The sequence below is a fragment of the Colius striatus genome, chromosome 1 (assembly GCF_028858725.1).
Source record: "Colius striatus isolate bColStr4 chromosome 1, bColStr4.1.hap1, whole genome shotgun sequence".
Classification (NCBI taxonomy): domain Eukaryota; kingdom Metazoa; phylum Chordata; class Aves; order Coliiformes; family Coliidae; genus Colius; species Colius striatus.
The window spans coordinates 161,652,301-161,796,479 of NC_084759.1; the positions used below are offsets into that span (position 1 = coordinate 161,652,301).

Genomic DNA, 144,179 nt, shown 5'->3' on the forward strand with positions numbered 1-144,179 from the left:
GGGTTTTTTGTTTTGTTTTGATTTTTTTTAATAAGAATAATCTTCCTGACGGTGTGATAGCAAGCATGACAGCACCTAGTAAAATGCTTTTAAGTAGTATACAAATGTCATTCATGTCTTCCTAAATTCTCCATGCTATCTGATTTTACTGTAAGTGTTTTTTGGCTTTATGATAGAATCTCTTGAAATCATTATATGTATATTTTACTTCTATATATTCTATTCTATATGCACATCGTAAATGTGACTCATTGGAACATAATGACATGAGGGAAAAGCTTGCTTGGCATGATGACAAGGCTTTGTGGGGACTTAATTACAGCTTTCCAATACCTAAGGGAAGATTATCAAGAAGATGAAGCAAGATTCTCTACAGAGGTATGTGACAGGAGAACAAAGAAAAATGAGATGCCAACTTTACATAAGGAAAAAAAAATCACTACGACATTAAGGATTGGAATAGGTTGCCCAGAGAGGTTGTGTAATCAATCACCTTCTTAGGTGGTTTGTCTAACTGGATGAAGACCCAAGCACCTCGGTCCGATCACAGAGTTGGTCCTGCTTTAAGCAGGAGGTTGGGCTAGAGATCCACTGAGGTCCCATCTGGCCTGAATTATTGCAATTCTGTGATACGATCACACATAACTCTGCCGGTATTTATCTTTAATTCTGTTTGCAGATCCCTCTATCTGTCAGAAAGACGTTTCTGTTATCATTCCACAGGATTAGTTATGATCCACAGATTTTTAGAAAACAATGAAAATTTAGAAATTTTGATGATGTTCTAAAATTAACCATGGGTGACCTCCAATTCTTGCCATTATGAGTAAATTACCTAAGATAACACAATTTCATTAAACGTGTGAATGTCATTTCCAGCCTTCCTCATTGTTCATTTTGTATAGCAGATAGGGTGTTCTGGGTATTATAAAATCGACAATGTATGTGCAGTAGGTCTCTGTTAAACAATCATTAAAAAACTTAAAATCTGTGTAGACTGCAAATAGCAGGCTGCTGTAGAGCCACAAAGTGACAGTCACAGAGTACCTTGTCAGGGGTGCTAGAGTAATGTTTTACTTAGGGTCTCATGAAACTGCTACAAAACATGTTTTGTTTTTGCAAGGCAAAATAATTTTTACATCATCAAAAACCTCTGATTCAGCTAAAAGGAAATTCTGTAATCTGCTTACTGGTAGATGCCTTGGAAGAGCGGAGGAAGAGAGAGAATTTGCATCCAGATACTCCATATACAGGTTTTTTTCTCAAAATATACTCTGTCCATTGTCAGAAGCAGAATACTATGAAAGTCCTCAGGAGTTAATAAAGAAACAATATTTGAATTTTAAAGACTGGAGAAAAAAAAAAGTCATTTAGGGAAAAGATTTCACATATTAGATGAAATTTTATTACCTCTTTAATGAAGGTACCATGCTAATATCTAGTAATAGAACAAGGGCTAATGGGATGAAGCTGGAACACAAAAAGTTCCACTTAAACATAAGAAAAAACTATTTCACTGTGAAGGTGACGGAGCAGTGGCACAGGCTGCCCAGAGGGGTTGTGGAGTCTCCTTCCTTGGAGGTCTTCAAGACCCACCTGGACGTGTTCCTATGTGACCTGATCTAGATTGACCTGCTTCTGCAGGGAGTCTAAAGGTCCCTTCCAATCCCTACCATCTCAAAATTCTAAATTCTAATACATAAAAAAAAGTTAAATGTCTTCTATTTACCTGTGGCAGTTGCTAGCTGATTGAATATTTTTGGAGATAGGATATACATTTTCCAATCATATTAAAACAATGCCAATCTTATGTAACTTCAGTCACCTAAAAGATAAATACATAAACAATTTATCTTAAACATAGTGACATGAAACACAGTAACATAAACATAGTCACATAGTCCTCTATAAAGAATTGGGAGTGATAAGGAGAAGTTTGTGCAATTCACATCCCATTTTTGGTATTCACAGAGTGGATCTCTGCATGAAGGTACATTTAAAGACAAACTAGAAATTAAAAGACATATTTAACATGGTTGTTAGAGGATTAAATAAGTTAAAGATTGAAAACTAGAGTTGTATAATGTACTATTAATTGAGGAATCAAAAATTCAGGCCTCAAAATTTTAAGCAAACAAATTTTGACTCCTCAAGTTCTCTACTTCAATTCTTTACTGGGGATTCTTGTGCAGCAGGATTTTGTAGTCATTACTCATGTGACGTTCTCTTCTGTATTTGTATTCGTTTTTTTCAATTACAGTATACTTTTTAGTAGACAGGCAACACTTTTTATACTAGAAAGCTGCTCAAAGTAGCAAATTGACACTTAAAGGTAAATTGTCAATTATTTTCCTTTTTCTGACATGGAATAAATGTACACACTATTTTCACCACAAATTTAATTAATCAAAATGAAATTTCATATATGAACTGTCAGAGGAAATGTCCAACACATTTGTGCGAGAATAGTTACCTAATGTAATGTGAAAAAGCCTCTACTTGCTATTATTTTGTTTAGCCATCATGGATGTTTAATTACATTCTTTTGATGTCAGTAAAATTATTTAACTTCCCCTGCAGACATTGAAAGGCATCTGCTATAGTGAAAAAAGTATTTTCCCATGCCACAATTTGGGTTTAAAGCATAACTACCAACACATAAGCATAACTTACCCAACACATAGCTATATCATTTAAAAGTTCAAAATACTTTTTATGCTCAAATAAAAATTCAGCTATTACATTTTACTTTTAAAATATAGTCAGTAATACATATAGCAAAATGTATGTTTCCATAACAAAGAATCCCATAGCTGGACATGAATTTGGAAGATGTTCTAATACAGCAATTTCAAATCATTTTACTTCTTCCCACAAAAATGTTGCTACTTACCTAAACAGTAGAAATTTGAGCATAGCTGCATAATTTATATCCATGTGTGAAATGTAGCATCTGGGTCAGTATATTTGATGGTATATAAAACTAAGAATTTTGTCTAGGTCATTGATGTTTCCAATGTTCAATTTGGAATTAAATTCGTTCTATGCCAGAATTTTTTAAATCATCTACAAAAAGGGATATTAACTTGTAGATTCAGGAGCAGAACACATTTTCTTGTAGTTAATTACCATAAACCGTTTTCTGAACATTTCCTGTTCTCTGCCTGCTATAACATTTTGTACTTACATGCTTTGTATGCTAGCAAAGTATGTTATAGAAAGGTGCATTACTAACTGAAGGTGAGTACTCCATTGTTAAAATATATTTCCTTCAGAATTCTGATATAATGCAAAATGTTTTTTGGTCATTATACCACTTTTTCATCGCTGTTAAAATAAAGTATACACACCCAGTCCTTTGGAGAGCATCTGTCAGCTGTAAAATATTAGTATAATATGATAACTCCAATATTCTACTACCTCTTTATCTATTCTGTTTGCATGAAACACAGAAAATTATACATGCTTATTACTCACTATCATAATTATAACTTCAATCTTCTGTTTTTTAAATGTCTTAGCCTTGGAAAATGTAATCACTCCAATGTATTGTCAATATTTTTGTAAGATCACCTATCTGTAACAAATACTTGTGCCATACCATTGCTATACATTTCTAGTTATACCTAGGATACAGCACTGAGACTGTAGTATTAAAATATGTCTAAATAAGAGCTGCAAGAAAATTTCAACACAGTAGTGACACAATATCATTCCAAAGATTCCTAAAAGTATATCTATTTTACTTGTGTTGTATCCAATTGCAGCTAAAACCATTATGGTATCCCTTTCCACTATGATACTTTTAAAAAATATTTTCTGGGTATCATAGAATGGTAGGGTTGGAAGGGACCTTTTAGAGATCATCTGGTCCAACTCCCCTGAAGAAGCAGGTCAACCTAGATCAGATCATGGAATCAGGAACATGTCCAGGTGGGTCTTGAAGACCTCCAAGGAAGGAGACTCCCTGGGCAGCCTGTGCCAGTGCTCACTCACCCTCACAGTAAAATAGTTTTTTGTTATATTTAAATAGAACTTTTTGTGTTCCAACTTCATCCCATTACCCCTTGTCCTGTTGCTAGCTACAATAGAAAAAAGGGATGTCCCAATCTCCTGACATCCACCATTTAGATATTTATAAATGTTAATAAGATGTCTCCTCAGTCTCCTCTTTTCTAGACTAAACAGCTCCAGTTCCCACAACCTTTCCTCGTATGAAAGATATTTCAGTCCCCTGATCACCTTGGTGGCCCTGCACTGGGGCTCTCTCCAGAAGTTCTCTGACCCTTTTGAGCTGGGGAGTTCAGCACTGGACACAGGACTCCAGATGATACAATTAAATAATGTCTGGTCCTGTCTGGCCATGTTTTGCACAAAGGGTTCACAGGGCAGGCTCTAGTTGGAGGCCTGTATCCAGTGGAGTCCCTCAGAGGTTGGTGCTGGGACCTGTACTGTTCAATACATTACAGGTATTGAATGATCTGTTAATGATCGTGATGAGGGAACAGAGGGCACTGTCAACAAGTTTGCTGACAATACAAAACTGGAGGGAGTGGCTGACACACCAGAAGGCTGTGTTGCCATTCAACAAAACCTGGACATGCTGGATAGTTGGGCAGAGAGAAATCTAATGAAATTCAACAAGGGCAAGTGTAGAGCCTTGCATCTGAGGAAGAATAACCCCATGTACCAGTTCAGGTTGGGGGATAAACTGTTAGAGAGAAGTATAAGTCAAAGGCACCTGGGAGTCTTGGTGGACAGTGGGATGACCATAAGCCAGCAATGTGCCCTTATGTCCAAGAAGGCCAATGACATCCTGGGGTGTATTAGAAGGGGGATGGTGTGTAGGATGAGAGAGATTCTCTTCTCCCTCTACTCTGCTCTCCTGATACCGCATATGGAATATTGTGTCCAGTTCTGGGCCCCTCAGTTCAAGAAGGGCAGGGAGATACTGGAGAGAGTTCAATGCAGGGCCATAAAGATGATGGAGTGGAGCATCTCCCTAATGATGAAAGGTTGAGGGAGCTGGGGCTCTTTAGCTTGGAGAAGAGGAGACTGAGAGATGATCTCATTAATGTTTACAAATACATAAAGCATGGGTGTCAGGAGGATGGAGCCAGGCTGTTCTCAATGATGTCTAATGATAGGACAAGGGACAACAGGTAGAAGCTGGAACACAAGAGGTTCCAAAGAAACATAAGGAAAAATTTCTTCACTGTGAGGATGAGAGAGCACTGGAAGGGGCTGCCCAGATGGGTTGTTGAGTCTCCTCTGGAGACATTCAAAACCCACTTGAATGACTTCCTGTGTGACCTATTCTAGATAGCCCTGCTCTGGCAGGGATATTGGACTAGATGATCTTCTAATTTCCCTTTCAACTCTTAAGATTCTGGGATTCTGTGTGATTCTGTGCCTGGGTAACAGTATGTGGAGGGACCTTAATGAAAACAACAACCAGCCTTTGCAGTGAGACCAGAGGTCAGAGGTGTATGTGCTTATGATGCAGCACCCAAAGCAGATGTGAGTGTGCAAGCAGGTGTGTGGCACTAGCAGTGATCAAAATGGAATTGCCAGAAAATAGGTGGTCAGCAGGAGCCAGCTGCAGAAGAGATCACGAGTCCCTGCTGTCAGAGCAGCTATAAGATCTTGGTGTCTCTTATGGCAAGATCAGCTGAAGAGTGTGCATGCTTGTGTGTGTCTATCTATAACAGCAACAGGAATGGGGCCTCACACTTGATGGTTCATTTCTCCAGGGGCCAGCAGCCAGGAGGCATGGGATCCTGGGGCTGCTACTTGGCTGATTAAATGTCTGAATCCAGCTCCTAGGTGGATCTACCTGTTACATATATTCTTACTAGCAGATCTCCATCCTGCTCAGCCAGAGAGAGGAGATGGATGACGCCACTGGTCCTATTTGTATGAGTGCTAAGTGTGTCTATCTGTGCTATGTGTATGACTGGCTGTGTGTACATGTGTATTTGGAGTGGTGTACCTGTGTGTTTATGTGGGGGCCTACTGGGAATACATGCCCAACCTTGTTAACTGGTGGGACCTTGGGATATAGAGCTGTGGTAGCCTTACTTCTGCTCTCCTACTGGGTTTGGCACCTCCCTAGAAGAAATTAAAAATTTTAAAGTAACACTTGCTTAGTAATATTGCATTGTAGACCAAATTCATGGATAAATTTATTTAAGTTTTATACATATTATTCCCCAAATAATATCCTTGGATATTACGGTGTAGATAAAAGCCAATACCAGGTACAAGCTTTATACTAACATTCTGCTAAGTATTTAATATTGGTGTTTTTAGCCTTTCTGCTTTTCCAGTGATAAAAAAAGAGAAAATTTCAGCCTCCACAGATTCTTACTGTCATTTAGCCAACACCATCAGGACTCTGTCTGCATTGCCTTGATGTGCCAATGGTTAAATGAAACAGAGATATACTAAAGGGAATTTTCTTTAATTTATTTCTTTGAATGAATCGGGGTTCCAGTGGAGGCTAGTGAGATGTATAGAATCATAGAATCATAGAACGGTAGGAATTGGAAGGGACCTTTAGAGATCATCAAGTCCAATCCCCCTGAAGAAGCAGGTCATCCTAGATCAGGTCACATAGGAACACGTCCAGGCAGGTCTTAAAGACCTCCAAGGAAGGAGACTCTACAACCCCTCTGGGCAGCCTGTTCCACTGCTCCGTCATCCTCACAGTGAAATAGTTTTTTCTTATGTTTAAGTGGAACTTTTTGTGTTCCAGCTTCATCCCATTACCCCTTGTCCTGTTGCTAGCTACAATAGAAAAAAGGGATGTCCCAATCTCCTGACACCCACCCTTTAGATATTTGTAAATGTTAATAAGATCTCCCCTCAATCTCCTCTTCTCCAGACTAAGTAGCCCCAGTTCCCACAGCCTTTCCTCATAGGAAAGATGTTCCAGATCATCTTGGTGGCCCTGTGTTGGACTCTCTCCAGCACTTCCCTGTCCCTCTTGGGCTGAGGAGCCCAGAACTGGACACAGGATTCCAGATGAGGCCTCACCAGGACAGAATACAGGGGGAGAAGAACCTTCCTTGACCTGCTGGCCACACTCCTCTTGATGCATCCCAGGATGCCACGAGGACACATTGCTGGCTCATATTTGGCTTATTATCAACCAGGACTCCCAGGCCTCTGCCTGCAGAGCTGCTCTTCAGCAGTTAGACCTACAGTCTATACTGGTGTGTGATGTTGTTCCTTCCCAGATGCAGGACTCTACACTTGTCATTGTTGAACCTCATGATGTTCTTCTCTGTTCAACTCTCAAGCTGGTCGAGATCTTGCTGAATAGCAGCACAGCCTTCAAATGTCGATATTGTCTAAACTTTTAGTTGATGATGGAAATAAAATACCTAAACAGCTAGTGTAAGGACATCAATATTATCTAAATCTATGTTCAGAATCAGTGTACAACACCTGAAGAACATACTATAAACTGTATATAAACCTATTAGAATTATGTCTTTGACTTTAAAAAAAAAAAAATATAACCCTCCCTAAAAATATCACAATAACAAGACTGATACTGTCATTTATTCTTCATTAAGAAAGTAATGGTAGAAATCCTGTAATTGTAAAAGCTTTCTAGATCAAACAAATTCATTAACATACTCTCATTTTTCATTTTCCTCTCCCACGCTCTCAGTGCCAGCTTATAGTGATTTAATGTGGATCACAGAAGGTTTTGTATGAACATGACATAAATAGAAGTGTGATAAATGTCATTTTTTTTATTTACAAAAGAATATCCTAGTTTTATCTCCATGCTGCCTTCTCACAAGAAAAATGAAGGTACTATGGATTTGGGAACACTCAGAAGATGAGCAAAAGGTAATGTTTAGGAAATTAAAATATCTACTGACTGAAATTTTGCAGAAAGCAAAAGAGATTGCTATTCATTTCAGTGAAATGGTTAAATTCTGCACATCATCTATAGCAAATTTGCCTTCAGTTTAGCTAAGAAAATATAGAGTAAGGCCACTTATCAAGATCACATTTTTATTATACTGAATCACTGCTGCCCAAAAAGACAATAGCTCCATTCCTGCAGTAGAGTAGCCTAGGAATTACTTGTAATTGACTAATTCCATTGACTAATTCCATCCACATTGCTTCAAATATTGCAGACAGGTGATATAGTCAAAGTTCCAAAAATTTAATGTTAACTTTTGCAAATTGAAGTGGTTTATCTTCTGACGTGACTCTCATCAAACTAATCTTCTAATCTTTTTATATATTTTTTTATCTGTTCTATGAAGCTTCAGATGTTCAAAGCAGAGATGAGTCTATAACTCATCTAAACCCAAGCCTTTAATTTTTGTTTTGCTTACAGCCCATTTAAACAAAAGTTTCATAAACAAAGATATCTGCGTAAAAGTTTTTTTGTGGTTCTGCTCCTTTAGTTAGAGTTTGCAAAACTTCCAGTTACCTTCTCCGAGACTGAAAAAAGCTAACAAAAACCAAGGGATTTCACTGGAAAACAGACAGACATACCTAAAGAAAGACTTTTTTCAAATAGAATCTTTCAGATCTCTCTATATGAGTAAATAAAAAAATAATGTTAAAGGTAATAGCACCCCTTAATTAAAACCTCATGAAGACCACAAAAATATTATACATCAAATAAATTATTATTTACATAACATTTATTGATGTTAAAATTTACTTGATTCATCATTATTTAACCTCTTAAATACCTCTGTTTAAGAAACGTTATGGATGTTTCCTGGTGGTTTGAAATCTGAAACCATGTCACCTAACAATGTCTTACACTTACCAATCTGCAAAATTTACTGTACGAATAGGAAGAGCTTCTGAGAGGCCAAAGCCTATTTTCTGTCACCTCTAGATGATCATTATCTAATCTTTCCTTAGAAAGTATTAAGAATGCAAATTTTATGCTCTTCCAACATTTCACTCCCCTCAGTGATAGGTTTTTTTCCACAAGCTCAAACCAGACCATTTCTTGCTTTTTACACTCATTTTCTCTTCCATCTGCTATAGATACAGAGAACGGATTGTGCTCTATTTCTGCAGACACTTTGTGTTTGGTACTCAGCAACTTGTGAAAGCCTTACTCTTGGCAAAAGTGTACACTGAGCATTAGTTACTGCATTTTTTCTGGAGTACAAAGGTTTAAGTTATTGCTATACTACTATAATATGGTAACTTCCAGGACCTATGGTGAAATAGGAACACACTTCAGTTTACTAGTGGCTTCACAAAAATACAATGGTCTCTGTCTCAATGAAGTTTGTGATACAACAAATGGCTACAAGTGTAAGAGTATAAGGTCATAAAATCCTGGTAAATATAATAGTATCTCTGCTGTTGCCAAGTTTTGAAGCCATCATGGCAAGTAAAAATTTGTAGAAAAAACATTAAAGAGAACAATTAAATGACTTGGCAGATTTTTCAGGGAATTATACTTGGGATAAACCGCAAACATTCTTATTCAAAACCTAATAAAAATCCCCATGTCTTTAATGTTTTTGTAAATCGTTTGGTTGCAGGATTCAAATGTACATTAAGCCATTGATATTAAACTAGGAGAGCTGTAGACTTGAGTGAGGGCAGAGAGATCTGCATAGACCAGAGAGCTCGAAAACCACCAATCATATGACATTTAACAAGTACAGGACTCTGCACCTGGGATGGGCTAATCTGCGTTATACGTACAAATTGTGACAGGAAAAGCTGGAGAGCAGCCCTGCAGAATTTGTTTTTACAGCAAGTTGAATATGAGTAAACAGCATGCTCTGGCAACAAAAAAGGCCAACTGTGTTCTGTGGTGCATCAAGCACAACATAGCTAGTCAGTCAAATGAGGTGATTGTCCCACTCTACACTGTAGCACTATTGTGGCCCCACCTTAAGTAGTGTGCAGTTTTGAGTGCTTTAATATAAGGACTTCAGACTATGAGAGTGTGTGCAGAGATGAGCAATGATGATAAAACGTGATAAAAGGTCTTGAGGCAAGATTTATGAGGAATGTTTTATTTAGCTTAGAGAAGAGAAGGCTGAGGGATGTACTCATTGCAGTCTACACCTTTCTCAGTGAAGGGGAGGGGAAACTGCTTATCTCTCTCTGGTAACCAGTGATAAGACATCAGCAAAGAATCACAGAGTCATAGTGGTCTAGTAGCTGATAGGGCTAGGACAAAGCCTGGACTTGATGATCTTAAAGGTCTCTTCCAGATGAAATGATTCTATGATTCTATGATTCTATGATGCTAAGAACTAGACCATTTTCCTAAGTGCAAAATCCACCCATCTGTTAAACACTTCCAGGGATGGTGACTCCACCACCTCCCCGGGCAGGCTGTTCCAGTGTCTAATAACCCTATCAGTGAAAAAGTTCTTCCTAATGTTCAATCTAAACTTCCTCTAGCTCTACTTCAGGCCATTTCCTCTTGTCTTATTACTTGGGAGAAGAGATTGAGCTACACCTCACTACAACCTCTTTTCAGGTAGTTGAAGGGTGATAAGGTCTTCCCTCAGTCTCCTTTTCTCAAGGCTAAACATCCCTAGTTCCCTCAGTCCTCATAAGACTTGTTCTCTAGACCCTTTAGCAGCTTTGTTACCCCTTTCTAGAAAAACTGCAGCACCTCAATGTCTTTCTTGTAGTAAAGGGACCAAAATTGAACACAGTATTCAAGATGTGGCCTCATCAATGCTGAGAATGAGACTGCATCAGGGTAAATTCAGATTGGGCATTAGGAAAAGGTTTTTCACTGAGAGGGTAATCGGTCACTGGAACAGGCTCCCTAGAGAAGTGGCTGTCAGAGTTCAAGGAGCATCTGGACAAAGGTCTTAGTTATAGGATTTAATTTTAGGTAGTTCTGAGAGTATCAGGGAGTTGAACTCAATGATCCTATGGATTCCTTCTAAATCAAACTATTCTATTATTCTGAAAGAAAAATGTAGTATTGGCTGTCTGAAAGTGGTAAATGATATATTCAATTAAAGAAGGCTGAAGAATGGGATAAAATCGATGATAGGTTTGAAAGTAAAATGACATATCTTGCTTCGTGAAGGACAGTAGTGTGGGTTTCATACTACAATGCAATGTATGACATGGACAGGAGCGTAATCTATAGCAGCACCCAATAGAAGTAAGGATTTATTGTATAAACACTCAGAGTTACATTAGTCAATGTCAGAAAAAAATGTTTTATGACAAATCTGATGTGGAGTTATACAATTTTGACTGTGTGGCTTTGTAGGAAAGGTCACATAGGAAAAACTTCAATCATTTGCTAGTATAGGAGAATTAAATGTTCCTTTGTTCATTTGAAGACTTATCAACAAAAAATAAAAGCATGGAGGACTCATCCTTCAGACTTTTACAGTGGAGTTCCTAAAGATTAGCTGCAAGATCCTGACCACATTTTTTTTTATTTGGCAGAGAAACTCAATTTACCAGCAAACATACCTAATAAAACCTTTTTTCTCCTTTTTCTGTGTACCTTTTTTCTCCATGTTACAGCATCCAGTACCCCAGAGAAAAATTGTAGACAAATATATGGAAAAAAGAAGATGAAGAGTTAAAAAGTCATTCTGTCTCATCCATTTATTCTCCATCTATTTGTGACTCACACATGAGTAATAACTTTTGCTAAACAGAAGAATAAGTGGCAATATTTTCCCATGTAGCAGTTACCTGAGCTAGAAGAATCACTTCTTAATCCCACCAGACGCATATCTTCCAAACTGGAAGGATATGCTTGTCCGGCTCTTTGATTCAAAGCAATTAGCATCAGACTTCCTGAATGAGAACATGTCCTGTGGAAACAAAGGGTGGGTCCACAATGTTACCTAAGATGTTTGACCTTTTTATGTTATGAAAGTTTGTCTTGCAGAAAATTTCTGAGAGGATTTCTATGCTTTTTCTTCTAAAATTCTTTAAAAGACACTTTTAGAGAGGCTCTTGAAATGACAATCCAGTGCTTTCCAGCAAAAGCTGAGCATAACATATTCTGGTAAAATGACATATTTACACTTCACATTTTCCCTTTATCAATAAAAATATTATTTTCTCCAGATACCATTTTAGAATTTGGATTTCATAATGCATCTCATCAATATTTTTCAGAAACATAGACTAAAATATTTGCATGAATTACATGTGCAAAATATGTTAGACCTATTTACATTGAAAATTATGAGTTTCTACTGCTGAGTCACAAATTACTATTTTTTTCACCCTTTTAGAAAGTTACTAGATAGAAATATCAGAAAAATATGCATGCTTTAAAAAAAACCTGCTGGACAGACCAAGCAGCATAGTTTATTTGTTTACTGTTAGAAGGGAGTTTTCTCTGTAAATTTCTTCTTAATGTGTGTAATGCTTTATCTGCAGCTTCTGTGATGCAAGTCAATTTGTGTTTAGTATTCTCAAGCAACACAGAGGGAAAACTAGGTGTTCTAGACCAGTGACTATAAAACCAGTACAGTCATCAAGGAGAAGCCTTCAGAAAACTTCAAGCTAAAGGATGTACTCCAAATCTTTCCCCTTTTTCAGATTTAGTATTAAGAAAAGACAAAGAATCATAGCACAATTCACGATGGAGGGTATCACATCTGCCTCTCCAATCAGGTGGGAGAAAAAGAGTTACATTTTTAAATCAGAAGGAATTGAGCCAGACTCCCACAGAAGAGGCAGCTTTCAAAGTTTGTACTTGCATAATATAGCACTGCTATTCAAAAGCTATTTTATCACTCAGCAAATGCAAATACAGCATTAATTTCCTTGAGCTATCTAAGAGCTATGTGACCTTGTGATAAAGGCAGAGAGCTTGGGTAACAAGCTCTATGTTGCAGCAGTGCTGATTGGGTTTTGTGATACAGTTAGTTGCACAGGCTCCTGGCTTTGCATCCTTTGGAACACGAGCAGGGTGAGCTTGTATCTCTGTGGTAAATATGCTGTACAGAAAAAAAGTAAAAGGTTAGTTCCTTCAGGAGCCCTGAAAACCACTGTGATCTGTAGAGAGTTCCATGAGGTAGGTTTTTGTGCTTCATGATTTTTTTAGCACCTGAGGGTGTTTTCTAAGGTATCAGGCTTAGGCACTTGAATCAAGATTTACAATCTTGAGTTCTTTTCTACCAGTGAGTCTATAAGCAACCACGTTCACTATAACGAAACATTCACTGAATAAAATAGTGGGTGGCTGCTTTTAGAGATATCAGCCATCCTACACACTGAAGGAAGATGGAAAGCATGGGAAAAAGCTGCTTAAATAGTGAATTAAAGACTGTAATAGTATTTATTCATAAAGGAGGAAGGGAGGATAAACTATATTTGAACTAGCTATCTTTATCCCATATATATCCCAGTATAATAAAGAACAAGTGGGATTTTAGAAGATGTGGGAATAGGAGAATTTGCAGCTGTGATGCTATACTGTGCAAAGGAAGACATGTGAATAAAACACAAAAAAAGTAGAACACAGAAGGAACAGGCAATAGACAAGCTTAAAGCAAAAAATACTAACAGAGAGGAAAGTGCCAATAGTTCACAGAATCACAGAATGGTAGTGAGATTATCTAGTTCGATCCCCTACTAAGGCATGTAAATCTAGATTGAGTTGCACAGGAACATGTCCAGTGGCTTTTGAAAACCTCCAGAGAAGGAGACCCCATAACCTCTCTGGGCAGCCTGTGACAGTACTCTACCACTCTTAACAGTAAAAAAATTTTTCCTCATGCTCAAGTGGAACTTCCCATGTTCTATCTTGTGCCTATTATCCCTTGCTCTGTCACTGGGAATTGCAGAAAGAAGACTCTCCCCATCCTCTTGACATCCTTTAGGTATCTATATAGGTATATATAAATATCTATATAGTTATCGACCTTTAAGTATCATAAACACTGGTAAGGTCATCTCTTGGTCTTTTCTCCAGGTTAAACAGCCCCAGGTCTTACAGCCTTTTCTCATAAGAGAGAAGATCCAGGCTCTTAAGGTAGACCTCCACTGGACTCTCTCCAGAAGCTATGTATCACTCTTGAACTGGGCAACCCAGAACTGAACACAGTACTCCAGATAAGGTCTGATCCGGGCAGAGTAGAGGGGGAGCAGAACATCTCTCGACCTTCTGGTCACACTCTTCTTAATGCATCCCAGGATGACATTGGCCCTCTAGTCCATGAGGGCACATTGCTGGCTCATGTTTAGTTTATTATCAACCAGGACTCCCAGGTCTCCCTCTGCAAAGCTGCTCTCCAGTGGGTCACTCCCAGCCTCTGAACTCTGAGCAGGACTCTGAACTTGTCCTTGTTGAACCTCATGATATTCCTCTCTGCCCAACTCTCAAGCCCATCAAGATCTCGTTTAATGACAGTACAGTCTTCCAGTGTATCATCCAGTCCTCCCAGTTTGGTGTCATCACTGAACTTGCTGAGGATACACTCTATCCCCTCATCCAGGTCATTGATGGAGATGTTGAACAACATTGGCCCCAGAACCAATCCCTGTGGAACTCCACTGGCCACAGGGCTTCAAACTAGATTCAGCACCATTGATCATCACCCTCTGGGCTCTGTCATTCAGCTAGTTCTCAATCTACCTCATTATCCACTCATCTAAGCTTGAAATCATTAAAGAAGAAAATTATATCTTCCCACTGTTCTCTATTTCAGCTGCTAGCTAATTAATGAAGCCACGTGTAATGTATATATACTTATACTATATTTTGGACTTCATGTTTTATTTTTTCAAAGGCTATCTGAAGAAAATAATAGTGGGTACAGCATTCCATTAAAAACTTTTCCAGAGCAAGACAGTCATTAGGATGTCAAAGAGAAAGTCTACCATTTTAAGTCCATGTAAATAACACAAACCTAACATCATCTAAAAATGCTAATAAAAATTAACATCATAAAGATATTCAATGGTCAACTCCATAAGTAATTTCTCTTTTTTTTTTTTCCTGAATCAAATTTATATGTCCAAATAATTATGAAGATTCCCTCTGCTAACACATGATGTACTTTCACAGATATCAAACTGAAAACTCAGTAATCAGCAATGTTCCTCAGTATATTTTATGCTATCTATAAAAAGAAGAGATACAGAATAGACACTAATAATCTCTGGTATTTCATTCTGAGCAGCCACTCATTCACCCATCACAAAGATTTTACAAGATTTAATTATTAAAGAGTTGATTTCTATAGCTTATCCTCAGTTTGTAGAATGCAGTAAAGATATTTAAGGAAGGCTCAAATCTGGAGATTGCTTCTTCACTCATACATTCTCCTAAATAAAGAGTGGTAATGACAGTTAAACTTTTGGGCAATTTAGGCAATCAATAATTTAGATATCTTCTTGTTCAACAATCATTTATCTTGCCTGGAATACATCAAGACTATCCAATCCATGTATAAGTACAATCAATAATACTTTAAATATGAGAATGACACATTTGCAGAGAACTTTTCACAAAATGCCATAAGAGATATGAATCTGTTGCTGGAAGATAAATATTTGAAGAGAATTAAACTATGGAAACCTCTGATCTTCTTTATTTCACTTCTGATCTTAGTCCAGAAGCTTGTTATAAATTTGTTAATTTCTCCTGGAATATCTTTGAAACATCATGCAATCATATATTTAATATAATTTTGAAGATATTTCTTCAAAGGACTTAATGTATTTAATGATGATAATTTAATAATTTAATGATCCTAATAAACACTTTCATATATGCTTCCAAAGGTTTTTGTATTCTTTCAGACGTGTAGCTGTAATTTTTGGATACTGGATATATTGCTGGCTGTAGTGAAAGAATTATTTTGGAAATAGCTACAGTACTGGGGTTTTTTGTGTTGGTATACTACACTCCAGTGTAGGATAAACATTTCTGTTGGCTTGGAATTTCTGATTAAAAACCTTGCTCCACACAGTTGCAGTGTAACATGGGATATAAAGAAACAGAGTCAAACATAAAGGAACTATAATTCCTACTAGAAAATTTTGTATTATTACAAGTTCATAAATTAAGTAAAAATGAAGAGAAAACATTTACAAAAATGTGCTAGCTTATCTGCATAGTGACAAATTTAGTAGTAAAAATATTTTCAAATAATCATAATTTGGCCTTCCTAAATACTTGAGGATTTTCCAACTTTTTCTAGGACATTTCTAAGAGTTCCCTTAAAAGTGGAGTGGTGTTATGTCACATCAAAATAAAATGCTGCAGTATACATTATTAAATAGTGACATGAAAGTTTTTTAACATAATTGGACTGATATAAGTGGATTATTAGATGTATAGAGGTTTTCTATTTAAAAAATACTGCTCAATGAACTCAGAAAAGGTTATCTGAAGTATTAGTAGGTGGAATATAGTGCAATGTTGTTGGGTTTAGATGGTTTCTTCAAGGCAGAAATGTCAACTAGATAATTAATAAAGAAAAGTAATCTCTTTTCCAGAAATCCATGCTGTTATTTCAGTGAAAAACAGAGGGTCTTATTTTTTTCTAGTTACATGTTCCAAAACTTAGAAAATATTTGTGAAACGTTTCTTTAAACTAGTCTTGTTAGCTGACATGTATCATAAGGCACAGACATTATATACATGGCTCTCTACAGTTACAGGATGGTTTGCAAACACACATTATTCATGTTTTATAACATTGCAGTGATATAGGATTTGATATCTGGAAATATAAACAGAATGGCTTAAATAGAACCAATCAGCAAATGAGTTTTACAGCTCGAATGGAAATCAGGAGATCATAGGGGCTCAAGCTACTGCAAACTACAACCTCTCTCTAAATCAAAGAGAGATAGTTATCAAGCAAAAGGTGATTCCACAGGTTAAAACAGATTTAGGGAATTTCATCCTCATGTCACTTGTTCTGACAAGTTTCTTACTCTTTCATATCTATCAGCTGCTAAAATAAATGTTGAATTTCCTGGAGGCTAGTAAATCTAGAAGGAATGGGTACAAACTGTATCTGATTTTTTTTTTTAAATATATGTTTTCAAATAAGATGGATGACATACTGAATGAACAATCTTAGTCAATTCTGTTTGCAATGAGGAAAATGAAAAATTTCATCACCCCTGGAGCTTTCTGGGATATTCCTTCAGTAATATGTCAGAGAAATTAGAATTGTTGAGTAAAATTCCCAGATGAGTTGTTTTGGATTTTTTTTTTTTCTCTCTCGAAAAGGCATAGCAATAGCACTCTTAATAGCAGCCACCTAGACTGGGACCTATGTGTAAAGGACTACCACAAACACACAGAGACAAATGAGCTTTAATATTGTTTTCTCAAATGGATATTCATCAGACTGTTGTGTTTAGGTCCTGCCACACATTTAAAGTCCCTTCCATAGTGTTGGATTTGAACACTCCTTGTTTCCATCTGCCACCATGGGATATTATAAAATGTATTCTTCATCATTACTCTTCACAGAGCAAATACCACCCAGTCTAGCAGCACTGCAGTCATTAGACTAGCACCGACTACTCAAAGGAGAAGGAAAAAAAAAAGAAAGAAAAGAAAACCCAAGAGGGATAGTTCACTTCTTCAGGGCAAATGATAGCCACAGCAAACAGCTTTACAGACTATAAGGATACTAAATTTCTACACCTTCTATACTAGGGTAAGCATACAAATCTAGATAAAACACCTACATGCATTCCCTTGTCTCAGTTTCCTCAGCAGTTTGAAGCATTTCTTTGATCTAAGATTACGTCCCCTAGGGGTGTTTTCATCTCTGCCTCTGTATGATTCCTGATCTGATCCGATCTCACTTGTGTATCCAATTTTCACTTTGGGTACTTTCCCCTTCTTTCTCTTAAACATACCTTGGTCAGTGAAAGACTACTTCAAACTGTCTTAATCAACTTTCAAAACTGATAGTCATTCCTTAGCTATCTTTCTCTATAGCTTGATCTTAAAAACTGGCAACCATTTCAAAAAGTCAAGAGGATTATGCAGGCAGGGGCCTTCTGAAGACAGTGGTCCACTGTCTAACAGTGAAGAGGAAAAGAGAACACAAATAGATCATAGTCAAAGCAACTTCATTTTGCGTTAAACTTGGGAGCCTTCTGTATAAAGTGATTACTTAATCAGTCATGGGCAAACATTCACATTCTGATATAATCATCTTAAATTTGGGTGATTTGGAAGAGTTCAGTTTCTTGATGAAAAGCTCAAAACTTCTACAAAAAGCAAAATAGGAGTTTTTTTAAACAAAGTTTTAAAACCTCTTTTAAAAAAACAATCTTTCCATAAAGTGCCTTAATAATGGAATGATTAGTTACATACACTTTGTTTAACAGAGTTGTAAATGTATTTTTTTAAGATATAGACAAGTATAATCATATTAAAGAACCGAATAATCTTTGTTTTTAAGCAGGATAATGTAAACTTTTCAGAAAGCTTGTGCACAATTCTAAGGAAATGGGAAAACTGAGTAATAAAGAGTCAAAGTAATGCCACTTACAGAGAAGTGGGGCTAGGAAACCTGATAAAATGTAAGATTTATTATTTAATAATTATGCTCAATATTTTGAAGAGTATTAAAAATAAGAATAGTAAGCTTATTCCTGATATGTTCAGTTGATAATACCACTCATGGAAGAATTAAATGATGAAAACAGTAAAAAAAAGAACATTTAGAGTACTATGCCAAGAGGCAATGAGAGTGGTAACAGTGCATAAGGATTAGAATGAGTTGTTCAGTTAGGTAAATTGAGATACTGGAAATAAATTATAGAAAAAGTGGCTAAGTTTACTATAAGTTTTGTGTATCTAGTTCTAAAGTAAAGAAAAAATACCTTAACTAAAGATGTTTGTGAATCCAAGAACAGTAGTATTTCCAACAACTGCAGAGAAAAATAAGTGAAAAAAACTCTTAGAAGGAAATATAAATCTCTAGCTTTGACTATCTTACTTTAACATTGAGTATGTAGACATTAAACAAGAAAAGAAATCAGCAAGTAGAAGACAGATCACATGAAAAAAAAAAAAGCAGAATTCAAGTTCAAAGAAGGGGAGGAAATCTGAATTAAAAATACTGAAAAGTTACATTTCTGGTTGATCTGATTTTTATTTTTTTTAAATCCAAAAAGAACTGCATTGTTTTTAGGACACATTTTTTTCTTCCCTCCACCCCTCGAAATCCTTAAGGCACAGAGCTTCTTTTAGTGGTTTTTTCCTTATATGAGAAAAACATTATTTAGCACAGATACATGTTCTCCACCTGTAGATTTCTGGTCATATTTCTGTTTTCTCTTGCTATGCTTATAGCTGCCATTTCAGTGACACAACTTTCCTTATCAGGTCAAAACAAGTACAATATACCTTTTCATTGGTGACCTAGAACCAGTTAACATTTAAACTGGTATAATTGTCACAATAATAAAGAAAATGTTTGATGAAATTCTTGATATTGAGGTAGAAGTATCTTCGAAGTTTCCTTTGGCATATCACACTATACATATAAAAGACTTTTTGTCTGTTTAAGTTATGCATGAATTTTAACCATTTAATTTGTCTACAACAAACCCAAAAATATTGCCTAGATAGATGTGATAGCTTCTTTATTAAATTTGAAAAAGGTATTCACTACTTCTTAAGGTTTTTTGTTTGCATTCAGTTTACAAACATGTAAAGTCACATTTTTTACCAGCTGATGGCTGAAGTTGTTAGCAGCAGGTGCTCCCATGCTAGGGCTGAGGATGGAATATCTATTGGAATAAATGGGATAAGAACTATTACTGGCATAGCAAAGAATAATTTAGAGGAAGTTTGAAAAATGCTTTCCAAAGCACTTTGCAAAATGCATTGCCAGAGATGGATCTAATGGTATCTAAGCTAAACAGGAACACAGGAAAGGCATTGCTGGATGGGAATATAATGATGATTCTTCTAGTATGCATGGCAATGCATATTTTAATGTCCTTTGATGAAAATTGAAAAAAAAAAACCCAGTTAAATAAATTTTGAAGTTAAAATACTTATAAGGTTAAAATATATAGAAGATGTGGGATGAGAATTCCCCGTGCTATAAAATGGATTATCTTGTTATCCATAATCATAATCAACTGTTTATTACTTTGCCAGTCTGCACTCTTAATTTGGTTGAAACAATTTGAGATTTTGCATTTATACCCTGGAGAGTTAATTTTCTCTCCAAGATGCCCCGAAAGTTTTGGCAGTTGCTAGTACTTTTCCTGTCCTTCCAGGAAATGAATGAGTTGATAAGGATTGATAAGAGGAACTATTTGCTGTTCCCTTAAGATTGAATGGATTGAAAGCTAGTTCTCCTAGATGGAACAGGAAGATGAACCATCCTATGGTATCAGTGCTTTTCCCACAGTCATCTCATTAGACCTTAGTGGCTCAGTCTTTTTGGAAAAGCTTTCAACTCTCTGACTTCACATCCAGGTCAGAACTAGCAAGTGTCCTTTAAAGTGACAAAATATCCCCAAATGAAACAGCCATTTCTCTCCAAGTCTTTCCTCAAGTATCTCCAGTTTAGCTATTTCTTCTCTTTTGACAGGAAAACTGAATTGTGTGAAAGTTGTAGTGACTCATCTTAATCATGGGAGAGAGATTTGGCAGTTGAGATTCACAAATGAGGCTCTTAAACCAGACACCTTATCTTTTGAGCCATTACCATTTCCTGCACAGTTATCTAGAGGTCAGGTGATTTTCCCATTGCTGTATCAGAAAAAGTGTTACTTTCACAGCAGTGCCAACACTAAGTGTTAGACTATTTGCATTTGAATCGCTTGAAAACGGGATATCATAAAAGAAGCTTATATCCTTTTAAACAACTAACAGTAAAAGGCTTACATTTGAAAACAGAATTATTCACTAAATGCAAACAAAAAATCAAAAAGTAAAAAACTCAAAGACACACATTTTGGCAAGTGAAGTTTTACTGTACATTATTAGAAACCCTTTTGAACAATAATACTTCTAAAATAGTCTATATGAGTTTTTAATAAGAATTTTTTTTCTTCTTAATGACAGAAGCTAGGCTTGCATAGCCCGTGCAAACCAGGCCTTTCCTTTCAGATGACAGAAAACTATTCTCAGAGGCTTTTAACAAGCCCTCTTGCCAATTTGAAAAAAATGTTAAAATCCCTATTTCTTTCAATTCCTTATCTATAAACAGCAATTCAGATGCCAACCAAATAGTTTATCAAACACCATATTGTTAAAAAAGTAACAGATATTTCCTTATACAGTATACAGTTACACAGATTATTAATGCACAGCGTCATTATAAAATACACTTCCAAATCTGTTCAGTAGAGATTTGACAAAACCTGTGGCATATGAGATTCATTATACAACTGCCTATCTTGAACCATCAAGCTAGTAAACTTTTTTGTCACTTTACAAACTATTTCCATTAAAGAAAAGAAACCCATAAGATCTCAACCCATGCAATGTTTGTAGAATTTCCTCAGGAACTTTTTTTTATATTTGAAAGGCCATTATTACACCAAAATATAATCTAAAGGAAGATCACAGAAATATGCTCTTCCAACTTAGACCTTTGTTGTAGTCTTTAACACTATTAAAGTTCTATTTGCAATAGGGATAACTACAGTATTATTGTATTATGTTGAAAAGTATGTGATCGTTGTGATATTTTAAAATCACTTTTAGAAAATTATGTTTTCTAAACTATGTTATCTAATTAAATTCTTAAAACCCCTAAGCTATAAGCCTCCTGTGCAAGTGATTCTACATTAAAGGTCATAATTCTAGAGATAAAAATTATACAGCAGACTAGACTTGAAAGATTATCTCCTAGACACTAAGTAATGAAAACATTGAAATGAATGATATGAGCAACTTCAGTGAAGGTCTTAATGCTAGCTAAAAGAACAATTATGAGTAAATAACAACCATCCTTTTAAAATGAAGATTCACTTAACATCCTGAATCTGTATTATATGTCTGTTTAAAAGGGAAAAAAGTCTGAAGGAAATTGCTTAGCAATAACAGAAGGATGTAGCTTGAAAAATCACAAATCCAAAGGAGTTAATTAGGTAGACAGATGAATTATATAAACTGAGTTTCGAAGTGCCCAAAACAAAAACAAAAAATAAAGGATATTTACACGGCTCTGTTTTCAAAGTGAATAGCTGATTAGTAGTTCTGCTACAATAAAATGATGCAAGATTACAGCAAAATTTTAAATTCATAAATAGAAATAGAGATGCTTCTGTTTACTAGAACAACAGGTTGAACAACAGCAGGTTGAAAAAGAAATCTTGCTCTTACATCTACTTTTACATTGATTTTATGTGGTTTACATGGGAAAAAGAAGAGCTATTCTTTTTTGTTTTACAAAAAAGTTGCAATCTTAAGTTAGTTTAATTGATATAGGCTCATAAAAATGTACTAATTTTTCCCTCATTTTATCAAACTTATTTTTCACACTATACATCCTCTTCAAATTCACATAAATGTAGTAGCTATCATATTGCTTGTGAACAAATGCATTTGAAAATGTTACAGAAATTAGAAAATTAAAGACATGAGCAGACAAACAAGTTATTTCAAGGTACACCAATGTTTGAACATTTGCCACATTGGTTTCTCTTCAGAAATGTTCTTACCCTGAGGCACATGTTAGTAAGTGCTTGGGGGGTTTGTTCCTCTCTCTGGCGGTTACACTCTCCCATGTTTCCACTGAGTGGGAATATGCAGACTGTTTCTGTGGAAAGGTTGTGTTGTAAATTAGTACATAGCTTCACTTAAAAAAAATAAAAGGCCACCCATAATCTTAGAAATAAAGTTTCAAATACATTTCACAGCATAGATTGGAAGAACTCTAATGTAGAAAAGCACAATTGCAGATGAATTAATGTCTGTCCTCTAAAAGAATGATAGTTTGACCATTGTGACATATGAAAATGACCAGGACACAAAGAAAACTGCAGTGATCAGGAAGAAATATTTTAGATCATTACACATATACTGTAGAAATATTTACCTTAGCTACAAAACCTAATAAAATTATTCCATTTTAATAGATCATTGAAGTGCTGGAGAGTGTCCAGCACAGGGCCACCAAGATGATCAGGGGAATGGAACATCTTTCATACAAGGAAAGGCTACGGGAATTGGGGCTGTTTAGTCTGGAGGAGATTGAGGGGAGATGCTATTAAAGTTTATAAATATCTAAAGGATGGGTGTCAGGAGGTTGGGGCGTCACTTTTTTCTATAGTAGCTAGCACACAAAAAGTTCCACTTAAGAAAAAACTATTTCACTTTGAGGGTGATGGAGTAGTGAAACAGGCTGACCAGAGCGGTCAGCCACCTGGACGTGTTCCTCTGCAACCTGATCTAGGTGAACGTGCTTCTGCAGGGGGGTTGGACTAGATGATCTCTAAAGGTTCCTTCCAATCCCTACCATTCTATGATTCTATGATTCTATGATTGAGTCTTACAGACTGCAAATCTAGTTACTTCATTACAAGTAACATACCTAACATTTATCCAGAGTATAACCAATAAAGGCATTTGGTTTTGGCAATAACAATTCTGAGAACTGGAAGAATTTTAAGTAGTTCACTATGCTGTCTTTTAAAAACATGAACTTTATTCTTACTTAGAAAATATATCACATCAAGTTTCAATAACAAGCATAGCATGCACCACTTTCTTCCATGTGAGAGAAGTCTTAACAACTTATTGCTTAATCTCCTTTTTAATGTTAACAAACTAAGCGTCCTGGTATAGAGCATTTTTTTCTGATATTATATTTGTGCTTTGCTGGTATATCCTTCTCTAATTTTTAGAGCATTTAAAAATTATTTTTTAAAATGCATTGTGAGACCACATATGGTATTCCATTATGAGACATAACTATGTTGTAAGCATAATTTTCCCTTCAACTCTTTACTATTTTATTTATATGATCTTTTACATTTAGATATAGGGATGTTTTTCTCCTAACATTCGTACTGACAACTAATTCCAGAATGTTCATCTAACTTTTATTGCATATATCAAAAGTGAATTTGGAGGAGACCTGAAAAAAGAATTAGTTGGATATTCAGAAGTTTCCATGAAGCAATCTATGTGTGTGTGACTGGGCAACAAAAAGTAGAAGTGCTTCTTAAAACATTAAGCAATTGTGCAATGGAGGCTGGCAGCATAAACTGATCAGAGTGAAAAACCAGAGGCAACAGGTACAAACTAGAATATAAGTGGTTTCATAGAAACATGAGGAAAAATTTCTTCCCTGTGAAGGTGATGGAGCACTGAAATGGGCTGCCCAGATGGGTTGGTCAGTCTCCTTCTCTGGAGACATTCAAAACCCACCTGGTTGAGTTCCTGTGTAACCTACTTTAGGTGGCCCTGCTCTGGCAGGGGGATTGGACTAGATGGTCTTTCAGGGTCTCTTCCAGCCCTTGTGATTCTGTGATTAAATGAGACATGACTGACAAAGTGAGGGTAAGCCATGCAGAGCTTTGGCTAGGATTTGAGACTTCTTCTACATCATATTGATAACCATCTAGCAATATGATGAGGAGAAGAAAGGTATAAAATATACAGAGAGAAAATAAAAATATTATCAAAGTCAGTAGGAAAATATTCTTTACATGTGATTAGAGAGAAATAAAAGTTCCACAAAAACTAACCTGTGAGAAAATGGATGAATAGACAGACGGAGGAACAACACAAGTAGTATCAATGGGCTGTGCAAAAGTGAATTGTTGGCTTTTGCTTGGTTTCCCATTCCACAGATGAAAAATGTCAGAACCTCAACTTTCTTTAAGCAATGCTTTCGTAGTTTCATAGTAAAAGGTCAGCCGGGTAGATGTGGTGCAGGCACTATGACTTTCTGATAAGGAAGGAACGATTAGACGACAGTTGTAGAACATTAATAACAAGTTCAAGCTACTTGTATCATCATATATGTGATCTTCTCTCTGAGGTTATTAAGTCTTTCATCTACAAGGTTATTATGCTTTCCAACACAATATCCAGTTAAAGGTGAAAAAGAAAAGTAGAATTAGACATTCTGCAAAGTAATTAATACTTTCTCACTTGCCCTCACACAGAACAGAGAACATGTTATTGCCCAGAAGGTAGATTTGTGTGTTTAACTCATTATTCTTATGAGAAAGACTGACAGTAGACTCTTCATTGCATAGATTGCTATGTACTCAAAGACTTACATTTTTTATGAAGTTGAAATAGGTAAGACAAATATGCAAATTATACTCTTCAAATACCAAAGCTATTTACACTTTTTTTTTTTCCTGTGAAAATACTTTTAATCTGCTGCATTATAATCACACTAAACACAGCAAGTTGAGACATACTGTGGACTTTATGTAGCTAAGTCTCTAGGCTTAATTTAACTTATTACCACCATAGTAGAATTTTGTACTTGGTGTGCAACAAATTAATTACCTTTTTTATAAAGTGTTAGTTTTTAGTACAAGTAGATTATTTCTAAAAGATCATGTTGACAATCTTCTAAAAGTCATTACTTAACACTGTTTTACATTTACCTGTGTAGCGATATCTGTAAGCTATTTAGTTTTTAAGCCTACATTTAATTATGCTCCTTTCATTACTTCAGGCCAGTCTAGAGCCTTTGTAGGCATGAGATGATCTCGGAAATTACTTGACAATATACTTAGGTTTCCGTTGTAACTATAAAGAAATATCTTTTTCTACAGGGATGAAAGTCTAATAGTCACTAATGCATTTCAAAACCAACTAGGCCATTTGTTCTCTCTGTCTAAAATCATTCGAATACAGGGCTAAGCATTCAGTGAGAGGAAGCAATTAAAATGAATGGAAAATCTTATTTTATAAAAACAATAAGGAGATGCTTTCCAGATTCTTACTGCAATTCCTTTCATTTCATTCAAAGACAAAGTCTTTAATAAATTATTTAACTAGTAACCTTAGCATTTTCTTTTTGGACTTTTTTTTTAAGGTCTTTAAATACTTGCATGTAACTGTCCTAATACAAAAGGAAAGAGAAACAAAATCAATGAAAAGATGCATCTGATTTGTTTTTTTGTTTTTGTTTTTTTTTGTAGGGGAAGGATTCTAAGCTGTGGCATGTAAATAAAAGGATAGGGAGTTGGAGCTGAATCAGTTTTTTAAACAAAAGGATATATTTCCTGTTTCCTTTTTAAAATCAAATTATCAATAGACAGAAAATGAAATTCACTGAACATCTGCTGTTCTTCTCTTAGATCAAATTGTTTAAATACAGAAAGTGTTTCTGTATGAGGCAAAGAAGGGTGAGCAGGCACTAATCCACAGTAATGTATTTTCTAGAAAAATATATTTCAAGATGAGCAACACTTCTTGACTCTTTGTCCTCTGTTTATCATCTTCGATAGAAGAGTAGATTATTTGCTGGACTCAGCCTTATGACCTTGTAACATGTTTGTGTTGATTTTATCTTTAAAGCGTAGGCCAGGACTTTGCACTTCAGAAATTCCTTACTTGAGGACAATGCTGGTGCTCTGAACTTAGCAGTTATTCTAACTAGAAACACATTCAATATATTTTAAATAAAAATGTAAGAATTAGACTTTATTTCTACTCATTCACAAGTATGAAAAAATCTTAATATTATAGTCCTGATTTTGCTTTCTTTTTACATCTTATAAAGGAGATATATACATTGCTAACCTTTAAATACTTAACTCTGATATCTAATTTCAGAGGCTCATTTCCCTGAGCTATCTGTCCAGGAAACCAAAAGAATTTGTGTGGAAATCTTATCTTAAAGATCCCCAATTTAATCCAGTAAAAAAAGGACCAGCTATTGCAGCTCCTGCTTTGGGGAGATTATTGTAGCCCAGACATACTGTGAAAGATACAGACAATGGCACCCCAGGTCATCATCATTGTTTTGCAGTGCCTTGTGTAATGTGAAAAAGCAGATGTACATATCAGAGTTTCAAGGTCATTCTATCATCATGTATCTCTTAGTGTTAATCATAAAATCATAGAATGGTAGGGATTGGAAGGGACCTTTAGAGATAGATCATCTAGTCCAATCCCCCTGCAGAAGCAGGTCCACCTAGATCAGGTCTCACAGGAACGTGTCCAGGTGGGTCTTGAAGATCTCCAGAGGAGACTCCATATAACCTCCCTCAGCAGCTTGTGCCAGGGCTCCCTCACCCTCACAGTGAAAAAGTTTTTTCTTATGTTTAAATGGAACTTTTTGTGTTTCAGCTTCATCCCATTACCCCTTGTCTTGTTGCTAGCTACAATTGAACAAAGGGATGTCCCAACCTCCTGACATTCATAACTTAGATATTTGTAAATATTAATGAGATCCCTATATTAGTGAGATCCTCATATTATAATATTTGGAGTGTCCTGATTTAGTCTGTTCCTAGTAGAATGAGAACTCTCTGCTTTCCATAGTTATAATATTCTTTGGCAGAGTAGTAGACAACTTAGCAGTTTACTGTATTAATATTTATATTTGAGAGTCTTAATCAAAGTATACCTTTGTGAACGCTGTTCAGACTTGCTTCCAGAAAATATTTATAATTTAAATCCTTTCTTTAGAGCATAAACATTTCTCTTGCTACAATGTTCATAAGCTCTGTAAAGGCCCCTTTCACCTTTGACGTTTCTTGTTTTAATATATTTCCCATTGTTATGAAGAAAATTAAATATGGCTTACTATACACTAGCTGCCAGCTACACAGTAAGAAATGCCCTCACGTCCCACACAGACATACTTTTTCAAAATGATATAAGGGAGAACCTTGCAGGCTGTAGACCTGAGGCTCACAGTGTTTCTGACTTATTTTTCCAGCTGAAAGCCAGCTCTGTCTTTACTCAGTGCCACGCATGTGGCCCCGATCTTGCTTTACGACATCTTTGTCCAATTCACAAAACTATATTCCTGAATGACAGATTCTTTCTCTTCAAATAAGCAAGAGTTAGTTAAAAATCAAAGCAGGGTTGCAGCAGGTCAGGATAGAGACTGTATTGTATTAAACAAGGGAGATGAAGCTTTAGCCGTGCCTATTCATATCCTATTTCCACAAAATTTACATTGCAAATCTTCTTCAGTTATGAAAGCCAAAGAACTTGAAAAATACGGTTTTTTTTTCAAGTAAAAATGTCTTTTAGCTTATGTGCTCCTTACTCCAGATACTAGATACAGAGGCTAATAAATGCTGTTGGGCTTTAATATTTTCTTCTTGGGTGAGTATTAAATATATAATAACACCAATAGTCTAGTAACAAAAGTATATGCTAAATAAATACAAGGTTAATTTCCAAGCATATAAAAATAGTTACAATATTTTGTCCCTCATTAGTTATTTAATCTTCTTCACTTTAGCTAATTGTAGCTGTCCAGAGGCTTGTACAAGATTATTGACTTCTTTATCAGAGGTTCTGCAGGAACTTGTTTAAAAAGGATATTGGTATTACATACTTGAGAGATTTTCCTAATTTAATAATTCTGAATATGACAGTCAGCTTTGGTTAGGCAGGCAAAACTCAGAGTTTTGTTTTGTAATATTTTCCTCCAGTTATTATTGATAGCAAATAGTAACTGCTTCCTTTTTCATTATTTATTATTTATTTTCCTATGCATTTCAACACTAATTGATTCTATTACCTTTTACCTCTTTTCATGTTGCTGTCAAACAAGGACTTGATCTTTCTGGAAGGAACTGGTGTTCTCAACTTCTCCCTTCTAGTACTTTTTGGTGTTGTGTAAATAAAATAATGTCAAAATAAAGACCAAAACTATTTTTTTCCTTGTATACATTATATTTAGAATAAGGCAATCAGATATAAAAAAAAAAACGTCAAGGAACCAAATATCATCTAACTCAGTCCACTGTGCCAAGGCTGAACCAAGCATTCTTTAAAACTTTCATGATTTTGGGACATCTTTCATAATTTTGGGACATGTTCCCAAAACACTTGTTTTGGGAATTGCCAATGATCTTGCTAGTAAATAGTCCCATTGTTTACATACTTCTAGTATTTAACAAATCTTCCTGCTTCCTGACTTGCTACTCCTTAAATCTTGTGCAATACCAGCTCGTCACTGGGATCAAATGAGGACTATGATTTGTTTGTAGTGAAAGTGCAGATGAAGCAGGGTACAGCACTGCTTTTTTGGAAAATCAAAGACATAAACCTTGAACAGCTGCATATGCAACATCACTTGCATTGGAGCAGCCCACAGCACCACAGCTATCCCTTTTACCATCAGCTTTCTACTGTCTTCTCCCCATCTACTCTGCAGTAAGAGCATTGGATATGACATGAGAACAGATAGAGGACACCAGGGACGGACCTTCCTCACTACCTGAAGACCAGGATGTCTGGAAACCCAGATGAGGCCTTTCATTTACTCCATTCTCCTCAAGAATGAGTTCAGGTTAAGTAGGACAGTGCAGATAAATGGGACTCTTGCAAAACAAGCTTTGGTGAGTGCATTGCAATAAATGCTCTTGTACTGGGCAAAAAGCTAATAGAAGCTGAAAAAGCTGATGGCACGTAAGCTTTGCTTCAGGGACACTAAATGAGATATTGGACAGGTCTGGCAGTCACAAGAAGAAAAGCAGTAACATCCTGGCAGAGGGAGAAAGCTTCAGGTTCACCTCACTCCCCTCCACTTTCCTGATAACTCTCTTCTCACTAGCTCTAAAAAGGAAATCCAGGCTCAGGCCAAGAGTGGCACAGGGACTGCTTGGCTTTTCCTTCTGGTAACTAAATATACTATATCCCCAGCCACTGCTGGTCAATTGCAGGCCACACCATCTACATGAGGGACTCCGTCAAAGTATGTTTGGGCAGCTGTGGATAAGTCACCCTGTCAATGGCCACCCAGATCCAGTGATAGTTTCTGATGGCACTGGATATAGCTGCATTGTGTGTTCTCTGAAACAGTAGTCTTGACAGAATTGTTGGTTACTGTGATGATGCTACATTCCCTTGATTGTAACCCCAGTTCTGCCTCAGAATTGTCCACATGCATATCTGTCTCTCCATCTACTCACAAAAACAAGCGGCCAAGTGGAACAGGTAACCTTCTTTTTTTCCCTCAACAGGAAAGGTTCACCCATAGTCCTGTTCATGCTCTAGAAATTTTCCTCCTTTAGAGAAGTCTGTTAAAGGATTCAGGGCAGCTTTAACTTGTGCCACCAGATGGCTGCCACTCCAATGGGCGACAAGTGCACTTCCAGCTATGTCAAAGTTTCACAGAGAAGTTGACTGGGTCACTGTATCCCTGAGTACTCCTGGGACTATTTACTCCTGGGACTAATACTGGCATAGGCTCATTTTCCAGGAAGTACCCCATCCACAGAAAGTGTATTCAAGTTATATATTAAGAGCAAGTCTTAGATTTGCTGCACACAGATACACAAATAAAAATCTTTTTTTGACGATGTGTAGTAGAAGTTCTGAGCATAGTTATGCTCATTTTTTCTCTCCATTAATCAATATCCACATATTTTCAACAATCTACATCTCAACACACACAACCTCGAGAAGTGGATCCATGTGAATCTTATGAAGTTCAAGGCCAAGTGAAAGGTCCTGCAACATCAATATCAGTATAGATGGTGGGATGAAAGGAGTGAGAGCCACCCTGCAGAGAAATACTTCAGGGTAGTGAAAAGCTGAATATGAGCAAGAGTGTGCTTGTAGCCCAAAAAGCCAACCATATCCTGTTATGCATGAAAAGAAATGTGGCCAGCAGGTTGAGGGAGGTGGTTCTGCCTCTCTACTCCACTTTTGTGAGACCCTACTTGGAGTCCTGTATTCAGCTCTGGAGTCCTCAACACAGGAAAGACATGGGCCTGTTGAAGCAGCAATGGTCCTTCTAGCCATTTTTCTCTATTACTGCTTTGCAACATTTAGACTTTGTTGATTATGTCACATACACTTGAATGCTTTCCAATCTAGCTTACGCTATTGGTATTTTTAACCTTACTTCATAAGAAATTTGAGTAGGAGGCATACTAAGTTTTCCATTCCCAGCTTTCATTGATGGAAAATCTTGGTTGTAGCATCCAAAAAGCAGATGCAAAAACAGGATTGGGAATGGGTGGGGATAAAGGAGACAGAAGCACTCAGGACCTTTATGTGAATGGAATATTCATGCTAAGAATATTTGTTATCATTAACTGTGATGCTAAACATGTGGTTTGGCTTTTTTTCGTATTTGCAAACTTTAATTATACTCTTTCCCAAAGCTTCCTTGTTGCTCATAGTTTATCTTCCACTATCTGCTAATTTGATAATTTTTTAAGCTTTTTTGCTTACATCAAGCACTCTCTTTTTGTTAGGTATCACAGTAACCAAAACCAGTGATGACAGGACAGACAGTTATACCCTTACATTCTCAGACTCCGTATGACATCCACTCAGGCAGTGGGCCTGACACTGCTAGTCACCTATTCTTAAAATAATTTTTAAAGAAAATATATTAATCCAACTGAAGCCACTGATCTCTGTTCAAAAGTCCTGTTCTTTTACTGCACAGTAGCTCCAACTACCTCAGAGAAGACAGTTTTATTTCTTCTTGAATGCACAAGTTTGTTCAAATCTTAACCTCTAAACATGTTTATTCAAACATCCTTTCCTTTGAAATTTTCTGACTCCAGCCTTGCTCAATCTACTCTAAACATAGACACATTTTTTTCCTACCCTTTCAACTTTGCTATGTGCATTCTGAATTCTCTGTTGAATAAAATTCAAGCTGCTGTTTCTCAGTACCAAAAGTTTTACTCCTCGCTACAGGTGTCCTGAAAGTTATTTAGCCGTACCTTTAGACAGCTCCCGCTTTTCCACAAAGGCAACAATTTATTATAGATATCTTTCTACAGTTCCACTTAAAAAAAAAAAAAAAGAAAGATTTCTTTTAAATCCATTTAACTCATTACAACAAATTTCTTTAAAGTACCTATCAGCATTTTCCTTAAGACTCTTCAAGATATCTTCAATAAAGCTGACAACTCAGAATTGGTTGAAGGACAGTCATATCGTTAACTTTTCATGTACATACATAGAAATAATATAAAAATATATAATCCTACATCTATTAATTTATCTATATTCTCTGTCTTTTGTGTCTTACATCCATCTCATTTTTTTGAGCTCTCTGAAAATCCCATTTACTAGAATATCAGCAAAATACAAAAGTCCTAGGTTATATTCACTTGGGAATTCCAACACATTTGAGAATACTAGATTACTACAAAAAAGGTGTAATTACTGAGTGGGAAAAGAAACATGGACAGACTATATGAAGAAACAGATTTTTAGAGTCTCTGATATTGAATATCATATTACTATCATATTTGCTGAAATAAAAGGTCAATTTTCTCTAGTGTAAATAACTACAATAAATTTTGGTTAAGAAAATGTACAGACAAGATATGTGTTGATATGACTGAAATACACCATGTTCAACAAAATAAATGTGAGAGATGTGGCAGAAATAAACAGCACAATTTAGGTTTCACACAAAGAATCAAGTCACACTACAGGAAAGTAAAAGCTACTTTCTCTATTACTGTGGTGGTAATACATGTGGAATAAAATGTGTCAGAAAAATAAAATCATAGACAAACTGGAGAGTGTTCAGTGATATGCAATTTTTTACAGTGCTTAAAGGCAGAAGAATCACAAGAAGAAATTAATGAAGTGTTTTTCTTCTTCTTTATTAAGATACAGTCAGAGAAAAAGACTGTTCACCATTATTATTTATGTCCAAATGCCTGGAAACAAAACCTCAACTACTATAAATCTGTGCAGTTTGAGAACAGAGTAGCTATGTTGATTTATATTAGTAGAATATAGGGCACTAAGAGGAGAAAAAAAATTAGGTTGATATGAGGATGTTGTAAGAGAATTTTAGCAGAATATAATAAAAAAAAAAATAAAAATCCATTACATTTTAGAGCAGACTCCCAAAAGACCTGGAACAATGGAGGTCCAGTATGACTAAGAATCTGAAAAGTGTTATAAAATGCAATTCTTAATGGCTCAGATGAAGACTGTCTTCAATGTGAATGTGGCTTTTTCTTTTCCTTTTTCAAATATCTGGGACCAAAAAAAAAAAAAGATTGAATTAGAAGATTTTAAGTCTGTGATGTGTTTTTCTTACTTTTATACACATTTTTAGGTGGCAATAAACACCACAGATTTATGATCTCTGGAATTATTTTCTGATTATTTGAAACAATCTGAACATCTGCAACACGTACTAAAAGGAGGGCACTCTCCCCTTGTGACTGTCATGTCATTTGGTCATTTATATTGTGCTCCATATGTATTATATTCTTTTTGATATGCTGCCATTCCAGCTGGCAGACTCACAAGCCTGGAAAATATTCTTTCTTTCATTCACTCACTTTCTTCCCTCTCTGCCCTTGTAAAATATAAGTTCCCTACAAAATGGAACAGATGTAACAGGAGAGACTGGGAGTATATCTCTGCCATATTAGCACAGATGTCCAATTCACATTTGAGTTCAAAATCTCCCAGTGTGAACACCATTTATGAATTGAATCAAACCTTTGGATCAAGGCTTGTGTCAGCCAACGGGCTCAGCAGTAAGGAGGGCTTTACTGCAGAGTGTTCTATACACACTTGGCCATAGGAAGAAGTGGAAATGAAGTCTGAGTGCCCTCACATCCTGGAAGAGAATTTGGACTACTCTGCAAGAAGATGGCGCAGGTTCCATTGCGTGCAGGGCTAAATTCAAGAGGTGGGGTTTGGTAACTCACAATGAGCTAGACTTTGCAAGGCAGAACTGCAGAGACACACATTGCCAAATGATCTCAGGTGAGTACAGGAATGTCTGAGTGACACTCAGACCTGCCAAGTCTGTGGTAATTCTATAAGACTTTGTATTGAGTTTGTGTGAAGCTACTTCTAGTAACAGGGAAGAGGCTGCAATAACAGCCTCTGTAAGAAGTTGCTTGAAGATTTCCCCAGCTCTAAGTCTATCCTACCTCTGGGGCTGAGCCAATTGCACATCTTTGATCACTTTTTAAAGAGGAAAAGTTGGAAGAAGAGAGGTTGGTAGTGGTGGAAAGAGTGAGATGAGAGAAGCGACCATACAGCCTCCAAGGTCAGTGAGGGAAGAGAGGAGGAGGTGTGCTGGAGAAGGTACTCCACTGCATCCTGTGCAGAGATGGCAGCTGTCCCTCTGCAATCCATGGACAGTAAGGGTGGAGCTGAGATCTGTCAGCAGGTCATGCAGGACCCCATGACAAAGGGGGTGGCTGTGTCTGGCGGAATTGGCACTATTAGAGCAGAAAGTGCCCAGAATTGTGCTGCTGTGTGGGAGACCCATGCTGGAGAAGTTCTGCAGCCCTTGGGAAGGACTCACATCAGAGAAGTTTGTTAAAGACTATATCCTATAGGAGGGACCCCCACATTGGAGCAGAAGAAGAATGCAAGTAGTTCTCCTCGTCTGTGGAGGAAGGAGCAGTAGAGGCCATCTGTGAGGGACTGATCGCAACTCCTATTCCCTACCTGCCTGTATTGTTGAGGAGGGAGGAGGTAGAGATGTAGTGAGCAGCGAGTTGAGCCTAGGAAGAAGGAAGACGTGGGTGAAGGAAGTCTTGTGGTGTTAGTTGTATTTTTCTCATCATCCTGCTCTGGTTTTGCTTTCTATCTGTTCTATTTCTAGCTGGTAGTTGATTAATCTAATAATTTCTTCCCTAAGTCTGTCCTTATCAGAATATGCTAGGCCCTTGGTTATCTTTTCTCTTCCCATCTTGCTGGGACCTTGACCTTCTCACCATGGGAGGTGAAGAGTTGGACTGAGCAAGCTGATGGGTGCTTTGTTGCCAACTGGGCTTAAATCACAGCAGACTGATACCCAGGAACCTCATTCAGGAGACAAGAGAAAATGTAATCGCACATAGCTGGTTACATACCTACCGGAGGAGTACTTTGGCAAGTACTCCCATTTTTGTGAATCTCTAGGTAAGCTAAAAAGAGAGAACTGGAAGCAGGACCTATGGACAGGAATTAAGGCACTGGGACAGGATGAGACCTACAACTATAATTGCAGGAGAGTGCCACAGAGAGATAAGAAGGTTTGAGAGCATGGAAATAAAAGAGAGACAACTCTCAAAGCAGTGGGGACAAGGAGAGATGTGATGACTAGGAAGGTTATCTGAAGAGACAAAGAGGAGTTGATGAGGAAGTATTCAAAACATGGGTATATGGGGTGCTTAGGAATATGGTTTAGGAGTGGACATGCCAGCACTAGGTTTACAGATGGACTTGATGATCTGAATGGTCTTTTCCAACCTAAACGATTCTGTGATGTTGTATAAGTGTACAGTCCAGAGAGAAAGACTACAAGTAGAAGATCATTATAAGGAAGAGATATTTAGATGAGAAAAAAGAAAACGAATGGGCAGAAATATATGTATTCACAAGAGACATATTTTCTGAAAGCCTGCAGTGGAGCTGGCGCATCCTGAGTCTCACTCAATCTTGGTAATGTTTAGAAATAGTAAGTTTAGGTTTAATTTTACAGGTTTCCCACAGTTAGAATTTCTAAAAGTCACTAACAAAACAGATGTGTAAATTCTCTGTTTGTTATGAATAAATGACTGTATCGTGAAGTTCTTATTAAAAATCTATTTAATATGTTTATACAGAAACCACAAAAACAGAATGTTGCACAATCTGCTTTGCTATACTCTTGGCCAGAGTTAAACAAAACCTCATAATGAAGTGGTTCAGTTCCAAAGACACAGCACTGGTGGCTATACAATAAATGCTAGTACGAATCTTTAAAGTTTCCTTCAGTTTTGCTATAAAATGCATGACTCTGTGAGCAGCATGGTAATAGAGGAAGAACTAAACATTTTTCTAAACTCTCAGTTGGCCAAAGGAGAGATCCACAGAGTCATAAGCACTTTTACAGTCTTCTGTCCCTGAAGTCATTTCCAGAGAGGAAAAGCCAGGGATGATTATATTATTCTTCACACTACTAATAGATGTAACTTCCTCCTCCTCCTCTATATCTGGTGGTTATATATAATATTTTTGTCATTTTTGTCTTAGGAGGAAGGAACTGAAGTAATTCCCTACAATGACAACATCAGGAATCTTAGCCTATCTCCCTAAAAGAAAGCTAAGGACAGAAGCTTTTAAAATTCACGTCAGACATCTCCACAGATCTGAACAGAAAGACCTATTTTATTCCTATTTAAATCTATTTATAAAGGTGGATTTTTAGTCTTAAAATTGTGACTTTGTTCATTAAAAAAATTGGCATTATGGCATTATGCTTCTAATTTTTTGGTGTTGTATCTGTTCCATTTACAAATAATAAATGTTCTTGTGATTGTGCCAACCTTGCATACTCATTCTGAAATGTCACACTGTGGGATTTTTCTTGTGCATGTCAAGGAACTGTTACAAACACAATCTGAATTTTGTAGAATTATATCCACTGAAATATATTCAACAAGCTTAAGATTAGGCATAGAGAAACCAATGATAACATTTATATCTAAACCACAGTATTTTCAGTGGAGCATGTAGGATCAAATAACCCCAGAATTTCACAGTGGAACATGTCTTTTTTTTTGTCATGATGCACAAGATAAATATTAAATGTGTGTGTGTATATCCCCTTAGGACCCAATTAGATCTGAACAGTCTGTCCAAGTGTCCAGGAAAAACACAGAAAAATTGCCTGATATTCAATATAGCAATGTATGGAAGTGATACATGATCTAGCTGCAAATAAGAATCAGAATACACCTAGCCACAGACACAAGCTTCAGTGCAAACCACTGTAATTTGTATGTCAGAAACTTAATCACCCTGTCTGCCATGCCAGATCACTGCTGGTATTCTTTATAGTTATTTTGGCCGTCCCCACAAAGCACTGTAGCCTGAAGTGCAATCCAATCCATAGCACTCGTGTCAAAGTGCTTACAATCATAGGAAGACAACATGTGAAGGTCAAAAGAAATGACAATATGTTAAATATGTTATATTATTTCATCCTCAAATTTCTATCACCGAATTTACCTAAATTTGCACAGCGAGAGTTATAAAAATAAGCTAAAAATTTTCTTTGATGTGAAAATAAACATGCATGAATAAGTGTGCTGTTTTTAAAGACTATTTTTAATTATGAACCTTTCCAACCCCGGTCTCCAGGACTCTGTATTTCTGGGAGTTGCTCCTACTCCTCAGGTCTGCCCCAAGTTCTATGCATTAGCACTGCACCCACCTTCCTCCCAAGCTGTTTCCTGAAAATCACAATGCCACTTTGCAAATTCTTCTTGCCTGCCACACAGATCACTCTTGCCATGTCCCTGCCTGAGAATGTCTACACTTATCCTCACCTCCAGCAGAGATTTGTCCAATGAAACCTCTGAAACCAAGTGTATGGCTCCCAGCAGCAGAAAACAGGGGCTTCTCAGGAGACCACTGAGGACAACAGCCACCTCCACCACCTGATAACAAATGGAGTTGCTGTGGAACAGCCTGCTCCCTCCTGCAGGATGCTTGACCAAGCCAGGGAATTGCAGGATGTGGCAACAATTCTTTCTTCTCAGAGGCATTAGATAAAGAAATTCCTTGTGAGATGGTTGGCATTAAACAGCATGAGATAAATGTGATCATTGTCTAGTACCTTGTGTAAAAAAAAAAAAGGTAAGTTTTTACCTGATTTTTTTTTGTTATACTCTAGAATTCCTTTGTGTGCTTTGTAAAACACTCTTTATCTTTCTCTCAGTTTTGTCCCACTTCTAAAATGAAACTAAATCTACATGCCAAGAGATTTGAAATTTTTAAGTGCATCTCACTGTTAGCTTCCTTCATTTAACACCTTCAGATTCCTTGCATTGCAGCCATTAAAGAAGTAGCAGGAAGGTAGTTTAGTTGAAAATGAAAAAGCTTTCATTTCTGGCATCACACCACAAAATAAAGTTGCAGAACATTACAGTCTATTTGAGATAAGCAATCAAGCTAATCAAACTAAAATATTTCAAATGTTTCTCATAGACATCTTGACAGCAAACTGGTCTCTTATGTGAATTTCAAATCTTAAAAACAAGAGGCTAAACCAAGCTCGTTTATCATACAGAAAAATAAAAGGAAGGAAGATACCAGTAGAGCCAAATATCTGTACTCTCTTTTCACTCTACAGGAATATCCATTCGGAAAACGTTTGGAAGTGGAAGCAGCCAAGATGAAAGAATGATCATTGAGATAACACATGCTACAAACCATCAGTTAATGAGCTTGTACATAGGCTTATTATTTAATGGCTCTATACTTCAACCAGAGACACTGTACAGTCAACAGTGCTTTGAATGCAACCAGTTTACGTCCTTTTCTTCAGTCATTAGAGTGTTCTTTCTTTGAAGCCCCATGCATTAAGAAAGACAATGGAATCATTCACTAAGAGCAGGGGCAACTTGCACTATTATTACTAAAGTGTTGACCCTTGTCAGGGCATAGTGGGAAGAAGGAAATTTTGGTAAACTTTTCTTGCAAACACTGCTCTGTTGTTGGCAAGTAACTGCAGCTGCAGTAGACTCTGATTCAGTGTGGTCCAGCCACTGAAACTGGGAACATAAAAAAATACTCAAGGTTTGTTTTGGTTTTGTTTTGTTTTGTTTTGTTTTTTTTCTAAAAAGAGAAGGGAAAGATTCAATAGGCAATTAGTAAAACTCAGAGAATTGGCATACACAATTATGAAGGTAGTACATGAGAGAGTAGTAAAGAGATTTTATATTTACTCACTGAGCTTCTCACCTTAGCTAACAGTATCTGTAGACTATACAGTCCTGGTTTGTCCCAATTTTCTGAAGTTGTGGTATAGTCTCTGTGGTAAATAGAGAGTTAGTCTACTGTGACAACAAAAAGACATGAGTTCCAGAGTTGGCAGTTAGATAGATCACATCCTGGGCAAAAATATGAAGATTTCATAATAATCTGTATTTCACAACTTCTGGTAGCATTCTCATAGCTTGCTTTTTCATTGAATGCAAATGTTTTAATTTTTTCTTTCCTAAAAATCTAATATGCAGTGTAAATTACTGTAGTGCAAACCCTTTCACCCAGATTTATTTTAAAATGTCTCCTGTCAACAGCAGATACGGGGAAAATAACTGTGGTGTGCCACTGAATATATCAGTTCTAGCAAGGTTGTAAGAGAATGTGTAATTTGGGGAAAATTCTAGTTTTATTAAGTGGGTAGGAAAAATCATAACAGAAGGCAAGGTATTTTCAAAGATACTTGCTTACTTCTCTTTTTGCAAAGAAACCTCTTTCCATCCTTAAAAATACAATTTTCTACCACAGTCACTACAAGTAATTTTGCATTCATCTTAGCTGTTTTTTGTTATTTCAGGTTCTCTTCCTTTGTAGAGACTGCCATTAAGACTAGATGATGCCTTACAAGATGGAAGTAAGCAATCTCTAGGGTTTTATTGATGCCCATTGTCACAAAGACCTAGTTAACAGTGGAGTCAAAGCCTATATATGTCAGGTATATCTTGAGAAACTTCTGCTTTTGCTGTTTCCTCCTCTGCACTTAGTTCCCATTCTTTTCTAACTCCATGGTGAGAAAATTTTTTTTTTTTTTTTTTTAATAAAAATGTAACTATGCTTTTGTCAATGTAGCTTTTTGAACTTTCTTTTTTTCCAGAATGAGAGTTGTGATCAATGGGGCAGGGTCTAGTTGGAGGCCTGTATCTAGTGCAGTCCCTCAGGGGTTAGTGTTGGGACATTTACTGTTCAATATATTCATTAATCACCTTGATGAGGGAACAGAGTGTATTGTCAGCAAATTTGATGATACTAAACAGGGGGCGTGGCTGACACACCAGAAGGCTGTGCTGCCATTCAGTGAGACCTGCACAGGCTGGAGAGTTAGTCGGGGAGATATCTAATGAAATTCAATAAGAGCAAGTGTAGATTCTTACATCTGGGAAAATATAACCCGACATAACAGTGGTATAGGAGAAAGGGATCTGGAGGTCTTGGTGGACAGTAGGATGAACGTGAGCCAGCAATGTGACTTCATGGCCAAGAAGGCCAATGGCATCCTGGGATGTATTAGAAAGGGAGTGGTGAGTAGGTCAAGAGGAGTTTCCTCCCCATCTCCTCTCAGTTCCAGAAGGACAGGGAGCTGCTGGAGAGAGTTCAGCATAGGGCCACAAAGATGATGGAATGCAGCATCTCCCTTATGATAAAAGACTGAGGGAGCTGGGGCTCTTTAGCTTGGAGGAGACTGAGGGATGACCTTATTAATGTTTACAAATACATAAAGCGTGGGTGTCAGGAGGATGGAGCCAGGCTGTTCTCAATGATGTCTAATGATAGGACAAGGGACAACAGGTAGAAGCTGGAACACAAGAGGTTCCAAAGAAACATAAGGAAAAATTTCTTCACTGTGAGTGTGACAAAGCACTGGAACGGGCTGCCCAGATGAGTTGTTGAGTCTCCTTCTCTGGAGAAATTCAAAACCCACTTGGACAAGTTCCTGTGTGGCCTACTCTAGGTGGCTGGGGAGTTGGACTAGATGATCTTTCGAGGTCTCTTCCAACTTTTATGATTCTGTGATTCTGTGATATAATCAATCCATTTGAAAACTGCGGACTCTAGTTTGTTTATTTTATCTTGCTAACTATAGTAAAATAAAAATAGTTGTATTGAATCCAGTGAGACAAAAAGTCTATGACTGTGTTTTAAAGAACCTCATGAGGACTCCTCCAGGTTAGGTGAAATCCTAGGGTCCAAACAGCCTGTTTTATTCTGCCCTTCTGACATTTATTAGTGTATGACTGTGCCAAGATATAAGCAGGATACTTCTGCAACAGAGTCTAACCAGATATACTAAAGCATTTTAAAAATAATTGCCTTTATGTCTCACTCACACTCTTAAACTGACAGCTACTGATGTAGTAGTTTGCACTACACAGAATCATTTAGCCTGACTTCAATCTGGAGCTTAGAGGGAAGCTCAATTCCAAAATGAAGAATTCTAGGGAAGCTTTTAGTGGAAATAATGGTACTTAAGAAACTGGATCAATTTTTTGTGTGTATTTACTGTCTGGAGACATGTTCTTTTTCAGTTCAATTCAGTTGTCTTCATCATGATTTACTGACAAAGAATAACTCTGTAAAAGTGATCATAATATGCCTTGGAAGCATAATATGCTTTGGAAGCAGTAATTAAAAAAAGGTTAAAAAGTAATTATAATTGTGGCCAACTCCAAAAAGAAGAATTATCTAAGAATAACAAAGCTTTTTTTAAAAATAACTTTAAAAAGGTAGCTAAAAGATGACAAAAAGCTAACTAAAAGAGTTAAATCTCTGTGAGCAGCAGGAGCAAAATTTAGACACTATACTGAAGGTAAAAAAGGATATGCATACTTCCTGTCATGAAAGATTTGAGAAAAGCAAAGGGAAGCCAGCACGGCTAAACAACAGTGCAAGAAAGATCAGTAAGTGCAAGAAGGCAAGCTTGAAAACATTGAAGTGGTGTCCAAATATGGAAACTGGAGAGGGTGAAACTTTGGAAGGTTAAATATAAAAACATAGTAAGGCAACTCACAAGACCACGTGAAGAAGGTTCGTAAAACACAACAATTGCTGTTTTTTTCAAAGATATCAAACACAGGAAGCCTGTCAGGGAGTCAAAGGAGACAATAGATATTTAGAGGATAAGAGGAACACTCAGGGAAGATAGGGCGTTAAAAAAGAAACAAAATTAATCCTCTATTTTTGTGTTCACTGTGGATTCACATTAAAAGGCTTTCAGGCCAGAAAACTTTACTGAGAGCTCTTTACAGAAGTTGACCCAAATTTAAGTGTTTGTAAAAGATGCTATGGAAGAAATAGATAAAATTAATGATAATCAGATGTCCTATCCTCAAGGATAAATTAGCTTAGCTAGTAAGTGTGTTTAACTTTTTAATTAGGAAGTGGTCAAATGTGATGCCAGTTTTTAAAATGGGTTTCAGGACAGATCCAGTAAGCAAGGGACTAATAAGATTTTAATCTGCACTGGACAAATTAGTGGCCATTATAGCAAAGAACAGAATCAGCAGACACATGAGCAAAAATACTGCAGAACAGCTGGAGACATTATTACAAAGGGATGCCTCCTGGCATTCTTGAAGGAGGCAACAAACTTGTTCATAGGGAATGTACAGCTTGTGCTGATTTTGGCAGGGATAAATTTCTTCATAGTAGTTAGTATGGGGCTATGTTTTGGATTTGTGCTGGAAACAGTGTTGGTAATATAGAGATGTTTTAGTTACTGCTGAGCAGTGCTTACAGAGCAAGGCATTTTCTACTCCTCATAACCATCTCATTAGCAAGTGAGCTGGAAGTGCACAAGAAGCTGAGAGGAGACACAGCTGGGACAGCTGACCTCACCTGGCTAAAGGGATATTCCAGACCATATGAAGCCATGCCCAGCAATAAAACTAGGGAGAAAGTTGGCCAAGGGACCACTGCTCAGGGACTGTCACTGTCACTTGCACCGTTAGTGGTGAACAAGAAGGTGAGGTTGAACTAGAGATCTTCTGATGTCCTGAATGATTTTGTAATTCTATGATCTATGAAGTTTAAGCACTGCTGGAGACAGGCTTCTAGGCTAGCTGGGCTTTGGTCCAATCCAGTATAACAATTCTCATCTTATACACATGTATGCATTAGAACACACTGTTAGAAAGCCCTGGTCAAACTCAAGCTCAGTAGCAACTTGCCGTCTCTGCAATTTGAATGATGCTTTAATTTGATGTTGCAGCTTCAAGAAACAAAATTGGCTGTTTTACCTTCATGCTTTCAAAAAGAAAAATATTGAAGTCCTCAGGAATAATATAGATTCGAATATGTTATTTAAGTTATTATGAGTTATGAAACTCAGTCATAAATGGAATGTTTATCAGTTTTTGGTAAATAATGAAGACAGTAGTTTAATTGGCACTTTAAAAGCCAGTCACAGGACTGATCAGTTGCTGCCAAAAATGCGACATGTTCAAGAAGAACAAGGAAGAAAAAATTCTACTAGGCATTCTACTATAAATTAAGACTACTCTATGTTGTATAGATGTACAAAATGTTAGCTATATAAAACACATTTTCTGATATACAGGAAGAACTGAGAAGCTGACTGGAAGAAAATCCACAAATGAAAGTAAAAACCAAAAAAGGTATGTATGTTGTCAGAACATGAGACTACTATAGCTACCTTCATTTGGACAAAGGTTTTTTTCCCCAGACTCTCCAGTAAGAAACTGGAAAACACTGAGGTTCACTTTTTTATCTTGGAGGTAGAGGGAATTATTAGAGGGTTACTGCTTTAGAGAGTAACAGATAAGGGAAGTGGTTGAAAATATGAAAATGAACAATTATTTGCATGTAACTGATCAGAAAATACTGCAGTACCACTCAAAAAAGAGCAAGGAATGGAAGGAATGAAAGCAATAAAATACTGACAATAAAACAGATGTTTTGAAATCTCACTCAGGCATGTGTAGTTTCGACCTCCTGGGAAGGTACAGGAAGAGGAAAGTAGAGTAAGAAAGCAAGTACTTACTGAAAGAAACCTTATCAAACACACAATTAGTCTGAAATATAAAGAAGAGACGATAAATGTTTTTTGCTTCATTAGGCTCAACTGAAGCAGAAACAAATCATACAAGAGGTGGAACATGATAAAAGACACATCAGAAAGATCAGTGTAATTGAACAGCAGACGTGCATGGGGTAAATCAAGAGCTATTGTTAAGACATTGAGAAGTAGCAGGTAAAGAAAGCTGGAAGAGAACATAAAAGAGTTCATAGGAGTGCCAAAAGACAAAGCAGTGTGACATTAAAGGAAGGTCAACAAGTGACTGCTCATTTGAATCCCAAAACTCCCAATCCTACAGAAAACTGCAGAATGAGAGCTGGGATGGGTAAATGCCCAGGAGCTGTTTAAAAACTGCAGGACTGGGCCATATTAAGGATATGACATTTTTCTGTCATTTCAGGATTTCCGAAATTTTGTGAAGAAAGAAAATCTACTAAGACTTGAAGCTATAAGACACAGTAAACTACTCTGGCTTAGGTTCTCTTGAATAGTTACCTGCTCAAAAGCTGGTGAGTGCCTAGAAGCATATGTTTGTCACAGAAATTATTATACTGACTGATGAGCCTTTTAAGCCTTTCCCAGCTGAAGGCTGAAGCCCGCGGGAATAATGACAGCACAGCTCGGGTATTCTGTGGTAGGGGCAATGATGATGACTTTCAATCACATCTTAAAGAACATACGTACTATCACTACACAGCAGAAGACAGACATTTCTGTGCACATATATGGCTTCTACTTGAAGGCTACACAATAGAATTATACAGCAGTATCACATCCAGAGTCACTCCAATACAAGAATGATGCAATCTAAAACCAATGGTTTTTCTATTGTTTGTACCTGGAGTACTATTAATCATGAAATATTTTTTTGCAGCCTCATAGCCATATCCATGAAGATAATTCAGCAATATGTGGCTCACTCCATGGGCACACATGAGTGCTTTGTTCTCATTTGTTCTATGGAAGTTGAATATTTTCTGAAATCTTAAGTATCTCCTTCATACATACGAAACGAGCTATTAAAATGTTTGAAAGTACAAAACGTTAACGTATTTTGTAAAATCATTACTCTGCCTTATAGGTCTCACTCAAACAGAAAATATACAGTATTGTAAACAGCAGTACTATGTACACTTGTTTAGTAAGAGAAAGACTTCTGGTTTTGTCCACAACAGGCAACCACAGTGTCCTTACTCTTTGACCTTTCCAAATTCTCTCATGAAGTTAAAAAATACAGGAATCACTGTCTTGTCAAAAACTTAGGTCAGTATTTCTGCCCCAGGTTTCTAGCTATTTCTTTTTGTCTATGCTAATTATGAGTAATTACCTTGCTTAAATGCTTTTTGTAAAAGCATGACACCTTTACAAAATCTATTAAATCTAAGTTTATGTAAAAAGCAATTTTCTATAAAACAACTATTATTAAGCTATTCTACTCACAACTTAGAAGTAAAGCTATATAGTTCTTTTTCTATAATGTCATTTCTCTGCATTTCTATTAACAGCAATAATTTTAAAATGTAAAGAGTTATCTTAGCTCTCAGCTAAAACTCTATTGAGAACAAAAAATGTGCAACAAGTGAGACTCCAGTAGTTTCACACGCCTTCTTAATGTGGCCCTCATGGCTGCATATCCAGTTCTAGGAAACACTGGTACTGCTCTTACTAATGAATGCATGTCACAAACATCAAAGAGTGTTTACACAGAATCTTAAGGGTTGGAAGGGACCTTGAAAGATCACCTAGTTTTCCTTCAAAAGGAAGGGAAGAAGCCTTATATGTAGGAAGCTTATATTGAGGTCCATGCTTGCACTGAGTGGTCAAGTGATAGAGTGCATTACCATTAAAGTCATCAGCTTCTTCATAAACTAGAAAAATTACATTACTTTGGATAAATCCACATACTTGTAGTATAAACAGAGAAAGCAATAATGCATCGGAACACATCTCTCTTGCTTCCAGTGAGTTAGGTCTTCACAGCTAACATTCATGTTCTTTTGTTCATTTTAGGAAAAAATCAGGATGTTAAGCCCATGTTAAGTATGTTTTATGGAAAACATGCAAAAGTAATACCTCTTTTTCCTATGTGACTGACTATTCTGAGGGTACAGTGTGATTTTTCCATTGAAATAAATTTCAAAAGGCTTGTGATTCTCTGGCTATTCAATCACTGCGATGTTGTTATTGAAAAGGTCTGTTTAGAGGAAAGATAATTTTGCTGGACTATGTTCATGTCACTGGTTGAAATTTTATATCATATGTGATACAGGACATTACAGTATGTGATTTTTTTCTCATCTATGTGTGGACTGTAATGATGAAAATTCTATGAAGCATTATAGATAGGAAATATACATTAAATGTGTAACATGTAACATAATATGTGGTATTTAACATGAATTTATATAATAATATGAATTACATAAAGAAGATCCAAAAGGAGAAAAATTTACAAACATGGCAAACATTGCCTAATTAAATACAAAGCATAGTATAAGAAATAAGTGGGAAGACTGAAAACATCTGGAATTCATTCACTGGATACAACATAAAACAGATAAAAAAACCCCCTTAAAGGTAAGTTTGTTCCTTCCCCATACAGGTTTCTATGTTGCTTTTTTTTTTTTTTTTTTTTAATGTAATATGTGCTATGCAATCAGAATTTTATAAAATAATTCCATCATAGCAGAAATAATGTAAGCATAAAATTCTATAGAATTTTTCTATAGAAAATGGCATTATTCACATAACTATTCAGGAATGAGACACCAGAGCTATTCAGGAATCAAGAAACAGATCTTAATTATCCAGTCAATAAAAAAATTTTCTTAGAACTTATTGTCTTTTATCTTCTGTGACATGGACTTCTTCACTTTCATCACTTTGACCTTGAGTGAAAAGTAAGATTCAAAAGTTACATAAAGTCTATGCCTCTGAGCTTTTTATGCCCATTGGCAAGTTCAAGCACTGATCAAAGTTAGAACTCCAGTTGTGCAATGAAGGATGAGTGACTAAAAATGCATCTGTTTTGTGGAGTGATTTTGCTTCCCAGAAACTGATGGCAAGAAGCATGCATTCCCACCAAACAACTATATAAATGTAAGATGCTAGGTGTTTCCATAGACAGCATCTACCACAAACTATTTAGCTTTTCCTACTTCTAGCTCTGGGCTAGTTTCATGGAAAGTCTTGAAAGCCCATAAATCTGTCTTCAGGCAGCTAAGGCTCCATTTTCATTAACAGGTAATTAAGCAAACAAAATCACCTTGGCAGACTGAAGATGCTGATGCCCCTACATTCACACTATGTACGTTTCAAAGCCTGTCCTTCAGACTATATCCGGTCTGATGCCTTGAACAGATTATCTTTATCATGTACACGATTCATAGCTGATCCAAGGTCTGGTCAGTGATTTGAACTCACACTAGGCGTTAAAGCATATCTCTAAGTTCTGAGAGAAAAAGCTTCTGGTTTCATTTCAGAGATAGAAACTAGTACACAAGCACAAAAGGCCACTGTAGAAACTAAATCAACATGTGTTAAGTGGGGATGGCTGAGAGTTAGTTTCCAAATGACACCATTGCACCGAATCAACACTTTCAAGCACATGAAACCTACAATCAAAACAGAAGTGTCAATGGTCTTTTCATTTAGAAAAATAAAATACACTTTTCATATTTTTCATACTTCAACATTTCAATATACTGTTTATACCTTTATATTTTTCATACTTTTTTCCATACTTTCATCTGAAGGTATAATTTGTATTGGAAAAAAAAAAAATAGCTCAAAACTTTAGTTGTGCTAGTGAAAGTAAATTCTACCTTCATCTTCAGAGCAGCAAAATTTATCTTCACCTGAGAAATGGACATACTCCATTAACACCAACCTTTTGAAGAGGGATGGCAGAACCCTGATGAAAAAGCTTGTGTGGATGCAATGCAGTAGTCTGCAGAGAAGGAGGACAGTTGACTTATAGCCCAGGTTCCCCTTCCCATTACTGGAGCTTCCCGCTATTTGCAAGGCCTACCCTTCAGAAAAGAGAGGACAAGGCAGAAGTGAGTGGTAAGACAAGTACAGGATCATCCCTGCAAGTTGCAGGGCTATGGCTGCCTGTTACTGGAACAAGAGAAGTCACTTGGTCCCATCAAAGGAGGAAAATGTCTGAAGAATCACTCCACTGCAGCACGCTGTTACATTTTTGCTTCTGTTAGTTCCAGGCACCTAGCCCTAAAACAATTGGAAGAGTGTAGCCTGGTCTCCTTAACTTACTGTGTGATACAATTCTGTGCTTCTTGGATGCAGAAGTCACTCTGCAGATTGCTGCCATTGCTGTGGAAACAAGGCACAGGCAGACTTAATTTGTAGTACAGCTGATCCTGGCTGAGAAGGGTTGACTTGGAAACTGGGAAGACATTTAAATGCTGTACAAGATAATGAAGTGAAAGCCTCAAATCTCCAAGTCAAGAAACTCAAGCTGTGTTAATGGACAATAAAAATTGTTGGACACATATCTATGCCACTGTCAAGGAGGACAGGAGGGTGCTAAAGGCCAGCTGTGTGAAAAATTATTATACCTGGAAGACTTGACATAAAGAAAGCTAAAGGAAAAAAGGTAGCATGGCTGTAGAGCAGTTTTGTTTCTCAGGCTTACTACAGTGATTAGATAAACTTATTATTCGTTTGTGATTTTTTTATTCCAGGTAAACTGACTAAAAGTTTTTTTTTCAGTCACAGCCTTATTTAGTAATAAGGCAAACATCAAAACGTTTTCCTCAGTATATGACTTCCTCTGTTTCCCAGTGCAAAGTTAGCTTAGCACTTACAGGTCTAACCTTGACTAAAGCGAAATTGGAGAAGGACTCACAAAAAAAAGCTAAAAAGTGAGAATGTTGTTAGTTCTAACAAAGTGCTTAGCATTGGTCTAAACTATTTTTAAAGTACTTGTTTAAACTTTAAAGCAGTAGGGGATTAAGAACAAACACTGGCACTTCTCGTCTCCCTTGTGTGTAAGTAATTTTAAAGGTCAAGCACAGCTTTTTTAGTTCCTGAAAAAGCCCTCTGCATTTTTGAAAGTTAAAAAACAGGCCAAAAAATCAGCAAATGTAAATTAGCAGAGCTCCATCATAGTCAATACAGGAGGCCAATTTACACTGGCTGGGGTTCTGGCTGCTGTTCTGTAAAATTCCAGGAGAAAAAGATTACAGTGTTTTTAAAGAAATATATCATGAAAGAGAAGATGCAGATTTCTCTGTTTGAGTCTCTGCCAGAGGGAATGAACTCTTAAGTACCATAAATCAAGACAATGAAAACAGGCAGTTGAAGTCCAGTTCTTGTAATGACAGGTATACTGTTTCTTTTGGTTTGCAATAGGAAGCCAGGTTGTGTGTGCAGGATCTGTCTACCGAGGTACAAAGAGAACCATAGCTTGAGGATGCCATTCCACTAATTCCAGTAAACTCCTGACTTAACAGTCATCAGAAAAGAATCACACATGCCTCTGACACACTAGTTCTCTAAAAAGAATTTAGAAGCCCTGTTGGTGTCCCTTGGACAGAAGCAGCAGCTCATCAGCATGGAGTTCCCAAGAACTAAATCAGGAGTTTCCTAAACTTGACTTGAGAAATGACACTAATTACACTGTTTTCATCGTAATATGTACAAAGTGTTTCTTCTGGGATATCAGAGGACATTTATCAGTTTGGTTTGGTTCTGTTTTTTTTTTTTTTTTAAAAAAAGTTATGATTTACCTCTGCAGTGTCTTTTTGCTGGTTCTTGGCACGATGATTAAAAAACTGTTGAGTAGTGTTCCAGAGCTATCCTTCTAGATCTGCAGCTCGTGCTGATCTCAAAGCTGTTTAAGACCTGATCCAAAGGTCAATCAATTCAATGATATACTTGATCATTAGAGTAAACAAAATCAATATTATTAGCCTGATCCTGCTTCCATGAAAGTCAAGGAAGTAAATATTCAATTGGAACAGCTTCAAATACTTAGACCTCTTTTTAGTCCTCAGCTGAATACCTTTTTAAGTAATTCCAGCAGGTACTCTTTAATTTAAAATTCTTCATGAATAAAGCATTTTGAAAGACGATATGAACAAAATGAGTAGTTCCTTATTACAAAATTTTCAATTAAAGTCAGGCTTCACAAGAACACATTTCCAGACCTAGGAGAAGGATTTCTGAATCTGCCTTTTCTTCTTTGCTCTTGTGCTGTAATCACTGCTGAGTTTAAGCAGCATATTCATGTGAGAACACTTTACTTTCTAAATGTGCACAACTGGTATGTTTGGGCAATTATTTTTCTCAGTGAATTTTTGAAAACACATGATCCTTCTCAGAAGTCCTGGTAGTATAGGCTGAAGTCAAAGAAAGACTTTTTTTTTCACTTTTTCTTTCCCATTTCAGTGCATGTAAATAATAGCTAGGTTGTATTAAGTTTTTAACTTAGTTTATATAAGAATTGACTTGCAATCACAATTCAAGGATCTAACACAATAAATATTTATGTGATTACTCTTAAGAGAAGCTAAATAGTAACAGAACAGTTACATAAGGATTACTCCAAATGAATAAAAGTTGAAAAGTATAAGGACAAATACCCATTCCTCATTCTTGGCTATCTGAGGGGTTTCTAATTCCAAATTTAACAGCAAGAAGAGTCAAGCACTAATTTGGTCTATACCCTAGTCTATCCTAGTAGATAAGCACTCTGAGATAAGCATGAGGCTGACTACTGGAATTTAGGTCACCTGAATATAAACCCTCAATAGAATTCTTTAAAATGTCAGTCTTTTTTTTTAAAAAGTCAAGTAATTTCTAGACCAAGATCAAAACATTGGATTCAAAACTAAAGACGCAAATAACAAAATAAAAGCAAGACTTAAAATGCACTGTTCTAATGATCTTTTGCAAAAGAGCACTCTTTCCTTGCTCAGGAGGGATTTCAAACTGCATTTGACACAAAAAGCAATTAATTTCTCTTGGTGTATTTATTGTATTCTGCTCTTTGACATTCAGTGTGGTAAAAAAGCTGCTGCTTTCAAGATCCATAAAATGATGAAGCTTAGCTTTGCTTCCTCAGGATTCCTAGTCTAAAGAAACTATTCTCCTTTTCTCCTTTATCTTTACTCTGTTCAAAAATACTAATAAATCTGTGTGATAATTAACATACTTTTAACTTTTTTTTCTTTGTAGTGAGGGACACATACTTAGAGACTGGATTAAATATTATAAATATACACACAGAGAGAGAAACTATGTCCTGGGTGAAGCATCTTTATTATCTAATAAAGAAACACTAATAAATAGAAAGTGTCATTATATAAAGGAACCTGGAGAATTACAAAGCTTGAGTTATCTTTTTAAACCTTATGCAGATATTACAGCTGCTCTGGCATGAATTTGCCAGCCTATGAAATATTAAAACTAATGTTATTCTGCTTTTCAAAAAATATTTTTAGGATGCAAGGACTAAGAATCTGAGAAAATGTCAAATTAATTTTTAGGTGTGCATTGATTAGTCAAGACATTTTATCTCTTTATGTATTTGTCTTGCACATTAAATGAAAGAAGAAAGATTTGATGGACATGTAATTAGACATTCAATGTAATTGATTCCTTAAAGACACATAAGCATGGTTTCAACAGACACAGTATATGTACCATTTATTAAATTTTGGAACATTCATACAACACAGTCTAATGGTCACATTTTCTGCAGAGAATTTCCTATCTTTATATAAAACGGAGAGGCGTAGAGAGTTTTCTGATTTGTAAATTAACCAACATGTCCAGGGAAAACCCCTAAACTTAATTCTTCAGTGTAGAAGTAGACCTGACCTTAAGCTGTCAGTCTCATTTGAATGGCTAGCAGCTAAGGCTGGCTTCTATTCCACAACAGAAAACGAGCTGCCACTACCACCACCACCATTCCAGAAAGCCAAGTCCATCGTGTTTCCTTTTTTTACCCATCATTAAAATGCTTGCGCTTTGCTGAGTCTGGAAAGCAGAGACAATATCTTCTCCTTCACTTTACACTTCCATGATCACAGCTCTGAAAACTTTGGGGCATTTGCAGTTCTGCAGGCACCTCTACAGAGCAGAACAGATACGTGCTCAGGATGTTCATCTTCAGATAGTATTTTAGCAGATTGCAAAAGTTTTCTCCAGGAATACAGGTCCCAGAAAAGAAATTGATTTTCTTTTCAGTTTCTAATTTAGACAAATTCAAAAAGAGTTTCATGAGACAAAGGATCACACTTCTTTCTAGGCTAAATTGATGATTTGTAGCAGCCTGAGAGGAGGTATTAGAACACAACACAAATACAAGGAAAATGTAACATGAAAATGGAACATATTAGGCAATCAGCCTGTTTCCAGCTCCTTCTATAATTATTATTATAAACCTGTCTCACTCATTCTGTAGATGTTCTGTATGTCTGGAGACAGAGTGGAGCCTCCTTCCAGTTTGCAAGTTGCCCTTGTATATAATTCATTTTCTGCCAACTAAGAAACCTAAAGACCTAAAGCAGTTACTGGATGCTTATGTGGGCCCAGAATTCCAGAAGTGAATGCTGTCATTTGTCTCTTCCTAATTACGACTAATTCTTCTTTTGTGCATTCAATGGAGACTGGATTAACACAGTTATTCTGTTTAAAAATCAAACCTCGGCATCGTCACTTGCAGTGCTCTAGTAGCTAAATTTATAGTATCTTATCTTGCTTAGGAATCTTTGCTGTGTTCCAGGACCATTTGTTAATGTCAGCACAGCCATTGAAATGGCCCAAGTTCATTATACTGTTATTGTACATACAGCATAACAAAAAACTAAACAGAAGGTCAAATTCTTATCATGTGACTATGTATATAAATCAAGAATATTTCCACTGAGTAAAATGAAATTGTTGGAATAGCTGGCCAAAGCCCTGATTTATTATTGTGGCACTCAAAGAAATAGCAATTAGAAATAAATACACAGACACACATACAGTGACTAGAATATATAATATTATATCTCTATGCATTTAGATTTTTCTTAAAAAGCAAATGGGAAAAAGATCAAGAATACAAAGGGAATTTCCATTGGTCCACTATACAAGCAAATCTAATATGGAGCCTAAACTGCTTGAAATAAGAACTTCAGTTGGATAAAGGACTTTCTCAGTAGGATAAATATATTTTGCTTTAACCCATTTAGTTTTGCAGCCTTTTTTCACTACTTCACTTACCCCAGGAAAATTGGAAATTGTGAAAGTAGATTTCTTAAAAATGAGTGTAGTCCTTTTTAATCTCATATTTGACTAAGAGTTAGTGTGGGTTTTGGAAAATGAACACAACTGAGACCATTACAAAATCCGTCCAATAACATTTCCCCACCAGGTCAAAGATATAATCAATTTCCAAGACCATTCTTAGTTCTTCTGTTTCTAGTATGCTTCCACCACCTCAAGGTATTGAAACAGGCAGACTTGCATGAGAATATCTGGACACGCGTGAAGTATCCAAAGCCTGACACATGTCATATCTCACCTAGACAAAAGGAAAGCACAAAGAGAAGGAGTTTAGGCTGCAGAGGATCTAGCTTAAATCACAGCACCAGCAAAGGATCAGTCTCTCATTATAAATGTATACACAGTCATACATGTTTTGAAAGATCCCTTATCAGCATTATTGTCTTGTAAAAATAGTTTAAGTTAAGTTAAACTATGAAGTTTAGTTAAGATATTCCCAAATCCTTCCAACAAAAGATATTCCTTTTCTGGCTTACCTTTACTACATAATGAGGCTTTTTCCTGATTCTTGGCATGGTAATATGATTTATGAAGAATTTACATCTACTAATCTTTACAGTAATGAAGAGATATGTACCTACCTTGTACAGGCTAGAGAACTCTCTTTCTCCTTATCTCCTCTGTATCACCTACTACATTCTACACAGAAATCATGTCAGGCAGTTCTATTGCTGAAAGAATAAACAGAAGATTATAAAGGACACCTGTAACAATGCTTGGAAAGGAAATGTTTGTCATCTTTGCAGAGAGGCATCCCATACCTTTCTATAGGGGTATACCTGGATATTCATTTTCTGGGAAAACTACAGATTAAAGAATTTCATGCACTAACATTCACTGGACTCAATCACTATCCCCCTTCTGACAGGACAGCAAGACACAACCCTGATCTCCAGCTCTTGTCACCTGCTATTGTCTCCTACAAGCTCATTGTATCATCTCCTTCATACACTGAGTAAACTCCCTGTAGGTATTATCTCTTCCCCTTATACTGTCAAAAGGCCAATACAGAATATCATGTCCCATATGGTTTGCTTGTTTTCAGGTTATGCTACATATTGGTCTATCTATAGCCACACATCCTTATGTCTATATTACTACCTTATTGCTCTCACTTTATACCTCTTTATTTCCTTTTTCTCCCAGGAAGGTACCTCTTAGCCTTTGGCCTACCAGATCAAGAAAATTAACATCTTTTTATCCCTTTAAACAAAACTCTCAGTTTTCAAAAATAAGCTGTCATTACTCATGCTCAAAATGAATAGCCAGGATTAATAGAACCTGTGCAACACTCCTGTATTGCTGCAGGGTGTATGGTGGACCAACTACCCTATCTACATTTTCCACAGCTACAAATGTCTTTGATATACTAAAAAAAAACCAGATGATCTTGCTTTAGTTCATGTACAGAGTTTCTTTTCACTTTAAAAATATTATTCCAAAGACTAAAAAAACCACTGTTTCCCACAGGTGAATTCTGCCTTTTAGAAATGTATTTAATATTTCATTTTACAAAGAAAATAAATGTGTTGAGAAAGTAAATGTGTTAGAGAGGATGAAGCAGGCAACTCATAGCTGTCTATTTGTCGCTAGCTGCAGCATTCAGCTATAGAGCTCCAGAATCACATGCTGCCAAGGGAACGGCAACCAATTTCAGGGCCAGGAGGCAAGAAGTTGGCAAGGATACACTCACCTTTCTCCTATGCAGACATATAGAGAAGGGAGGATGGCTAGGGCTCAGTCTAAGATAAGAGGAGGAAAGGCCCTTCTAACAAAAAGAGTCTAAGCTCCTGGGGCAAGGCTGTTGATAGAGGCAGAAGAATTTGTTGATGGCAATTTTTAACAGCTGGCTCCTGTCAGACTTAACAACCACATCATTTCCAGTACTGGCCTGAAGTCTGCTATCTGCATCACTACATAAGCTTGGCTCCTGTCTGACAGAACAAACACACCTTTCAGCCTCTTTTTAACAGGCTAAGCTATGATAAAAGATAGAGAATGAAACTGATCTAAGTCATGGTATGATTTTCTTATAAAAAGGCACAAAAAAGGGTAAATTATTAGTCTGGAGAAAAGATAAGCCAACATGTGTTAGATATGTAACAAAAAATGAAGGACCAAAAATATACTGAGTGGTCCTTTGTGGATCCTACAATAATTGAAGAACACAAGGTAGCTAAGTGATATTGAAAAGAAGTTTAAAATAAAAAAGTACTTCTATTTTACAAGATGCATAGTTAGCTTGTGAAATTGATGGTAATACAATAATTGAGCAATAACTTCATAAAAATTAAAAGACTACAATTAAATGGATAACAAAAATATCTGCATTAATTTCTTTCTCTCTCTCACTTGCTTTCCTAATGCTTTCTTAATTAACCATTCACTAGATCTAGGACTAAGAGGGAAAATATGGCAAATTATCCTTCTGAAACAGCTGAGAATGATGACTGTTAGTATCGCAAGCTACCGAGAAACAGAAAGAAAATTAGAGTCAGTAAGCACAATCCTCTGAAGCTGGAAACTCTAGGAAAGAGTTGTCACAGGAATCTGTCCTAAAAACAATGACTTGAAATAATATTACTTGAAAATGAAAGCAGACTGAACTACATCTCCTTTTCATATCTACTCTTCAAAATTAGTGAATGACTTCACAGATTGACTAAATGAAAATTTCTGTTGTTTAAAAACTCTTAAGAAAAAAGAACATGAAAATACCTCATCCTTTTACTATATAGGTGTCACTTTTTTCATGTTCAGTATAAGACTAATTTAGTGGTTAACCTCACATGAAACCAGTCTGAAGAATGACTCAGGCTTATGTATGTGTCACAGCTTTCCATTTTGGATTATTTCCAAAGCTGGGAGGTGAGGGGAAATCTCACCTTCACATTTCTTGATTATTTATCCTGTCAGAGCTCAGGCCTTGCATGTGGATTAGTACCACCATCGTAATGAAACTGAAAATCAAAGCAAAATTGTTTAATTTTGCATATTGTTACACAAATAATATCTAAAACAAATGCATGGGCTCCTGTAAAAGGTCTAGACTCACTTCCTGGTGTCCTCACTCTCTCTTCTTAAGCAATTTAGAAGTTTTAGCTGAGTGTTTCGCTGCAGTAATACATAGAGATAACAAGAACAGATAGTTTCTCAGTGCACCATAACCTCTTGTTGATACAGTGAGATGTTACTCCCTCGTGAGTTCTAACAGCAGAGGACCTTCCAGTCAGGCAGAGGACACTTAAGCATGAGGTCATTTCTGCATTCTTCCTTTATTTTCATCTTAATAGAATGCTTTGATCACATTTCTAACCTCAAAAGGGAGGAAATTCCAGAATTAAGGTTGACTTTTACTGCATAGGTGCTGTGGTTGGGCATTTTCTCAATGCTTGTTTTACCAAAGTCTTTTTTTTTTCCCTCAATATAATTTGCAAATACTATTTCCAGTGTATGCATTAAAAGAAGCAATCCAAACCACACCTTTAGGCCTGGACTCATCCTTTGGCCTCAAGGTAAATGGCAGAAGATGGTTTGCATCCACACAGCAAAACTCTCTTCCTTCTCCAGAACAGGGATAAATTTCCTGCTGTAAAAAGAGTCCCGGCTTACACTCTTCCCTCTAGCTGAGCTCAGGCCTGGAGAACACCAGCTGGCTGGACCAAACCCATGCCAAAGCAAGTGCTAAAAATTAAACTCCAGAAACCATTGCAATGCCAGCACTTGAGCCCATGCTTCATCTCTGTTTTATTACTGTACATATTGCTAGTAGGTTGGGCAGAAAGATCAAAAAGCTGTGGGGAAAGGAAAGAGCTATTTATGGTAAAGGATAACTTTGGCCCAAGAACAAACATGTATAAATTAACAATGAATATATTAGGCTTCAAATTAAAAGGTTTCCAACCATGAGGTCAGCTAAACTCTAAAACAACATTCCCACAGAAGAGCAGAGGCAAGAAACTTAACTCATTTTATGCTGGAAATGGATAAACTTTCAAAAGGACTGAATGATAGTTTCTTTTGATGGGAATGGATAGGGGCTCAGCCTGGGAAGTCCTTTTACCTATGTTTTAATGCTTCTAACACCCCTAAGGCAATTGGAATTTATCAAACAAAGAGAAAAGTGATGACATAACATGGCTCTGAAGTCACACCTGATATTGTTACCTCACTCTTTCTTCAGACTAAATGCACTATTAAAAAAAAATCTCAACTTTTCATTGAACAGGAATAGTTTTCCTTGCAAAGTGTGAATATTTATATCCAATCCCACTTGCATAGAGTTTTGCTTTCAGATGAATCCATCTTATCATAAAGCTCCCTAGGGTTGTAATTACTGTGAACAGGATGACACAGACTAATGCAAATCGAGAGACATAGACAACAAATCTGGGAACAGAAATATTTATTTCTCATATATTTATCACCTCTAAATTACTGTAATCAAAAATTGAATATAACAAAGTGCTATTTAAGTACGATAAAAGTTATGAACTATGTTATTTCCTTTGGAAATAGAATTGTACAAACAAAATAACATGGGCTTTTTTTAACTTTTGTAACTATGATTAATGCATTAGGCTACACAAACTGATCTTATGACAGGCAAACAATATAATAGGCAGTAACTGTCTTGTCCTGTAATAAACATCTAGTTGCACTGTAGACTTTCAAGATGATGTGTCAGCTTGAGTGGGCTTACCTCCAACACTACCTGGCTTGGTGATGGTAGTGTATAATTGCCTTCTTTTTCTCCTGAAGTTGAAAACAGGACAAAATGTGAGGAAACTTAAAAATCATTTGAATGTTGAGGAAATAATGATTATTTAATACAGTAACTACAATTCCTTGCAATGTTGTAGGCAGTGTGTTTTATACTGTCCATGACTATGGTCCTTGGAAGCAGGAGCTCCAGTATTTTTGAGTGATCATGTCAGTGCCTCTGGTATCCCTGTTTAAGAAGTAATGACAAATTTCCCTGTTGTTTCATGACTGGAAGCCTGTGGATACTGAAATATCCCCTAGTGTAAATGTGGTGACAGCATGTCATCTTTAGAAGTCATATCAATTACACCCTCTTGAAGAAATCCATATTTGTAGGATAAATGACTACTCCTTTTTTCATCCAGTATGTCAGAGGGAAATACACAGTAGATGGTTGGTAGATTTCAGGAAGGAAGTATCCTTCAGAGTTAAAACTCTGAAATTCTGACCACATCAGCTAGACTGAAAGTTGACCACTGCTCTCCATCTCTCCAACCAAATCTGGTACAGAAATCTCTGCAAATATAAGGTTTCTGCAAATATAAGGTTTCTGCAAATTGTCCACATGGGCTGGGTATTCCATTATTTCAGAAATGGGAAAAAGGTGGTATTTGGACTCTCGTAAACTGAACCAGCCTGAACGCTGATGAATCTAACCACTAGCAACTAGCACAGTATAGTGTACTATGGTTATATGCAAACTTGAGGCTTGGAAAATACCTAATTTGTCTGTCCCAATATCTACTCTGGTCTCTTTCTGACTGAATGGCAAGATCAGAGCTGGATGGGCACCATTCACGCCCACAATCTCCCCCACCATAGAAGAAAAAAGAGATATGCCACCAGAGTAGCCTCATTCCACTCCAGCAGGTCTCTCTGACTGAAACAACTGAACTATTAAGATCACATATTTAAGTAATTTGGAAAAAAACAGGCATAGTGCAATCTCAGATGAGTTAAGATTAAAAAAAAAAAATCTTTCAATTGCTGCTGTCCTCTGATCTTCTTGGAACCTTAGTGGCTGCAAAACTTTACAAGAGTTTCAAGGAGTCTCACATTCCTATTAGCGTGTACTAACATCCCAAGGGTCATCAGAAACCAAAAGGAGATTTCCAATAATCATAGAACTCCAGCAGCATTAGTTTTTGCCAAGTTATGTTCTCCATGTACCAAGTTTTTCTAGGTGAGAATTCCCTCATGCCAGTGAGATCCAGATGCTCATTTTAGATTGCTTGAAAACTTCAGTATATTGAAAGAATGTTAGAAAGAGGCTTTCATGTAAGACAAGAAATGGGCATTTACTTTTTAGCAGTTACAACTACATTTTACAGGCTCTGATTGAGTTTTAACAACATTAGTGCAACTTCCTATTTTGGGCTCATCTTCCTTGCCAAATTTTTTTCTGAGTAAACAGAGTATTTTTTGCATGCTAATTATCCTCTGTAAAATTCTAATGGAAATAAAACTGTCATTTTACTGCAAAGTAAACCAGTAAAGATACTAATAGACAGAAGCAGTTTTAGGCTTTCAGTAAAAGTCTCTTCATTCCATCTCTCCATTAATATTTCAGATCAGGACAGTAGTCAGATGAACAAAGCCCACTTTCCTTCCAGTGAAAAAAAAAGACTACACTACAGCTTTGCCTATATGCTTATAGTTCCTTCTGTGCAAACGAATCTCACATTCAGCCATGCAACTCTAGTCTCCTTCACTGGCACTTCTTGAACAGATTTCCAATAGTCTGAAGCCACCTGGCTCCAGTCCTATGCTGTGCTGCTTACTTCTTCTTTTTCAAGTATCTAGATGGCTTTCATAATGCAGTTATTTTTGAAGAAGCAACGTAATGAGGCGGTGAGCTTCAGACATTTCAATAAATAATTACATTTCAATCCACTGTCTTTATTTTTATTTTTATTTTGGAAATATCTCTATCCATCCAGAAAACTGCATGGAGCTCAATAGTGGCATACATGTCCCTGTGGACTTATGTCTTGATTGAGTCATCCACTTTCTTGCTGATTAGTAATATTGAACAACCACAAATGTTCTCCCTGTCATTTGCATAAAGCACAAAGGATGTATGGCGCTTAAAAAAAAAAGCAACAGTCAGTTTCATTACTGTTAAGAAGGCTCAATTAGAAATTCAAAATAGGTACTTTGATCCAATATTAAAGCATTAATACTCAGTTGTGGTTGTGCTCACAGATTAGAATATATGAGTTCTCAATCACAGACCAAAATGGAGTTCATTTTGCGGTGTCGAAGATAGGGAAGGTCACTTAAAGAAGATAGTTATCTCAATGTACTTCCTCAACATCAAAGTAATTCACATCATTTTCTGTAGATCTTGCAAGTTTGCAAAGCTTTTCTGTAGAGAAATGATTCTTCTATGATCAAGTATTTCTGTAAATAAAACCTAAAGGAGGCTGAGGGCACCTTTCAAGTTTCTTGGCTCTATATACCTCTAGTAACTATTATTTTTCATTTCTATGTTCCTGAAGTAGGTCAAGAAAACTTGTACTTATTACTCTATGCTCTTAAAAAAGAACCAGAAGAGATGAGTTAACTGAGCTAATATTACAGACTCTGTGCCAGCAAAGGCTTCCACACCTCAGTCTGTAACAGATCAGATAGGATTAGTGTGTTATCTTTGTAATACATACACACTGGTGTTTGCCTTCACAGCTTAGACGGTTTCATAGGAGAATTTTTTCAATTTTCTAAGCTGGTGCAGAGTACTTTTTAACCCAGTAACCTCAGTGGCTGAGGTTGGATCTCATTCTGCACATTCCCAAATCTCATCTGTTCCAGCCAGCAGCTAAGCTATTGACACACTCCTAAGTAGGGCAATTCTTTTCATGGCTGGGGCTATAGAAAGTGCAATAGTCTATAAAATTCCAGAATAAACAGCACTTATTAGCTATTTCTTATCTGCAGAAGATGGTGAGACACTTCCATTCACATGAGATTAGAAAGGCATCATTTAGGTTTCAGTTGTTGCTATTTACATATATGCGGAATAGTGTTCCTGGTGAAGGACAATCTTGTTGAGTGGGTGGAACAAATCCTGTGAAGAGCTGGGATGCTCAGTGCTGTTTTCCATAGCTTCCCTGTGAAGAAACAGGTTTTCACAGAACTATGACAAGAGCCTGCGTTTACCCTCAAGCATTTAGAAATGCAAAAGAGGTAGGACATAAAAGCCTGGATGAGGTTTGCAGTTGTGCTTTGGAAACCTTTCACTCAATGTGCTAACGGTCCATGGTTAACCAGTTCTCACCTGGTAAGTCAAAAGTTGGTACTATGTTGGAAATGGGCAAGACTAATAAAAATATGCTTTCTTATGAGTTATGGACATAAGATATTAATGACTTTAAATTATTAAACTCTGAATTTCATTGGAAATTGTAATGAGGTCAATGTCAGTAACGATACACTTGCAAGCTGCTGGCATAAAGGAAGAGGTGAAAAGAGTATTATTCCACTATAGCCATGCTTGGTTAAACACAAGGGCAGGTTCAAGAACTCAGATCAAGGATGTAGAGGAAAGGTGCATGATGTCAGCATAGTAAAGAAACTTAAGTAGGCCCAAGAGTCTTATCCTCTCTTCATGACTACCAGTAAGGTCACTGTACACAGGGCATACACTAAAGCTTTCCCATCATGACTAATAGTGGACTATGATGGAGCTCAAGGCAGAAAAAGACCAAGCTGTGTTTTCCATAAGGCAGGTAACTGCTGTGACAGACTGCTCTTTCACACTTTCCGGGGTTTCTCCTCAGGAGACTAAACCTGTCATCTGTTCTAGGGAGGAAATATGCCATAACATTTCAATTTCCTGGCTCTATTTGCTACATGTATAGACCTGTAGAAGCAGCTTTGGTTGATGATCACTAGGTGACTTACAAACTATCCTTTCAGTGAGTGTGGTCCTTGATTTTGTGGTTATTGTTACAGTCTTCCTCGCTTTCACTGCTCGTCTATTGCTTGAATAACAACCTTTTAGAGGAAGAAACTATTACAATATACGTACAAAACAGTCGGACAAAGTTCAGATAGTAACACAAGAACTCCAAGGTAATTCAGAACAGTAATATTCCAGAAACACAAAAAAAGCCCTGTAACAAATTCATCATCAGTGTCACGCTGTAAAAGAAAAACATCTGCCCATTTTTCTGGAACGGATGCAGAGGTACAGCGAGATTATATGTTTATCAGCCCTAAACTGAAACCCAAATATATAGTGGATTTAGAGACAGGTTGAAAATCTTTCTGTACCTGAGCAGCTCCCTTTGATTTTGGCAGAAATCTATTTTTTAAAAAACTTATCATTACTTCTAGGTTAAAACTATAAAAGCTTTACTAATGAAATATCTTACTGTGTACTCTGAACGTATCTAATCTCCCTTAGGAAATGACTGTTGACTTGGGTAGACTATTTTATCTTCATTTCACATTAATATGCTTTTTAATTTTCCCCCAAAGATTGCTATCTTAGGAAACGCTAATTCCATAAACCACTCTTCATTTAGTGCACGCTCAAGATTTAGTCTGTGTTAACCTGACAGCTATCTTCTCTGAAGAAGGCTCGAATTCTGATGCTACTGCTGGGACTCCACGCTGTACAAGAGTTGTTTTTTCCACAGCCAACACTAATAGGCTATTTACACTGGATGCAAATTGCCACAGCATGTTAAAAGACCTGCAGGATCACCTTTACTCGAGCATTAGGAGGCACTGCTCAACAACTTTTCTATGCCTGGCGCAGGTAAAGGGAGCTTTCAAGCTCTAGTTGAAATGCTTATTCCAGCCCCTAACTTGCGTTCGCCGGTTATGGAAAGGCTGCACTGAAATGGCAATGGCAGATGCGGAGCTGCCTGCCGGCGGTGCACGCCGTAGCCGCGGATAGGTGCTGCGCTGAAAATACCGGGCAGCAGCCGGGCGCTCCGCCAGCCCGCTGCCTTCCCCGCCGCGGGGCCGGGCGGTGCCCGGCGGGACGGACCCCCCTTCTCACCGGCGTGGGAAGCGGGGCCCAACCCAAGGCCTCGGGTCGGCAGCCTCATCGACCTCGAGTGCTGCGACGGCAGGAGGCTGCTCGGCAAGTTGCCAGAGCCCACTGCGAGAGAGGCCTGAGATTCCCGCGCCAGCATGGCACGAGCGGCTGGCATCGCCTGTCTCGGTCGCCGACGTGGTCCCGGACATCGGCGGGAGGGAGAAGCCCTCTGCCGCCTTCCCCATCCCGAAGACCGGTACCCACCGCCCCCGACTCGCATCCCCCTGGCCCCGCGTCCTCGCCTGCCGCCCTCTCGCGCCGACCAGCCCCCCACCCCACCGGCTCCCCGTCACAGTGGGAAGGGGCAGGCTCGGCTTCCTCCTGCTGCCAACTTCTCTTAACTTTACTCGGGTTTCCCTCTCCCCGCGGGGTCCGTCCAGGCTCCCTGTTCTCGGGGGCGGGGGAGGGCGGACTGGCGGGCAGGAGGGAGGGAGGGAGGGGGAAGGCGTGTCTTGCCTGGGCTGCCGCTGCCGCCGCCGCCGCTGCTGGAGGCAGATCGGAGCTATAAAAGACCTGTCCGGGCGCCAGCCGCTGTTCAGTTATTGCGGGCGCTCACGCCGTGGAAAGAGGCGCAGCGGGGCGCGCAGAGCGGCGGCGGGGGAAGCGGGGCAAGCAGAGGCAGCGCGGGGCTCGCCGTGGGCAACCCCAATGCGTGGACTATCCCCTGCTGCATTATGCTGGAGCTACAGTTCCGCTGAAGGGAGTTTGCACACGGCCGGCTGGGCTGGACTGCAGCGCTGCTGTTCCTTATGAAGAAGGCACAAGTGAGTGAAGCTGGGAGGCGGGGGCGAGGGGCGGCTGCGGGCGGCAGCGGGCGGACGGACCTACCTGCCGGGCAGGGCTGGACCACGGCTCCCCGGCGGAGAAGGGCCGCTGCGAAGGGAGGTCTGCTGGAGCGGAGGGCGGATGCGCGGGAGGGGCAGCCACCGGGCGGGGAGTGCGGACCCGTGTCCGTGGGGGCGGCGGCTCACAGGGGGGCCGAGAGGTGAGGGGCGCTCGGAATAGGAGCGTCTGGCGTTGATGAGCGTTTTGGGAAAGTCGATTAGAGGGAAGAAAAATAAATAAATAAATGCCGCCTGCTCTTGCTCTCGCCGCCCGGAGCCCGTGAAAAAGTTGTAGCAAGCGGCGGATCGGCGGTCGAAGCGTGGGAGATCTCAGAAGGCACTTGGAAAAATTTCTCTAATAAATCAGGTGCCTGCGTTGCACTGACAAGCAGATTGCGAAAACACGAACTAATCGGAGGCAGCAGTGCCGTGGCTGCTGGGCTCAGCGCCTCCGTGCCAGCCGCTCCCGCCTGCGGCGCTGGGCCAGTGTTGCGGGTCGCCCCCAGAATTCCGCCTCTCGCCCCACGCCGCGAAGAACCGCCCTCCCCCGTGGTGGTGGTCCCTACCAGTATTTCTCCAAGTTCTGTAGACATTACTATAGCAATGCTGTCCTTTTTTTTTAAAAGGATGGGGACAGGCACGAGTGGAAAAATGATCTTGTAACGAGAAACAGCCCAGGGAAACTCTAAAGAGAGAAAGTTTAAGGCTTGACTTTGCAAGGTGCCGGTATCTTCCACCTTGGCTGACCTCAGTGAGAGCCAGGACTGCTCAGCTCAGAGGCTGAGAGCTCTGGGAGTGAACAATGCATGGACAAGCGCCCCGCTAGTCTTGCAGTGGGGCTTTTGCCTTCCGCTCCACTTCGTGGTTAGAAGCAAAATACTTCTTTTTACCTTCATCTGTTTCTTGTCGATTGCTGGGTCGTCCACAGCAGTAGCCTGAAGACACTTCCACATAGTCATTGGAAAAGAAACGAAACAATTTTATTTTTCCAAAGGGAAAGACCTTACTGACGTATTTTGGGCAGTTGTATAGTTTTGTGGGATATTACAAGAATTAGATATACTCATGCTTTGAAATATTTGTATCCAAGCTGGCGAAAGCATAGCATGCTTAAAGAGCATGTATGCTTAAAGCACCCATGCTTAAGGAGTTATAACTTAGAGACAATTTTTGTGATTCTGGAATGAGATATTATCTTAAGTGATCAGTTCTGAATTCTAATTGCATATATCCATTGCTGTAGCTCCCTTTTGATGACTAAAGATGCCTCAAAGCTGTTGCTTCAGACCCTTGTTTCAGATGCTATATATACAAATTCTGTCAAATATATTGAATAGATTATTCGCTGTGGGAAGTGTCTCTTAAAGTGTAAGAGCCATATTTATGTGTGTTTAGTGATATGCCTTCATTTACTATTAGAGTGGATAAGAATAAAGTCACAAGATGATGTCCTAGCCCACAGAAACATACAGGAAGGGTTGTTTGTTCAGAAAAGAAAAAACTTTTCAGCAAATAAATGAGGATTTATGAGAGCAGTCAAGTGTTTTATTTTGTATGAACTGTAAACTTCTAAACCCAGCAGAGTACTTTTGTAAATTTTGGGAATTTGCAATCTCTCTCTCCCAATAAACTGGGAAAGACAGGCAGCTTTGGCATTCAGGACCATATGGCTTGACTCAGGAGCTCACGAGCTGTAGCCTGTGGAACAGCTTCTTGTCATGGTGGTGAAGCATCTGTCAGCCTTCAAGCAGTTATGCTTCCTGCTTTTTGGAGGCAGTGACAGACTCCTAACTCTCCAAAGGACTGTTTTCTTCATTTTAAGGATTAGCAAACAAATGTAATGCCAAACCATTAATCATTCCAAGGGGATCAGAGGGGCAAATACTTTGAGAAAGGCTTTCCACTGAAATTGTGAAGACCCTCGTGTAGAGAGAGAGCAAGTAAAGTAATACAAGAAGGAAGACTTAAGCACATTGGGTCACTGGGCACATGAAAGTGAATTATAATCTTTATGCTCTCCTGTGGTTACTTTTGCCATTGTCTAGACTGGTGACTGGCATAGTGAAAAGAACAGGACTGGCAAACCAGGAAAGAAATTAACATGTCTTATAATAAAATGTTCTGCAATAGACAAATTAGAGAAAGTGAGAGCCACTAAGTCACTGAGCCCTGAAAACACTTAGTGATACCTGGATAGTGCTTAAAATAAAACAGGGATTTTGATGTTTGAGGTAATGTTACACAGGGATAATATGTGCAGCAGAAGGAGTAGCTGAGTCATACGTCAGTGCAAAAAAAGTGCTGAAAAAGAAGTTCCATACTTGAAGTGAGCAGGTTGGTCAGTTTATTTAAATCAGTCTTAGCCTGAGAAACCACAGGAACTGCAGAAGCATGTTCCCCAGCAATGTCAGTCCTACAACGATTATTTCTGAAATTATACAGGTTGATAAATCTTTAACCTCCTGTTTTAAACATACTAACACCTCCTGGGCATTTTTCTTTTTTTTTTTTTTTAAGTAATAATACCTTTCAAAATGTGATTAATCATTCAGAGTCCAGTCATATAAATCCTTTTTCAATGGGACTATTTCCATGAATTAATCTTATTGAAGGATTACTTGTATGAGAGGATTTCCAGGGTTATATATTTAGTAATTAAAACTATTTTCAGGAGTGAGTGTATGTCATTTTGCATGCTAATACTACAGCAAATAAAGTATCTCTGATGTCTGGACAGCATTTTGCATTTTGAATGGAACAGGATGAGTGGTGCTAGTGTGATACAATCTTGCAAAAACATGTAGCAGATTTCTGATTTGCTCATTCTTTGATTTGAAGAGAATCTAAATAGGATTAAGTTACTAAGAAATACGCTGCAAGGAGAGGTGACCGTTTGGGCTAGTTTTGAAGGTTGCATGTTAAACTACCGCAGGTACTTCGTTCAAGCACTCAGTCTTCAGCAGTGAGTTAGATGTTCAGCCTCTTAAAAACCTTGATTTTAGAAGTGTCTCAGATCTGAGCTTGACTTTTTACCTCTGAATGTGTGCATTATTTCTGATAATTAAGTGACCTCTTTAGGTTGTATAATATATTGTTGTCGTGAAAGTGGGAGCCTGTGTAGAAATTACTATGGAAGGGTACCTGGAAATTAGTACACGGATTGTCCACTCCAGTCTCGTACTGGCAGGCCAAATCAGAAACACAAAGTAGAGATTAAATACCTTAGTATGAGCTTACAGAATCATTATTTTAGGGGATACAGTGAGCTATGATTTCTAATCTTTGGTTTGCATTCAGAAAAACAAACAAACAAAGAAAGAACGTTAGGCAGTGGGAGACATTTGAAGCCCATGGTAGGCAGAGATCTGCTGCTCATCAGATAGGAAAAGAGAACTTACTGGAGCCAGAAACACGTGCTGTTCACACTGAGCAATAGACTAAGGTCTCTCTTCTGCTGGTTTTGATTCTGCTTAGGTGCAACCAGTTTGAGAGTACTGCAGCTGGAAAGAATATCCTGGAAAGAAGTGTCATATGGAGAATAAACAGTACATGACCTGGAAGACTTTAGGGTGGGGATACATTTTCTAAGGCTGTTTAGTGATCTTTTAAATATTTTTTTTTTCCTTTGCCTGCTTGTTTTATGCGCCTGTAAGTCTCTATCTCTGTGAACTATGCGGCACTTGGCTTTGTAGTTGAGACTGAGGCCGCTAACCCAGTCTGCTTCTGACCCAGTTCTGCCATCGCACTGAAATCTAGTTTCTTCTTTTGTGCACTGCATGTCAGTTGTTCAGGTACAGTTCTGCAGGCTGACAGTGCCATTCTCCAAGTTTTGTTATGTGACTTAATGGTATGCTGGCTCATGTAATCACCATATTGTATGAAAGTTAAGAAGTTGGCAAGATGCAGCCCTTGGCTTCTGGTAGGCAATGCTCAGTATGCAGTATGTAAACACAACACCCATTTATTTGAAGCAAGGCAAGAAAAATCTCCCTACGCAATTCCATTTGAGTAGTGTGGGAGCTGACAGATGAAAACGAAAGCATTTGTTCTCTCTCTGGTCTTTGGTATGCCAAACCTGAGGTTGGCCAGCCTTTTAAAAACACTGCTTAAAATCCACTTCTTTTTTCATGTTGTTTTTACTTCCTGTGCACTTGTGGAAAAAGGAGATGGACCAGTGTAAGGTGAGTGGGGAGAGGTAGTGCTCCTCTTTATTTTTGTTGATTGGCCCATGTTTGCATTGCATACTGAATTGTATGTAAACCTGCAAAACTGACATTTGTCAATATTGCTGATGTTGAAATAACTAACTGTGGAGAACACGTAAAATATAGATTTCTTTGCTGGATGGTTGTAGCTACTGAAACATGTAAATAATATCAGACATTTATAAGTGTGAGAATGAAAATTAAGAATATGTTACAGTTACCAACTGAGAAAACAAAACTAGTGTACAGTATTTTATTTTATTAGAGCTGGTAGCGTGCATAATATCTGAGGTCAGTGAAAGTAGGTACACTAATACGAGCATTATTTATACTGTATGTTTAAATAAAAGCTAGTTTAGGAATTCAGATGAATGGACACTTTGGTTCACAGCAACGTAGGAAATAAATTATCCTTTACTTTCCTTTTGTTATCTAATCGTCCTATTATTTAATCACCACTGGGTGAATTATCAGTTGTTGCTTTTGCTTAAATTATGTTTAAATTATACAGTGTAGATGAATGTGATAACAATTTTAAATTTGATTAGGAATTTTCTGCTTTATACATATTTTTGCATTATCATTGTTGTGTGGAGTGGACTTAAGTTTAGATTCAAGGTGAAAATAGCATTAGGTCTAAGATGTCACAGCAAATATTACCTGAAGGAGGCCCTTGTGGTACTTACTACTTTACAGTTATTCTTTGGAGTGCACAGTTCTACAAAGCAGGTAAATACTGAGCCTCCAGCTATTCTGTCAACACTTGAAGCAATGCTAGAAGTGAGACCAAGTAGTGCAGACTGGGGAGGGCAGGTGCAGGGTCCTCTCTACAGGGCCAACAGTGCTCTGTGACAATTGTCAGGGCTCCTGGAAGACTCTCTCAAGCAGGTCTGCTTTCAGATACCTGCTAGCCCTAAACCATCCCTGTTGTTAAAGAACACTTGCAAGCATGCAGGGACTGTAGCATTTGGTTATTTTTCTTTTTCTTCATTTTTCTGCAAAAGCTACTGGGTGAAGTTCAAGTTCAGGAATGACCTTCAAGGTCATATTTAGCCTAAATGTCAAGAGCCACCTTTTCTTCTGACTGTGATTCGACGCCTCTTTGTAATGATCATTTGCATGGTATTTCTTAATGTTCAAGTGAAGAGTTTCTAGAAGTCAGACTAGTTGTCTTGGTAGTCCTCCACCTTCACTGACTTCTCACTGATTTTAGGCAGCAGACTTGGGAAGTCAGAGAGGGGTGTGTGCTGTCAGCCTTGGGGTCTGGGCAGAAGTCGGTTGTACACTTCAGCTCAGACTGATGTTCTGCAAAGCCTGCAGGTTTAGGCTAGGCTATCATATTAGGATGAGTGTATGGTCTACAAAGATTACCTCTGGGTTTGTGAACAATCTTGATTCAATCCAGACAGAAAAAGGCTAATCTGAAGGAATTTACCTGAGCATATTTGCTGGAGTGAGCGAGACACCAGTCCACATCTTTTCTTGGGAAAGAATTTAGGTCTCAAGGAAGGGTCTAACTATCCAGTCTGTCTTGTTGAAGCTGTTCTGCTTTGTATGAGTAATTATGTATAGTGCCAGAGGGAGGAAAAGAAAAAAAAAAATCAAGTCTGTACTCTGAATCTTAAGGTGTAGCTTCAGTGTTGCTTCAAATCTGACACAGATTGAGATTTTAATTCTCCTGAGTTAAGTTGTACTTTAAGACCAAATTAACTGATTTGCTAGGATTATTTGTCCAGTCTGGAAGATGATTGACATATGAACTAGGAATGTAGGAGGAATTGTATTTCAGGCCACACATCCAAATTCACAGATTGGGAATCATGCCAAGCTTTGAACTTTCATTCAGAAAGATTTAGGCACCTCCAGATCAGAATCTGAAAACATCAGCCTGCCAGTCCTATCTATTCATGTAGCTTGGTGTTTCCAAGCATGTCCATCCCATGTAACTGAATCCATCTTCAATGCAATCACGTTAACTAGCTCCATAACAATAAACCCTTCTCCAGTGTCTTATTCAGTGGGTATTCTGCCTTTCATTTGTTCTGCTTCCATCAGCTCCAGGGACATCAGTTCACTAACAGTAAAACCCAAGGATAAGTGTAGTCCACTTCACTCTACCATCTCTTCTTTAGAAATACCTCAGGATTTTTTTAGAAGCACTCAAAATATAGCATTAGGAATACATTAAGTATATGCATTCTGTTTATTATATGCTAGGACCTACACTCTGCGTTTGCATCCCTGCTTGATGTAGACAGGGTCACTTGTACTGATGATAGTTTTCCAGTGTTTTTCCTCCTAAATAAACACACTTCTTTTTCTTTTCAATTAACAAAAGTTAGGAGGAATCCAGGTATCTCATCCCATTGAACTAGTGTCCACGTACATACAAGGGAAGGCATATCATGCAAAACCAGATATACATATCCAGTATTCTTCATCTGGATTACAGCCTACGTTTGTGCACAAACTTGTATGCAGTGACTTGTATGCAGTATGTGTGATGTGCAAGACTTCTGCTGAAGAGATTTGAAAATCTGCATGTAATGTGTCAACAGCTGAGCCCTGGGAATGTCTAGTTTCAACCTAGAGTAAAACATGTGCAGAAATACCTGCCAATGGTGTGTATTTCCTTTAGAGTAGAGGCATAATATGTGTGTGAATCCACACAATGCTTTATCATGAAAGAAATAAGGCAGAGGATAGCACAATAAATCCCCTTATTAAGGCTTATCAGAGTCCTATACAGGATAATCTTAAACTGTTCCTGTCAAATGAATCTATAGCTTTTTCTTTGTATATTTTGGTTCTTTACTGTGAATCTTAAAATTCAACAACAGGTAAAATTAATTCCCCCTTTTCTGAGCAAGAACTTAATAATTCTCAATTATTTTTTGAAATGAGTTTTATGACAATATATGATAGGCATACACTTTATATTAATTTGGAAGCATGAGGAAAAATAAGAAATTTTCCTTGCTACTTGTGCTTTCTTGGTAGCAGCAGACCAATAAATATCTTTTATTAATGTTTGCAGTTTGATACAATATGGCTGAATGGATTTTTTAGTCTGTTTAGTAACACATGACCTCTAATTACATTTGAAAAAAACTTACTCTAACAGTATGTCAGACTGTAAAACCAAGTTGTACATGTCCTGACGATCTATTTCTATTTAAACAGAAAATGAACTCTACACCTGGACAAAAGTATTAACTTGATGATGTCTAACACATTTTGAAAACTCCGAGTAATACACTGATGTGCAAGATTCACTTTTTCAAAGTGTGATTTGTGAACAGTACCTGTATGTGTGGAGATTTCAAAGCATATAGGGGTTTGTTCCTCCATTTTATGATGATCCAAAAAATTCTTCTCTGTATATGGAGATTTCATAATTATGTCTGAAATGAGAGTAGGATATCAAGGTGCTGACTTCTGTGTAAGTAATGGACTAAGGCAGTAAGGAGTCAAACATGTTACATTTAAATGAATAATATGCTGCATGTATGCAAAATAATTCACTAAATGAAAAGAAGTGCTTAGAGGTTTAGGGAGATTGAAATTTAAATGTGCTATTCATTTATTGTAAAGAAGTCCTAGGTTCCAGCCCTCTAATTATTAAGCGAACTTGGCAAAATTTGTCTTTTGCATTAAATGGCAAGCAGACAATATTATGCATTATGTTTTAAACTGATACAGATCTGAATGTCAGTTCTTCTTGAGATTTGTTTTTCTTTTACCACTTTGAAGCATGCAGGACTAGGAATGTTAGTCAAGCAAATGAATTTAGGAAGCTTGTATAACACTACTTGGCTCCCTCTTTTGTTTGGATTAAAAATATGTTCTTGAATAAACAGAACTTTTTTGTGGTTATTTTGAAAAAGAGGAAAAAAGATATGTCCAATATTCATAATTGCCATATTTTTCAAAATAATATGGTTCTGCAACGTATGGATTACATTTCTATTCTAATAGTAAAAACTCTCTGTATTTGACATCAGTTTCAATGGTTCTAATGTGTATTGCATTCTTTATTTTCAAGGAAATATCAGCCTTATTTATAAACTGTACATTTAAATTCTGTCACTGAAGTTGCTTTGATCTTCCTTATTATAATCTCTGTCAAAGAAGGTGCCCTAGATTTGCCATGCATTCTCTAAATCCATGTCCTTTAAAAATTCTGTCTATAATCATAGTCTGTTCCAAACTGTTTAGATACATTTCTTCAGTATTTTTTCCTTTAATAGTGTAAAGCTGAGCAGTGAAACCCCTTTCTTTAGGCTACTAACTCCAGTGAAAATTTTGCCATTTTTTAAAAAAAACACTCCATTTCCAAGAAGGATGATGTTCATAATCCCCTATCAACTTTCTCTGTCACGGATGTGGGAAGATTTTTGTTCCTCACCCTTTCCACCCCTCATCTCCACCAAAATTTCTGGATTTTTTTTGTCACACATTTTAAGCCCACATCTGAGAATGGTTATTCATCCATCATGTTTCTTTCTCTTTCTCAGAAAGCTAACAGTGCTACCCTTATTTATGTACCTTTCCTGGCATCAGTTGCATTTAAGGTGGTGTCCTCAACTCTGACAAACTTCAGCACTTCTGACAGCCAAAATATTGAAGTTGTTACTGTCACCATCCTGTTTCGTTCCATATAGTCTAAGATTAATCTCTGTTGAATGTTTTCTATAATTTTTGTAGTAGTCTGTTCAATGGCCATTTTTATTTCCCACAATCTTTTTGAGGCCCATTTCAAATATTAAATCTTAGAATAACTTGCTTTAACTGTATTTCATCTTGTCTGTAAAAACTAAACATTTCAGAATTAGAATGAATCCACTGTTCTGTGGAATATGTTGTTTATGTATATGACAGCACTTGTAAGCTATTAATACAGTTATGAAGAGATCTCTGAAATACTGGTCTGACATTTCTAGAAAGAACAATACCTTTTAATTTATAATGTCAGTAATTTTTCTTTTTTTTTTTAGGGGTCAGATACTTATTGAGACCAAAGGACTGTTATTAATTTCTCCTGTATCTCTGTTTTGTCACCTAACTATGTTAGAAACATCTGTTTTAGTGTTTTCATTCAGCATTTTAAAAAAAATGGTCCCAAAACACTCTTTAAATCATCTGGAGTGAATTTTCTGTCTTTCTTCTCAGCATATTTTAAAAATCTCTTCTCACACACAGGTTTAAGTGATCAACTCTAGGAGCAGCTCTAGGAAGCTTGAGAACTAGGTGTATAAATCATCTAAGAAGTCATATGACATTGTATGAATATTTGCATGAGTTCTTCTATCAGCACAATCTTTAACAAGGATGCTGCTGAACACATATAGGAATAGATGTACTACGGAAAACTTTGATTCTTTCTAATTAACAAGAATATTTTTGATCAAATGTAAGACTCTATAGGATGTAATCACACTACACACAGTTTAAAACTGCATTTTTTGTAACTAACTCCCATGAAAATAATCAGTAAAATGAAAACAAGGGTTGCATTCTGTTGCATTGTTGCAAATGTTACGAGGATACCTAACATTTTGCAGCAGTTATGTACTAAATTCTAAGTACTGCATTAATAGCATCTTAAAAATATATTTTGTAGGCATCTGAATTTAATAGATATTTGTATTTATTCAAAATGGTACACACTTAAGGACCTGTTTTCTCAGTTATTTTTCTTCTAGTTTCATCCATGTCTCCATAGTCATACTAGTCTGTGAACTGACTATCTCAAGTTCTTCTTTCAGTATTTTTACCCCACAATTTCTGCAATTTTTAAGGAAAGATACAAGTGAAGCTTCAGGTTTAAGTTTAGATATTTACAGTTCTCTCTTGTTAGCATAACTCAAGAGAAAACATCGAGTCATCATTTGAATGACTTTTGTATTAATTCTGCAGTTGCAATTCTATGACAAGATAGTTGTCTCTTTGCTCTAAGCTGAGAGCACTTGCTTGTTGATATGGGTCATGAGAGTCTTACTATTCTTCCTGTGAACACAGAGGAATCATAAGGAGACACCAAAGTGCTGGAAACACTATGATAGCATTTCTAGTCATTCGCCTATACAAATCCCAGTCAAAACAAACAAAAACCCCAAACCAAAACCAAAAAATCAAAATGAAAAAAACATAAGCATATTCCCATGCCACCAGGATATTAAAAGCACAATTTGTATGGACAGTTTGGAACTGGATATAAATCATAACTCGGGTTGATTTTACAGTAACGGCTAGGTGTTCATAACTTCATAAAAATCGGTGATCATAGTGTTCCCTTCATTTTCTTAAATATATACTGACTCTTAAAAGAGTAAGTCTAAATCCTTGTCTTTTAGAATTTACCGATATGTCCAGTTTAAAAAAGAACTTTTATTAACAGCTTGCCTGTATTGTTATGTTGTCAGCATATCTTGCGGTATTTAAATCAATCAGTAGAAGGAAAGTTGGAACTCTGTATTAATAGAGTTCAATGAAAGGAGCAGAAAAGCCCAGCTCCTCTAAAAGAAATGGTTTCAATGCATTCTCTGTGTTTCAAAGTGTACAAATACATATAAAGTATTGAAATTACGTATTTAGATTGTTTAAAAAAGAAAAAAATCTAAGGAGAAGAGGAATAACCCCACATTGTATGTACCTTACTGTAACAGTTTGAAGAAAAAAATATTTAGGGCCAGAAAGCAAAGTGTAAGACTAAGTAATTAATTTATAACATGACAAAAACCTAAGAGGTAATGTTCTGTAATTCTCAGCAACCTCATATAGTTCAATCTGGTAAGAGGGTTCACAGATTGATGACAACATGTGCAAGCTACATAAATTACTCAGGTTAATTGAAATTAAAAGAGATTCAGAAGAACTTTGTTAAGGTTTAGAAAAGACAGCAGAACAGATGGCATGATGGCAAGTAGAGTTCATCGTGTTGAAGAGCAAGGGGGATGCATTTTGGAAGGAATGTTTTGAACTAATTGTTAACTATATTAATACATCATATTCATTAGATATAAAAACTACTACCAAGCTCTTTTTGGAAATTCTTGTAGCAATACTGGTTCAAGAAAAATGGATTAAAAATCCCTTTATTTTACCTGTGGTACAATAAATTAACCAAGATACTGGAATGCAGTAGGAGCAGGAAGAGAAACTTAAAAAATATAATGATGGTGATAGTCAGCCATCTTGAAAAAAGTCCTGGTTGCTCCACCAGAAAAAAGAATATTAGAGAAACAGTGGTTTTAAAAAAATTATGCATATGAAGGGGGACTGAAAGCTGAGAAACTACTGAGTGATATACAAGAAACAGTAGAGATAATGATTACTGAACATTACTGATCCTTTCTTGGTACAAGAGCAAATAAATATTTAACACAATTGAAAGTCAGAAGATGCTAAAACAGGCAATGCTACCTTCACACATAGTTACCAGTCTGGAAAGCTTTTCGAGGCTAGATATAATAGAGGTTTGAATTGCAGCTTGATAAATGTCTGAGTGAGCCCAAGAGGTCACTTCCATCAAAAGGCGTAGTCCTAGTCTTCTCATCCTTGAACACTTCTTCTCCTCCTCCACTCATTCCTCAGGGATTAGTTTCTATCTGAGCTGAATTGGCTCGTCACTATGAATTTACTGACTTGTGGAGGGGTCGCATGAATGTCAGAGCAAGGGAAGCTGTGAAGAAGGAGGTGCTGAGAGCCTTCTCTCAGCAGCAGGGAGCTGTTAGACCATCTCATTAACTTTGACTGAAGGAAAAAGGATTATACACTTAAGTAGGTAAAAAGATATGGTTACTTTAGTTTACGTTCTGAGCATGAAAGGTTGCTTATCTTTTAATTCATGCAATTAAGAAGATTTTTTCAAGTAGACAGTATATTCTCTAAGTGCGAATGATCACATTTCTTCAGTTTTCTGTGGCTAGCAGACTGATCATGTATTGATCTGACACTTGTTATTTTCCAAATCTTCATTGCCTTAATTGCACAAGTCAGATTTGGCCTAATTATAAACTCAGTTTCATATACAACCATCTGCCAAAATCACCATCTGTAACAATTCAGCCTTTAGTTTTGAGGAAAGGAAAACCCTTTGAAATATATTATGTCCAATTACATGTGAAAGTAATAACAGCTGAGACATTTATACTGAAATATCTTTCTTTTAGCATGAGAGTATAAGTGGTTATAACTGGTTACGTTTTGTACAGTGTTGGCACGTTTCATAGCTTCAGCCATTGAAAAACAGTAGAGTTTCCATGGACCATCCCTGAAAGATCATGTTGTTCAGTACTGCAATATCAACAGGAAAAAGCACTTAAAAGCATGACCACCCATTTAGGGACTCATAGGAAATCAAAATATACTTGAATTTCCAATGCAGTATTGGATTTACTGGCTTTTTGTGTTATAGGAAGCACTTTGATCAGTCCCATTCCATTTTTGCCATCTTTAACTTACACTGTCCTGGAAAAGCGTTATACATTCCTTCAAATGGCTGTTCTGGAAATTTGCTTTCTTTAAAAGAAAACCCCAAACCAGCACACATCTCGTGAAAATAATTTCAGAATGAACTTTTGAAATTAACAGTGGCATAATGCATTTTAGTAAATAGTGAAAAAAGGAACTGATGTTCCTTTAATGCAGTACAACATGCAGTTGGAATAATATTCACTGGAATATTTTTGATGTATGAAAATGTTTTAAGTTTGAATCCAAAACTTAAAAATAATTGATTTGTTCTTACTATTATACCAACTTAATTGCTTTAAAACAAGGCATAATGTATTTGTAATTCTGTCTTGCTGAGGTAAATGGCTTATTGCCTGCCCAGTGCTTATGTTATCTTGCAAGCATACTTAAATATTTTGAAGATTAGTTTTTAATTTGATGTGTCAGTTACCCGATTTGTCTGCAGTCCCACAAGCTGTAAATTCAAGGCATTTGAGATTAATCTCATCCATCAGTGTATCACTTCTGAAAAATATTCCTTTCAAAAAATATATAGATTTATTCTTAATGTATTTATATTTTAATAATAGTGTAAATGTAACATTGTTTTACTCTTTCACAGGTCATTACTTTAAAGCTAAATTGCTAATTTTTGCTTTTGAGAGTGTATAGGAAGGCATCTAATCCAAATTATGTAGGAAATTAAATGTTGTTTAAGAGCTTAGAGAGTTTGTTGGAAGTAAAATTATTTACTGGGTAGCTTTCATAAATACATATGAGCAAACTGAGTTGAAATCAGGATTTCAACTGAAATTTTCTTTTTTCTAGTCAAAAAACAGTTTCAGTCTGGCTTTGGTTTACTTTATTTTTGGAAACAGCTGGGATAAACTAACAAACATTTCTTAGTGCACTGCTAATACATACAGCTCAGCTTGTCAGATATAACGATAAGAAGTTCAAGATCTACTGAAATATTGAAAATTAATAATTTTATATAGGTCTAGGCAGAACGTAAAGCTAGCAATGTTGTTTCTGATGAGTTTATTGAAACTTCATTTTGTCATTGACTAATGTGCAGTCATATACTCTAAGTGTTTGACTCGTAAGATTTAGACTTACTCATTTCCCAGGGAAATACCACAGCAAACGTTTTGGTTAGCTAACTGCTGTATCAAGAAACAGTACATAAATAAATAAAGAATAATAGGATTTTTATTGTGACAAGTTCAACATACTCATAAGTCTTCAAAGTTTTTCCTGCGTCTCCTGAAAGATGAAAACTCTCCAAAACCAGGAGATGCAAGTTTCATTTTTCAATTTTTTAGTATGTTGGCTTTTGAATGGCTTGCCTCTAGGTACTTTTAGTCTTTTCCCCTGAAAAATTATCATAGAGACTTCCTGCAGTTTTTGTAAAAATTACTTATAGATTATTGTTCAAATGTCTGCAATAATTGTTTGTAGGGCCAGAAGCCAACTTTGCTGCCTAACAACATATGTTTTGTTTGAAATAGAATATGATGTGGGAAGGGTTATATACTTGTTTTAAAACTCAAACTGTAACAAACCAGACACTGCTATGTTAAGTCTTCCTCTGAATATTCACATGTTAGGTCTTCTATTGACTTACCATGGGGTTTCATATGCAAGGTGCTTGTAAAACACTATATTAAATCTGTAAAACAACATTTCTAAATCATGACTAATATACAGATGTATCATTAATAGACGTTATATCCAATATAGAAAATTTCTTGATGAAATGAAAAGTAGTTAAAAAGGTACAGAAACTCAAGCTTCGCTACGGAATTCCATGACTTGGCTCCGTTTCTGCAGCTGAGTTGTGTAATCGTGCTCTTTCATCCTACAGTAGAGCACCATCTGAAGAATATGTTTCATCCTTGTTACATGCTCCAAGGTAATCATGTAGATTTAGAGTGGTGCTTATAAAACTATCTTTTAAATTCTGAAAGATTGAGTAACACCTTTCATTACCTATGTTTAAAATTTTAGGTGTCACTACTGATAATTGAAGGAAACATAAAATTTCCCTTAAGCATTTCCCATGTTTCAAGATGTAAAACACTCTTTCATCAATGTTGCACCTGGTGTTGAAAACTTTGACCAAAGGCAAGGCTAAACATCTAGTTGGTGTTAATTATAATCTCTTCAACATACAAAATCACTTTCCTCTCCAAGAAGAGAAGAATATATGTTAGATCATAATTTGTAAAGGTATCACCTGAGATTTTGGGAGATGAAAGTGAAAACTTCTCAGTTCTGGTACATTGACATTTCCTGCTCAAAACCTTTTAAAGTTGATGCAGGTGCTGCTGTCTGGAATATATCCATAGAAGTCAGCTTTTGTGTGAGTAAATTGGGAATGTGTTTTATGTCAGTGGTAGAAACTGCTCTGACTAATGAGGAGTGATCCCATTTAAAAGTTACATGAACCTAAAGTGTTGATTTTGAGTTGTTCACTCCTTTTCACTTCAGAAGCAACCACCTGGCTAGATACTTCATGTATTGTAATAGTCACAACAATACTCAGTAAGAGGTAGGTTAGTCCTTTATTTACATTTGCTGGAGAGGAAAGCTTTTAAAACTAAGGTACTATAGAGAGTAAATAAATACAATTTGTAATCTGAGAGGAGATAAGAGAAAGGGAATGCTCTGTTGATTTTCCATGATTTTTTTGTGGTTTTATGTTGCTTCTGTCTCATGGAGCACTGGAAGTCAGATAGGCTTTTTAATTAGGCATAAGGAATACTCAGATACTAGGGTTGATCTGCATAAATACATCAAGAGAACAAACCAGAAAGGTGGGAGTATAACTACATAGGAAAGGAGCAGTGATGACAGGAAAGCATATTGATAGAAACATCTATCACTACACTTATACTTGATAGTACAATAAGGCTTTTAACCATTGAAACAGTGAAGATCTGGAACAATTTCCCAAGATGTGCATTGGTTCAAAATATATTGAATTTACATTTACAAAATTTACTGTGTTCAGTTTTGGGCCTCTCACTACAAAAAAGATATTGAGGTGCAAGAAGAGCAATAAAGCTGGCAGAGGATCCAGGCAAAAAGTCTTACAAGGAGCAGCAGAGGGAACTGGAGTTGTTTAGCTTAGAGAAAAGGAGATGTAGAGGAGACTTCGTTGCTCTCTACGACTCTGAAAGGAGATTGTAGCAAGATAGGTATCAATCTCTTTTCCCAAGTAAGAAGTGATAGGACAAGAGGAAATGGCTTAAAGTTCTGCCAGGGCAGATTTAGATTGGATACTAGGAAAAATTCCTTTGCTAAAAGGGTTGTCAAGACTGCCTAGGGAAGTGATTGAATCACCATTCCTGGGGATATTTAAAAATGTCTAGATGTGGTGCTTAGAAACATGATTTATTGGTAGACTTAGCAGTGTTATGTTTACAGTTTAACTCAATGATCTTCAAGTTCTTCTCCAACCTAAATGACTCTGTTATTCCTTACACCCTCACATATTCTCTCCACTCTCCTTTATTCCTTCACTCTTTCTATTTGGTTTTATCCAGTCCTATTACAAGTGTAACCTGTCTGTGACATCACAGGAGTGGGATATAACAGAACTGTTATCTGGAGCCTGCCAATCCCAGGAGTTACCTGAAGCCCACAGTCATTTTGAAAATTGATACCTGCTGTGGAATGGCACAAATAAAGTCATTCAAGAGATTTATGCTCCAGGAATATGGGGTTTTTTTTTATTCCCTGTTGAGGAGGATTGCCCAGACATATCCCTCTATATTGAAATTTAGGTTACTGCTATCATTTAGTTAGTAGCAGTTGATGCTAGATATTTCCTGGATGAATTGCAAGCAACATTTGCTGGATATTGATCATGAGATATTTACGATGGCAGAGGGACTGAGGAAGGCTGCTGGGGCTCAATCCCATAATCTTTATAATGATGCAAATCGTATGATTTGTGTGACCTCTGTTTCTCACCTTGAGTGCTTTGGTAGACCAACAATGTAGACAGCAGCTGTAAAACATCAGGAGATTAATGGTCTCACAATATATAGTGTCATACTGGTATGCAAAAATATCATCCTTCACCACTGTCAAAGCTTGTATGGGTTTTGGCATATCCGAGACACCCCAACAGTGTTGTTTAATCACATCTAAGCTCATAAACGTAAGGATGTCATACAATTAAAAGTAGGTGAATAAAACACATTCTTGACTGCACAGGCATCCAATTTTAGTCTGTATTCAGCAATTACCCTTTTGTAATAAGATTTCTCATATCAAACAAGTCAGAGAAATTAGTTCTGAATTTCTATCCCCCTAAAGATACAGGGACTATCAGGGATTCTCAGATAATCAGAGAAATTCAGAATTCAGTAAAAGAACAGTGTCTCTTTGAGGATGTCCTAGTTTTAAGACCAAGTTGACCACTCTGTGGTCTTATTTAAAAAAAAAATCACCCTCTTCTTAAGTCTGATAGAATGGAAAAGGAAAAAAAATAAAAGAAGAAAAATACCTAATCCCCTTTTAATTTGGTATAAGAATGCCAAATTTCCTCCCGATGTTCCCTTTTACAGGCACAAACATGAACTGAAAACTCTTCAGATTTATAGTACAGTTTACTTTCTAGTAAATTTTATGTGCATGATAGAGTATGAATACCCTTAACCTGCTTTACTTCATACTGTGAATGAAATACTAGGGAGGACATAGAAATTTTCATCTTGTATGTGAGTTTCATCATATGCCAAGTGTCAGAGTACCTGGTATTTTTGCTGTTCTTGATTTTTTTTTTTTTTTAAAGTCGATGTAATAGCCCTCCCAACCAAATTCCACATTCTTTATAGCAGTTGATAAAAATTAAAGATCCAGTATAGAATTTCTGTAACAACTCTTGTTGCATTTCTTTTACAGGTGCTCGAAGCTCTAAGATTGAAAAGAGTGGCTCTGTATATGTTTTTATTGTAATTCAAAAGAATATTCAAGGTGATGATTTTTTTTTATTTTTGCAAAAACTTTGGAAACAAGCAAGATACCTGAAATAGACCTTTAAAAACAATCTTTAATTATTTTACTTAAGATACTGATTTTTCATTCCCTGAGGAAATCAGATTGTCCACCTCCATAGAGTGTGAGAATTTTGTCCCCACTGCTAAGATAATTTTGTACCTTACTTTGCCTTCCGTTTTCAATTATTTGAAAATACCTTTCCATTTAAGCTAGAAAACTGTTTCAAGTTCTCGGGAGCACGAAAAAAACAAAACAAAAAGACAGCTTCCTCTTTGGAGTTTGTGAGGTTTTGTTGAGTTAACTGAAGTTTGAGCTTCTACTTGTTTATATTTTAATTGTGTAGATATTTTGGATCTCAATATGTCTAAAATTTCAACACCAGTCCTGGATAATTGTAATGCATTTTTACAAGGAGGAGAAAAGAATACCTCTTACCAGTACATATATCCTATGTATTATCTGTGCTAAGTGCAGGACCTCTGCAGGTCTTCACAATCTTTGGTTATGACTTAACAGGAAGTTTTATTTCAGAACACATGGGGGTTTTTATTTTTAACTTTTCTCCAATTTCAGGGTTTTTATCCGTAAAACTCTTGGTTCTTTACAGACCTAGAATGCCACCTGATGGATGATTAACAGTAAATATTTATTTGAACACTGTTTACACAAACTCTAGAGGCAACATCCATATATAATTACCTGTATCTTGGTAACTTCAGTTCCCAGTGCTTGGGAACTGAACAAACTGGATGTCATCCAGGACGGATTTAGAATGAAGGGAAACTGCCTGAATCTCTGATTGTCAAGTGACATTAAAAAATGGACAAAATTTATTGTGGAACAGATAACATTTTTAAAGAGCCAAAGCCAACATTTTTAGAACAGCCAAATATTTTATACTGAAATCCTTACAGATATGGAAAGTAAACAAAGATTAATTTACATATTAAAAACACTCTTTTGTCTTTTACTGATAGTAATTACAAAGTACCTGGATCATATTGATTTGCAAGGCAAACTCTGTATCAGTGTACACTTCCTGCTTATCATGTTCGTTATGATACCAGCTGAAACACACAGAAACCAAACACAGCAGGAGTTTAGTTGCACTTCAGTAAGTGCTCTGGTAGCACATTGGCTGGAGCAGCCTGCTGCTTCTGCATCTGCCAAAGAGAGCTGGAAAGGTAGAGGATGATAGCAATTGGCCTGGAGTTGCATGAAATGAAGTTGGCATATAGTCTAAGCAGCTTTCTAGTTTTCCCAGGATCTTGATGGTGGGAAAGAATAGTGTGATTCATCATTTTCTCAGCATCATAAGACCATGTGTGTTACATTTGCCTGTCTCAGGAAAAAGATGTACATAACTTGGCAGAACTGGAGAATGATTTCTTCTTCCAGCTGCATAAAAAAATAGTGAAGAAAAAGTAGTTCTACATTAGCATTTAAAAGATTTGGGACTATTTTTATCTATTGACCTGAATAGAGCTACTTCTGATTCATTAACAGTGTACCTCAGAAGGGAAAAAGGTTTGTAAGCATCTGGATACAACTGAGTTTTCTTTTACACACATGGCTGATGTAGACCAGCAAGTGCCACTTCAGCATTCTGCCGTGGAATGGACAATTAAGTGAAAAATCTTATTCTTTTGAGTTTGTCATTAGGCATTCCAGAAGTCTCCCCTGGGAAAGCATATGTTAGGAGGAAGAGGTTTTATGGTTGGGAACATCATGAAAAGGAAAAGTTCCACTTAAGGAAAAACTTCTTTACTCTGAGGGTGATGGAGCACTGGAACAAGCTGCCCAGGGAGGTTGTGGGGTCTCCTTCTATGGAGGTTTTCAGAACCCGCCTAGATGCGTTCTGGTGTGACCTGATCTAAGTGGACATGCTTCAGCAGGGGAATTGGACTAGGTGATCTTTAGAGGTTCCTTCCAAGCCTTACCCTTCTGCGATCCTATGAAAATACATAGTTGTCACAAAAAGATAAAACAGCTGTAAAAGCAGGTTACTCATTCCTCATCTGAATGTAGGGGACAATGGCACCTTTCCCTACTTATGTTTGTAACAATAACTCATTCATTTCCTTCCCCTTTACTCATAAAGTGCCCTTGTATAATATATTTTAGATATTATGTGCAGGTAGAAGAGTATTCTGCATTTTGTAAATAACTGCATATCTGTTCAAATATTTCATGTCTAAAGCACTCCAAAAAAGTGACCAACATTTCTGTAGTCCATGTTTAAATCAGACACCAAATAAATCAGTCTTGATACTACCTGATTAATATTATTTACTTTTATCATCATTTTCTCTACTATACATCATTGTTTAAAAAAAACCAACAATTTCAGTCACTAGAAAAGCATGCATCTGCTTTTTGTAGTCATATCAAAGCATGTCGGGTGTGATCCAGAGACTTTTAGGTGTCTCACCCAGGCAGCATGGCTCACTGAGCTGGAGTTAGCCTCCATTTAGTTCAGTGGACTGCCAAAAGGTTGTTCAAGAAAACTTGCATATTGACTGGGGAGCTTCCCAGAAGTTAGGGTGCCCAGATGGAGGACCATATGTGAGACAAGGATATACATAAATGTTCTGATTTCTGTGCAGTTAACATGCCTTTTTTTTTTTTTTCCCAACATAATGGCTAGCCAGTGTAGAATGCATAAACATTCTGAAAAGAAAAAAAAAAAGAAAGGGTCAGGAAATATCAGTGTACTGCAATTTTGCCCTTTCTGGCTAGAAAGTCATCGTAGGTGGGAAAGTGCCTCTGCTGGTAATTATGAGGTAGACTTCAGAGGAATATAAATATCCATGAGCTGGAATTACCTTGGTTAGAGGAAATTTAACAAAGTCTACACCAGTCGTTGACAGACTATTGTAGTTGATTAGAATGGTGCCAGTCTCTTGAAGGACGGTGATGGGTGTACACTGAACTTAATGCTTCAGCTAGGTTTTATTCAGGGATCACGCGGTGTTTCCTCTAGCTACGCTGAAGTCATCTCCAGGCTACCTGACAGTGTACAGGTACCCTTCCAGTTCCAAGTGTGCTCACCACTTTATTACTTCCAGAATTACATGGTCATGAGTGGGTGATTCTTTTTCCCAAACTGAACTCTCTGAGTGCTTTAACAATATTTAGCATTCAAGCAGTATTTAGACACAGCCATTTAGAGTACTAAAATTAGTGCTGTCATTTGCAGAGGTGAAGATATTGCTGAATACCATGCAAATGAATTACATTCTGTATAAATGCTCCAATCCCTACCATTCTGTGATTCTGTACCTCACCTGGATGCATTCCTGTCATTCTTTCATTTTAAGTTTTTTCCACCCTGACAGTAAATTTCTTAATTGATTAAGGAACATTTTCCTATGACTTTAATATTTTCTATCATAGCTAAATAATGAAATAGATTAGTAGACATGTGAAATAATTATTGTATTTTCATGCTTCTGGATGCTTTTGTGGTTAAAAAAGAAATAAAGGCAAGAAATATCTTCTTGCTATTTTCATTTTCTCTAAATCATCTTACAAAAGACTTTTTAAGGTGTAAATACAAACATTAAGTTAGCTATCCATGAATGACCAACCAGTGTTGTCTGTGGCAGAAGATCATAAGCTGTGCCATGAAAAGCAGTGTGTAAACGTTGCCTGAGGAGCCAATATTGAGAGGTGTTCCTACCCCAATGGTAGCATGAGTGAAAAAATAAATTTGGGAAGCCTGGCCCAGGGAGAATATTGCTCCACATTGTCAGCTGACCCTACTGCAGCCATGTCTTGGTTGTGGTTAATTGGATGATTTGTTCAAGAAATTGGGCTAAAAAATTTTGTGGCTAACATTATTGAAATGCAAGAAATTTAAAAATGAAGAACCCTTTCTGTCTGTGTAGTTACTACCTCTCCCTGTGCTTAATGGTTTTTTGGAATTTATTATTTACCTCATTTTTTTAAATGATGATGATAATTTTTCCCTAGTTATGATTAGAATTGTTATCAGTACAAACTGGATATTTGGAAATGGCCTGACTTTCCAGCGTTTGGCTTATTTATCAACATGGTATTCCCCTTGCTGCTTTCTACTTAAGGAGTTAGCTGAACATTAACCAGGGTGACTGACTATCTTTGATATGGTACTGTGAAAAAGATGCTGAAGTGCTTGTTCAGCCTTTGTTAACCTATCATAAGTGAAAAAGTTGTTGATTTACAATGGAAAGAATGACCTTCAACACACTGAATCACCAGCATTTAAGCCTCTAAAATGCTGGTAACTGAAATTACATACCTTGGTTTATAAGCAATGGTAAAAGCATTTGCAAAATTGTAGAAAGTGTGTAATTGAAATATTTAAGTTGAATTATCCTTTCCAGTCTAATCATTATATTTTTTCTTTTTTCTTAAAACAGTGTTCAATATTTAAGACATTTCAGAATAAAAAAACAACTGAAAATTGTTTTTTCAATCCAGAAATAAGAAGAGATCCTTTGTTAAGAGGTCCTCTTCCTGTCTGCCATGTTTCTTCAATTTAAAGCTAGTAGATGATGTGTGGTTAAATCCTGTGGCCAGCTTTGAAAATCCTATTTTAGATTGAAACAATTATATATGTAAATCTGTTAATAGTGCTGTGTGGGTAACTTTCATTTATGCTTAGTAAAGTGTAAAACTGGAATCTCTATTTATAAAGCTGTTGTTTAAGTTTCCTTTTTGTTTTCTTAATGATTTAATTCAGTCTATTCAAGTTTTGCTCAAACAGCAGATTTGGTTATTAGTAAATAGCACAAAAATAGCTCAGCTCTTTGATCTATGCATTCCTTACATACAATGCACCTGTAGGCAAGTGTAATATAAATATTTGTAAGTGCAAATAATTAAAAGATTTTGGATAATAGGCATGTTGAAACTAGCAAGATTTTGCAGATTTTCTATTCTGTTGGATGTCACAGGGAACAAATAAGAAACCAAACCCTCAAATCATCTCAGAATTTAAAAAGCATTTGTTTTTAAAGGCAGTTATAAAAATTACCTATGCTTTTAAATTTTATTATTTACATCGGAGGAAAAAAGTGTATTCTTAATGATTTGCATAATTATAAAACATGTAATGATTTTAAGCTTCATATAGGGGTTGTATTTAGATCCAGAGGTATGAAAGCTGACAAGTTACATCAGAATTCTGGTTTTATTTGGAGTGTGCTATTGCTTTTGTTAATATTACTCAGTTGATACGGCAACTTCCAGTTAAAGGATTTTGTTACTTTTTTGATTGTTAGGCTGTTAGGTTACACATTATCCTATGACAGTGACATAAGTTAGTGAACAAATCCCATTTTCCTTTACAAACTACTCAATATTGAGTATAAATAAATCGACAATTTGTGGAGTAGATTCCCTCTTCAAAGAACATGTCAGGGAAATGTCCCTGAACCCCAGTGAGTGTAACTGCTATGCTAGTGTACTGTTTAACTCTGAAAGTAGAACTACTTTTTGTTTAGTTCTTGAAAGCAGTATAGTTAGCTGTAGTTAGCTATAGTTAGTTAGAGAGTATAGTTAGCAGTATAGTATAGTTAGTCCATTTTGGAGCTGGTTGTCATTGACTTCTTGCCTTTTTTATAACAATTTTGTTCTAAAAATCACAGTGGGGAAATAGTCTGGTAACCTGAGGTCTCCTTTGGTTTCCTCTGTGATGCTGGGGCTTGTGTGAGGAAAGGGAGGTGTTTCTCTGAGCAATTTAAAGCTAGTTCTTAAAAAACTTTGAGCTCTTGTACATTGCAAGGAGCTCACAAAGGTCCTTTCAGAGACTAGCAGCATCTTTGTTGCAGCTCCACAGAGCTTGAATTATACATATATGTATAACTGCAAAACTTTGCATAGAATAAGGCATTTTGTAAGAAAGACTGTTAAGTGCCTAATTGCAATTGGGCACCTATTCTCAATTCTGCACATAGATAATTATTCTTCATAATTTTCGTACAAAGATTAATTAAAAGTATTTCTAAATGATAGTTACATTGAAGCAAAGGGCATTCTCAAAAGACATACTGCATATTGAATTTGTACTGTGCTAAAAATATTTTTTGTTTGTATGTAAGTCTGCCAGTCATCATGATCCTGTGAGGTCTGAAAGTTCAGTCTAGGGAAAGCCAAATGGAGGCTCCACCAAGACAGGCAGTCTTGGCTTGTCCCATCTGTAACAGAGCATTTCTGCTATTGCAGTTACCTGCATCAGAAAGCTGATGTGCCTGAAAAATAGCACAAAAAAAGGAAGCTGTCTGACTGATACAGCTGACTAAACTGTCTCACTAGTGCCAGTGCAAGAGGTAGGGGGAGGAGGCTGGATTGTCTTTTCCAGGTCAGCCCACACTGTTTTTACCAAAATGAGTCAGGAAGCCATATTTTAAGAAAGCAAATGGCCACTTTTTACTTGAGGTATAAAATACATTCAAAATTTAAGAGATAAAAGAGTGTGATTTACTTGTCATTTAACAGCTCGAGGTAGAGTGCCTGTCTCTGTTAGGTCATGTTTATGTAGCTCCCAAGAGATCTTTATCATCATCCTTCCTTAACCCTTCTAGGTTGCTATGATGATACTTAATCTTTATAATCTGTGATTTTCTCTCTCTGCTTTCCTAGGTAGCTTCTTCTATGTTGTTTGATCTGCTTTAGTCTTAAATTGAAAGGTTGAATAGCATTTGAAAGCAAGGCTGGAGCCAGGAGGGCTTTACCTGACACAGGGACAGACAGAGCTGAGATGCATCTTAATTCATGGAAAAGAAAATTCTGGTCTCAGTCCTGTCCTCATGAAGGTTCATGAGCCTGCACAGGCAAATTCCATACTTGCAGAAGTATACATCATCACCGGCTCTTGCTGACAGCTTCAGTCAGCTGGCACAAGAATCTTTACAACCCAAGACAACTTTTGATTATATGTAACTTAAATGCTTTAACATTCTGGAAATAAAGATCTGCAGCTTAAACTTGGCACAGGGCTCTGTGGGAAACCAGTGAAGCACAAGGAACAACAGAAGGCGAGGAAGTTCAGGCAGTGTAGCCAAGGAGACACCCAGGTGCATTGTAGCTAGTTATCTGGTGCTTTTCTGGCTGCATTTCACAAGTCTGTGTGAGTACATTGCAATGCTGTTCCTAATAGGATTTAGGAGGAGAATGTAGTGCCAAAGCGAAGTTGCTGCTCTTGAGAGGCCAGGCGTGTCACTTAGAGAAAATGTATTGTATTGCTGCTTGGGATCTCAGTGTTTGGACAGAGTCCAGTTGTGGTGTAGCTTGCAGTTTAAGTATTCAAATGTAATTGCTGTGATTATGACCCTTACCCTTTTATCATGCTATGGTCTGGTATAGTTTTGTTCCTTATTATCCATTGTCACATTAGAAGCACAGATTGATCAAATACCTCATCAGGTGAATGACAAGATGTTTTGTTAATTTTATGTTGATGATGAAGAATACACCAAAGTTTGTCTCTTTCTCTTCTTTGGTATTTGTAAACTTTGCAGACACTCACCTAAGTGGGATCCTGCACAAGTAATCTAATGGCTCAATACCAGGTTTTCCATTATTAATCTAAATGTTCTTGCTTCCAGAAAAGATCAATTAAGTGCATTTCTGTGGATCCCTGCCATGCAGATTGTACTGTAGTGGTACAAGTATATCCTCATGAAAGATGAAGAGTATTGTTGCATCTAGATTTGTGTATGAAAAACATTACTACAATCTCTTGTTACTTTACATTTGGAGATTGCTTACTTAGGATTTCTTGGTTTTATTTTTTTTTTACTAAATAGACTTGGATTATCACTTGCTTATATCTTCAACTACTGCTACTTAATCCTCTTGTCAAAGCCCAGAGCTCCTGTGGGAATCCAGTGACAGATGATGTGAATGACATTGCAAAATTGGTAAGTAGCTTTTATTTAAATTACTCTTTATGTTAAGCAATCAGTAACTAATGGCGCTTACATTTTTAAGTAAAGTTAGCAAATCTATATTAAAACCAAGGAAATAGAAAAAGAAAGTAAATCCATCAATGTCTTTTACTTGATCAAAACCTTTCTTGGAGAAACTGGAGAATAGTTCACTGAAGAGATTACCTTCTTGACCAAGCTGGAGTATATAATTTCCAAACTTCCATAAAAATTGTCAAAAGTCTTCATTTTCTCAAACATTGTCTGGGGTCAGACTGCTTCCCATGCAGATGAAAGGTGATTGTTTTACTGATTTTCATGGAGCAGACTGTCAGCAAACACACCTGAAATGAACCAGAAGTTTTTACCTTAGATATATAGGAAATGTGTACCATATATAAAAATCATATGATATTAGACATTATTGTATTAAGGCAATAACAATTGAACAGTTTTTACAGTCTTTAGGTGTGAACAGGTTACACTCATTACATGTTTCTCACTCAGACTCACGGCTTTGCTTAAGAACTGAATTAAGTGCATTATAACATTACTTAATTGAGCACTGCATTAACCTGAAAAATAAATTTCCTCGTGTGAAGTCAGCTCCACTGAAGTCAGGGATTACACTTACGGTAGCGCAGGATCTATCACAAAATTTAAAAAAAACCATACTGACTTCAGCTGAAAATCATGGCTTTATTATGTAAAAATGATTGCAAAACCAGTGATAATATTATCAACCAGTCAATTTGGAGTCACTTTCATTTGCTGCTGGTGCTGTGTTCTTAACTTGTTTTCTTTGGGCGTTACTGTGTATGTTTTCACATAGTGTAAATCTCTGAGGGGTACTTTGCAGTCCTACACAAATGCTTAGTGCTTCACATTAGTCCCTTCAGGCAGAATTCTGAAGGATTGGTATGTTTATTTAAGATAATATTTCATTTCTTGAAAGAGGTACTAAAATTTGATTTACAGCTGTTGAAAGCATGACTGAAAACAGAACTCCTATGAAGGCTGTCAATTATATACCCATAGAAGAAAAACTTTAACTTTCCCTTTAGTGTAATTTAAATTTAAAGAATGTATAAATACAAGTTGCAAAAACTTGCATGCAACTTGAGCAATCACAGTTTGGTTTTGAGATAAAATATGAGAGAAACTTAATATCATAAAAATTAGGTTAGTCTTTAATTTGACTGTAATTTTTCATATCATGTCCTACATCTCCCTCCAGACTCGTCCAGCAACTGTAGTTCTTCCATATATCCCTGCAGCACTGTTTTTCCATAATCCCACCCTCCTCTACATCTCTTTTTAGTTCTCCACATGCACCATGGTTACTAGTTTCCTCCCATGCCTCCTAGGTAAGATGCCTACCTGAGCAGTGTTTTGAGTTCTTGCTGGATTTATATACCCTTTTGCTTGGGCTACTGGCTGGGAAGGAAGTACTTCATGTGGTGACTGTTCTGGTGTATTTGCCGCTTCATCTGGTAGAAAATTTCTGCCTACTGTCCAGTTCGCACTGTGCTTCTGCTGCTGCTAAGCTGAGCAGGGTCAGGTAGGGCTGAGCTCCTCTGGCCACTCCTTCGTGAGGATGCTGTATGATCCATCTCCTCACATCTATACCTTTCAGATCTCTCTTCCAAATGCAAAATTTGGGTGAAGTTAACTTGCAAGTTCAAAGATATTTTGGGTTGGAGAAATAACAGAGAGATGCAGAAAATACAAAGCTCAAACACCTGGATTTTCTCTGTTTTGAATTGTTCATCTGAAAATGTCTTGAGGAAAGTCTATATCCTTGTTTTGTCTATCTGTGTTAATATTTGCATAGATTTTTCATGTGTAAACAATTTCTATAAAACCACCTGAGAATTAAAAGAATAACATGGGAATAAGTTTATTATCTTAAATTTAGTATAAGAACTCTTGGTTTTAATTAAACTGACTATATTGCAAGTTGTTTTTTCTCTTTTGAAACGCTACACCATGACAATTTGACACTGAGAATAAAAGAAAGAATAATAAGGTTTAAAATACTTTTACAACAAAATATCAGCTGACTTTGAGTGCGAGAAGGGAGAAAACCACACAGTATACTGACTGATCACATTACTTCGCTAAAAGTAAAAATTTTTGAATTCTATACGGAGTATGTCCTTAATAGATAGATTATGGCCTCCAACATGATATTGATGAAAAATATAGTTCAGGAGACCCTAAAACTCTTGTAACTTACTGTAAATACTTTTGTACCACTTATGCTTTTTTGAAACAAAATATACTCATTAAACTAAAGAATGATATTTTTATGACTTAGATCTTCAAAATTAGACATAACACCTATAGATATTTGCATTCTTTATTGATCCTATTGACCCTTAAAAGTCTTACCTCTCCACTGATCTAAAGAATTTGTGCCACTAGAAGCGTAGTCCCTTATCTCTTTGTGATTAAATAGCTTTCAGTTGTAGCACACAAGTCCCATCATTTAGCATAGGATACTGGCCTCTTTTCCTCCTGTCTCTTCAATTATGCTCAGACAGCAGCTTAGGTTCAGTATGGCCTGAATCCTCCACTGAGGTGGATTATGATCTCTTCTTCTCCCCAAAACGTTATTATTCTCTGGACCTTTTCTCCTCAGTGTGAAAGTAGATCACCATCTCTCCCCAGCCATTCAGGTCTATAACAAAGGTGTCCATTTTGGCTCTTGGCACTTCACAAACCCTTGTATGCTAAGTTTTAAAACTTTAAAAAAAAAAAAGGTTTTGTAGCTTTCTGTCCATACAAATTCACATTTCTTCAAAATTTTGGTGGTTAAAAATCTGGTCTCCTGAAAAGTCTTTTTGTGGCTTTGACTTTTATAATTTTGCCCTTCTATTTATTAATGTGCTGCTCTGACCCTATGTCTTCTACCTTATTTCCTTCAAGCTGTTCCTCTTTTTTTTTCATTATCATCATCAGGCTTCCTGATTTTGTCTTCAAAGGCATTAACTATTAATGTTGTCTGTGATGTCTTCACATATGCTGAGTTTGCCCTCTTGTTCTAGCTTCTCCTCATTAACACTGCTCCTGGCCACAGGAAGGATGATCCTTGAAGAACTTCAGGCAGATTCTCATCATACTCTCCCTGCTCTGTTCTTCCCTACATCTACTGCAGTTTACTTGCATTGCTTGTGGAAAAGTGCCACAATTCCGTAACAAATTCTTTTGCCTGTAGTTTGATTCTGGCCCTTCCGGGCTTCTCATTCCAAGTATAGTAAACCTGCTATATCTTGGGTAGAAAACCCCTGAGAGTGGCTGTGTTCTATTCAACATTTTTTGTGAATATAGACCAGGAATGTCTACTAAACCTAAACTATTGGAGAATAAATAAGGCATACTGTGGAGTGCCTGAAAATGTGGGTCATTTACCTAATCAACTTTGTGTTGAGTAATAAATTGAGGACAAATATATGGTGTAAGTGATTTTAAGTGGTATTAATCTGGATTTTTACTAACATCATACTAGATTCATACCAGAAGACAGACTTGGAAAGAAAGAATGGGTAATTATAAGATTTCTGAACATTAATTGGCCTAAGATCAAACCAAAACTGGCATCTATTTGTAAAAAAATTACTTGTATTTTCTGTAAGATTAAATCTATTCAAATCTTTATATTATCTTGTCATATGAAGAATTTGTCCTAAGTCAAATAATTTTAAGAAGGAAAGAACAATTGAACAAATATTTCTTATTTGTTTTTAATAGTGAGAACTTTAAAAGAGCATAATTTCATACCTATAGAGAATGAAAGAATTTAGAGAGTATTCATTCCGCATTACTAATCACTTGCACTTTTGCTTCTTTTTTAATGAAAATGTCTGAAGGGAAATACATTACTTGATGAACAAATGTTCTGTATTATGAAACTCTAATTGCAGCACCTGTCAGTAAAGCCTGCCTTCATTGTTCTTTTTATCCCAGTAAGTCAGAAGAAAGCTGACTTCATTACAACTTCATTACTATACTTGTGATTCTGATTTTGCATAAGAATTAGGAATCTGTTGTATGTATGTTTGTTAAATATGAACATCAAACCTACACATAAGTAAATTTTTTACTGAGCTGTGCAGTATGTATAGAATGTACCTACATATCTTGGTTTCATCCATAAACAAAATCTAAGATACTTCTTCCGCAATTTAATACTCTAAAGCCTTTTTTTTTTTTTCGAACGTTGGGAGCTCAGTGAATATTTGGCTTTTACTGACCACATTGCTTATGTGAAATACGTTGTTTCAAACACTTTGCTTTCACATTACATCTTTACTGTAAATGTGTACTTCATACTCTCTGCAACATTTGATATTTATTTTTTAAATTGATCTATCTCCTACATGAAGGGGTTATGAAAAATGATCTGGTGGTGTTATCCTGCAAGTAATCTGCCACTATGGCTGCGAGAAGTGTGAACAGAAATCGTTAACATGTTGTCTTAAGCCAAATGATGAGGATTTTATTAACTACTTCATTAGCAGATGAGACAGAGTAGATTCAGAAATGATGGACAGAAAGTGCAAGCTCCTGCAGGAAAAGAAAAAACAAAGATGAAAAGAAAGGAGATGCAGAGATATTGAAGAGCAGGAAAAGGGGAATGATGAAGACAGAAATGAGAGATAAAAATGATAGCCAAAAGGAAAGTATGGCTTTCCCACCATGTGCCTCAGTTTAAAAATCAAACCACTGACAATGGTAAACGGTAATTTTTGCTATATAAACTTTATCTTAGATATGTGAATGAAAAACCTGGTATCTGTGCTCGTCTCCTTAAAATATTCAGGACAGTCACTATAAAGAGAACTTCCAAGAGCAATAGCCCTCATTTCAAAGCACTTGCCTACAGAAGTACATGGTCTCTCTTACTTTCTGCTGTTGCAATGAAAGAGTAGTTTATAGGACCCAAATCACTTTTACAACATTCTTTTTTCATCTCCCCATCTATGTGACCATGAATATATTTTAAATTATTTTTTTAAATTATTTGAGTTATGCAGTGTTGACGGTGCTGTATTAAATATTAAGACCTCTTTGTCAAAAAGGAATCTTACATTCCCCAGTTCGAGATTTTATTACAGCTGGGAATATAGCTCTTAATGTTGGTTTCATGTGAATTTATAGACAAAAGTCCAGATTCCCTGTTCATCACCTCTTAGAACCTGATAGAATTTCTACAATCAGATATATCCACTAAATCTGAGAAACATTATGTGGCGTTTTAATTGTACTGCAGGATTCTTTTGGTTCTGTACATTACTTTTCAAGATTATCAGTTGATGTTCTTTATAACCATCAAAATTGTGACTTTTGTCTAAACCAAGATAAGTCAAACAGGCAGGTGTTTTGTTGCTCACATATTTGTCACTGTACTTAAGGAGTAGAGTACAGGAACCAAAAAAGCCATTCCAGGACTCAAGGAGTTTCAGAGGATGGTCCCTTTTCAGCCCCCTTTGCTCAGACCACTCAGAGCCCTCTTGTCCTCTGCATCTTGTTGGGAGCCAAAGCAGTCAGGCACCCCACATAGAGTGGGAGCGCAGTCCTTTCATTCCTTTCAAGATAACTTCAGCAGTTGAAAGTCAAGTGGCTGTTTTTGAATCACAGACTTGGTGGCTGGTTTATGCCAAAATTTCAAGATTCATTTCAAGAAAGCAGGGGAGATGCACAGATTTAGTACAAGCTTTTCTTTCACTCTTACATTAGAATCTCTATCCTGTTCTCTGTGCATGAGTCGGGAAGTCCAATGGGGACACAAATATAACTCTTTTGCACTGACTGAACTCCATCATTTACCATCAGCAGAGCATCTGGCATGTGGAGTTTAATCAATAAAACTTTAACAAGTTGTTTTGTCTTGAGGCAGGGCATATATTTTATGTTTTATACCCTTCTCCCTGCTATTCTTCATTTTTAGTAGGAAATTCAAAAATATCTTTTCTGATGCACAGTCTGTCAAGGAGAAAAATATCTGAGGCTGAGCTGTATTCTCCAGCTTTGTTTGAGAAGCTATAAGAGCTCTTGTACAATTACATCTTTTTAACTGTGCATGAAAAGTGCTTGACAGGCTCTGATGTCAGTAAAGTAGATTGTATACATAATACATATCAATTCTTGTAGTGTTCATTGATTTGGAACAAATTTAATTTTCAGTGACCTTTCTTAAAGAATTATGCTTTTGCTGACATTGCTAAGTATGGAATCCCTCTGGAGTGAGTATAGGAAACTTTGCACATACAGTAACATCTTCAGTATCTTTGCAGCTTTGAAGTACTGCTAATCCCACCTTTCTAGGCACACAAAGCAAGCTGGAAAAGAAACTGGATTATCTATGTGTCATGATGTCAAGATATTTTTAGAGGAAAGAAAAACATACAAAAAATTGTAGACAAGAATTTAGAATAAATCAGAGGTTCTGAAGAAAGGAAAAGGGTGTTGCAATATTTTTTAGTACTTATATCATCTTGAATCAATGCCCCAAAATACCAGGTAAATAAAAGTTGATATAGAGAGTGGCACTTCTGCAACTACTGCTTCGGGAATGTGTAGGTATAAAAATTATCTATGGAAAGGAATTTACCAGAGTGATTTGTATAAACCTTGTTTTTTTAAATCTGTAGGAGAAAGCTAGATGTCATTGAGCTGAGAGATGGTGGCTCAGCCAATGTTGTAAATAAAGTAGTGACAATACGAAACTATTGTCCTTGATAATTTCTAGAAACAAAACATTTTGAAATTGATGTTTTAATTTTTAATTAAAAATAAATTTTAATTAACAAATAAAACATTCTGTTGTATCAAACAAAACTACCTAAAAACTGCACGGAAAAAAAAAAAAAACCTGTATTGGTTGCTATAGCAGCAGAATCAAAAGCAGCCATAACAGAATGATCTTTAACCTAAAGAAGCAGAAATGCTCTGCTGAGCAAAGTATAGCTTCTGGCTCATCAAAGGATTTATTTATGTGCTTATGGTCTTGACTGAATGGATTTCAAACCAGGATGAGAAATATCAATTGAATCTTTCACTGATACAAAAGAAATGGATTTGCTATAACACTGAACCTCATAGTGTTGATAAACTTTTTGAAAAAAAGTACTTCAAGAGACTGAAGATTGTGACAGTGTCTCCCTCTTAGCTGTTCATTCAGCATATTTCCCAGGTGATCCACCACATCTCATAGTACTGTTGGATCCCATTTGTGGCAGTTCACATTGTATAATTCAGTGAGAACCCTTCTTTAACGTCCCGTCTTTGCTTGAGCACACCCTGTACTCACTCACATCTGCAAAGTCGAGCTCAGCTTATGTGTGCAGATGTTCTCTTTTGCCTCAGGACATTGCTATGATATAATTATATTGCTCATCATTAGTAAGCAGCACAGCTTCAAAGTTGTGCTCAAACATTTTTCTAACCTAGTACATAACCCAACCACAAGGAAGACAAATATTTCTTTAGGTTCAGGTGCTTGTTGAAGTTGGAAATTATTTGAAGGAAAAAGGCTTAGAGAGCACCAGGTTCATTACTGTTTGAAGTGGTTGGAGTTACACAGAAATTGTCATATAAATACTTCAAGACATTGCATTAAAAGATTAAAATGCAATACAGTTTCGGCAGTAATGAATGACCGTAGATCACATCTCACCACATTAGTGACTTTAATTCTGCTGAGGAGTGATAGCAATGAACCCGATCAGATTGGATCTGGGAACGTTACAGAAATGTGGAAAGATCCTTCATTGTGAGAAACAAGTCAGTAGCAGTTCCAAGAAAACTGAATATGTAAGTTTTTGTACCTGCTAGGTTACTGAAAATTTGTGTTGAAAATTTTGTTGAATACGGTGATGGAAACAAAGCCTTTTGTGTGGTCACTAATAACATTTTTATTATCTGTTTATTGTAGATCGGAAATCTCCCAAATGATTATATGATAACCCTTAAATATGTCCCGAAGATGGATAGTCTGGTATGTACAACTACTTCAAGTTAATCCAAATAAAATAGCCCCGTGGAACTAGTGATGGCTGCAACGTTTTGTATCTAGTCCTATGGCTTAGTAAGTTACAATTAAAAAATAGTTATTTCACTTTCCAGATGCTTTGCAAGTATTCATATAAAAGGAATGGAGAGAGAGTCCTGCAGTCATTTAAAACTTTTTTAATTACAAGAGTCTTAGAAAAGTGTTTCTTCATCTTAAATTTTTTAGCATTTTCTCTGGAAAAAGTGAAACTATTGTATCATTTCATCTTGTCAATTGAAAATTGTTCCTTTCCTAAGAAAAGAAGTATTTTCTTTCCAATTGTACTTATGGAATATACTGTAGAACATCCTTCTAATTTCAGCCAGTGGAAATACCATTAAAGCACAATACGGAGGAGACAATAAAGACAACCATAAATTCAGCAAATGATAGCATCAGTAAACAAATCAGTAGAAAGTGAGAGTCTTATGTAATTTAAATATGTCTTATTATTCTTTGTATATAATCCCATAGTTAATACACAGTGATATTTTCAAATAAGCATCATCTACCACCTTAAAACTTTTATAACATTTTGAATTAAAAACTTATTCATATTATGTTCTTGCTTATTCTCCTAAATATCTTCAATGTTTTTCTTTAATTAAAACAAAACTTTTAGAATGATATGTTGAAAATGCTCTGTCAGTATATGCAAGAAAAAAGGAGAGAAGGAAACGAGGTGAAAGTAGAAATGCTGAGCGCTATGCTGTACTATATTGTTTTAAGGAAAGAAAATAAGCAAGAAAAGGACTAATTTGTCAGTTAAACTGAACAATATTTTACTTATCTTAAGAACAAATCATCATACACATACATCTGTGGTTGAAAGACATCTGGTAGATGTAACAAGCTGGTTTTGTGGCTGCACAAAGTTATCATTATGAAAATAGAGTTTGTATGTGATACACATGTAAAAATGCATCCATTGTTGCAAATATAGCAATATTCCCTATTGATGTTGGAGACCAGTGCCAGAAGCAGCATTCTCTCAGTCCTGAGTAACAAGAAGATACCTGGAGGAAAAGAACAGTGAAGGGCCATGAGCTGTGAGGTTACAAGGTATTACAGCAAATCTGTCAGTGTTCTTAAGGGTTTTGTTGAAAACTCGAGGCTTTTGCTAAAACTTAGAGTACTTTAGAAAACTCAGTTTAAACTTGAATCTTTAGACACAAAACTCCTCAGGACAAATACTGTGGATGTCAGGTACTAGACCCTATGTAATATCATTAAAACTAATGGAAAAATTTCCATTTCTGAAAATAGGCAATATTCAGAGAAAAAAGAAGCACGACTGGCTGCCACCATCCCTTGGCTGCGGTGCTTTTTGAAACTCAATTATTTTGGTGCCTGATGAGATTCACATCTGTCAAGGACAGCCATAGCCGGAGCACCGCTTTTCAGCCTCTCAGATGAGCATGTTAGCTGATGGGCAAAACTGAGCTGAATCAGGGCTCATTCCTCTGCTGCACTCCTGAGGAGGTTGGCACTGTGGATAAAGACCACTAAGGAGCCTGCTTGAATGATGAGTCTTCATTGTTCTAACTGCTTAACTCTTACCTCACTCCATGGTTCAGTTTTCACTGCCAATACATAATTGCTTTTCTATACTTTAAATGCCATGTCATCTTGCCACATTATATCCATAAAACTTAGACTTAGTTTAAATTTACAAAAAGTGGACAAGAAATAAATGTGAAGAAAAGTTCAAAGTCAATATTTCCATATTCCCTTTGCTTCTATATGCACTTTCAGCCATGGTGAACAAAGGTGCAGCTCTTGGCCACATGCCTTCTTAGAAGGAAGCATTCAGCGTTATTCACATCGTGCTTTGCCAAATTCCTCTTTGGGGATTTCAGGTTGTGTTACACATACCACAGCAAAGACTGGCTGATTAAGTAGTTTTTGCTCTGGTTTCTACAATGTTCCTGCAAGCCGGGAAACCCACACCTTTGCATAAGCCAGATGTACATTGTTAAGCTCTGAAAGAATTGAAACAGTGCCCTGCATTTTTTTTTTCAATGAATTTCATTCTTCATAAAAGTGCATGAAGTGGGAAAGTACCCAAGGTAACAAGCCTCAAATGTAGATGACTAAAGGTAGGAAGGCAGGGTAAGTGCAAAGCAGATGGGAAGCCAGTGTAGTGCATATAACAGGAACAGACTGACTCGATCCATTAAATAGAAAAGTTGTTGCATTATGCAGTAGCTCAGGGCATCTGAGCGGCTTTAAATGTTGTCTCACAGACTACTGTGTAGTCTAACCTGAAGATTAGAAGGCAGAGATGGCAGGCTGGACCTGAACTCAGAAGAGCAGATAAACTCAAACTTTTAGGTAGTTGTAGAAAGAAAAAGTGAAATGAGGACTAACTGGAAGTATAAGGGAAGTCAGGTTTGCAAGTGCCCCAAAATGGAAATATCCTCAAAGTTTACACAAAAAAAAGCAACATTAAATCTCTATTTCTCCTTGAAAACAATATCACATTTCTCAATTTCAGCATTTTCATCTCTGCTGATATTTGGTAGGTATTGAGATAGCAAGTGATTGCACAGCTTGATATTACTGAGAAGAAAACTCAAAGCTTTTTTGTAATACAGCTTTGTAGGTCAGAATGGTTCAGTCAGAGGAGGCTCCCACACACATGCCAAACCACGGGAGCAACAAAATAGATTCCCTGCTGGAATCACCAAATGCTCACTAGGAGAAGCTGCAAGCTTTTGCTAGTCTCTGACAGAGGAGAATGCACACCCACAAAACCTTGGAGGAAAAGGGTTTCCAGGTTTGCAGTTCAGGGAAGCACAGAAGTTCTGTGTCCCTGTTCCTACAGAAAAGCAGAGGGAAATGCATTATCTGTCTCATGAGGGCAGTGAGACATGGCACAACACATGCTGTTTAAACAGAGTGCATTTCAACAAGCTTTCTCTGATTTATTTGCTTCACGTCTCCTGTGGTACTTAACAGGAAAAAAGGAAACAGAATCAAGCCAAGCACCATCCATTTCACATTTTATTTCATTCTTTTTAAAGTCATTGTTGACAAAATTACAAAAGATGATAATACTGACTTGTGACTTGTTATCCACGTGTGACAGTTGTACACAAAAATGAAAAGTCAGATGTAGCCAAACAAGGTATTTACATTTAGTTCTCTAAGCCTGGAAGGAAGCCTAATAATCTGGTTAGTCTTTGAAAGTGTGAAGTATGCTTTTCCTCACTAAAAACATTTGTATATCAAGGCAGAACAACACTTGTGTCGCTGATAAAGTAATTTGTGGCCAAGTGATGATAATTTTTTTTAATCTATACAGGTTTATTGCAGAAGTTGCATAAAATGAGGTTAAGTCTAGAAGTGGATGCCTCACCAAACATTTACTGTGCATTGCAGACAGTGGAGTATATAGATTCAGTGGATGCTGCCCACCCACTGGGCAACAACTGGAAACTGGTTTAGTGATACTGAGAATACTGAGCCAAGATCTTTTTTATCTTTTTACCTGACACATTTTCAACCGTTGAAAAAAAAGCTTCACATACAGAATAAATTCCCATAACATATACATTAAAAATTCAGCATTTGTTGAGAAGGAAAGTCCAGGTGTGTTGCCGTGTGACTAATGCATTAACTGGTTTTTTGCTGACTTTATGAGTTAGGGTTTTTCCTGGACTGGGTGACCTTTTTGTTTACTTGACTACTGTTATGTAAATCTAAGTAAAAGAAGTTATTGATTCCCTCTAAATCATCAAGAAAAATTATGACGTTTCAGTCGTGAACAGCTGGTAGAAACTTTATCTGCAAACTGATTGTGTAGTTGTCAGTGAAAGGATTTGAACTCTATTCCAGTGGCACAGATGTGGCAGATAACACAACAGTTTTTGCAGAACCCTTTAGTTGGCAGAAACTCAGGAAGATAAAGACTTTTAGATCTAGAACCTGTTCTCAGGAATGATATTTAGTAAAAAAAAAAAACTGGAGGAATTTCCTAGGCTAAACTATTTTAAAGATGGATAAAAACCCATGTAGATTTCATGCAAAAGTAGGAAACCTTCATCAGAAAGATTTAAATCAAGGATCTTTGGGTTAACTAAGTCATGTAAGGTAACAATAATAAAATGAAAACTGGAATTCATTTAAAGAAGGTCTGGAGTAAATTGTTAAAGTAGTGGTTATTTTAAAAAAGAAAATGACTTAATGAAAGCATGGACAAGGATTCATAGTAGTATGTCCCAAGGCTCAAATCCTCAACAGACTGATGCTTAGCATTCATTAAGAGTTTCATAAAAGGATGGTATGTAACAGACAACCATAAATATATCGGTATCAGTGAGAACAAAAATTTTACCAAAAGGACTGAAGAGAAAGTTGACCACACTAAAGAAGACAAATTTTAATTTAGACTCTCAAGATAATTTAAATTGGAAAGAACAGTCTAAATCTACTTTTGCACATAGAGCTGCTTAACCAGTTTTTGCAAAAGTCTGATATGTAATCTACCTGTTTCTCTTTTGACAGCCTAATCACTGTTGGTTACATATGATGGTGCCTGAATTTTCAAGAAGTCTACACAATCTTCTCCAGAAATTTTCAGATATTTCAGATATGTCTGATGTTTTAAGCAACTATTCAATCATCAATAATCTCACAAGGATAATTAATGATCTTATGGCATGCCTAGCTTTTGATAAAAATAAGGTAATCTTATACTTTTATGCTGGATATTTTTATTTGAACTTTCTGTTCCACAGTACTCGGTTATAGTTTAAAAATGTCCAAAGCTTCATGAGATTTATTCTTATTTCTGTTTCTGTATATCTGAAATCCTGCTTTGTTTAGAAATGCACTGATTACACTCTGCTAACATTGGCTAGTCTTTATCTCGTTTTAAAGGAAAATGGCTTACAAGGAATTACAGTGTGTACAATGACCTGTATACAGTTATTTAAGTAGACAAAAATGGAACAGTCATCTTTAAGATAATGAATTCATTCTGATGTATCTGAAGCTAACAGAAATCTTCCTTGTGCATCGACCTTAAATTAGTAATATCACTAGTGATTCCAATGTAAGAATGATGTAGTTGATGCTATTAATATACTCAGTATGTATCACAGTATGTGAAGTACTGAAAGCTTCACCATGGTGTAATAAACCTTTTAATACAAAGACAAAGCAAAGACTAGGCAATATCTGCCCATTTCCACATGTCTCTGGAGTCTGGCGGTAGCTGGAATGATTCCAGGAGTCTCACACAAGAGATGTCTGTTTCTCTTGTGTGAAAATGAGGGGGGGAAAATATATTGACTTTCTAATCTCTTACCCAGCTCTAACCAGTCTAAGAGTAATTAAAAATAAGTTCTAGAGTTGAAGTTTTTGTCCCACTGAACAAAGTGGGAAAAATCCCTCGTGTTCTTTAGGACAAGGATTTCATCTTCATATACATTTATGTTTGCCAAGTAATTCCTTAGCTGTTGTAATTGTACCTTTTTAACTTCCAGAATGAATCAAATCAACTAAAACACTCGATCTCATTTAGAGTGACATAACCTTGTAACCTTGTCATATATTGGCATTATATCACTGAGAGGATTTAACCATTCCCTACCTTTCCATCTCATACTGAATTCTTTCCAACATATCTTTTTTTTTCTTTTTTTTTTTTCCTTTTCTTGTCCTAATGGTTCAAAGAACTGAGCTGGACCATTGTTGGGGAAGAGGAATTTTGCTTTATCAAATGAAGAAATAAATATCCTGTAATTCAAAAAAAACAATGAGCTGTTGATTTCCCCAGAGAATAATTATCTTAAGTACCTGGTACTTTCAACATTAAACATGAAATAATTTCAGAGCCAAAACTAGGAAGTTTTCCTTAGTACGTATTTCACTCGTATTCCTACTACTATCTTACTTCTTGGTAGTACAGAGTTACCCAGGACAAATTCAACCTGCTGGCATAAGAAGCGGTTGTTAGGAAAGCAAGAGTCAGATAAAAACCATAAGTGATCTTAACATGGACCTCAAACTTGTTGTTTAGTATGGCATAACACACTTATCTGTTAGACCTCAGAGTGATTGGCTTCCTTGTTTACAGTCCTGCTCTTATTTTTAGATACATTATCAGAGATCAGAGCCTGATCTGTGAAATAGTGTCCTAGCTATTATATTCTGTTCCTTATATCCATTCCAATAGCTATGATTGTGTGGTGTCCCTGTGTTCAGATTAAAAGTATCATGTGGAACATTGCAAAGTAATGTGAATCAAGATAATTTTTTTTTAATGAGGGAAATAAAAAGAAGTGTTTAATTTTCAGTGTAGGATGGGAGACAGCCTTTCATTCCTTTACAACATTGCATTAATAATGTATTTATATTTGCAAATCTCATTTGAAATTCTCAGATCAGGGTGCTTGCATACTTTATTGAGTTATACACAGCAAATTTCATCATCTGTGGGCTAAAAATTTAAACTATTTTATGTCATATTTGAACATTTTTATCATCTTTTGAGGTGCTGAAATGAACCTCTTGACCTGCTTTCAAGCTGAATTTTATATTTTACCTTAGGATTTTGTAAAAGAAAATGGTCACCTTTATGAAGAAGGTAGCTTCATTCCTGAGGACTTTTTTAGGCATTTTAATAGTACCATTGAGGTCTACAAGGAGTTCGCAGACACGTTGGATAAGAATGACTGCATTCTGCCTTCAACAGTAGAAACACCAGAGAATGGTAAGATGTCTGTCATTTTGGGGTAGCTATAAATGGGTAGTTTTCCTTTGATTTCAGTATGGTAAGGATCTGATACTGTACGTCCGTGTCTCCTTTCTTACTGCCAGTTAAAATTACTACCAACACTGAAGCATGTATTTCTGTTCTAAGTCAAGATCTATCTGGCAGTAAAACTAATGCCATCATTCCTAGTGACATCATTCCTTCATATAATCCAAATAACCTCACAATACTTTGCTCTGTTGATTTTCATGGCAAATATATGCTGAATCATGGTTTTTACTTTGTTCTTATCTTATGTTAGTACTCTGTTTAGTTTTTATAAGGCAGTAAAAGAGCCTAAGATTGCACTATTGAAAGGATAGGAAGCTATGACAAGTTGTAAATTGCAGCAGCCTCAGGTCACCTCCATATTCATCCTACTTCTCCTGGAAAGGACCATGCTTACTTTGAAAATTTGAAAATTTGAAAATTTTAACAAGCTCAAGTCGAGCTTCTGCAGTTCATTCTCATCCTTCCAGTAAATGGAAAAGTTCTGTATTCTCTTTTCTTTTATCTAGTGACAACTATTAGTTTTTTAGTTAAGGCAACATATCTAGTTGCACAGTTACAGCCGCAGTAACTAGAAGAAGATCAGTGCCATAACCTAAGAACCTGTCTAAAGATATTGCTTTTCCAGAACAGCTGTTTAGCAGCAGCTCAGTATGTAGACACATCTGCCTCTTAATAACATTGCCTTTTTGGGCTCAATCCACTTTATAAACAACCCTGTAGCCAGATTTTTAAAACAGCCACATCAGAGTAGTCATATAGCCCGTCATCTTATATAGAGGGAACTGTATTTTAAATTACGTAATGCTGACACACTCATTTTCTATTTAGATTCCAGAGTCGCTGTCACAAAAACATTTTTGTTTCCTCCTGTTGCTGCCAGCTCCCTTAGGAATGACAGCATTGACAGTAACACTAGCAGCAACAGTAAGTACAAGTGATTGAATTAATATGTGTGTCTCCATTTTGTTCTGGTAGCTGATTGTTATGAGAGCTCAGAGGAAAAGAGTGTCATCAATTGTACAAATTAATGGGAAGCTACTTGTGCCTGATGGTGTCCCATGTGTTTCTCAGCTGTCATACCAAAATGCAATGAACTTCTCTAATCAAAATTTAGAGATGCCATCAAGTGACAATGATGTGACAGCTCTGTAAAACTTGGAGAGGGCAAGCCTCTCCGTTTTGGCTGCCGTGAGGTCTCACTAGTCATATGGCCTCAGCAAACTTGACTGTCTCAAACACCTCACTTTAACTCCTACAAAAGAAAGTTGCTCCAGATTAATAGAGTAACTGTCCTTAATCAAGCCCAGGGTACTCCTGTGGGCAAAGAGGATGCCTGTACATTTTGAGAGTACTGCCAATCCCAAGCTTGACACCAAACCTGAACACAGTCCCCATATTTGCTTGCTTTAGCTGCATTAGGGCAAACTTCACAGGCAGCATGCTTTTGGTTCAAGTCAAGGACAAACTCACTACACTTTTGGCAGGCTGTAATCTGGTATGACCATCTCTGTGCTTCTTATCTGTCTTGATGAGTATATTATACAACTGATCACTGCCACGGAAGAGATCCTGGAATTTTTGCTGCAAGATCTTCAGTGTTGTCCATCACAAGGTCAAAAAGAGCAAAGGAATCTGAGGTGAAGTGAAACAGTAAAGTTTCAGGGACTTTTAGTGACATCATGTACCACAAGGTGAATACTCTCTGGAGCTTTCCATGTGAATAAAATAAGGGGATTTTACTTAGAGGTTCATGAAATGGTGACTAAAGCTTAACTATATTGTTGTTTCCCTTGTTCTTGTTTCCTGTATACATCAGAATGACAAAGTGTATCTCTTATGGTTTTCCCCTTTCACTTCACAAGCATCTGTGTTATCTAAATATGTGATGATGAAGTGTGTGGCTGGTACTCTTTGTGCTTAAGAAGCTATGGGCAAGGGGGCAGCCTGGTGTAGCCTGGTAGGCATAACGGTAGCTTCTAATGGTGGGACAGATACCACTAAGGTTGAGTTTCTTCTTGTTCTGCTTCACTTGGTAATGTGTAATCTAGTCATTCTCTGGCATTTTATCACCATGCATGCTACCTCTTAGTTGGCTCACAGCTGCTGTCAGATTTGAAGCCTTTTCTGATTGCTTTCTAATTAAGAGAAGGTCTTAAGCTATCATTTCCCAGAACCCTCTGAGTAGGAGGTTGAAACAAAAAATACCTCTCTGGAAAAGAGAAGTCTCACTGCCATAAATTCCTTGCCAAGAGGTCACAGAGCTGGCTACAAATAACTTAGTGAGCCCAGGGCCAATTATGAGGCAGCAGGAGAGAACGCATACCTGTCTCTCTCAGGTCTGAACGTGTGATAATTTATGCTGTTGTTGCTAGAGGAAGAATATTCAGCTACCGCCTGAAGCAATGGGAATGGATTAAGGAGCCAAAAAAAAAGACAGATAAATTACAGGAGCAGTACAGATGAAAGGAGTTTGACCCAGTACAGTAACAAGAGGGATGCTGGGCAGCACAGCAGTGTGACACATGTGTCTGAAGTGCTGAGGGGAGTACAGAAGCAGGCTTATTAATCTTGTTTTATAACTGGAACTGATAAGTAAGAAAAAAGATTAATTAAAGTAATGCAGTAAGTCAAATAAAATACTTGGCTGGCCATATGCTGTACAGGTGTGTTTTAACTGATTATCACTCTCTTAAGCAATTTATTGGAAAATTGGATATCAGTTAACAGCCATATGTAGAAATGACATGAGGACTGCATGTCTGGGGCTGGGGACAGTTTGAACTCTTAATCAGATTAAATTACATTAGCTTGGACATTGGATGCTGACTGCTTACACTTTAGTTACTTGTTTGGAGGTTTTTTGCAGGGAGAGACCTGTGGCATCTTTACTTGCGTCTCTGTCTTACTCCCTGAAAGTACTAATTGTAGTTTTGTCTTGGCTTTATTGCCGAATAAGTTTTCTTTTTTACTTAATTCCTACTATCTTGGAAGGAACAACAATGAATAAACCTTATTGCTTCCCATGTAAAGACTCCTCAGCACCAGGCAGCCTGTCAGCTGGCTTCATACTGTTCTCAGAGCAGCACCACTAGATTAAAATTACAAAAAGGAAAATATTTGGAAGAGAGAGGAAACCTGAAAAAAGAATCTCCAAACACAAACTACTGCATTTTTTAAAAATTACCTTTTCTAATTTTAAACAATTTCAGATCAAGCTATTTAAAATGAATGATTTCTAGACCATTTAGAAACACTCCCTGTTTGCAAAAGAACCTCTCCAGGTTAAGAATAAATTTTGAATTTATTAATAAAATCTGTGTACCCAGATGACTTGAACTACTCTTAAGTCTAAATTCAACTTTGACAGACCTGAAGTGTGTCATCTAATAAAGTCATTTATGAAATAATTATCACAGAAATGGGATATAATAAAACTTAAATTAATTTTTTATGTGGTTGCTGTATTTCTTGAGAGTCATGTTTCACGACTTCATTGTTACTACACAACAATAATATTAAATACTATAATAGTATTTAATAGAGTCTTGACTAAAGTCTTACACCAGCTAAGCATGAAATGAAACAATTATCCTGTTCTAATTATTTTGAATGTCAATAATGCTGTTCTCATCCTTCTAATATTGAATATAGATCTGTGTCATGTTCCTACTCTTTTTCTCCATAAAATTTTCAAAGCATCCCTATTCCCAATTTATTTAGACTTGTTTGTTTTCTTCTCTTTGTGCTACATGATTGTAGTCCAATTTAAATTCCAATTTAAAAGTCCCAGGCTCCTTGATATTTCTCTGGATCGTTATACTAGGCATAGTCTAGAAAAATCAGATGAAATGGTTCCTATGCAAAGAACAAGGGTTAGGATAAGAAAACCTGAGTCCTGATCTCTTTTTTCAGTGTCTGAACCAAACAATAAATAGTATTTTTTTTTTTCCCCATTAGGAGAATCTCATGTTGCACTGATTAAAGCTTGAATTTACTAGCTGTTACTAACAATTCTCACTCAATTTAGTGCCATGACATTATTTATATTTTCATGGAAAGTTCAATGTTGCTTTCATACTTTTTTTACCTGCAATTTCCTCACAGTAATTTAGCTTAATTATTCAGTCTTGAACAGCTCAAAGAACATGTAAACACAGATATCTCTGTAACTGTTTTTAGAAAGAAGGTCTAGTTTTATAATTAATTAAAGAATACCATAGTTTAATTCAGTAATTGCACAAAGATTTGAAAATGTTCACCCATGGCTTAATGCAATTGGGGTTACCTTCTGTGCCTTTCTTCCTTTGTTCCAACTTTATAGTTAATGGAAAACCATAATGAACAGGTGAGAGCTACTCTGCTTTTTGATAGATAAGATCTTGTGGTAATTGTCTTGAAGCTGAGCAGAGGTAAACCAAAAATTCCTTTGAGACATATATGGCAAAAAAAAAAATCAAGCCAATGCTTTAAATCATAATTGATTGCACACACAGCTCAAGGTGCAGAGCAGATCAATAACTTCATTGTGTAGCTGAATGGCTTTTAATGTAAATATATTTTGTTCATAGATTAATATCCCAGTGTCCATAAAGACTATACATAAATCTACATCAGATAAGCTGGTTTCCTAAGGGTCTCTTTCATAAGGTGTGGAGTGAGAGCTCTGAGATACTGGCTTGCTTCCACTTCCCTTTTGCATTGTATTGGATAGAATCTTTTTAAACGAACAGTATAGTAACTGCAAAGCCAGCAGTTCTGGCATTGCCCAAGGAGTTCACAAAGTTACTGATACATCTGGTTCTTCCTATTCCTTCTTGCTCTCTGCCTTTCCAGCTGCTGGGAGCAGGAATTTTTCTGTGTAGAGTTTTAAACGTTTCTACCCAAAGAAAAGATTCACATGGAAAGAGTAAAAACCTATTGGCAGTCAGCTTGCTTTCCTTATCTCCTTTTTCTTCATTAAGACACAGTCCCCGTGAGATTCTCCAGACTGAAAATTGTCCAATCTCTTCTATTTTAGATGTTACTATAAATAAAAGCCACATGAAGAAACCTGCCATATCACAACTCATTTCATTCTCTCCAAATCTTTCAAGAGGCTCTTTTTTTCTGGACTTGAAAGTGAAATTAAATAATCTATTGTTGCTTGCTTTTTAAGGTAGTTATAGATTACTTAACTTCCAAATTAGTTCATAAATTATCAAGTTATGAAAAAAATATTGTCATTTTTAAAAGATATACTGGGGAAGCTGTCACAATTTGAGTGTATTTAGGCTCTGCCCATGGATTACGAGTCCCCACATGAAAAACTAGTTATGAATTCTGTTCAGTTTTCCATAGACGCTGAAGAAAGTATCTATGTTGGACATATCATCTCAGAAATTGGGGGTAGTTTTCAGTTTTAGATACCTCATTGTAAAGGCAGCTCTTCTGTTGTCTATGACTCTCTAAAGTTTGTGAAAAATAGTGGTAAAAATGAGGATACTAGACTATCAATGATTACACTGTATACAGAACATTTCTCTAGAAGTTTATGTAAAAATCAGCATGCTTGTCGTGACATGTTGCACAACATTGCAGAGTAGGCAGACGATTTTTGAGGTTACACACTTTACCATAACATGTTATCCAATAAATTAGGCACTACATGACCTGAAGAGGTTTTTTCCTCTGATTTTTCTTCCATTTTTTCCACTTTTTTCTGAAATTTACAAAGCAAAATCCAGAAAACATGACCATCCCCATAGGATTTGCATTATTCAGTATTATAACTATGCAGTGGCTCCCTGGGAAGAGTGGCTAATGGTATTAGACAAGTCAGTGTTGCTTTTTTCTTGACTAGACCACAAGAGCAATATAGGAATTTTCTTCAGAAAATATTCTGAGAATACAATTCAAATAAAGTAATGACAGGAAATTTTGTGAGGTGTTTAGCCTGGCTCTGTTCCATTTGAGTTTGTCCAGATTTCTTGAAGGTCAGTTCTGCAAACAAATCTTCTCTATGCCTAATCTAAAACTGACAGTTGAAGAAAAGCTATGCTACTCCAGTTAATTTCTGCTCTTGGTTTAATGACTGAGCAGACAGAGGCAGACTTATTGTTAGCATCTTTTTTTCGGCTAATGTTCACTTTGTAGAACTTTATCTGCTATTTTTTGCTTCTCCTCAGTAGATAGATTTCTTTTACAGTAAGATAACATTGGTTCTACTTTACCAGTATTTTCTTTGAGTCTACCAGATGTAACTAAAGCTAAAGCCCCTATACTCTGAACCTAGTTAGTTAGCAGTGTATGAGATTACATGTAGTATATGAATATATGATACAGACTTTCTAATTTCTTACTTTTTAGTTCTATCTACCGTGATTCTAGAAAATGCATCTGAATTTCAGAGATAAAAAGAACATTTATGTAAAAGCTTATGAAATGTCAACCAGAAAATCTCAGAGTTGAAAATTAGTTGCTCGTTAATTATGAGAATGTGCCTTTCTAAACTATAGTGTTTTCTTAGAGGCTGTTTAGTAATGTACTAAGTGCACATTACTTGACCCAATATATCATACCATACGTGCTTAGACATTTTCATGAGTCACACAAATTTCTAGTGGTACCAGGCCATTTTAATTTTTGTATCTAATCACCTACACTTTTCCAGTGCTTACAGTTCGGTTCTTTTCCTGTAATCTGACAATACACCCAAATCTTGAAATGAACTAAAACTGGATGGATGATATCTAAACTGACAGTCTCCTGTGGCTCACTTTGCATTTCAGAAGGTGAATCCCAGGGTGACTCTGTAGGACTTTTCACTTCCTGCTCTTGATTAAATAACTGGAGGGCCACATTTTAGTCTCAGCATGCATACAGCTCCCTGTGAGTGGAATAGAATTGTTTGTGTACATAAAAGACTAGTACTCAGAGTCTGCCTTATAAAATGTATAAACCTATAAAAAATGGTTACAAAAAACCAGCACACAGCTAGACTTCAAGGTACAGGGTTTTGGTCTTACTGAAGTCAACAGGACCTTTCCAGAGAGACATTAAAAGTGAAATCAAGCTTGTTTTGTTAAATTAACTTCCCACAAGAGGCCTCATTCAATAGTGGAAGACACACTGAGATGTGTCTTATGGAACTTAAGCAGATGCATGAAATGATGGGATATATTATCTCCCAAGTAATTACTTTATCTTATGAAATAAGACCTTTAAAGATTGATAAATACAAAACTTTAAAATGCAAGAAAGAGAAAATTGTCTACAGATGACAAAAAAGTGAATTAGTGTTGAAACTATTCAACACAGCACCTTCAGAACTGAGAGGAGTATTCTTATGGCCAAGAATTTCCAGTGAGATTCTATATAAAGTGCACCTCATATCCACAGCAGTTTGAAGCATCTCTTCTGCTATTTAAGATGCTGTTATCTAGGTGGTGTATAAAATACTCTTGCTAATGGTGTTGCCCTGAAGAGTGTTTTCTACTATAAATCTGTCTTCACTAACAAGAACATCTGTAATTACAGAGGAGGCACTTGGCTTCATTAGCAGCTCCAGCCTGCAGGGCATCAGCATAGCACTGACATCATTGCTGTCTCTTCTTATTGGCTTTATTCTGGGAGCTATATACTGGAAGGTAAGAAATATTACATTTAATGTTTACATAGTGATATTACGTTTCATAGCTATAGGAAGGCGGGAGGAACAGAACCATTCTACCTTTAAAGAAAGATACATCTCTTTTGATCTTCACTGAAATGTGTGACACGCAAATGTAAATCTATATTGTCAAATTGTTGAATTCCACCTCCAACATGCAAATCCGATTTTACCAGCGTGATAGCTGTCTAACTGGAAATTTAAAATGTGTGATTCTCCCAATTTCACGGTTCTTCTATTATATTTTGAGAAGAGCATTCTTTTGCTTTTGCCCCTTGTGCCCCTGTGTACAATAAAAAGGCTTTAATAGTAAAATTATACCAGTATCAGATGTATGTTAGTAGACAAGGTTTGGCTGACATTTTGGAAGGTGATTTTGATGCTCAAAATCTGGAGCATGCAACAATTGTTTGGAGAGTTGTTTAAGAAAGCTTTAGGATATTTGTATTTAATGCATTTTCTTCCTAGAAAACACATCCCAAATCCAGACCAGAAAGTGATGAAACTACACAGTGTCATGACTGTCAAGGGGAAAATGAGATAAGGTATATTATTTCACTGTATATACTATATAAAAATGTAAGTTTATTTTTTCCTGAAGGTTTCTCTCTAGCTCTAAGACAAACACAAAAAAAAAAAAACATCAAACACAAGATCTTGCTATAGAGGCAAAATGTGTGCTTAGAATGTGGCCTTCGAAGGACCTTCTAGTTTAAATATAAAATGGAGGAGAATATAAATATAAAATAAACAGGAGATTTCTGCAGATAAATTTTTGTTAAGAGGACATTAACTTAAGAAAAAACTATTTTACTATGAGAGTGATGGAGCAGTGGAACAGACTGTTCAGAGGGGTTGTGGAGTCTCCTTTCTTGGAGGTCTTCAAGACCCGTCTGGACAAGTTCCTATGAGACCTGATCTAGGTGATTCTGCAGGGGGAATTGGACTAGATGATCTCTAAAGGTCCCTTCCAACCCCTACCATTCTATGATTCTATGATCCCTACTCCAACTGTGAGTAAGAATTGCTGAGACCTATAGAGGAAGCAACAAAAAAAAGGGATTTCTGTTACTTTCTGTGTGGTATAAAGCAGGATCAATAATGTGTAAATAAATAGAAAAAAAATCTTCCTGGATGTGCTCCTAGATCTAAATATTTTTTACAATACCATTTTTTATGTTCTTTCACTCTTTTACATTCCCCAGTACATATATGTATAGGTGTGTAAGTTTTCAGGGTTTTTTTTTAATAGAAAGTTAATGAGAACTTGGACAAAGAAGTCTGTGAAATTCAGAAAAGAATTTAGGATATTTTAAGTTAGAATAGTTCATTCTCTCAAAGTATTATTTAACCTTATATTTCAGAGTGTTTAGTCACTTTTTTAACTATGAGAGATTAAGGGAAAGCTCTGATAAAGATGGCAGAAGGACGTACACTATAGGCTTCTCACACTGTCTGAAATGTTTGGTGCTGCTCACTGTTGAAGGCAGAAATCAGTGAGGTTGTGATCTAGCAGTTTGGTCCCAGGAGCTGAAATTTTCAGTTTCAACTTTCTAGAATAATATATTCCTAAAATAAAATTTCTTCATGAACAGTACATAGAATAGAAGACAGTATTCACCAAGGATAGTAAGTTGCTACCAACCTCATCCTGCACTTTATCCTCATAGGTATTAAAATTTGTGAAATGGAACATGCATCTTTGTCTTGACTTCAGAGAAAATGTAAAACATTGGTTTATAGAAGGAAAAAAGGAAACAGTTAAATGCAGAAGATTACCTTAACAAGAAATTTAAATGTTACATTTTCTACTAGACATCTTTTTAAATACATACCATATTTTTTTCATCCCTTCAGTCTGAGATTTGTAATATTCATCTATAAATTCATCTAGGAAGACTTATTAGGAAACAGAAATTCTAATACTTTGGATTCACTTTCATTGTAACTAACTGATAAATCTTTCTGAAAGAGTGATGATGAATGGAGTTCTATATAGTTGGTGGCCGGTCACCAGTGATGTTCCCCAGGGCTCAATATTGGAGCCTCTTCTGCTCCACATCTTTATCAATGATCTCGATGAGGGAATTGAGTGCATCCTTAGTAAAACTGCAGATGACACCAGACTAGGAGGGTGTGTAGACCTGTTTGAAGGCAGGAAGGCTCTTCAGAGGGACCTGGACTGGCTAGATAGATGAGCTGAGGCCAACTATATGAGCTTCAACAAGGCCAAGTGCTGGGTCCTGCACTTGAGACACAGCAATACATTGCTTGGGGCAGAGGAGCTGAAAAGCTGTCCTGCAGAAAAAGATGTGGTGATGTTAATTGACAGTTTATCTGAATGTGAGCCAGCAGTGTGCCCAGGTGGCTAATGACATCCTGGCTTGTATTAGAAATAGTGTGGCCAGGAGGATGAGGGAAGTGACTGTACCCCTGTACTCAGCACTGCTGAGGCTGCCCCTTGAATACTGTGTTCAGTTTTGGGCTCCTGAACACAAGACAGACACTGAGATGGGCAACAAAGCTAGTGAAGGATCTGGAGAACAAGTCTTATGAGGAGCAGCTGAGGGAACCAGAATTTTTTAGCCTGGAGGAGGCTGAGGGAAGACCTTATCACTCTCTAGAACCATATGAAAAGAGAATGTAGCCAGGTAGGTCTCTTCTCCCAAGTTACAAATAACAGGACAAGAGGAAGCAGTCTCAAGTTATACCAGGGGAGATTTAGATTAGATATTGGGATTTTTTTTTTTCATCAAAAGGATTATCAACCATTGAGACAGGCTGCCCAGGTAAATAGTTGAGTCACCATCTCTGGAGGTCTTTAAAAGTCGTGTAGATTTGGGACATAGAGATGTGCTTTAGTGATGGACATGGTAGTGCTAGGTTAACAATTGGACTTGATCTTAAAAGTCTTTTGCAATGTAAACAATTATATGATTCTGTGATTCCATTCTATTTCCTTTAAACACTAGCACTGTAATAATAAAGCACCTTTTTTTTTTCTCAGTATGTTGCAGCAAAAAGAAAAGGAGCATCTACAAGTGTAGCTGTCGCATTTTCTCCCTCAACACTGTTACTGTTTTGTGTACTGGTAAGTTGTTACAATTGAGAGTCTTACTATAGGCTTAATAACTTTTGGGTGCTGAAATATAAAGTGATTCAGAGTCCATTTTGGGAAAAGTAAAATAAAGCTTGTTATCAGTAGGCTTTGTTTGAACTCAAGGTCTTTAGCAGCTAGCGCAGTTGACATTTGACTTTTAACCTGAATATTACAAAACAAAATATGTCTGAACTACAAAATGGAGGATAGCTAGTGCTTCTCCTTTTTGGCATGAGAGCCAATACAGAGAAGTCTTCAGTTGTTGTCCTACAACTGTTTCAAAACAGCATGACTTAAAAACCATAGTCCTTAAACTAGCAGGTGAATGTATAACAGGCCAAGCAGAGCTGAGCTTCTATTAATTTGTACTTGCCCAGCACAGTGTTCAGTCTCTGTAGCCTTATCCAATACATCATTCTTGCTCTAATCTGTAAGAGCGAGCAGCAAAGGGTTTTTTCTCAGTCCCAAATGTCCTCTGTAGAACAGTGCACTACTTAAACCATGGCATCTCTGGCAAAGATCTGGAAGATTTAGGCAGCACTGAGTGCTTAATTTTATATCATAAGTTGAAAGACCAGCCTGAGAGTATAATAGACAATCCAGGTTTTGCAGTTCATCCTTGGTGTGTATTTATTGTGATCAAATTAGCTAGAACTCAAGAGATTTCCAGTCTCTTTAACGGCTTTTTTCTAACATATGCTTACGGAGATAGGGAATCGTCACTGCATTGGACAAGTTGTTTGGTTTTTCCAAAGATGAAAACTTGCTTTGGTATCGGCTCATCCAGATGGCTTCAAAGGGAATTTTGCTGCCAGAGATTGCCAGATACCAAAATGCACAAACATAGCAGTTCTTTCAAACCATGAGCGTTATTTCATTGCCATGAGAATTATTTCATCACTTTGCAGGCAAGTGTATTCTTGGACCTGGAAAGTACATCTTACAGGAAGAATTTTTGTTTCAGAATAAAGAAATGTCTATGCAAGTGTCATTGCATTTATTTACAAATATATAAGAAAAAAATCTGTTATACATCTGTGAAAAACTCTACTTTTTAATAATGTAGATAGGAAAACTAATCAGAAAAATTAAAATTTCTGTTTTTCTCTTCAGGTAGGTAACAGTTCCATGTTCGCTTCATAAATGAAGCAGCTTTAAGCACATTCGTATTCCTTCTGGAGTGACAGACTGAGTCTGCATCTGTTGTTGCTGCCCATGACTCCATAGACATAATATAGAAACCAGGACAATTTGCGTTTGTTACTGTGAAACCAACACTGAATTGAACAGCGACAAGAAGAGTGTGCACTTAGCAGGACTGTATCCTATGTGACCATCTACCTTGTGTTGTATTTGGGGATTTTTAATTGGATTAATACTCGCAGCTGACCCTGACAAACAAAGTACATGCCCCGAAGAAAAAGCATCTTTCAAATGTCCCCAACTATGTATAATCATTGAAAGTTATAAATACCTTTGCATCCTTAATTTAAGTTCTGTGTCCTCTACCTTAGCATGGTGTCTTCAGACGGACTTCTCTGAATTGTCATAAAATGCAGAAATGGATACAGACAACATACTCTTCAATATTGTATATAAAACTTGAAAATAAAATCATGCCATGGACCGATGTTCTGGCCTTTTACTTATAAGGAGCTATGTTTGTGCCTGGCCAAGCTTGTATGTACAGCAATGTGTGGTCTCTGTTGGGTGTCAGGTGGCTGGTTGCCCACCCAAGAAAACCTCAAGAATTCATCAGCTTTGGTGGTCTCTGTTCAGGAAAAGCAAATACCAGATGAAGACAAAGTAAACGGGAGGTGAATGTACCTCATGGATTTTGAAAGCATTACAAATGACTTCTGGGTATGTGAACACTGGTGAAATTTCCAGTCATGCCAAGGGAAGGGAAAGCAAAGAGTCTGAATTGCGTTCAAACATCAGAATAAAGACAAACCCAAGGAACGCATTTTAAATGCTGAAGGTGTGTGCTGTTGATACCTTGTCTTTAAGTGTATACCATGGAAAATCTGAAAGATCTCAAAAGTGTATTTAGCTTTTACTTATGCCAGCTGTAATTAATGTTTGCATTGTGTTTTACGTGATTACTAAGCTTTAATATCTTGGCATTCTCCACTGTTAAAGTTAGTTCTATCAAAACGTAAGGAAAAGGCTTTGTTTCCCACTTGTCTTTTGCATCTGTTGCTGTTACAACATCCATGAAATCTTTGCAGGACTGTTGTACAGACCTGCATTTTTCCGTAAGTCCTAAAAATACCATAGTAAAAGTTACAAGTGTAGTTATGCATCTTTTCATCTTGGTTCTTATCAGATAATGGGTATGAATTATTTATCTATATCAGGGGTTTGTACTTCAGAAGGTAAAGGTGGCTCACCTCAGATGACAAACTGTCATCTATTATTAAACTGACCAGGTCAGCAAGAGTTTTAGTTTAAGTAATTTAAAAATGTAAAAAAAAAAAAAAAACCACCACCATCCTTTTAGTATTTTGCATAAAGTTGAAGTTCTCTTTAAAGTATATAGTTACTTAATTTTTTTAACGATTCTTGTGGAAACTGTAATCATCTGATGAATTTTCTGAGAACTGTGCATAAAAGAGTATGACAGACATATAATATATACGTGTGTGCATGCATGTGTGTGTGTATTATTGGTAAAACTGATTCATCTTTCATACTTACCAAAAAGAAAAAAACACTTTACTGTGTTTGATGACAGAGGTTATGTGTGCACATAGCCACTCTGTGGAAGTTTGACCCTACTGAGATCAATTATGAAAATTCTAGTGAATTCACTGATATAAGGATTTGCTCACGTGAAATTATTTTGTATTTATACTGAAGCCTTTTTGCACTTCTTGGTTGTCAGAAAAGGGTCCTGAAGTCCTGCTCAGCTGGTATAAATTAGTATAGTTCCATTAAAATTAACAGAGCTTTGTGATTTGCATCATTGATGGAACTATGTTAGACTAGATCAAAAGAAGTTTAGTATGAGAATTAGGCCTTCAATTTTATTCAGAAGATGCTGGAGCACTCACCACTTAACAAGAAATAATCGGGATTGCTCATCACTTCTAGAAAGCAACTGCATTGCAAATTTTAGCTCTGCAAAATTCAAACAGAAGTACTCATCTACAGCTCAGTCTCATTAGACGTTGTGTAGTTCTTTACTCACAAGGCCCTCTGAATTTGTGTTTCAAACTTGTTTAAGAGTTATCCTGAAAGAAATATTGATGTGATCTAATTGATGGGAAATTTGCACCTTATTGGTAATACAGAAAATAACTGCATATTGATTTTGACAGAGCAGAAAAGTATCCACAGTAAATGGAAGCAATTATCTTTAAACATTTTACAGAAACCTTAAATACTTCATGTTGTTGTATAATATGTTTTCAAACCAAGCATATGCTTTTGAAGTTTTAGAGTATTTTTCTTAGATTTGGTGTAGCAAAAAAATTTGTATTTACTAATGTTCTTTGTTCACAAGATTGTTAATTTTCTTAAATATTTTTTTCCAGAAAATCAAAGACACAATAATGTTGAACATGTTGTTTGGTGTGCCCCAAATTATACTTTGATATTCAAAATGCATGATAGTTTAGGCTCTTTAGTCTACTGTTTAATACTGTAGAAAATACAAGTTGTAAATTGAAACATAAATTAAACCTGGATAGACTGCTGCAAAATGTTCATCTTACAACATTGTTCTTTGAATATGCATCAAAGTAGCACAACAGAGAGTAGCAGAACTGTTATTGGAACTCATGGTATTCCTGTTCTCTGCACCTCCTTTCTGAAATCTGAACAAAACATTGGGTGTTCTCAATCTCTTTGTGAAGAAAGACACATATACATTCATTTTTGTAATGCATAGCATGGCACTTAGAAGTGTGATAGTGAGATTATTCAAAAGTTTTTGTGCCCAATTTGTATACCCACTAAGGAGGCCCTTATTTTGAATGTAGTGAAATTTTGAAAGGCTGCTGACTCATGAGACATCTTTGAAATCAACGGAAATAGAATAAATTATGGTTCAATTGGAGAAGGCATGGCAGAATTAGTTCTTTAATTGTTTCTTTATCCAGTTATAAGCTGTTTAACTTCTGAAGAGTAATCGGTTTTTCAGTCTTCTTTTTGGGTAGACAGAGCCCATATGTTAACACAGGAAATTAACTTGGGGGAAAGTGAGTGTTGTATTTTTTATACAAAAGTCAACCAAGTTTGGTTTTCAGATATCTGTAGTTTTGTGAGAAACAAACATTTTTTAGGTTTCCTTTGGAGTAGTTCAACTTTGCATGCAATTAATAGTGGCCTTGTGAGAATAAAAAGCAGATAGTGATATACTGAGTAACTCAATGTGCTACTTTTGATGTGTGTTTACTTGAATAAATTAATGGTACTTATTTCATAATAGGGTCATTTTATAAGTAAGCTTATAAAATGCACTATACTATGGAGTATGTGTGCAATCTGCACATTTTTTGATTCTGACCTTCACCAGCTCTGTTTTCTCTGTTGCTCTCTCTTTCTAATTTACTAAAACCGCTCAGTACAAACAATACAACAATTAAATTGAAAAGGTAACTGTATATATGAAATACAGATATTTTGAGTTAGATTTACATTTAAGAATTATCCAGCATTTTTTAATTCAGTAATCTGATTCCACTGTCCATTAAATGCCGATCTATAATGGTGCCATGTTAATATTATGTTATCAAATTGATGGAACGCGGAAACTTCAGACTCTTTAGTGATAGAGACACAGATGTTTGCTGGTTGTATCATGGGCAATTTCATTTATTTCAATGTAAATGTCAACACAGTCTTGCATACTTACATTCTGACTGAAGGTAATCAACAAAGTTTATAAAATGTGATGTATATGTATATATGTGTCCTCTTAAAGATAGATGTTTTCCCAGATCCTTTTTTATACCAGTTCAAATTTGGAATTTACATTATATACATATACTTTATTGTTTTAAATAAAGATATTATGCACTGCCAAGTAATTTGTACGTTGCATTATGTCAGTCCAGTTTAAGACTTTTTGACCTTTTTTGACTTTTAAGTCCCTTGAAAAATTTTCTGATGGAATGTGTGCTACTAGATACAGACTCCTTCATAGTACTTTTCATTCCTTAATCATGCATTTTGAAGTCTTGTACAACCAAAGTGTATGTCCTCATTATCAACCTTCAGTGCTGATCTATCTTGTATCTGTGATTATGAAAATTATTCCAGCTTCAGAATTAAAAGTTTCTTGTAGCTCCATAATGAGCCGAAGTTTGTGCCTCACTTGAGGCAGTTTTTCACATCCCATTCTTGCCATTAGCCACACATTCAATTTTCAATTTAATTTATTACTTAATGTTATTGATGCACTTCTTTTGCAGTAAGTGTCATTTACCAACTCAAAATTTTAATATAAAATAATAGTTTTTTTCAGATGAAATCTTATTTCATAAGAATGTTATCTTTCCTTTTAGGTTTGAGCAGTCTATTGTGAATTTCACTAGGAAGCCTAGGACAGGAGATGAAGTTGGAAGGAAAAACTAAGCTGCTCATGGAGCTCTGGCACCTCTTCACTCCTGAGAGAGAATGAAAGGCTGCCAGCCTGAGAAAGAGATAAACCTGCTGAGGCTTTCAGTCTTCCTCAGAAAGACGTAAGGAGCCTTGGAAGAGAAGCAAATCTGCAGTAGGAAGATATAGGGGAGTTAAAAATAGGAGTGAGGTACAGACAAGACTGATGAGAAAGAGAAGAGAGCAGGGTTAATGAGATGGGAGACAAAGGAAAGAGATTTGGGGCTTGCAGAACTTAGGGCGTGGACAAGAAGGAGAACTGTGACTGTTTTGACACAGCAAGAAATGCAGAGATGGAAGGCTGTGGAGCAATGCAGCTCTCTGCATTAACATTGTAGCAGAAGTCATGCTGAAGTTAAGGACTGGTGATTGGTAATATGGTTCAATGTCCAGAGGGAGATAGGTGCCAAGTGCTGTCCCTCAGAGGTCTATACTGAGACCAGTACTGTTCACTACCTTCATCAGTAATACGTACAGTGGGATTGAGTGCACCCTCAGCAAGTTTTCAGACGACACTAAGTTGAGTGGTGTGGCTGACACACTTGAGAAACAGAATGCCATGCAGAGGCACCTGGAAAAATTCAAGAAGTCAACCCATGTGAACTTCATGAGGTTCAACGAGTCCAAGTGCAAGGTCCTGCACCTGGCTCTGAGCAATCCCTGGTACCAGCACAGGCTGAGAGATGAAGGGATTGAGAACAGCCCTGCAGAGAAGGACTTGGGGGTACTTACTGGTGGATGAGAAGCTGGACATGAGCTGACAAAGAGGCCTTTTTGTAGCTTTTCAATACTTAAAAGAGGCTTATAAGAAGATGAGGACAAACTTTTTAGTAGGGCCTGTTGCAATAGGACAAGGGCTAATGGTTTTAAGCTAAAATAAGGTACATTTAGACTAGATATAAGGAAGACCTTTTTTAAACTGAGAGTGGTGAAGCACTGAGGTTGCCCAGAGAGGTGGTAGATGCCCAATTCAACGTCAGGTTGAATGGGGCTCTGAGCAACCTGATCTACTTGAAGATGTCCCATTTCATTGCAGGAGGGTCTACTAGATGGCCTTTAAAGGTCCCTTCCAATCCAAACTGTTCTACGATTCTATGATTTGCAACATACATAAATGGAGTACGGATAAGAGTGAAAGTCTGAGAAAATAGATATAATTCTTCAGCCAAAGAGACACTACCAAGATGTTTTTGGTAATCTGACAGAATTTTTGGTGCCTGATGTAATGCTGACTAACTATTCCTAACCACTTAATAGGAACCCTAGAGACTTAAATGTGCTGAAGAATCAAGGGAAATATTTACTCCCAGTTTTTCCAGTTTCAGTTTCTCCAAAACAATGAGTATAAATATCTTGTTCAGTGGACAAAATCAAAGGTAATCTTTTTAAAAGGTATAGAGAGCATTAATAATGGCATTTTCCCACTTCTGCCACACAGAAAAACAATGTTTATTATAAGAAACTACTGTTTCTTGATAACAATATGTTTGAACAGCTTAACACTTCTGTGAAATGACTATTTTAGATCAACTGGATATATGCACCCACTCCAAATACACTCCATGTTACACTCAACTGTAATTTTATTCCATGTGCGTAAATGTGCATTCCTAAACATCTTTTTTGCCTCAAGTTTCTGAATAGTAATACATAAGATGTTTTTAGTTTTAATTATATGGGTTGTTTCAGGATTTCACTCTACATTAACAACATACAGAACCATTTCGTTACTATTCTTCATGTAGCTGTTAACGATATACTTTCTTCTAAAGTTCAAACATTTCTAAAATGGATTAAGTTTCCCAGAGACTACACTCAAACATGTGATAACATAATCAAGTTTCATGTTGTTGTACACTTAAAGAGAATTATGTGGTGGTGTGTAGTAGAAAATACGGCTAAATTAAAGGAGACTACCAAAACTGTGAAAAGTGAGGGAATAAAAATATACCCCTCTTCTTCCTCCACCATATCCTGAGGAAAGTTTTTTCAACACATTACAGGAAAAATCCCAAATGTGACCATAGTTCTACTGCCTTGTGGCCCTTTCTGCAAGATCCCATGATAAGCAAGCAGGAACTAAAAATACAGATTAGACTTTTTCCAGATAGACATGAGCCTTGGGCTTCTGGCCAGTCACAAAAAACAGGGACAATTTTCATTCTTTTTTGGCAAAGAGATATTTTCTTGAGCTCATGGAAAAATATTCAACTTAGATCACAAAAGCTTCTTTGTTTGTCACCAGTTCTGCTGTGCAGGATAATAGTATGATAGTAAAATTGGCCCAATTAGAGTAAAGAAGCTGCAGAGAAGAATGTATAGCTTTTGTCAGTTTAAGTGACTACCCCAAGTGACAAAATGTCATCTTAGAAATTTCACCTTGTCATCTCCTACATTGTGATTTATGATTATTAGGACCTCACAGGTTATTTAAACTGTCATGTTCTTAGAGTTAAATATTTTAGACCTTCTTTTTTCTCTGCAATGCTGTCATCATTAACAAAACACAGAACAGCCTTCAGCTTTAGAAATGACAAAATGAGGATGTGTCTCAAAATCAATTAATAGCATCAGTGAAGGCAGAGACATAGCATCTAAATCTTTTGCATCTCTCCCTCAAGAAAAAGGCAAAGAGTTCTTTGGAGCAATTACTTCTTTGCCAGAAGTTGAGAAGAAAGTATGCCATTAACATGGTGGTACCACTCAACAGTTTGTTGTTAAGTCTCGTTTCATACTGTTCTAGAGGAATCTAATTGCTTCTGTCAGTAAGAACTGTGTTTTTTAAATTTTGTTTTAAATTCTATAACCTTTGAATTAAACAAAGAGTGGTGCAAATGAATGATGCTGTTATGTCCCATAATTGAGTACTCACTAAATTTCAAACAGAGTTACTGACACAGAACAAGGTTTTAAGCAGGCATACTAATGTACCTATAATGTAGAGTGTGAACGTGTGTGGGGTGGAGGCTTCTGAGGGGTGGGTTGGTGGTGGAGAAGGTGATGTTTAGATTTAACAAGCTTTAGGAATAACTACCATGAACTTCAATCATATGCCCTGAAGGCATGGTTGCACATTACAGAATCTCTTCCCAAGTCCAACACTTGGCAAGAGTGAGTCTCAGGACTGCCAAGTCCCATGCATTGATCAAAAGGCTCACAGAGCTGCACTCCCCAGACATCAGCAGCTCAGAATCATCACCATCCCTGCTCTGTGGCTGCACGTGCCAGAACCACACACACCTACCATGCCCCTGGGGGCACGTATAATATCTATCTATATATCTATATATATTTCCATATAGGCCACCAAGGTTATTTGACCAAATAATACCAAGCTCCAGGTTGCAAGACTCAAATCTTTTTCATTTCAACCTGGACCATAACTGGAAATTTCCCAAAGCCCCAGGTTTCCTCTCTTGCACACATAAAGCTTTGTGTCCTGTCACTATCTAGTTCCTGCTTCAGCCCCCATCCCAAATGCCTGTGTTCTCCTCTTGAGTCATACTCTGCAATTAAAGCCTCATGTATCTCAGTTGTGCTTAGCAGCCATACTGCTAGCAGTTTTTATGTAGGAAGTAAACATTTGAGTAAGTATCTAGGAAGAAAACACTTCCAGTTGTTTAGAAAAAGATTGGAATTCTGAAATTGTCCCAGTTGGCTTCATCTCAAAAGTTACTATATTTGTAACTTGAATGAAAGGCAAGGTCATCACGAGCACCAAATGTGGACATGGTACAGCTATAACTGGGTACTGCTAGTCTGAATGCAAAATGTACTGCACAACTGTATGCATGCAGGCAGCAAGCACTGAAACTCCCTGTAAGACTTTCCTCAGAGGTAAAAAAAAAAAAAAAAGATTATGCTGCGTAGTTGTGTTAACCAAGTTTTCCTCTAAAAATATCTGTCCATCAGATTTAAGATAGCAACAGCTGGTCAAATTAATCAGTTGCTTGTTTATGTGATTGGTTCTCATAGGTTTCCTGCTGATAAAACTGCCTTAAACAGACCGACTGAAGTCTTAACCTCTCCTTCTGGGGAACCTCTTGTTGGTCTTGCTCAGACTAATTATAGCCTGAGCTCATTTTGCTGCATTTCTTCTTGCTGCACCCCAACCACTTCCTGCAACCCTTGCCACTCCAACCACGAGTCAAATGAATCCTCACGCTCTTCCCACTCCTTGCTTCAAGTCCATTACCAAACCTTATTGTGTTCACCAGCATGTCTTTCCTCATTTGAGACATGCATCTCACCCTGCTTGGCACTGCCTGCATTTTCTTATGGCCATCAAGGCTTGCATGCTCTGGCTAGTCAGACACCAAAAAGGAAGCATATGCCCTTGGAAGGTATACAGAGACCAACTGCTTCTTCACCCTGCACCAGCTGCACCCCTCCACACGCTGTGGGAAGCCATGTCATGCCTGTCTTTAACTTCCCTCTTTCCTACTCTTTGTATACTTGAGCTGTATTTTGTACAACAACCCTGATTCAAAGATGGATTGGAGCTAGAAAAGACTAGAAAAAATTCAATAACTGTGAGAAATTGTACACTAGGAAAAAAAAAAAGTTAAACAGCCTTCACAAAAATGATAATGCTTTAAATTCTACCAAATCTGCCTAGTTCTATATACAGTGACAGCGAGGAATCCAAAAATGTAAGAAAGCAACATCAAACACACAAGTCACATTGTAGAGCAGCTCCACACTTAAGAGAATAAGTTTCGGAAGTTTGCAGGTCATTTATTTTTTAGATGCATGGGTCTTGTGGGTGACGTAATACTTATTTACAGACTTTGGAATTCTGTAAATTCTTTGGAAGGACAGAGTAAGCATAAAAGAAGAGGATAAAGTAGCAAATTACTAATTTATATTAACTAGTTAATTATATGAAGTTCTTACAGGTAAATCACAGAATTTCACACAAGGATTCCTGAATTTAATCTACCAGTTTATAACGGGCCTTGTACATTGCAAATATCCATTTAATCTGCAATGAAAGAGATATGAAAGCTAATTTGCAGTGCAGGAAAATATTAACTGTTATTATGTAAAAAATTAATTTCATTTCCACTTCAAACATTTCTGTGTGGTTCCATAAAGTAATAACAGTGCTCTAATAAGGGCAGAGTTCAACAGCAGGAGACAGAGGCAACCATCATTAGATTCTGGCAATTAAATAAAGCATTTTAAATATCAAAACATGCCAAAAACTTGCTAAGATGTTACTCTTCTTGGAAATGTAAAAATTAATTCAAGGAAGAAGCAGCAAAACAATAATATTTTTTCTTTGAAGACTGGAAGATATCCTTTCTGTTCTCATCCATTTTTCTGACCTTAAATATTTCTCTGATGTATCAGTAAGATTTTTAACTTGCTTTGAAAATTACAAAATACATTTCTGAACTGAGCTTAATTCACAACTGATTCTTCATGAGTTCTTTCCAGTCTCATTACAAGTTTCTTTCTGTTTCAACATATGTTTTAAAGCTTAGCACTTCTGGAAATCAACCAGATCTATTGCTCTAGTTAAAAAATAATCTGCAGAGGAGCCTCTAGAGGCTGTGCATGTTACAGTTTCCCACCATTTACCACAATTTCTCTGCCTGAGGTTACTGTTTTAGAGCAAAGCTGTCAGAACAGCTCAGGTAAACATTTCTCTGCCATTTTGATACAAATTCATCCAGGTCAATTTAAAATGTTTTTAAAACCACTGGTATTTAATAAATAAATCTGAGGTAGGTGATACAGCACAGCAGGGCTTGAGGACCTCTCTCATCATACATTCTGCCAGATCTGGAGAGAGATACAACGTTCAGCAAAGGACTGCTAATGGACACATCAATATGTGAAAAATTACACCATAAAGTGTGGCAATCATCTAACTGCAGTCTGCTACTAAGAATAAACAAACGTGCCAGCAGAGCAAGCTGAGAAATCAATCATCCAAAGCAGCAGCATGTGGACTAACCATAGCAACATAAAAGTTGATACATGGACATACCATATGATGTTCAGAAACATCAAAGCCCAACTTCCAGTTTTGAAGTTATTCCCTAGAAACTAGATCAATGTTTATCAGGAAGATGAAACCCTCCCTTCTTGCCTAATTTCCAGTTATACAAGACACAATTTGTTCATTCCAGGGAATATTTCTCAGTGATAGCCAGGATTTCAGAATACCAGTGGAGCAAAAATAACCAAATACACCAGCTGTTGCAGCTGCAAACAAACACAGAAGAGAAAGGAGTTTTAAAGTGCTTTTTCTAAAACTTTACATCTCTGAGTAAAAAAAAAAAAAAAAAGCTTTTGAGTCAGTTGATTTGTTTGCTGCAATTACCGATGTGAAAAATTTACTTCCCACTGTAACCCTGAGGACAAAGATACAAGTTTTTCCCTAGAAAAATAACACCAGTTATATTTTATCCATCTATTGGGAATTTTTACTTTACTGTGTAGTAGATTGATTAGTGTCTACAAAAAATTTCCATTTAAAGTTCAGCCAAGCGTAGTATCTGCATTGTTTATTCCAAGTACTATTATACTTTTTCTTTTTTCTTCTCCATCTTTTGCAATCCTTTTCTCTTAAATTTAAGCCACTTCTGGTTGTTTCACTCTTAAACTCTTGTTTGACCTTTTCTGCCTACCTCTAGGAATAGCAAACTAGAACATTTTGTCAAATGGCAGCTTTAAAAATACACTGAATCTTTTTCAGAAAAAAAACCCCAAACCTGTTAAAGACACAGTATTTAATCTCATGTGGATTTACCTCAGATTTATCATTTAAGATGGGTCTAGATAAATCTCATAGCATAGCAAAGATAGAAAATATTAATAATCCTCATAGTAATAAAAGACAAGCATTTCAGCTAGTGAGAGATCATCTATTTTCTTCCCCCTAGTTACAACTGTCTGTAAGTTCTCCTCTCCCATGTGGCTAGAAATATACTCTGAAATGTTTCGTCCGAAGTTCCAACTAGGCTGTAAAACTTTAAACTTGATTAGTTTCTTACTTTGGTATTTTAGGAAAACAGGTTAAAATACAACCAATCTGCTTATCCAGTACAGAGTCAGTGGTATCTTTGTCCGTCCTGAAAAAATTGCTTTTACCTGTTGGTAAAAGAAAACGCCCATGGTCTCCCTAGGTCTACTCAACTAAATAACAATCTTTGTTCTTTTAGTGTCTCACATAGCTTATGTGCTGCACTGTTACTTACTTCCCTAAAGAATGGAGAATAAAATGTTCCTTTTCTCTCTTCAGAAACCTTCTATACATTAGAATTTTTATTTGCTTGTATCTTTACATTCTTTTCCAGATTAAACAACCATGCTTACTTCAGTCCTTCATAGGCCATACTATTGGCAAGCTCCACTTGCTGCTGTCCTCTGGACTCTCCAACTTATTCAAGCACATCCAAAAGGTGTTGTCTATAAATTAGCAGTACATTTTGAAGGCATTGCTATCTGAAAGAAGAAAAAAGTGTTTACATACTTACCTGAACTTGATAAGCAGATGCCAAAACACTTGAATGGAATCTCTCAAAGATTTTACTACTCCCTGCTACAACGCAGATAAGAGTTAGCTCCTGCTGAGTATATATTTTCTGGGTCAGAGTATTTTCTTTGAACTATATCATCTTTTGAAGAACACATTAGTATGTGTTTATTTTTACTATTTGAAGTACTGTTATCCAAATTATCAAATTATTTTTCTCTTACAACTAGCAATAGTCCAGAACAAAACAAGTTGGGATCTTTTCAACTAAGAAAATAGTAAAGCTAAATCAATAGTCAACACGAGAATTCAGCAATTCAACAAAATTCTATTGTATATTGAGAGGGTCCTTTTTTTGAGTATTATCATGAAATTAGACATAACAATTTCAGATTTGTTTTTTAGTTATGAAAAGTGAGCCTTAGCAGCCGTAATTCAAACATTGAATAGTCGATGTATGTACTACTGAAGTTTTATGTTAAGAACCATACATTTTGAACAGAAATGTTAACAAGATGTTTTCCTTAGACTTTCTGAGAAATGGTTATTGTTTGTGACTTAAAAACAACCATTTTTCAGACAGTAGAGCACTTCTCTAAAAAAGGAAATTCCAAGTCTGTCTCTGAAAGAAAATAAAAGTTTCCCTGCATAGGAGTTGTTCCAGATTAGTTACTTCTGCTTTAATACAGGAATGAGCATTCTAATGAGCTAATGCTGTCTGCTTACAAATAAATTAACCAGTTTTGAAAAGGGATTAAGTTCATTTGGTACAAACAGTCTCATTTTCAGTCAGGACATGTAACACCATGCACAAATTAACTACATAATGTAAATAAAGAGGAAAAGGCGTTTTTTACTTTAATTTAAACCTTACTTTAAGAGAAATTAATTTTGCTGATTAGCAAGTCACCAGTCCAACCACATTCCTGTTGCAATATAAATGCCAGCAATGGAAGAGTGTCCAAAGTTATTAGACAAATGGTTTGTAAAAAATTGTACAATGTACATTATCTAAGAACTAATTATTCATCCAGCTGTTTTAATATATTTTACTAAAACAGGACTTTCTCAAAATATTAGCATATATTATACTACGACAAGTTATACAGCAATTATGTCTCTAAATATCTGTCTATTTAAGTAAAAATGCTATTAATTTTTGGTCTCTAGTCATTACAGCCATTCTAAATCATCCAGTTTTGTATTTTAGGGAAAAAAAATGAAAACAAGAGGTCTTTGAGTTGTACTGGAGTGAGATTGGTAAGCACTGGCATTTCAGCAGCAGATGTGCTGAAATGTATGCTGCTAGACACAGACTCTACACAGAGTTTCTCTCTTAGATGAAGAGTCACTCCCTATCAAATAACAGCATCAGAGTCTAGCACCATTTGGAGTACTAGCCTATCCAAAGTATGTTAGAACTATCTGTAAAAACATGGTTTCTATTACCAATGGACTTGTGTATGATAAAGTTTACTTTTTAGATAAAATCTCTCTAGATAATTTTGTGTCACAGGCCAAAAGCACAGAAGAAGTCCCTTTTGAGCAGTTTAAATCACACTTAATTATTATTACATATTTAAATGATCTCCTTTTCTCTGGAAAGGCACTGAATTTCAAGGGGAAAGATGCAATGTTTCAGACTATTTCATATTTACTCATCTGCCACAAGGCAACTGAAGCTGATTCAAAAGAGGTGGGAGTGGAGTGGCAACAACAGATGTGGCAGACAGGCAGGTGAGCTCTCTATCTATATGAAGTTCTTCCCCATCAGTCACAAGGGCCAGACATCACACTTTGCCATCAGAGGTTATGGAAAAGTGCTTCTCAGTCCAGACACTGAGCAGGTCTCAAATTTCCTCTTTCCTATCACTTCTCAAGAATCTGTATTTGCAATTTTTTTGCTCCATAGACCCATGTGTGCCAGGAAAGTTTGGGAAACAAGTAAACACATCAAAGGAGGAGACTTAGTGAAGCACAGACTACCTTAGCACATACCAGTACCTTCACTGTGAAAATCTATGAGGATCTTGTGTAAAGACATTCCTGATGGTGACATATTTGCCTTTGTGCATGATGGGGACATTATGGGAGGAATACTTCATCTTTCACACCACCACACTAAATCCAGATTTCTCTGAATCTGTTTGGAACCTGCTCTATCTGTGTCTTTTTCATCTTACCCAGCAAGGAGCTTCTATCTGTAGCAGTGACACAAGGACAATACTTTATTATAAATAACTTCCAAGTGGAGGCAGTCATTAATGCAGACAGTTCTGAAGTCAAGTGAAATAGCATTTGGCAGCAAGCACTGTTAATGTGACTGTCCCTTGGGACTGTAGTCTGGTTTAGAACATGTCTTTCTGACTTCTTGAATTTGCACTTTTTTCCAGGAATACAGTTCCCCAAACTATAGAGCTTTCTCCTGTTGCAGCATAATTTCTTTGAGATGCTGTTGTTAGCTCCGGTACAGATAGGGGATATGGAGCAAGTCAGTGCAGAACGGAATGACAACATAGGAAGGAAGAAGGTGTTCAACAGCTGTCATTAATGTCAGATCTGTCTGTTGTCAGTTTATGCAAAATCAAGATTATACTGTATCCACAAACACATGTACATACTTCCCAGTGACCAAAATTCAGGTAGTGTGAAGAAAGTGCAAGCTTGCCCTTTGTGAATGGTCTGGTCCTCACTTCCTTCCCTGACACACACTCACCCAGACTCACAAGCACAACACTGGAGCATATTTCATGTGAATATACATAGATACATAAAACATTCTTGTGCACATGCCAGCTTGCAATGGCTGGACACAGCAGACTGGTCTCAATTGAAGATGAGAAAAACCAGAGCCAAGTGTCTCACGTAAAGGGTTTTAGAGGAGGATGAAAGAACAGGCTCTCCATTGTTGGCAGAGATTATAGAATGCTTGCAGGATGTGGATTATTTTGGGTTTGCTTTTTCTCCTACAGAAGCTTAGGAAAGCTGAAAGATTAGCATGGAAGTAAATAAACATCTATTTTCTCAGTCATTTGTTTCCAAATATAAGCCCAGAGCCAGTAGTTGACCCATAAAAGGTGAGTTCAGTCCCCAGAGTGAGACAATTGACAGGTAGACGCTCTCTTGTCCATGCTTAAAACACAGAACCAAATCAAAACCATAGGATAAGAAAGGATGGAAAGAATGCCTAGAGAATGCCCGGTCCCAACACACACTGACATTTATCAGCTTGACTGAAGGTAATCTAACCCTTTAGAGAAGACTTTTTCAGCTTTTTAGTGAGACAAGTGGGAATTTTAAAGGTAGGATCTGAGTTACATAGACAGGATAATTGTAAGGAGAAGACACATCTGAATTAAGAAGAATAGATGAAAAATACGGTGGAGAAATTGGAAATGGAATGAGAGGTTGGAAAAGATACAGAATGCTTTCTGAAGGATACCATTTCCACAGTATATCTTTTCTTTAGGACCTGTTTCTACCTCACACTTTGTGGCACTTTGTCCTTCATTAAAGGGGTAATGAGATATACTCTGTGATTACATTCCTCCAGATTAATAGGAAATCTGTTGGCATATGACACACTAAATAAATACTTTTTCTTCAGCTTTCAGAAGAATGGCTGGAAAGCTCACAGACAATTCACCACACGTTCTACCCTGAAGACAGTTTTTTGTGGAGTTTGGATTTCTGCTTTTGCACGGGTACTGAGACACAAAATAATTTTCTGTAATTTGCTAGGGAGACTGAGAAAAGAAAGCATTTTCAATCTTTTAAGAGACTGAATTAATGTGACATTGTGGCAAAATATTATGCTAAGTGTATGCCCAGTGAGTGGACACACAAGGAATCAGAAAGCTGAGCCCAGATAGCATATATATTTTTTTAGATATTACCATAATTTTCTCAGGGAGCAAACATTCCTTTCTCATCCATCACAGTGCAGAGAGTATAAAAAGTTTTGACTTTATATCCTTACAACAAAAATATATGTTCTGCCTTACTCCACTACTCATACGCTATATTTACAATGTTTGCGTTTAATCTGTGGAACTTGGTTTCTGTTCCTTATTAGCTACTGGATAGTGAAAAACAAACAACAAAAACACATGAAAACTGAAAAATACTATGGTAAGTGATGTGGAAAGGAAAGAAAGAGCTAAATGAAATTGTTTACTTGTTTCCAAGTAGCACAAAAGACTAAAACTGAGAGATCTGAGAGATCACTAAGGAATCAAAAAATGAGAAAATGAATAGCTTATGTGACGTAGAATAATCACTGGATAATTATCTTTTCCAACAATTCTATGTGTTCCATATAAAAGTGAATGTTCTCCCTGTCAATGCAAACTATTAGAGTTTCTAATATTTAAAGAGAGCTGTATAGAAAGCCACTTTAAGATACCCAGCGTGGAAGAGCATGTACCAAAGTTTATGTTCTGAGCAATTTTCCTATGTTACACAAGATTCAGTGTAGAATTTATAAGTCTATGTTTATCTACACTGCCTCATTTTACAGAAGAGAGTAAATAGCTGTAACTGGACAGGAGTCTCAAACCAAAAGAAACAACTCATACAGCCAGTGATTTTCCCAGCCACACATCATCAGGCTCAACAAAAGACCAACTAAGCTCTTTTGGATGCTAAAACAACAACTAATTTGGAAGGAAATGCCAAAGAACTGAGATGTTACATGCTAACATTCAGATGAGTATTTTCATAAATCTCCATTTAGTTTGGTATTCCATTGGGACTGCCCAAAAAACCCAGAATAAAATAAGCTGCAGATAAAAAGGACTACTGTTCAAACATCTAATCGTGAGCTTTCTACAAATCTAATCTAGAAGCCATTGTAGCGGCGATGATATCAGCACCAGCTGTGGGTTTCTGAGAGGTCAAAGTGGAAGATGGAATTAAAGCATAATGCTAGGAAGAAGGAAAGAAGACAAAGGTTTTTCGTCAAGAAGCTTACTCTGATAGCATACCTTAGTAGTGCAAGAAAATAATGAACAAGAGAAATACTTGATTACTGGTTTTATTTCTCTGGTTATGCAAGAAAGACACTATTTATATTGCAAGTAAAGGTTTTATTAAAAACAGAGCTGTTTCATGTAATACACTTTTCATCTTAGTTGAAGCAGCAAGACCTTATTTTGGCCTTTAATAATGTAAATATCTATGTATGAAAATATTAATTTATCTATTTCATTTTGTGCTGAAGCACATTTACAGATACAGTTTCTCTAGATAGAGACATTACAATAGGAAATTACAATATCTGAAAATGGGGTTAAATTTGCCACATCTTTACTGCCAAACTTGATCACAAGACCCCACCCTTTGGATACTTAAAGCCACACTTGGTTACTCTGCTTCAAAAACACCCATTGAAGACTATAGATAGCGTTCTCCCTAGCTTCTGAAAAGTAGACCCTCATGCTAAGCAGAGGTTATAGATTTTGAGCTGTATAACTTAACTCCTATTCCCATTTCAACGTGTTTCTGAGCATGTGAGTTACCTGTCACTTAAACTTTGAAACTTTTCAGGCAAGAAGTGTATTTTGGTTGATATAAAAAATATACACAGATCACCTATTTCTGGAAGCCACAACAAGCATTTAAGTAGGGCAAACTCTGAAAAGGTAGTACATTTATAGAGGAGACAGGTTGTAGCCCAGGGAATCTGCAAATTGGCAATCTACTTAGTGAGGTAACACCCAAGTAGCAAGAGAAAATCAAGGCATTTCTATAATCCTGCTCTGCCTCCTGCCTTTACTAGCTTACAGGATCAAAAGTACATTTCAGGGCAGCTTAACAGTTAGCAGACTTCAAACAGAAAGAAATATCCATTCAGCTGGTGTTCAGGCTCTCATTTATTTCAGTGAAAGGTAAAAGAAAATGAAATCTTTCCAAGGTAATCGTATCACAGGGGTGGGTAGAAGAGAGCTGACATAACTCTCAGCTGGTAGGAACACCAGGCAGTGTAACTGTGCCCCAAGCTACCAGCATTACTCCTGCCACAAGCAATACTGAAAGTTTCCATAAGCAATGCTGAAAGAGTATCAAAAAGTTTCTGGCAGGTTTTCAGGGACCGTCCTCTGCCTCATCCTTGACAATAGTGTGCTCAGCCCTCATCCCTATCTCCTACTGCCCTGAACTGCAAGGTCCTGTACATCTCTACTCCTCCCCTTGCCCTCTTGTTCTTTGCTGTTCAGCTCTTTGGTGCCTCCATTATGCCCTTCCACTTAACTCTTTGTAGCCCTGAGAAAGCTTCTCCTCTCCACAGTGGAGCAGCAGCCAGGTTAGTAAACAGAAGGGTGTCAGGAGGACTGAGTAAGCCCTAGGAGCAGCAATGTAAGAGCCCTTCCCATGGACCTGAGAAGCTAGGGAAGAGGAGGAGGACTGGATGAGGCAGGAGACGACCTCTGTCTGCTCTAGCAGATGACCTCTATCTGCTCTAACAGACTGCTAGGTCCACTTGGCTGCTTGCAAACATACTGCTTCAGCCTTGAAGGATGCAGGAATAAGATCTGAGTGTAGGTTTTTAAAAGATTTCCTCTGGACTGCAAGAGGTGTGTGACCTAAAAGGTCCAGCAGGGAAAAAAATAGAGAAAAAAAGCTATGACAGGCTAAGTGGAAGCTTACTCAGGTCCATTAAATTAGACAGTGACACACACAGCCTTCTCTTCAAAATCAAATCCAAATTTTTTTTGCAATGAAATTGAAATTGGATTAAGAAATGGTGTTAACACAAATTATGACTACTGTTTGTGGGAGACCATTTGTATATGGAGTACACATATGAGGAAAGGCTGCAAGACTTCGGGATGTTTAGCCCAGAAAAGAGGAAATAAGGGGGAATCTCATTAACACAAGTATTTGAAGACTGTATGTCAGGAGGATGGGAAAGAAGGAGCACTTTTTTCTGTTCTCTCCAGTGATAGTACTAGGAGTAATGGATATAATCTGGAACACGAAAATATCCACTTAAACATAAGGGAAAGCTTCCTTACTATGAAGATGAAGGAGTACTGGCACAGGCTGCCCAGGGAGTATCCTTCTCTCTAGGTTTCCAAATCCACCTGGATGTTTTCCTGTTTGACCCGATCTAGGTGGACCTGCTTTAGCAGGGAGGTTGAACTAAATGATCTACTGATCTCTAGAGGTCCTTTCCAACCCCTACCATTCTGTGATTCTGTGATTTTATGATTCTATCAATTACTCAGTTATTTATAAATTCTGTATATAAATGTTAAATCTCTGTCCTCCCAGTGGACAAATAATGCAAAATAAATTTTGAAAAACCAATGCAATGCAAATAAAAAAATCACTATCATATTTATTCTTCATAAATCTTAGTATCACAGACTAATTCAATAATTTTTATTATTCTTACTGATAACTTTTTCCTCATATCTGAAACTGATAGTATTACTGTCATCTCTATTTCTTCCCTACTGTCTCACTCTAGGGATCTTTTTTCTCTTGGCAAACTTCTGTCCTCAGACCTGAAGGACCAAAATCTTCTAATTATGACAGATGATTCTCTGTCTATTTTCATCCTCTTATTATTTTTCTATCTTAAAAAAAAAAAATATTAGATCCGTTTCCTTCCATATGGAACATTTCTGGGATACTGTGAGGAACAGCCAACAGTAGCCACTTCAGATATATTTAGCTTGTTAACTCTTTTTTCCCTTGCTCAACTCAAGGATTAGGTATGTCAATACAATAGAAATATTTTCATTTATAAAACTGATTTTGCCAGTTTTCATAATCAAGTGCTTATTAAATGAACAAAATTGTTCTATGAATTCATGATATATTAAACAGATGACTACAGACAGAGTGTATATATAACTTAGTAAGAAAGGAAGTCCGCAAATGAATAAGGAATTACTACTACACTGTTCTCACTACTACACTGTTCCCACTCTCCCATTCCCATCCCCCTCAGAAAAATCTTTAAGAACTTCTCTTGGGTGAATGAAGCTGTACAAACTTAGACTGGAGCACAAGCAGACTAAAAATAACTAGATCTTAAATAAAAATAACTTTTATTCAAGTGTCCCTTGCTAACAAGCTATAACAGATCATTTTTATCAGAAGGGCTATAAGGACTGACCTGAAGGATCTTAATTTTCCATGGATCTTATCTGATTTTAAAAAAATAATCTCCATATCATACTAATAAAAAATGACACTTTCACTAAATGAAGTGTAGCATTGAGACATACTGAAGTACCGTTCGATATGAACTCAGTCTATGCTGTTAGTGGCATTTCACTCACTGTTTGAGTAAATCCACATTTGAAATGTGAAATGTTCTTCCTCTTAAAGCATACTGGCTATTGTTTTAAGGACATCAGATGAAAATAATTCCTTTATAATCTCTGGAAAACTTAGAACTCTCATCAGGTATTCAAATGCACATTGAGTTAAACCCAAGAAATAGACATCCATAGAAATTTTATAAGATTAAATTTCACTTCAGTGCTACAGAAAATGAGAAAGAGAATAAGCTGTCCCAAATTCATTTCATTAGTGCCTAGGGAAGGGAGTATTAAGTGCAATTATTCACCTTAGATGATGGGATATATTTCACTGAGCAAAATTGTCTCTCTCATGCCTTTATTGAGTTCAACCAGAATTAAATTTTCCTCCTCTTTTTGTTTGTCTACCTGTCTCTTCTTTGTGTGAGAGCAAGAAATTAATTACATTTGTAGAAAAAAATGAAGTTTTTTGGTAATTTTATGCTTTAGTTCAATCCAGACACACTTAACACAAGGTTTGTACTTACTAGAGATTAAACAAACATAAAACTTAGCCATGCTAAGTTCTAGTTTTGAATATCCATCTTTGTGTTTGAGGCATAGGGGTTATTGTCCATTGCAGCAACTGGCCTCTGACACCTGAGACTTTGATATTTTGAGCTGTGCTATAGTGTGCATTTCAGCCCAACCTACATCAACCCATGAAACAGTAACCGAGGTTTTTCAGGAGTAGTTTTCACCAAGAGGATGCACTGCTCTACTTGATTGTAACTATGTTTATGTTGCCAGTGACATTGTCCCCTGGGAGCATTCCCTGAAGTCCAGGCCAAGTTGCGCAGTGTGGATCACGTTCTCACTGCAGATGATGATGTTCTTTGAAGCACACAAGTTGTGTACACACTGAATAACACTTGGCTCAAAGCCCTTCTGAATTCGTCTGAATATTGTGTCACATCCCTCTGAATCTTGAAAGAGATATCATTTTCTTGTGAATTTTTTTTCTGTTGAAAGTACCTAAAATAACACAGGGAATGCTGCAGAGACCAACAGTGCTATAGGGTGTTGATGGTAGACACTGCGTACCTTGAAGTATTGAACAAAGGTGAGGAGAGTTAGCAGAGGACTCTGAACTAGCTGAGAAAGTGTTAACAGGCAGTGTGGAGCTGGGAGATTCAGATCTTGTTGTGAGAGGCAGTGAGAAACCGTTACTGTGTAAAGCACTTGAAGTGCTGTGTCATAGAGGGCAAAATGACTAATTTGTTCCAAGCAAGAATTTAGGAGAGATCTAACATGTTTATTATGCACTAAAGATGGGACTGACCAGAAACCAAAAAGTGAAGTTACTCTCAGCTTGTCTTCTCTGATGGTTGCCTGCTTGTCCTGAGCTGTAGATAAGTCCAAGTTCCAAAAAGGATTTGTGATACTGTCTCACCTTTCCAAAATCCTGGGCATTGTGCAACAGTCTGCATCATCTGTCAAAATTTGTGTTTCTGTTTCCATTTTTAACATTATATTTATGTGTAAAAATAAACTTTGAAGAAAGGCTCCTTTTGTCCTCTATTTTGCTTTGCTTGAGGGAATTTTTCATAAAGAGTAATCTTCTGAGATTACTCAAAGACATGAAAAAGGTTTTCCCTTTAAATAAGAAAGCTAATTTTAATTAATAATTATTTTGAACACTTGTATAATAAAAAAGATTTTATTTTCAACACCACTTAGTTTTTTACTCCTTAGTAAGTGAGTAAACGCTATCCAAGAGTATTTGTTCAAAAAGCAGATGAAAAAAGCCTCCATCATCCATATCACAGCCTGACTCAATACCTTCAGAAGGATTCTGTGGCTGAGCCAAAGGATCCCAAACCATCTGGCTTTTGGGAAAGCACTGACATTATTTATGGCTTGGATCTCTAAATCATATTCCTGGACTAGATTTCTTATCTCAATTCTTACATAAAGCAGGGGTGATACTGCACCCAAGCCCCTGAAATCCTCTAAATATCCTTTGATCTCAGCTTAGTCCTTCTTGTAAATGCTTAGATTGACAGCATTTGAGGCTGGGTGGAATCTTTGCTATTTGTATGAGCCCTTAGAATATGTGGCAAAAGGTACACAATGCTGGTTCCTGTTCAGTCTTTAGAGCTCTTGTTTGGGTAAATCATGACCCTCTGACCTATGTCTCACCTCTGCCAAGGTCTGTGCCTGCTCCATAGGAATGAACTGACATTTGTGCCTGGGGAATCAGCCTTGCCTCTCTGAGCCATGTTTTCTGTCACTTTTTTCCCCAGCATAGACTGTGGTTTTGATGCTTTTTAAATAAGCTGGCATTTCTCCTAGTACAGGCAATCCTTCTCAAGAAGCAACTTTAAGTCTTTCCAAGTTTCATAGCTGCATGGGCTCTGGTTGTGATGGTTTTATGCATGGATTTTTAAAAAGTGAATAAAGAAAAAGACGTAAAGAATGCATTCTGTAAAAGAAAAAGAAATATTTTTTCTTTGTATTTAATCTTCTGTGTGATTCTCTCATAAACGAGACAATGTCCATTTTGAAAGACCTTGTGTATATATCTTGAAATAACCTAAAACCTTTTGAAAACAAATGTCTTCTCACCAGTCTTAACAATCACAAACAGAAGATAAGGAAAGACATGAGGTAAAGGATCATAGAATCATAGAATGGTTGGGTTGGAAGGGACCTTCAAAGATCATCTAGTCCAACCCCTTTGCAGAAGCAGGTCAACCTAGATCAGGTCCCATAGGAACATGTCCAGGTGGGTCTTGAAGACTTCCAAGGAAGGAGACTCCACAACCACTCTGGGCAACCTGTTCCACTGCTCACTCATCCTCACAGTAAAATAGTTTTTCCTTATGTTTAAATGGAACTTTTCGTGTTCCAGCTTCATCCCATTACCCCTTGTCCTGTTGCTAGCTACAGCAGAAAAAAGGGATGTCCCAATCTCCTGATACCCACCATTTAGATATTTGTAAATATTAATAAGACCCCCCTCAGTCTCCTCTTTTCTAGACTAAACAGCCCCAGTTCCCACAGCCTTTCCTCATATGAAAGATGTTCCAGACCTGTGATCATCTTGGTGGCCCTGTGCTTGATTCTCTGCAGAAGTTCTCTGTCCCTCTTGAGCTGAGGAGCCTAGATTGGACACAGGACTCCAGATGAGGCCTTCCAGGGCTGAGCAGAGAGGGAGAAGAACCTCCCTTGACCTGCTGTCCACACTCTTCTTGACTCTTCCCAGGATGCCATTGGCCTTCTTGGCCACGAGGGCACATTGCTGGCTCATGTTCAGTTTATTATCAACCAGGACTCCCAGGTCTCTCTCAGCACAGCTGCTCTCCAGCAGGTCAAACCCCAGCCTGTACTGGTGCATGAAGTTGCTTGTTCCAAGTTTCCTTTTCTTCTATATATATAAATACACATCTATATAAATGCCCATCTCTTTAATATACAATCTCTCAGTCTGCTTTAGCAAGTACTTGTAATCTTATTCAAAATCCTGACATGAAAAATTCTACTGCAATACAAAATGTCATTAGCTCTGAATGATGTGTTACTAAATGGGTATCTTGAAATAGAACCACTTTATTAAAGAAGTAGTAGAAGGCTACTCAAAAATATTTTTAAAGGGATCGAGGTTATTGGCCTCTTCACAATGAATTGGGACAACACTCATCTCTTTTTGGAGAAAGCAATCTCAGTTTTGGCCATGCTACAACTGACTGCAATAAGATTTGAATTTTTTTTTTTTTTTAATTCATGTTCTTTACTTCTAATACATAGAGGTGAAACAATAGAACTACGATGATACATGTTTCTTTAAAACAAAGGAAGAGACTTATTTGTTTGTGGTTTTTTTTGGTCTGCTGGACAATACAATGGTGGGAGCCAGTTTATTACAATTTTTCCCACAGGCCTGGCCTTGGGAATAACTCTTTACAAAATCCCATTCTTGTGGCCCTACAGAAATAGAAAGTAGTGTCTTTTTTAACCTGAAAATTATTACACCAGGCAGGCACCCTACTGCAAATGATCTTGAACAAAGCTGTGTCCTGTAGTGTGATACTAATTTCTCTAGTATGTCCATATGCTTTGATAATGGAATATTTAAGGAAACTGGCACAGTTGCAAAGTGTATAAACAAAGAATAAGTAGATGTGACATTCTTAGCATTTTTTAGTGTCATTAATGGTATTAAACTTTAAAATCTAAGCAATTATTTTAACTTGACCTTTCTGATAAAATCTGTCACAATCTCCCTAGCTGAGACATGAAACACCTATTCTCTATTTGTAATGTTTAAAACAATGCAAAAAGTAAGAAAATATTTATATAGCATCACCAAACATCCATCAACACACTGGCATGAAGCGTATACAATCACCAGAGCAGTCTGCAAGGAACACAAAACCTAGTCAAACGCTGGAGATGTTAATGCAGATTCCTTGGGATTCTGTAGATCGTCTCCTGAAACTGCAGAAGTGCTAGTGGCTTTAGATAATATAAAGATCTTGCCAGAATTTAGTAGGGGAATGAGACAGAAAAACATCCTTTCACACAGGAGGATTAGATTCAAAATGACTTTTATCAGGGGAAGATTTTTACAGCCTCCCAAGACATTCTGAATAATAACCTCATATCATAGATTTTCTCAGCATTTAACATAGAGAAATAATTGAACTGCAGCTCTCTCTCTCTGATGTCATTCTGTTTTCACTTGCGTATGCAAATTGCTTTCTGCCTGAAGTTCTGCAGAATCTTCTAGGATCTTAAAAGGAAGGAAAAAGACACAAAATAAAAGAAAAGCTAATGGAAAAGTAGATGCAAGTTTTGCATAGGTTGCCACTTCTCATTTCTGTGCAACACACTTATGTATAAGCTGCTAAACCTAGGGTTGTAGCCAAGTGTTCAGGCTGTAGATCAATTGTTTGTGAAGACAGAAAAGGTTCTAACCCAAGCAGATAATTTTCAGTTAAACAAATTATTTCACCTTTTTTTGCATAGCTAAAAGGTTTAAAAATTTACCTGCTCATACATTATGGTCCTTTCTTTTTCAGACAGGCATAATATAAGCTAGGCTAATGTTTGCTTTTTTATTTGCTATGAAAGAGCTATAATCTGCCTACTTTATTGATATCTATTTCAAAATTCACCTAGAACATTATAGAAAGTGTCCCCCATAGCCTGCAAGGATAATTGAGCTGTAACTTTTAAAAGTTCTGTATAGATAACCAGAAATGAAGAATGAGGCACAAATTTTTTCTGAGTAGAAACACTATCTCAACATAACTTGTCATTGTATGTAGTTTATTCTGGTGTCACACTGTTGCTCAAAGAAACACATTTGAAATCCGCAAGCATCCAAAGCGATTCATTAATGTTGTGTCCATTGAAACCCTCTTTCAATCAAAAGTCAGAAAGAAAGTTGTAGTATTAGTACAATGTACATTCCAGTATAATGTGTCGTTGTCCAGTTATACTTTTCCAGAAATATCAAATCAATGTGAAGAGATACCATTCATTGACTTAGGAAGCAGGAAATGGTTTTCCCTACAGTCAATGACTTAGCTACTCACTCAGTCTACCTTGAAAATAATCCTTCATTTACTGTATGGAAAAATAAGTTTAGCCTTGGAACATAGTCAAGAGACATTTAACTTTTCCAGGTTTGATAAAGCAGACACTCTTCTGATGGCAAGAAAGTTGAAACTTTGCCCAAAATCCTGAGTCTTGCAGAGGCAACTTTCATTCTGTTAGACCTCAGAAGGACAATATGATATTTTTTAAGTAAGAACAGTAAATCTGAGATGTACTTCCATGAATGCAATCAGACTAAATCAGGTTGCTTACAAAACAGGTTTCAGACCAGAAAGCTGTTGAGCATCCGTCAGCTTCCTAGCCAACCTCTGCACAAAGGGATAGATTTGAAAGCTAAAATGCTAGGTAGATAAATGTTACTTCCTTTTATCTCTGTTTGCAAACAGTGTCATATATTTATATTTGGTTAAAAAAATACTTCATTTGTTTGTTTTTACATAGTCTGATTTGAGACGGAAGCTGATTTAAGTGTGTTACTTGACCTTGCAGCATTCCATGCTGACACAGATTGCTTAAAAGCAGGTCTTGGTCCAGACTGACAACATTCAGTTCCCCAGTGCATTTCATTAACAGATCCAATAGCATTAAAAGCACACTTCCATTTAGCTGAGCAAGCTGATTTTAAAGATACTAATGTAGATGTCTGAGTGAAGAAAGAGTCTCTTCTGGTGAGGTGTTAATATAATTTGATTTCTAGTGGAAAACAATTTCTTTCATGAATTACTCTTCAACTTTATTGTGATTAACACAAATATTATTGTGATGTTAGTCTATCAATGCAAGTTAGTCCATCAATGATATATAATAAACATACCATTGATGGTACTTGCATTATATTTAACTTCAATTTCCCTTTATCACTTGCATACTTTACTGTTCCCTTTTTTATTACTATAAATAGAAATAATTTTAAAAATCCATACATTTTAAATCTGTTATACATGGCTGAAAAAAGCCTCAGTTGATATTGCTGGAATTGTCATAATCCAAAACACCCTACTACTTCTCATGTTGCAGATATATGGTCAAGACAATACGGTAAGTTTAAGAAGTTGCTTTCTGAATTTATATACTTTATTGCAAAATCACTCTGTGAATTCTCTTCAGTGACAAAGGTCATATGAAAAAGACTCTACTTATTATCCCTACTGTCCAATAAGAATAATATTTGGTATTAAGAGAAAAACAGTGTTTTAGAAATTTATTTGAATAATTTATAAGAATAGTGCACACACAACATCTGCATGTATGATTTTTTTTTTAGAATCAGATTAATTTTGATTTTGGTGAAATAGCAGAGAAAAGCAAAGACTGGTACAGAACACCTGTTCAGCAATGAAATAATCACATCAAAGACCTCCATAGCTAAGCTTAATAAATATGTCCTAAAAATGACATTTTAAGGACTTACAAATTATGGTGGATGAAAAAACAGATGTCACAAAAATGAACTTCTTAAGAGTCAACAAAATAAATAAATTAAAATAAATATGTTCAAAAATAAAATATTTCAATTGAAACTTGGCTAAAGAAATTGTATGCAAAATTTTATATCATCCATTCTAAAAAATAGACATTGTGAAAAGATCCTAGATACAGACAGCTAGATAGCTCTGTAGCAAATGTCAACCCTCCTTCACCTTAAAGTCTTTCCAATGCTAACGGAAGACAGTGTTCATAATCATGAAATAACATAGCTTTCATGTGGCATATTTAATTACTTTCTCAGGTGAGTAAACAAAAGCATGCAGGAAAAGAAACTTAAAATAAGGTTTTGCACTTTACCCAGTATACAGAATTACCTGTGTCCTTCCCCCAGTATGCCCACACCTCAACTGCTCTGTTTGACCACTAGCATGTGCTGCAGCTCCCTCTTTACAATTCATCAGACCTGCAAGATCTCTCTGGCCTGCTTCAGGCTTGCTCATCATGTGCTCTCCTTGGAACTTCTATGAGCATCCAGCACTCATTCCAGACTCTCTCATGTGCACCATGCACATCCTATAATCCTCCACACCCCTCTCAAACAGCTATGCTTTCTCATTCTGACACAGTTTTTCCTTTCACTTTTCTACCTTGTTTTCCTACAGAGACTTTCCCTCTGTTGCAATCACAACTTTTGAAAGCTGCTCATCCCACGCAGGTCTTCCCTGTTCTCTTTCATCAAAAAACATCTCTCGTTTGTAAGTAAGCGACTAAAATACAGCATCCTACATAATTTCTTCTAATTTTTTTACTATTTCGTTGCTATGGTACCAAAGACTTGTAAGGGCTGGCTTTCAGTCCCTGGCTGCTCACCACCCAGGCTCTCATATCTCCGCACTGTCTTTGTTCTCATAAGTACATGATTTGAGGAGCATATGAAATGCTACCCAGCTGAAGCAGAGCTTCTCCTTGCCCAGATCAAGACCGAGGTCCATTGCTCTTGCACTCCATCATGAATGGGGAAGAGAGATGGAAAGTAGGG

The 144,179-nt window shown here is 36.8% G+C and overlaps 1 protein-coding gene and 1 long non-coding RNA gene across 4 annotated transcripts; one reads left to right on the top strand and one right to left on the bottom strand.

Annotated features, from left to right (window-relative positions):
• Positions 1-51,031: 51,031 nt before the first annotated feature.
• On the bottom strand, positions 51,032-63,641 carry LOC133628073 (uncharacterized). Its single transcript, XR_009820525.1, has 3 exons — positions 63,577-63,641; positions 53,516-53,605; positions 51,032-53,172 (listed from the first exon to the last, which is right to left on the bottom strand). It is a non-coding gene; the product is annotated as an uncharacterized LOC133628073 (long non-coding RNA).
• On the top strand, positions 63,223-118,203 carry KITLG (KIT ligand). Of its 3 annotated transcripts, XM_062015954.1 has the most exons (10): positions 63,223-63,512; positions 89,041-89,154; positions 97,100-97,162; positions 101,726-101,905; positions 103,775-103,937; positions 104,820-104,915; positions 111,507-111,616; positions 112,108-112,184; positions 114,647-114,730; positions 115,853-118,203. In XM_062015954.1, exons 1-9 carry the CDS (start codon positions 63,498-63,500, stop codon positions 114,684-114,686), a joined length of 858 nt encoding a protein of 285 aa, XP_061871938.1. In that variant the 5' UTR covers positions 63,223-63,497; the 3' UTR covers positions 114,687-114,730; positions 115,853-118,203. The 3 variants fall into 3 exon arrangements, with proteins under 3 accessions (XP_061871938.1, XP_061871947.1, XP_061871952.1); XM_062015963.1 differs by lacking the exon at positions 112,108-112,184; XM_062015968.1 differs by lacking the exon at positions 104,820-104,915.
• Positions 118,204-144,179: the final 25,976 nt, after the last annotated feature.

Excerpts from the sequence above, each read along its gene's own strand:
- KITLG (XM_062015954.1), top strand. Across the intron at positions 101,906-103,774 it reads TAGCTTTTGATAAAAATAAG|GATTTTGTAAAAGAAAATGG; the intron begins GTAATCTTATAC and ends ATTTTACCTTAG. Across the intron at positions 111,617-112,107 it reads TGGGAGCTATATACTGGAAG|AAAACACATCCCAAATCCAG; the intron begins GTAAGAAATATT and ends TTTTCTTCCTAG.